Here is a 117,930-nt window from a genome sequence, read left to right as displayed (position 1 = left end):
TAATATTTATTATTACTTGTATATATATATATATATATATATATATATATATATATATTTAAAAATGACCTTCTTTAATATATATATATATATATATATATATATATATTTTTTAATATTTGAGAAGATAGTACAATTATGTGCATTTGAAGCACTATATGATTTTCTAATAGCAAGACAATTTAGATAAAATAAAAGTATAGAACTTATTTTAAGACTTTTTCAATTTCTATAAAGTCCAAAGCTGCATTGGTTATTTATTCAATGAAATTTTTTACAAATATTCTGAGCCAAATATTTATAAATTTATTTTTGTGGTATTAGATTATTTAACCAAAATTACATATTTTGTCTCTTGTATAAAATTATTCCAAATATTTTTTAAAAAATAGATTATTATTATTTTAGACTTTTAAGTGGTATTGATTATAATTAAGGATATTATTTTGTTATAAGGTTTTGGAAGACATTCTTAAACATATCAAAAATTGATATCAAATTATTTTTTTCTTGTCATCTTTAAACTAATAGACAAATTGAATGTATGAATTAAATTTTAGAATAATATTTACAATATTCCATAAAAAATCACTAAGATAATTAGATAACTCTTTTGCCATTAATATAAAACTTTATGTAATAATAAGAATTTATTATTTTATTAAAAATAATAATTATTTTTCTAATTAGAATTAGTATCTAAAATTTAATACTTTTGAATTTTTAAAAGTTAAAAATCTATCAACAAAGGATTTATTAAGTAAAATATCAAAATTTTTCACAACAATAAGGATAAAATTAAAAAAAATTATATATATATATATATATATATATATATATATATATATATATTTTTAATTAAAAAAACTTCTATTCAAATTTAATAAAAAGATGTGATTATTTTGTTTTAATGTTAAGAATAATTAACCTTAATTCAAGTTAAAATTTTAAAGACTTTGACTATTTATTTATCTAAATATAAATAAATTTAATACCATATTAATAGAAATTATTATAGTTATTAAAGATTTATTATACATTCTATATGTTTCATGTTGAGCATTGTATTTCAATTAACATATTCAAAAGAAGTAGTTATTATCATATCTGATTAAAATAGTTAAGAACAAAGAGTTTGAAGTAGAATTAATCTTGGATTTAAGGCGGGGCCAAAATAAATTGAAATATCTCATATGTTAGTCTATATATGATATTCCCTCATGTAAAAATATTACATATACTTCAAAACTTATTTTTACTTTTTATTAATAAAATATATCAAAATAAAGGACTAACTATTATAAATAAGATGTGATTATTTCATGACTTTTTTATGATTTGAATTCATTCTTAGAAGTATTTATGGCTACATTTGGAGAAAGTAATCGAGAAAAAGTAGCAGAGATGAAGTTCTTATTTTTATAATAAGGTTCACAATTAGCTACTATATAAGTTGCTAAATTTCAAAATCTTGCTTGCAACTTGGAATAGAATGACAACCATCATCAATCAATTTTAATATGGATTAAAGGATAACATCAAAGATTTGTTATTCACAATGTCAAAAGCAAAATCTTTGAAACAATTTATTGCTGAAGCCATTGCATGTAATAATCAATTATTTAAAAAGGCATTAAGAACAAAGACTTAGTTGAAGAAAAATAAGTCAAGTAATGACGACAGCTATAGAATTTTTAGAAACTTATTTATCAAAGCTAGAACCAATGCAAATTGATAGGATATTTTTTAAATCTCCCATAGAGCAAGAAAAGACTTAATGTTATCAAGAGAGTTTATGCTTATATTATAGAAAAGCTAATCATATTGTTGAATATTATTTAAAGAAGTAATGCAATCACAAAATGAGGAGCACAATTGCTAAAGATGTTAATGTATTCAAAAACAAGTTTTTCCAACTATAATAGGATCTGTGTGGTTTAAATCATGAATAACACCTAGTAATGGTCTTATTTTCTCTTCAAATCCCTCATCTTGTTTTACAATAGATGTATATTTAAGACTTAAAAATTACAAAGTCTTTGTATTATTAGATTCAAGAGCCTCAACCTGTTTTATAAATGAAGATTTTGTCAAAAAATAAGAAATATCTTTAGTCAAGAAAACTAAACTTATACATGTAGAAGTCATAGATGGTCGTTTATTATCTTTTGGAAGTATTATTCATGAGATTGTTCCTTTAGCTATAGTAATTAAAGATTATAATAGTGTAGTAATATTTAATGTAATAAGATCTTGTACCAATCCAATTATTTTAAGATTATTATAGTTAGAAAAATATAATCCTCAAATAGATTGGATTTCTTGTAATCTTAACTTATCTTATAGTTTAATCCAAAATTTTGATAGTAAAGTAGAAATAGATTAGTCTAGTATATCCAAATCTTTACTGGTAGGTGTAAAAACTTTCATACATGCAAAAAAAAAAAAAAAAAAAAAAAAAAGACCATTTTTTGCTACATATGCCACATCCATTTCTGATGTTCAAAAGATGTCAAGTAATATTCCTAGCCAGTATTAAGTTTTTTAAGATGTTGTCGTGATGTAATACGACTATATAGCGAAATTATAATCAAAATTGAATTTCTAATTAATATCTAATTATGTTAGTTCAATTATAATTTAAGGTATCTAAACATGGCTTTTATAAAAACCTCTTAGATTATTTCTTTATCTTAATAGTTAGTAAGTTGAAGGTTAGTTAGTAATTTTACCTTCTACGTTGTAGAAACTCTTCTACTACCTTAGAACGACCATAAATTAATAAATTCAGGTTAGGAGAGATAAATAATTAATATAGTTGCTAATAGGATTAAGTTGAGAGTAGGATTGGGCTAAAAAATCCTTCGGATAGGTTAGATTGATACTTGGAGGTCGATCGTTGTCGTAATACGTGAAGTCTTGCTTGAGAATGCTCCGGGCACCTGGTTATGGAAGATAGAATGGAAATTATAACAACAGAATCCTAACTATAATAGAATACTAACTAAACTTTAATTAGATAAAAATAATGCTAAGAAAGCTTTAATTAAATTCAAAGAAACCTCAAAGAAATTTCAAAGAAACAATAAAAAATCTTAAAGAAATATTAAAATGATCACAAATATATCTCAAATACATCTCAATTCAATCTTAATTTAATCCTAATTAAAATCCTATTAGACTTCATTCAAATTTTAGGCCAAAAATAATTAAATCTTAAATCCAAAAATAACCCTAATAAAATCTTAAATCCTAAATCAAACCCTACATCCTAAACCAAATCCTAAACCAAATCCTAATCAAATCCTAAATCAAATTCTATCCAAATGCTAAACCAAACCTTAACCAAATCCTAAACCAAATCCTAATCAAACCCTAAATCCTAAATAAAATCCTAATCAAAATCTAAATCCTAAACCAAACCCTAATCAAATCCTAAATCAAATTCTATCCAAACCCTAAACCAAACCTTAACCAAACCTTAAACCAAATCCTAAACAAATCCTAAATCCTAAATAAAACCCTAACCAAACTCTAAACCCTAAACCAAACCCTAAACAAATCCTAAATCAAACTCCAACCAAATCCTAAACCAAACCCTAACCAAATCCTAAACAAATCTTAATCCTAAATCAAACCTAACCAAACCCTGAATCCTAAACCAAATTTCAATCAAATCCTAATCCAAATCCTAAATCCTAAATCAAATTCTAACCAAACCCTTATCCTAAATCAAATCCTAACCAAACGCTAAATCTTAAACCAAATCCTAACCAAACTTTAAATCCTAAACCAAATCCTAACCAAATCCTAGTAATTTTGAGAATAGATTTAAACCTCAATAACTAATGAATGAACCGTTGATTTTAACTCAAATTTTGCATACTTCTTAAAAAATAAGTTTAAAATAATTTCAAAAATTTTGAAAACGATCGAAATTACTAAGTAGACGATAACCTCAAAAATGTGCTCAAGTATTGGTTGGCTTCCTTCTCCAATCTTGATGCCAATCTTTCAAAGCCAATATCTCTCCTTTTCACCATTCAATTGATCTCAAAATTCTCATATACATAGAAAAACAAGTCTAATATCCTTTCACATAAATTTCCTTCCAATCCAACTAATAGATTGCAAGAAATCTTAAAAACCCTCACTAGACCTAAAATTCTATTTTGAGACCTTAACTCACTTAAACCTCAATAACCCTCAATTCAACCAGTAGATCAACCTCAAATTTACAATACATATTAGACACAACTATAAACATTAAGCTACACAATTTTACTTATAGATCTATTACAAAACTCTTGAAATCACCCAAAATATAAATCCTATTTTATTTCTCAAAACCCAAGTCATCCAAAACAAACCTTGACTTTGCAAAGCTCTTACAAAGTTAATACAGATCCAAATCAACTAAATACAATGCTCATAGAAATCTTATCCAATCGTCTATCAAACCCCACTCTTTGATTTGCCAAAAAGTCTTGGAGTTGTCATCAAGACTTAGTTTTGTACCTCAAGGTCTGATTTCGACTCTGGTTCATAACTGGCCTTCTCTGGGTAACAAAATCTAGTTTTTCTAAGTAATTTTTACTAGAATTTACTCTTAACTTCTTCCTAAAGATGTCTATATCATTTATTTTTCCAATCTATTTTATTTTGCCTTATTTTTGGCCCTACAAAGTAAGTAGAAGCTATTTTTTCTAAAAGGGTAGCATTACTACCAAAAGTTTTACTACCTTCCTACCTTTTATCCATATTTTTCTACTTTTTCTTTTAACTTGGCTCTTCTATAATAAGATCCATATTATCATCTTTCACTATATAGTCGTGTTACAACATGACACCGTTTGTGAGACAAGGTCAAAATCAGATCTCTAGCCACTAAAACAATGGCCTAGGGCAAAATAGGAATTCATTTGAAGATCAAAGGATAGGATTTAAGTGTTAGCTTGAAGTTCTTTCCAAAAGCATAAGGATTGTTTTTGAAGGGTTTTTGAAGACTTAGCAATTGTTATTCAAAGTCAAGGTTTGTATCAATGATTTGGATTTTATATAATATAATTAGGACTAGCAATTTTGGCTAGTTCGTGCAATTGGTGTAATATCTAAAATTGAAAATTTGATATTTTTTGGATTATTAGGTGTGCTAAGTGCATACAAAATTTTGTAATAATCTAACGGCGTAGTTTAGAGATATCTAGTTTTTAGCACAAGAGGGTTTCAGAAGATGGCAGTTTGATGTTGAATAGGATTTCTATGATATCTCAAGATCTATTAATTGGATTAAGGTGAAAATTGGCATGGTATTGAAGGACTTAAAGATCAAACTACACACCAATTTTGAGACAAAGTTGATGGTTGAGAAGGAAAAAATCACTGCTTGGATTTCAACTTCACTTTTCAAGTTTGCGGCTAAGTGACATCAATGCAATTTTTGGAGGTTTTCTCATAATTTGTACATTGGATTAGGCTAAAAATTCTTCAGCATATAGAAGACTTACATTGAAAAATGCATGCAAAATTTCACATCAAGTGGATGGTCGGATTGGATGTTATAGCTTGTTAAAGCTCATTGATTAGGATTGGAGATTAGAAGAATAATCTAAATTGCTTAAATATGAAAGTAACAAGGTAATTGTGATTTATGTATAGTTAAGACTACTAAGAAGAGTATTTTTAGCACTTTTGAATTAAAATTCAGATTATATTCTTCTCATATGGATGAAACCTATTAGGATTTCTTGCCTACTTATGAAACACAATCTCACCTTCCTCAGCTAGGTACTCGGTACATTCCTGAGCAAGACAACACGTAATACGACTACGTTTTAGAAAATAAGAATATAGATATTTTTCTAAAGCATCGATGTTATGATTGTCAATTAATTTACAAGAAAGAATTCAAATATAATTTAGATCGATCTATTGCTTATTGCAAAATGAGTTGGCCGCACTAAAAGTATACATTGACGAGAATTTACCTAAGAACTTTATATGCGACTAAAAATCTCCGATACGAGCTCCTATCTTATTTGTAAAGAAAAAAGGTGAATCTTTGTGGATGTATGTAGATTATCAAGGACTTAACAAGAATAGGTATCTCCTACCCTTGATTTCAAGACTTCTTCACCAACTCAATGAAACAAAGATCTATACAAAAATAGATCTATAAAAAATATAGAACCTAGTTTGTATTTATGAAGGATATGAGTAGAAGAATGCTTTTTGAACTAGGTATGGATATTTTGAATATAATGTCAAGCCTTTTGGACTCACAAATATACCAATTACTTTTCAACATCTCATAAATGATGACTTTTATGAATTTTTTATTTTATGAATTTAAAAGAATATAAATTTTATGATTGTCATGTGTTACAAAAACTTAGAGATGCAAGATTATATACAAAGATGAAAAAGTGTATATTCTATATTACTTAAGTTGATTTTTTAGGATACATCATTTCTAATGAAGGATTCATAATGGATCCTAAGAAGATTCAAACTATCATAGATTAGAAGATCTCAAAAATAGTTATAAATGTGCAATATTTTTTAAAATTTTCCAACTATTATCAAATCTTCATCAAAAACTTTTCTTAAGTTGTACCTTTTTTTACACATTTGACATGTAAAAACTAACTTGAATGGAACAAAGAAGTGTAAACATCTTTTATAGCCTTAAAAATAATATCTATTTTTGGACTAATTTTATATTACAAAGATTTTTCTAAGGTATTATTCATAGAAATAGATGCATTGGATTTTGCTATGGATATTATTTTATCACAAATGAAAGTAAATAATAAGCTCTACCCAGTTATTTTTTATTCCAAAAAAATTTTAACAACTAAGATTAACCATGAGATCCACAGTAAAGAGCTTCTTGTAATTGTAGATTGATTTTGAGAATGGCGTCATTATCTAGAAGGTACTTATAGTCCAGTTATTGTGTTGTTGTGTAAGTCCTGATATTATTAGAGCTAATATCTAGAGATTTTTAATAGCCTCAAATGTGGAAGGTAATCAAAAACTTTGTACAATCATGTGATATTTGTTTAAAAGCCAAAACTCCTTGTCACTGAATTTATTGACTTTTTCAGCCATTATCTATTTCAAAACAAATATATTATTTTGTTTCTATGGATATTATCACAGATCTTTCAATCACAAGTTTTTATGATTCTATATTTATAATAGTAGATTTTTGTATCAATATGATATATTTTATACCATGTATAAAATCTATCACAAGTGAAAAAATAGCTAAGTCTATTCTCAACAACATCTATTGCTATCATAGATTGTTCAAAAATATTACATCTGATATAAGGACTCAATTTATATCAAGATTTTAAAAAATCCTTTTCAAGATATTGAATATGAATATAGAGCTCTCTTCGGCTTTCTGTCTTGAAATTGATAGATAAATAGAATGGGTGAATCAAGTTTTAGAGTAAAATTTGAAGTATACTATTAATTATCATTAAGATGATTGAACAACTCTTTTTCTATTGGCAGAGTTTGCATATAATAATTTGATGTATTTTTCCATTCAATAAGTACCTTTCTTTGTTAATTATAGTTATCATTCACAACTTCATACTTTTGACTTTTCAAATATTCATAATCTTGTGAGAAAAGATTTAACAAATTGTTTGTCAAAATTATATGCAAGAATGAAGGTACAGTTAAAGGAAGCTTAAGAATAATAAAAGATCAATGTAGATGTCTATTGCTAAGAACAAACACAATTCAACATGAGTAATAAGATATGGCTACTTAGTTGTAATATCAAGACTACTCATCCTCGTGTTAAGTTGGACTATTATAGGCATTAGACCTTTTTCTATTAGTGTACAAGTCAATCTTGATGCTAATTGATTATATCTAGTAGAGTCTATGAAGATCCATCCCGTATTCTATGTATCTTTTTTTGATTTATATAAGACAATAAATACCTCAAGAAAAAAATAAATGCCACCTCTTCCTATAGAAATAGATAATAATAAAAAAATTGAGGTAGAAGAAGTTTCATATTCATCATGGTATTAAAATAGGTTAGAATATCTTATTTATTGGCACAGATATGATATTAGTGAATATACATGGAAGTCAACAAAGAGTCTTATAAATGAAATAAAGAAGGTTGAGGTTTTTATTTATTGACAATAATTATTGAAATCAAGATGAAAAATAACAAATCTTTGCTATAAAAAAAACAAGATCTAAGAAAGATAGCATTTTAGCTTGTACTTTTGTTTGATACTTTTATACATATATGATGCTAAAGAGATGGAGAATTAACAAATAATAGATTCAACTTAAGAGCTATTACTTGCTGACTTATTAGACAAAATATTATGATTATTACAACCTTCAAAACAACATACTTAAGATGAAGATCCTCAAGAACGACACATCTTTTCTAGAATAGATGGCAAGATACAATGTATTTGATATCATGACCTTTGAAAAGACTCTTGATGTTTGGTAATTTCATTAGAAGTTGAAAAAATTCTTGACAGTGTTGTAAATATTTTATTTGAATAAAGTTATAAAGGTCTCAAAAATAATCAAATAATAAGGTTGTCTTTCCACCTTGATATAGAACTTTATTGATGGCCGAGAAGACCTATCAATCATCTATGAAGAGAATAAATATTAAAACATGTGACAAATACAATTCATCACACCTTGAATTTCTTTAACATATGATGACTGCTCCTTGTGGAACTCATCTCTAAAAGGAAGAATAATGTCACAAACATACATATTTACTCTAATATTTATCTAAATTATTAAATAGAAATAGATAAAAATATATCTATTTCATAATATTTTTTAGAGAAGCTTTTTAAAAGCTTCATAGATGTTGCTTTGACTTTATATATGTTTGTAGTTGATTAGTAGATTACAAAATTAGTCAAAAAATTAGCCACAAGTTGATAGCTTGTGGAATAAGCTAACTATGAAGCGCACATATAGGAAACTTATCTAATAAGTTAAGATATGTGTCTTGCAAAGTCAATATGTTTTGGAGGTCCTATAACACACCATCATATAGCTCCTAGTTAAGAATATATATAGAGGCAAGGATAAAGCCTTCTTCACTCTTTTCAATACTATTTTAGTCCTTAGTCTTGTTTCAAGACTTTTTAGTCTTCTTCTCTCTGATAATAGTTATTATAATTTAATATTATATTATCTTTGAAGGAATTTCTAATTCTTTTGAGCGACACATGAGTATATTGAGGATTTCTTTTTTTGAGCTTCATATCTTTAATATATACTTAATTATATGCCACCTAGAATTAAGTCTAAAGTAGTTTATGCTCTTATTTGCTATGTTTTGTAGTTTGGACATGTTTTATAATCTACACTAGATATTGAAATTATAGTTTTAAAAGTTTTTATATTAGAAGAGATTGATGATAAGATGTCATAAGCTTCTATTGGAATAAAGCACAATAGATAGAATTCTTCAAAGCCTCAAGTAGAATCCTTATCATTTCCAATTTTAAAGTCTAATAGAATTAATAGAGATAATTATAACTTTCAAACAAATATCCAAATCGATCTAATGATATTGCCTAGGAGATTATCATTTCTAGTACCTTCAAGTTTATAAAGAATATTAATTCTACTTAACCTCCAAAGATTTAGTGGATCTATCAATGAAAAGTCGACAACCTATGTAAAAGGGTTGATAGAGGTACTTATGATTAATTTATTAATCAATCATGGTTACTATTTAATATGGTTTTCAATGACTTTGATAAAATCTACATATGCTTGGTATAGATCACATGTAGAATGAGCATTCACTAAATGGAAATAACTTCTAGTAGTATTTTTTTGTCAATATAAGACCATAGTTGTCCAAAAACAAGCTTTTTTAGCATTTAAAAATATTATACAAGATCCTTCAGAAGGCATCATTTCTTATGTAAGGTAATTTTATATAGTATGCACTTGAAATATTGATAATTTTTCAAATGAGGATACCATAAGGTACTACTTTATCTAAGGTTTTTCTATGCCTTCTACAATTTGGAATATCATAAACAAGAAGCCTAAAAATTTAGAAGGAGTCATTCAAGCTAAATTGAAAGTGGAGATTATTAACTAAAAAAAAAATCATATGTTTAAAAAGGTAAAAGAGCCAATATCCGCCTTTATATCCTTGTAACATTGACCTAGAGAATTTTATCAATATCTAGATTTAAACTGCTCACAACCTTCTATTTTCATTTTCCAAATAATAATCTAACACCTTTAGTTATAAAAGATCCATATTATCAAGTTTAAACTAAAACCTTTAATGGTATTAGATTGGAATAATTTAAAAATAAAATAAGGCAAGTCATTAAGGTGTTCAAATAAAAGATGATAAATACTATGAAGGCTATTAATGAAGAAATGTCTTGTCTTGATAAAAATCAAATTCCAACTATAGAACCTAAATACCACAAATTAAGAATTCATACCTCTCAATTGTAGTATAAAAATTATAAAGAAGTGAACTACACATCACAATTTGTCCATAATTCATACAACAACATGTGGAAAAAAATTAGTCCCAATTATATAAGCCTCTTTATCAATTGAGATAGATAGGTCATAATTTTCTTTTAAATCAAAAGAATAATGTGACACCTTATCCTACTTGTAGAAAGTCATATTAAGTAACTCAATGTTGGATTGAAAATAGAATTATATACTTTAATTATAAAAAAATTTATCCTATGAATTATTTTAAAAGATCTAAGTTATTCCTTCAATCTCTTCTTCAGAGAACCATAATAACTAAGCCAAAAGAAATATACAAGGAATTAGATTTACATATCCTATTATTACAAAAGATCCATCAAATATATACAATCATTCTTCAAATAATGGTTAAATTTATAATACTTCAAGAATAGTTCAAATCAATCATGGGACATAGTAAAGATTTGTAGCATATATCCAAAATCAAAACCAAAACCAATAACTAACAACCACAAACTTCTCAAGATAATAGATAGAAAGTGGCTCAACTTGACATACTTACCATCTCCTCAATCCAACTTGGTACAATTAGACATCAACGAGATCTTCTTGGATAATATATATTTACCTTCTTTGGTTGTAATTAGAAGTACAAATGCTAAAAAACTAATAAATTTCGCACAACTTCAAAAAAATGAGGTATCTATAGATACTTCAAAAGAGTCACTCAAATTTGTGGAATTATCAAAAACTACTGAAGAAGTAATTAAAGGATTAGAAGACAAATAACTTTCTTCTATAGTTGAATTTGGTGAAGAAGAATACCAATTTGTAAGCAAAGAAGGACCTTGGATTTTTAGCACCTTTTTGAAACAACCAATAATGAATAGAACCTTTAATCTTATAGAACCTCATGATCTATGGTAAGAGTTTTATATACCTAGAACCAACATTTCTTTTAGACAATTGATATAAATGCCACCAAATATCAAAAAAGACCTCAAAGAAAGAATTATATTATAAAAAAAAATAAAAAAGATAGAAAGAATAGCTAGAATTGAAATTGATGATGTAAAAGAAAATATTATATTGGAGGAAGAAAAAGACATTTGAAAATATTGACTTGTTAAAATAGATATGGAGTTAGTAGATGAAATAATTTTTAAAACTATAGTGGATAATAGAAATATCATCAATATTATGCTTGAATCTATTATGAACAAATTGGATTTGAAAATCTCTCACAAGATAGTTATGAAAGTGAGATTAATTGATGAAAGACCTTCTCAACCTCTAGATCAAATTTGTGACCTTTATATGAGAGCATGAGATATAGATTATGTAGTATTATTTTATATAATAAATTTATATGAAGAAGTGGATAATTATCCTCTTTTATTAAGAATAAGATAATTGAGGCAATCTAAAGGAATAACAAATTAGGGGGCTTCCAAGCCTTACTTCACTTACGGACCTTTAGACAATTGTACAACAATTATAGTATCTAATCACTTTAGATTCTAATCTTTGGCTCCATTAAAAAAAACACTAACATCTATAGAAGCCAATTAAAGTAGTTTTACTCAATCAAATTCAACTTCAACTATTGCACTAATAAAATGTATTGTTTGTAGATCATATGAATATAAAAATGAAGGTGATTTTGCTAAATAGATAGAAAAGAATCTTTATAAAGAAGAAGAAATTTACATTTGATTTGTAGAGTTTGAAGATTCATTTGTAAGCATTATCATTGATTAAAGTGGAATATTATTAAATTTTTAAAAGAATGATTAGAGCATTTAGAAAGACCTAATGAGATTCAAAAATTTGAAATTCAATACAAAAAAACTATCCAAAGAAGAAAGAAAGAGATTTTTGATAAAAAGATAAAAAAAAATAAAATAAATAAATAAATAAATAAATAAAACGAATTTTTTCTTCAAAGATGTGGATAATAATACAAGATGCAAAAAAAATAGAATTTCTAGCTAAATTTAATGCACTTTGGACCAAACCTTATATTATTAAAGAAATATTTGATAATAATTTAATTCAACTTAAAACATTAGATGGAAAAGACTTTTCTATACAAATTAATGGAAGTCGTTGTAAGAAATATAAGGTACAAACATTGGTTCCTTTATCAATGTACACTGTCATTTTTTTTTAGTAGTTCTAAATCAAACCTATAGATTACTTATATCTATAGTATATTGTGATGTTAGGTTGAAAGCAAAAGCAGCAAGCATTGTTAAAGATTTTTTCTTGAGTAATGGTCAACTTCTATATAATCTATATAACTCAATTTTATTATTATGAATTTACAATCATATAGATTCTAGTTCAAATCTTGATAGAAAAAAAGGTGCTATCAAATATTAAGTTAGAGACTAAAGAAGAAGTTGCTACATATTTAGACATGTTGAGTCTAAACCAAATAATTATTCTTTTTTGTTCTTAGATCAATATCTTAGTAATTTTTTTCTTAAACTCTACTTCTTCTATTAGATTATTGTACCTATTTTATAATTTTATAATTTTTCATAGATTGTGTTAAATCAAGAATTGATTTCTTTCTATTTTTATAAATATTCCTAGATGGTTATCATATGTGAGTCCCAATAATGCATCTCAGTTAATGAATTGATTAAAAACATAATTTTAAGTTGTTTCATTGTATAAATATTAAGATTAGAGAGTATTTTTTATTCTTTAAGTATTTAGTAGAATTTAGAAGTATTTATAAGTTAAAAAAGTCTTATTAGAAGAAAAGTTATAAAAATAAAATCTTAGTAAGTCTTGGAGGTAATTATTTTAGTTGATTTGATATTTTTACTTATTGTTAAATATTAAGGATTAGTTATTGAAACCAATGTCTTCATTGGCCTCCTATTCAAATTTTTTATTTATAAAAATCCTAGAAATAATTAATTAATAGTTAAAATAATCATAAAAAAGAACTTTATGTCTTTTAATTAATTATATAAAAATTTGGATTTTTAATAGATTTAAATTAATTTTATTAATATTAGAATTTAAAAACATAGAAAAATAAAGTCTTAAATAGATATTAGTATTATAAAAATATTATAAGATGTTTCAGGATTTATTAATAATTTATTTAGAATTATTTAGGAATTTTTAAAGAAGATTTCAAGACTTTGATAAAATTGAGATTTACCACCGTGGGAGCTATTATGAAAAAATAGAATAAGATTTGAAGGCCATAAGAGGTTCTTAAGCTATTTGGGTATATTTAAACACCATGGTTAAGTCAAAAATGAAATATTATTAGTTATACTAGTGAAAAATATGAGAACCAACAGTTAGTTTAGTCCTTGTAGAAAGGAAGGTGCACAAGTCCTATATGGATTGTAGCACCTTAAATAGAGTTAGGAGGATAAGACCAAGACATTATGGCCTCTCTTAAGAATCCCATATACATTATATGTGAGCCTTGGTGAAGCTCGAATCCTTAATCTATAAAAAAATTACCTTTGAGGTAAAATATTTTCATTTAATTTTTTAATTATTTAGTTCTTATCTTTAAACTTTCATAAATTATTCATAATAATTTGGATTTATATGTTTCTTATGTCATTAAAAATATAATAAAATTACATATCTAAAAGTATATTTTTAATTTTAATTTTAATTTTTTATTGGATGAAAATTCAATGAATAGATTGTGGCTTACTTTGGTTATGTACAATTGTTTGATTGCACTTATTTCACTTATTTTGTATTGTTTGATTTTTTATTCTTGTTTATTATACTTCACACTTCACATCATCCATTACAAGTAACTTTTAATTGACGCCACCTTGTAATTTGAATTGAAAGAGAGATTTACCCTTTCAAGATTAAAAAACTATAAAGGTGTCGACAAGAATGAAGAAGGCTTCATTCTTGCATCTATATACTACCTAACTAAAAGCTATGTGGTGACATTCTACGTGACCTTTGACATGTGTTCAACTTGTGAGACATATATTTAACTTATAAAACAAGTTTTTTATATGTGTACCGCATAGTTAGCTTGTTCCACAAGCTACTATTACATGCAATATATGGCTAATTTGTTGACAAAGTTTTTAACCAATCTATCAAGTATAAATACAATTGAAGTCAAATATGCATCTATAAAGCTTCCTAGAATCTTTGGCACATGATAATATCAAATCTACTCATATTTATCTTCTATCTAATACTTTTTATCTAAGTAAATATACATGTCCATTATATTTTATTGAGATTAAAATGATCAAAAGTTTTAATTATAATAAATTATTTTTATTTTATTATTATTATTATTTTGTGCACTTTACAAATATATAATTAAAGTATTACTAAAATATGTACTATGCATAATCAATCAAACAATATGGTGATCTAACTAAATGTTCTTATATTTATAATAATAGTCATTTAATATGATCATCTAGCATGTAATCTAATTATTGTAATAATTACAAAAAAAAATTATATATATATATATATATATATAATACTTTTCAATTATAACATGAATTATTTTATAATTATAAACTATTTTCTATATCATCAAAAAAAAATCTTACCATTATCATCATTTATTATTCACTTTGTTTTAATAATTCTAAGGTAGTTTTTGAATTTTTTTTTATAGTCTCCAATTTTATAAAAAAATATTTTAAAATACTATGTAATAATATAAGAATGTTAAATTGATCTCAACTTTTATTGAATTAATTCACCTGTTAAGACTATCATTACACCTTTCCATCTCCATTTTCCATTTTCAATGCTCATTCTTCATCCCAATCCCCTTTCTATCTTTGTTCTTAGTTCATGTCCCTTATTCTCATTCCTAATCCCCGTCTCTCGTCTCTTATTTCATGCCTCCCATCTCGATCCTCCTCCCCTCCTCCATCTTTGTTTCCAACACTCTTCCTCTTTTTTCAGCCCTTGTCTCTTGTCCTTATTTCTAATGTCCATCCCTCTTCTTGTTTTCATTTTATATAACATGATATATAAATTTCAATGCAATTTATATTTTTCACTCAAGAAACCAACATTGAATCTCAAAGAATATAACTATGGAGTTTACACACTTTTATATTTTTAATATTAGCTGGAAAATTTTAGATTTTACATATACACAAAATACAATCAAATAATCCAATAGTATTTAAATACAAACAAGATTTATTATATTTTAATTGCAATTAAAAGATTGCAATTCAACATCAACGACATTTTTGTCACAAAACAGTTTTACCAATAAAAAAAACATCTCTATTCAAGAATGTTGTTGCCATTCACAATGATATGCAATAAGAAATGGATGCTAGGGAATGGAGACAAGGGCTAGGAATAGGAACAAGGCTAGAAATGAGGGATAAGGAATGGTGTAATAATGGTTTTGATAGGTGCGTTGATTTACTAAAAGCCGGGGTCAATTTAACATTCTCCTAATAATAATCAGACATAGTTTATACAAAAAAAATCCCTTCAAAATATTTGTTTCCAAGGTTTCCTGAAGTGAGAATCACAACACTGAAATTCACCACCTATTTCTCAACATGATTATAAAAAAAATAATAATAATAATAAAAACTCTCAGACACTGAAAAAAACAACTAAAATGGTGCATTCATCACTAAATCCAGAACAATACCGAAAAACCCGTGGTGCAGTATGCTCCTGGTGTGAATAAGAGGCGAAAGGCGGTAATGAGCCTGAATGAGTGAGCGAATAAAGGAATTGATGGGAACCACGAGGCGTTCTCCACCACAAACGAGAGAGCCAAGTCATTCGAACTCGTCCCCTCCCGTCCCCCTGAATGAATGTTCCACAGACTTCGGAGGATTTCGGAGCGCGGGAAGGCCGAAGACCGACGACGAGCCCTGAAGGGCGGGGGCGGGGAACGAGGTCGGAGGACCTCGGAGGTGAGGAGGCGTCAGGCTTCTTCTTCTTCTTCATTAGGGTCATTCATCTGTCTGAGTGAGTGCACTCAAAGATTCCTCCTGCACCCGCATTTCCGTCCCAGATCCGGCGCTGCTACTACAGGTGCCGGATTCTGACGTAATCCACCTGGACTGGACCACGATCGTAATTGTAACAAGTGAACGATGAGCAACACGGACGGAGTCGAACCGGAGTAGCTGTTGGGCTGCACCAGATCTGCGAAAGCGTTTCGCGTGAAAAAAGGTTCCTCGTGGCGGAGGAAGCTCCGGGAGTGGAGCGGCGGGAGAGTTTGTATGAAGCTCCTTGTGGGAGAGGTGAGCGCAAGGTATTTCTTACGCGATCTTTTTGTTTCTTTGCCCCTTCGCGATGTTGGGTGGACGATTGTGGTTGGAGATTTTTGTGAGGCTCTACTACCGCTGCATTTGAACCATTAATCCTCAGGGTCCATGCCCTTTTCTTCTACAGAAATAAATCTTTCGTTGTTGCGTGCGGTTAGGATTTGCTTGGTTTGGAAGTTTTGGCTAAACAGAGTAACTGAGTAGTTTATTTGCAGTCTTCGAAGGTCGCCCCAATACTGCCCAGGCGCTGAATTAGAGAGTTGACCACTGTGCTCTTGTTAATGAAAATTCGGTGATTTGAGATCAGGGCGAAGGAGTGTATGTTTTTTGCGTTGGGGGAGGAAAGTTGCAGACCACGAATATGGGCGCGTCAAATTGTGTATGAGCGGCTCGGATGAGTGACGCAAATGTATGTAGCAAGCTCAACCTGAATTCATTTCTTCTCAGTGGTACAAGCTTGGTTATATAAAGGATTTGACCTAGCCGGGGGGCTTGCGTCAAGAAGGGATGCGAGAAGAGTTTTAAGAAGAGCACATTGAGCAGCCGGAGGTTGGGAGGATGCAGGGGGAGAGTAAGCGGCTGATAAGCCGCGATGTAGAGGAGGGGCGAACGACTAAGTCAGAACCGGGTAGACCACAGAAAGAGAAATCGCGAGAATGGCCTTCGAAGCTGAGAATGCTACTCTTTTGCCTCATCTTAATTGGTTCCGCAGTTATACTTACTGTAGTAGTAGTCTCCCTTGATCAACGGACGGGTATATTGAAGACTCGAATGTCCTATTTCAGTGGCGACCCTCCGGCAACCTCAGCGGTTTTCGAGTCCGTGTTTCCTGTGAAGCATGCTCTGAGCGATGAGGAGCTTCTATGGCGAGCTTCCATGGTTCCACGTCGATTGGATATGCCGTTTTCAGGGGAAAAAAGAATTGCTTTCATGTTTCTTGCCGCGGGGCCTCTGCCTCTGGCTTCGATATGGGAGAAATTTTTCGAAGGCTACGAGAGGTTTTATTCTATCTATATCCATTCACATCCAAACCATGTATCAGAGTTTTCCAGCTCCTCTGTATTCTATGGGCGCCACGTTCCTAGCAAGGTGAGTAGTAATCTCCTGAATTACCAACACGGATCTGGTTTTTTAACGCTTTTTTACCGATTTCGTCTATTTCTAATAATTGAGCAAGCATTCTCTATCTATAAGCCCCTCTATAATGTTTCATTTCTCCCTCAGGGGCTTTTGAATAATGAGATTAAATTAGGTTGGCAGGAAATGATTTGACTTTCTCCCGGGTTTCTTTCGCAAAGAGTCTCGTTTCGACACTAAACCCTAAGATAACTGACTCGATTATTTTCCGACGGTGCAGCCAGTGATTTGGGGCGAGGTATCAATCGTGGACGCGGAGAGACGGCTTCTAGCCAACGCCTTGTTGGACTTCTCCAACGAACGATTCATTCTCTTGTCGGAGAGCTGTGTGCCGCTCTGGAATTTTACTTTTTTCTACGATTACATAATGAGGTCAAATAAGAGTTTCATTGCTGCATTTGACGACCCTTCGCCCTACGGTCGAGGCAGATACAATCCTGGCATGGCGCCAGAGATTACTATTGATCAATTCCGCAAAGGAGGTCAATGGTTCGAGATTAAGCGGGAGCTTGCAGTGGAGGTGGTCGCAGATGTGAAATACTATCCGAAGTTTCGGAATTTCTGTGTGCCACATTGCTATATCGATGAGCATTACATTCAGACGATGTTATCTATTACAAACGGTGACAAACTTGCGGGTAGAGGTCTGACCTACACCGACTGGTCACGAGGAGGCTCCCACCCTGCTACTTTTGTTTATAGAGACATTACAGATGAGTTCTTTGAACGGTTGCGGAATGATCGATCTTGTGAGTACAACGGCAAGCCAGGACACGTGTGCTGGTTAGTTGCTAGGAAATTTTCCCGTGATACGGTGAGGCCTATTTTAGACCATTCTTTCTATTCTTAAATTAACTCCACGCTTTCAAACTCCTAATTCCCGCAATTTACTCTCATTTGTGTCTTCACTTTGCTACAGTTGACTATGCGCTCTACCAATTCTCACAATGACGAACCTGTCCTTCAATGCAATGGATGTGCACACTTTAAAGCACCCTCCGTTCTGGTAAAGACATCTCTCGAGTTTTCCCCGCTTGAACTCATTGCAGCTAGCAATGCCAATGGGATTGGTTATTTTTGACTGTATTCACAAACTAACGTGATCTTTTTCCATTAAATGAAACGGCTGTTGAACGTTGAAGGACTGCTCTTGTGGCATGATGGTAGTGACATAGCGTTGCTGTATGTTACGCCGGTTAGCCACACACCAGAAAATGATGAGCAGGACCATGATTGAAGACAAGACAGCGAAACAAATCCAGATGCGGTTGATGGCTAACTTTGCAGGGCCACACCGCACTCGCACCATCGTACTGATGGGGTCCTTCACTAGGGAACAGTTGGTGAGGCTTTCCATGACTGGAAAAGCGTCCAGAGTACCTTGAGAGGCTGCAAACATCGAACGATAGTGTTTATGAGGTCTGCCGAGGTGCGCAAACAAAACTGAAGGGCTAGGAAAATAAGATCTCAAGTGCTTACCTTGGCTGATGGCAACAATTCCATCATAAGTGGATTGGTTGACGTAAAATGGTACGCCTGTTGCTAAACAAGCATCTTGCGTTTGGTTACATACGAAAGGCTTGACAATCTGCAGACGATCCAGTCAAATTGAGCGTAAGAAGTTCATCCCGCCACCTACACGGGAACTCCAAAAAATTAATAAGAGACCAACACCTGAGTAGAGATCAATTGTTTACATTGGAGAGTTCACCGATTGGTAAAGTGTCATTTTCACAGATACCAGTGTAGGTGTAATCGGGAGGCGGACCAATCGGATCACAAACCCCTATAAGCCCAGACGATCCATTGGCGTAGTAAAGGAATTGCTCAGTCGCCTGCATTGCATTTGTATTCACAGTTACGTCAAATAATTCTTGATATCTTCTCAGACTCGTACGTTCTCAGTCACTAGCATCATTCGACAGCCTCTGTTTCATGAGAATATAAAATCAAGTGATTCATTGAATGAATCCATGTAAAGCAAGGAAAAATAAACAAAACACAGCAAAAGGATGTCAAAGATTGTTGACGAGATTGTACCGAAGTGATGACACTTTTCATAGCCTCTCGCACTTGCAAGTATTGCGTGGAGCTCGAAGCCAAATCCGCGCAGGGAAGTAATTCATCGAGAGTTGTGTTCTCGGGGTTTTGGAGGTATTGTTTGAAAGCTAAGCAGGTGTCGTCAGCAATACTGACATTCAACGAATACTCTCTCAATCCATCTCGACAATTCGACTTTTCTTAGAAAGTGTGCACACTCTTTCAAGTTCTTATGAATAGCGACGAGCAAGAAACAATGCTGTAGAAGCAAGGAAAAACAACAATTCAAGGAAAGCAGCTTACAAATGAACCGTGAAGAAGAACCCAAACATGACCCAAGTCAAGGCAATGAAAATCCACGTGACCACTATAATTCTGTGCAGCCCCAAAAGACTTGTTAGCGGTCAAGCAGCGACAACTCCCTTATGGAGTCAAAAGCACGAAGAAGAAATTCATGAAGCGATACGAAAAACTCAAAAAAGCTTACTAAAAATGTAATATCACCACGACGATAAGATATTATGAGCAGCTCAAGAGAAATGACGATATTTCACTTACAAGTAGAAGATGCGCCTCCACCTTAGAAAAGTTGATGCTAAAGCACCCAAACATTAAATTGAGATTAACAGGTTAGTCGTCGCAAGTTCAACTAGAGCGTCGTTTAAGACATAGAACAACTCTTAAGAAGCACACGGTGTATTCTAACAGACTCAAATCTCAATTGCCTACGTTGGGCAAGTTAGGTCAATAAAACAAGAGTGTCTAAAGGGTGATAAGCAGCATACCGAATCCAAGGATAATGAGCAGCAGATTTAACGACGTCACCACGATCAACACCACTTCTCTGGGAAAAAGAACCAACTAACCGTCGGTTCCATGATTCACATAAAACATAACGAGAGATTTCACGCGAAACCTTAAACCGAAGGAAAACAAATATGCACTACAAACTCAAATGCTCAACATTTGAATGACAGCATTTGAGTTTGTAGTGCATATTTGTGCTCTCTTGCAGCAGGTAAAAAATTTGAGCATTTGAGCTCTCTTGCAGCAGGTAAAAAATTGATCCTGTCACTAGAAGCTGAATACATATCAATGAAAACTGCATAAACTCACACAATTTTGAAGACCTTCTGGTAGGTCTTCTTGTTGACGAAAACTTTTTCACTCACAACAAGGGCGAGGCTGTCCAGCTTCGTTTCCGTTCTGTTTAGGGTTTGGTACAAGGGTTGATTGTAAGGCAGCACGATGTCCTTCACAGCATGGAGTGAAGCTGATACATTGCGGATGTTGTCAGTTGCATTCTGAGCTGCGCCCACAATAACGTCCTGTACGTTGTAGACCTGCGAATTAAACTTCCGGCTGGCGATGAGCAAGATCACGCTGGCGCCACTGCAGAGTAAAAATTGAAACCTTGGTCAACTTTATGCAAATAATGAAAAATTCTGACCAAGGCAATAGATCCCACATTCCGTGACGTGGGGTAGAGGAATTGATGCTTACATTGCAACTGCAGAGAGGAGAAAGACGATGATGCGAGGGGTCCAGTAGAAGGCTCTGGAGCGAGGCCGCTTGAAATGCTCCCTCGGCCCGCAGATGCATTTGCAGCAAGCGAACAGGAGTAAGAGGAGCCCCAGAGCTAACCATGCTGCAGCGATGGCGTATCCATAGATTCCTGTGAATATCACAGACTGCCATATCACATCCAACCCTCAGCATTCAGCAAAACTCAACAAAGTCCACGGATTTGCTCCCAATTCAGCGAATTTTTTCCCTAGAGTGAAACTAAAGCAATGGTGGCTTGAGTGTCCTCACCGCCCAGTAATGCTTGTTCTTGATGTCGTAACCCCCGCGGTACTTGTTGAAATTGTCTAATGGATCGATACGATTGTCCCTGAGTGCCAATGGTCTGAAATTCGACTCATTCGTTACCTGCTGCAAGAGAGCTCTTCCGTGCGCTGCACATCAATTTATTGTATTTTAAAATTGTGTTTTGAGTAGGACAGTCGTTCAACTGCTACAGATCAATGAAAACCTCGCAACGCTATGCGAGACGCCATGGAACCCCTACAATTGCACAAATTTGTGACGTTCTCCATAACTTCTCGAAAGTTGGACAGTGATTGTCAGCCCATGATCAATGTCAAAAGAAACTTACTCCTGTGACGGAGGATGTTTCATATCATACAATTATTTCATGTGACTGAGAAGGGTTCTGGAGCTTACCAAACCTCCATTCGTTGACACAGTCACCATCTGCGGCAGGGAAGGACAAGTGCGGCATGTGGTGGTGTACTCCAAATTTCCGAAGGCTAGAACTACCATAGCTGCAGTGTACCGGTTGCACTTGCGATGGTAAATACAGCAGACATGCTGCTAAAATTCCCACCAGAATCCTTCCACTGTTCAGAGAGTGGTGAGCTTTAGTCTTCTTCGCCAGTAGGTCATACTCTAAAACTTGCAGCTGCGCCATTAATTATCCCTGGAGTGTCGAACACTGCTGTTTACCAATTTCTCCTCGATTTTTTTTGTAATCTGCGGACGCACGAGCACATGCGTGGTATGGCATGCAGTTTTTTTGTGTGACTTAACACTGAAGAGTACCCATGGAGAATTATTCGTCGGCAACGTCCCTGTTGTCTTGCTAAAAAGCTCTTACAGACCCATGATCCACTCACTGCGTTCCAACCATCTCGCGATTATTAAATTGCGTGAAGCGCTAGGTTATGAGGAGTCTAAGGCCATGAAATCGAGTCGAAAGAGAGAAAGTTTTCGGTTTGAGAGGAATCAGCCACAAGTAGGAACGAAAATCAATCAATATTCATGCCCTCGATCCAACAACCCCATGAGCACCCTACTCACTGCTCCAGACACAACTCCCGGAACGAGACGAGGTGATCTCCTTCACACACTTCCCTCCACGACCATAATTCCAACCCCTCTTCAAAAATCCCCGCGTGGACCCTCTACGATTCCACAGTCCACAAAAACGGGTCATTTAAAATATCCTGGTCGAGATGATCCAATTAACAGCTAGGCAGGCTCGACACTCCACGCAACCCAACAGGCCGGACTCCCTCACATCAAAGCAACAGGTCTAGACTGGGCCACCACTCGAGGCATCGCAAGAAACAGGCACGAAGATCCAACTCCCTTGTTGAGGCACCTCTGTGACTACCGTTCAACTCCTATCGATCGTAATCTCGCGCGCACCCCTAATGCGCTGCAGCGGCATCGTCGACTTGGACGTCATGGGGAGGTAGTGGTGGGGCCCCTAATCGACAAATCCAAGGAACAAGCCGTCGAGATAGACATGAAGGGGACAGTGCGACGATTGGGAAGCTGATCGATGAGCCCTTCGTGCGACACTGCTGTCAGTCCCCCTAATATGGAGTTTGACGGGAGCGGAATGTGGGCGACGACAATCGGGTCGACTGGGTGTTAAATTAGCCCAGATCTGCAGAATGCCATGACAGAAAATGGGTGGATCATCCCCCCCCCCCCGCCTCTCCGAGCGAGTATTATAGCTTGACTACGGGGGGCTTTTCTCAATCGGGGGCCCGCCACCAGGATTCAACACAGACGCGTCTCAGTTTGGCTGATATCTCGGCCCATGTTGTGGACTTAGTCCCACGTGTGCTGACACCATCGTCACTTCGACAATTTATCACCCACTAGCAGCTTCACCTCGTCGATCCGCGACCACGACGACGCTGTGAATTCCTCCTCATCCCACCTCAACTCGCCGTTTTCCTGCTTCGGCTCATGCCGCGTTTAGCAACCTAGGCGACTGTCCTCATCCATCCATTCACGTTCATTAATGGGTGAGTTTGTTCATCCACTAGCACGTGGGCACCCATTACTGGCACATCTTTCATGCACAGCAGCAGCGCGAAGTTGCAAGGAGCCTGCAGGTGGTCTTCAAGTCAGCAAAGAGTGTGGCCTCGGTTGTACGAAGGGGGTGTGAAAGTCGTGAAGGCTTGTGGATGAAAAGTAATGATGGATGTTGGAATCTGTTGGCGGTTTCGCATCCAACGTCACTACGGCTGCTTCACAGTCACTCACTCACTCACTCACTCTTGTGCGGTCAATTGGCATGAGCTTGAGAGTGAGGGCGGCTTTAGAGGACACCCCCCCCTCCACCTGTGATGTTCACCACTAGGAGGGGATGGATGTTCCCTCATATCGATGGATGTCATATGCTACTTTCATCCATGTCCATGTTAAGCAGTCGATTGCTGCCCTAAGCCCATAAGAAATACACACTTTTTCGTTATTTTGTTTATCACACTGCACTTACTGCTGAGATTCAGGATTAAGGGAGGGTTTAGATGAAAGGGTTAAAGTTTTAAGGGGGGGGGGGTAGGATTAAGAATTAGGAATCAAGTAAAGGGTAAGGGTTTATGTGAGCAGGCAATCGCCTTTACAACAGGCAAGATTGCTGGCTACTTTTTACCCTGCATGAATGAATGGATGAATACTTAGATGAATGTTTTGAAACGACATCGATATGGGATGGACATACATACATCCCTTGCTAGAGAAAAAGGATACATACCCCCCCCCTCTCACTAAAATTAGTTTGTCCTTCGCCAATGAGCTTTTTGCTTTGATGTGGATGGTGACCCAATTTTCATCCATGATGTAAAAGGGCGGGTCGGGCCGGGTCAAGCGGGGTCCGCGTTGCAGGTGACTTTCCCTAGCACCCTAATTAGGGCAGTAGTATCTGAAGAGAGGCCATTTTTCAGGGGTTGGTTGGCTTGGGTGCCTTTCAGTGTGTTTTGGGAAAGGGGAAAATCCACAGTTGCAGCCTCAAGAATGATTTTTATTTACTGTGTACATTTGTATTAAAATTATGTGTTTTGAACACAGGATTGGTCACAGTACAAGATGAGAATATCTTTCTATATTTATTTTTAATCAATCTTTTAATTATGAATAGATCATTTTTTAATTTTTTAATTTTTTAATTTTTTTTGGCACAAATGAAAAAAATTCATTGCAGGGAGTAATCAATACAAATCCAGGCTAAAATAGAGTTAATAAGCCCCAGCCTAGCAGTAACTGAATTAGTAACTCAAAGTGAGATATGTTACAGCCCATTGTAGAGATTAGGTGGATTGAAATTGATGTCTAGTGCTATAAAGATGCCAACGTATACTATTACTTGACCTAGTGCAAAGCACACTATTCTTTCTCCATAAATTGTCAAAATTTTCAAACCAAAAGTATGCAAGAACATCCTCATGTAGCATATTTTGGTTTTTTTTCCATTCAATGTGGCAATAGTCTTGGAGCCCTTGTGAGATTTTGGTAGTGATTTTATTAAGTGCTCACTTGCTGGAGTAGAATGCTATTAGATTATAGTCCAGCCATAGCGACTACATGGCAATTATGCTAAAGAAGGTCTATATGATACTGAGTTTACTAAATCGCTCAGGGAGATGTTTGGTATATAAATAGTGGTGCAATTTGAGAGTAACCTGGTTCACTAGATTAGGGATGTTGCGGCATTCTTAGAATTTTGCTAGTTGTCCTAATCAAACTACAATTCTAGCTACGACTGCATAAAGAGTTTGAGGTGCTCAAGCTTGAGTTTGGTTGTTATCAAAGCTTGAGCCAATCTTCTTTGATGATCTTTGTAATAGAAGGTGAACATCTTAGTGTAATAATTACTTGTTTGGTGAAAACAAGGTACATATTGAGGTTAATAGGAGGCAATTGGTCTCATGTTATTACATCTTGAATACTATATACCTGTGGTTCAAGTCCTATCAGGAGATCTAGTTGATAGATTATGATTAATGCTACCCTTCTTACATCTATATTTGATTTGGAAAAGGAATCAGCTTGATTATTGTTATTTCAATCTTTTGGCACGAATAGGATTTTATAACCTCTTACGTTGGAAGAATTGTGGGTGTGGAGAAATACAACCCTCAAATGGCATGACTATCAAAGCCAGGGCAAGTTGCATCAATAAACTTTAGCAATTATTAATAAAGAGACTGAGGCAATGGTGGGCTAGCACCAAGCATCTAAGGCTTCTTTGGCAAAGGTGGATCATGTGTAGACAGATAATTAGTTTTGAGAGGTAGTAGATACTATGTTATTAGATGGATTAGATTTTTTTGAGAAGAGAGGGACAATTGAGATGTTCTTTAGAGGCATGCTTTTAGATTGAGGAATTGTTTGATTTTTAGGTCCAAAAGGTGAGTGAATAGTATTGTTTTTATTGATTTCCATGGAATGAATACTTTAGTTAAGATAGGGTCAGAATTTTGTTGTATACAAGAAGGCCATGCAAGCTAAGGTCTATCATGGTGCCCTTACATTTCTTTTATATCTACATCTTTTGACAACAATAAAGTCTTCTTTGTCAAAAGTTGCTCTCTAAAATTGGATGTTACATCTTATATATATCACAGAGAAGGTTGAATTATATATAAGACCTCTTACTCTCCTATCTTGGTAGTTCTCATCATCAAGGTGTTGACTCGTTTTGAATCTATGTAGACAAAACTTGGTCTTGTGGTGAAAGTCAAGACAAAATCTACATCTAATTGGCAAGTGAGCATAGTTAATTAGGATAGTAATTAGACTATGAGTTATTCATTCTTCTATCTCAAGTTTGGTTTTTCATCCATTATTTGTATCAAGAGCTATGTAAAACCTCAATTTAGTAAAAATGCTATTATTTATATTTATTACTAAAATGCTGTTAAAATTGCTAGCAATTTTTAATACTACACATACACATTGCAAAGGCAATTTTTTTAATGTAATCTATGTAGGAACCAACATATCTTAATGGATGTTGAAGTCAAAATAGGATCTTTAAGATTGAAAGATGTAGAGAATTTTCCTTGAGCAGTATGATGTGAACATTAGGAATTGTCATGCTACTTCTTTTCTAGATACTTTTAGGCAAAAGAATCCTTGACCTACATTAGTCACCATCCATATTTGTATTTCCCAGATTACACACAAGAAGCTATGTAAACATGACATATTGCCATCACTATTCTAGCAAGAGTTTCCATTGCGCCCATGTGCCAAAACACAACTATGAAAATTCATGGAGCTCTATCATGCTTCCCAACCCCATTTCTTTAAAAAATATTGTTGATGTATTTGATTGTTGCTTGAATGGACCATTTTGAATTGAAGGATTTGTATCTTGCAAAAAAATGGTATTTTAGAGGTCATTTCAAGCCTGCATATTCCATTTGATTAAAAATATACTTATCAGATTTCAAGAATATTTAAGTTTTGTCATTTATTTATAAAATGATGATTAAAACACATTTAATATATTATTTTTATTCTTTATAATTTTTCTACGAATATTTATAATATATTATTTTAAAGTTAAAATTTCTTATTGGTATTAGAATACATAGGTATTTATATGAAGATTTTTAAATATTAATAAATATGCCCAATATATCTATTATATTGCAATCAAATTTTCATTTTTTATTAGCATAAAAACTTTAATTTTTAATTTGATTATAATTTGATTTTTTCATGGTAAAAATATTATAAAAAAAAAATCATTAGACATACCAATTACTTTGCTAAGATTGTAAAATATATGATATTACTTTAGAATTATTTTTCATGTTGTTAACAACCAGTATAATTTTGAAATTTATGATATCATGATCATATTGATTATTATTATTATTATTATTTAAATTGAGAATTTCATAACTTAAAATCTAATATACACCTTGAGTAGAAGAATATTCTTGAATCAAGCGTCAAGTCATTCTATAAGAGTTTGTAAAAACTTCATGTCTAATAATTAAATTAATTTTTTTTCATGTAATCAACGTACTGAGTATATTCATCCAAGATGGCACTTTCCTGACAAGTGTGAAGGTCACTTAATGATGATACTAAATGTTTGAAATTGAATATATATTACATACTTATATGTTTATTAAAACACCCATGATTTTAAAACAACTATTAAAATTTATATCTTATCTTAAAAAAGTATCCAAATAATTAGTATTATCACAAGGCATAAAAATTGTAATTCATTTTACAATTAACCTTCATCTAAACAAGTGAACAATAAATTTTCTCTATACATATAATTTCATCTCTTTAAAAAATTAAGAGCACACATTCCTTACATATATATTTTTTGAAAAAATCATAACTAACAACAGTGCAATCCAACATTTTCAAATCTTGTTCCAAAAAATTCTCTTCACAATTTTCAAATAAATTTCATTTTTTTTTTAAGGAGTTACAAAATAAAAAATATTTTGTTTTGAACTAATGGCAGATGATGTGTGCATATATACAAACACACACAATTATATGTATATATATATACACACATATTCATGATGTTTTCATCCACCACAGTGGTGAGCATTGGAGACTATCTTCAGAGGTACTAAAAAGTATGTAAGGACGCAAGAACCCAAAGTTAAGAAACTATATCCTACAAAGCATGGCAATCAACCAGTAATAACTAAAACGGCAACACAACAATCCAACAAAGGCAACCTGCAACTCATGTTGCGAAGAAACTCTACCGACTACCGACCACCGACAGCCAGAGTGACGCGTCAACCCTCACGCATCTGAGTGGACACCCAATTATCATTTTATGTTCAGAAAGTAAGAAAAGATTGATATAATGATTTCAGTAATGCCAAACACGAGAAATGAGTCGAACATGATCAGAAAATGGCTGATGAGAGACTGAAAACCTTATGATCACCATCGTTGCAATCATGCTAGACAAAACCCAGTTCCAACACGCAAATGGATACACTGTAATTTAGTCCTTTTTTTTTTTTTTTTTTTTTTTTTTTTTTTCTGTTTTTACACTTTGTTTTGTCTGTTTTCTGTACAGGATTTCATTTCTTCTTTTTTCATTTTTTTGATTACATGCATGACTCACTAACTGCCTACTAGAACTCGAATAACTGACACTCCAAATTACTGATAATAAAGATGAAAACTGATACTGCCTCCGCAATCACAAGCTGAGGCCACGTGCTAAGATAGGGAAGCGTAAACTACTGGCCTAGGAACGCTTGGCAAATACATACGTAAGAGAGAACTTCCAGAAAACAAGCTACTAACAAAGATATAATATATATCTATATATATATATATATATGTACACACACACACCCACATGTACCGTTTGGGATTTAGCCGTTGCTTCTTCATCACCTTCGCAGGATGTTTGAGTTTTTTGTACTTTTGTCAAACCAGATTTTCTAACTCGACGTTCCCGTTTACAAATGAAGGTCCTGTCGCAGGGTAAGGATGCTGGAGTTCGTACGCCGTCTTGTAACAGGTCGATTGAACTTGTCCGTAGCCATGATTGAGCCATGGGTGAGTAGACACGACCGTTATTGGAAGTCGGATCCGCACATCTGGGCAGCAAAGAACACAACACAAGTTGTGTCTCATTTTCGAGTTCGCACTGGAGGCTCGTGGCTTAAGCTTTAATTTAACCTCTACAACGCGTCATCTATTCAATAAATGAGAAAATCTATCGAGAGCATTGGTTGATCGATCTCATGCGCTCTACTACATTGAGCCATTTGAGGTTCTTGTATCCGAGGATTTCTTACTTGCCTTTGCACAGAAGACCTTGTAGCAAATCAGCTAGATCCGGGTTCGTGCCCTCTGGGATGAACAAGGGCTTGTTCACAATCTGCAGGCGGGAGTTTAAGTGAAACCTTAGTGTCCAGATTCAGGATTATTTGTAGACTATAGTAATGAACCATGAGAGGAACGAGAATAAAAATGTGGGTAAATACCAGGACTTGTACAAGTTGTTTTTACCTCATCATAGATAGACGGATATGTGGTATCCCCCACGAACGGGTAGCGGCCAAACACCATGCAGTATAGCGTGCAACCCAAAGCCCAGACGTCTGCTGGGCGTCCGTGGTAACACGATCCTAGTGAAACAATGGCAAGGACAAAACGATTAGAACTGTGATGTCTTGGCAGCATTCAAAAGTCAATTGAAGGAAAAAGCTAGCTTACAATCTAAAATGAAAATGCAAACAATACCAAGCTCAGGGTCAAGACTAGTAGCTCACTTTTGCAACTATGGTGGGGGGCCTACCTGAGAAACATTCAGGAGCTGTATGTATTGGAGTCCCAGGGGTTCGCCTTACAGTGTCATCCCCCTGTCGAGAAGGTGTTGAATATTAGCAGTGGTGCGTAATTAGATGACTACCAGAGGGATTATTGTGAGGTAAGAAAAACCATTGTGTGGATGCTATACTCGAAGCAGGGTTAATCAGCCCCCGGTGCCCAATTCATTCATTGCTCTGAATACGTACCTCAAACATCCGACTGACACCAAAATCGCATATTTTGATAGAACCATCTCCACTTAGGAGAAGATTTTCAGGTTTTATGTCACCGTGGATGATGTTCTGGATACATTGTACTGCTTGTCAGCTTACAGAAATTGAACAGCGGCTGATTAGTCCCGGAGGGAACTGTAAAAACCCTCACTAATTCTCAGGTTAGATTTGTGTACAGCACCGGCTACGCAAAATAAGCTGTTAAAAAGCATAAGATGAGAATCTCTTACATGGCTATGAAGATATGAAAGGCCTGCAACAACATCTCGAAAATATTTCCGGGCAAGTGCTTCGCCAATACCCCCAGGAGGTCCGCTGCCTTCAAAAATCCGGTTGCCCTCAACGTAACTCAGCACTTAGGAGGCCAAACGTCCAATAACAAAGTTATTAGTTATGTTCCCACTGATGTCATGTAATAGGACTTCATGGGCAGTAGCATAAATGTTTCCAGTATAGAATGTAAAACTAGTAAGATTGCATACCCACAGATCACATGAACATATCTTCATCATTTCTTAACAAGCTGATACAATAGGCGCTTACCCAAATATATGTTATCACTATGCGGATCATCAATAACCTCAAAAAGCTTTACAATGTTGGGGTGATCGAGCCGCTTCATTATAGACACCTGTTCAAACAGATAAGTTAGTAATTACACAAATAAATTGCGACTACATGTTTAGTATTCCTCATTTAGAAATAAAAACTTTTCTGAACAGGTTTTAGACGTCTGATGTACACCGTCTTCTGAAGAGGAATTACAAGCTTCTCGGACTGCGAAGCTGTAATGACTCAAAGAATAGAATGGATTTGCTTGCCCTCAGGGTCGACAGATAAGAGATCTTAATATACCTCTCGAAGCACATCTGTCATAGCAGTTTCCGAGGGGGAAACCCGCACTTTGCGCAGACGAGACTTGTGAAAGACCTGCCATCGCCGTGAGGCTCCCGTTAGCCAACAGGGGCTAGCCACATCAAACATGCTCTTGCATTCCACTCTTTTGAAGCAAGGGGAACAACAATGCAGTCAAATGCAGGAGGGGTTAGAAATCATTGATCCATACCTTGATAGCATACAGCTTCTCGTCTTTCTTACTCTGGTACAAAACCTGCATAGATTCGGTCAACTCTCGACTTAGATATGCGTTGCTGGCTCCATGCTATAACCCAAATGTTGACACTAAACTTCATGTGAAAATGCTGCATTAAGGCTCTTTCAGACCCAGCAGCAAAAACAAGATGCTAAAATTACTCTTCAGGTGATCACTTGTCCACTTACATTGTCGCCCCCATCAGACCAACTTTTTCACAAGGTAGCATGTCGCAAACGACAGGAACTATCAGGTCTTGCATAATGCATGAATTTCGAAGCTACCTTGCACAGCAGGGTACTCACCACTTTGCCATAGCTTCCAGCTCCAATCTTGCACTTCCACACATATTCGTTCACCATTTTGTTGCCATCCGCGTCCTGGACATTAAACCAGTAACAACCACCATATGCGTCATCTGACCCCTAAAGCAAGTCAAGGAATAAAAGTATCATATGCTACGAATTTAAACGGCAAATGTGAATTTCAAGGGCATCACATGTGCATAGAAATAGCCGTGGCGAGAGAGTGATCTTATACCCTGGATCGAAATTCATGAGAAGTCTCCTTCACGCTTTCTCGGCTCAGAAGCGGCGCTTGTGCATTACGGGCTCGTTTCATCGCTTCTTGGAGCTCTTTAAAGGTAGTTTTCCTTTCAACAACATGATCATTTCCGACGGTCACTTTAAGCGGCGGGTTATAGAGATTGAGAGGGGCAGATTTGGTAGCCTGTCGGCTTGTCTTTAGCTTCACAGCAGCCTTCTCAATCTCCTCGGCTTCATAGCGAAGCAAATGCTCTTTAGAGATTCTTTTGACGATCGGCTTCGATGAGGGCTTAACATCCCGCGCTGAACATTTCTTTTTGAACCGGATTAGTCCACAACAAGAGTAATCCTCGTCCATGAAAGTAGTGTTTCCTTTCTTTTAAGATTCAAGGGGATTTGATTCGACTGAACTGATAACGAGTGGCAAAGCTATTTCTTGGCCAATCTACCACCTTTGACTTTCCTCTCCACGACCAGTCGAAGTATGAATTTTGATCTTCCTAAAGCCCGTTAGAGCTAGAGCCATGAGCACGACCTCGGACTACCCTAAGTTCACTATGTGCTTCAAAAATCACGCCGGTGTGTATACAACCAAAATGGTGCAATTCCCGTCGGCGAACAGTTCAATCCCTTAAGAGTTCCACAAAGATTTCAACCGCAGCGCACACGTCTCCGATACCTAGCGAGATAATGACACATATATTACTAAGCGCCAGCCCTTGGAGGTTACTGTAGCGAGGTTTACAAAGCGCACAGAAGCAGTGATCTATGCCAAAGCACGTGACGGACGTCGCACTCCTGCGGTATGATCTTCGCCTTCATCACGTTATCACAACGCGGTCCACAATTCGGTCGCATGTTCCCTGGTTCTGTCGATGGATCAGCAGTTAGTTCACATGGTTCCGTTGAATTGAAATCTTCAGAGCTTGGCTATCAGTCTGCCGAATCACAACATTGAAGCTGTCAGAATACTGCTTGTACCACACAGACAGTGTCTTCTATCATTGAGAAAGTGTTCAATTTGACCCAAACCCACCAATAAACGAACCCAGACTCCTAAATCATCCGGCGTCACCCTAAGTCTAGCACGCAGTGAATAAGCCCTGGACTTAGATCAAAACATTCAAGAGTAGACTGCAAACTACTAAGATAACTCTGGAGTCCCGCACACGCTCAACACTGAATCACTATTAGGAAAAGAAAACAGACGAGGAAACAAAACAAAACATATCTAAAATCTTAAGGAGTCGACGTGCCTGTACCACGACGAAAATAGGCAGTAAAAGATTTTGGAGACCTACTACAGCTCACTGTCTCACGATGACAATCCTGACAGGCATACTACAAAGTCTCTGTGCTCTTGAATTCCACCTTACATAGTCCTATGGACCTCTCTCGCAAGTCCCATTCGTGCACGGCCTGACGATAACGATCTTCACCTCTCAAGAATTTCTGACAGGAGACAGTTGAGTGTCAGACGTTGGAGCTTTTCGCGTGGCAGAATCGAAGTTCAAGCACCGCAAAGTTAACTATGCCACGATCACGTAAGCCATTTCGATCCACTTCAATCCAGATTCCAGAGGCCGAAACGGAAGGGAACACGGTCGGTCGATCTACGGCTCAAAAGGTTGATGGGCAAAAAGCTGGGGGCTTCGGAGACGAATGCCGCTATGATTGCGAGCTTATGTAGAACCTCGGTGGACGGGGAACACGACAACATCGAAAAACTGAGCAAGCAAGAAGCGACGAATGTAGGCCGTCTGGACGCACAAATCCGATGTCGTCGAGGGGGTATGCCTGTCTGTCGGATTCTAGACATCGCCAGTCGGCCGTCGACACCGCGCCCGCGATCCCGGATCCGCCGGTGTCGGGGCCCAGGGTCCAGTACGAAACAGCCCTCCAGATCACCTCCCGCTTCTGCGCAGATCCTCGGACACCCTTCCCTCGCAGCGAGTCCACACACACCGCCAGTTCCTGATTTGCGAACCACATTTCAGAATTCTCTCGACTCCGCTCCGAAATCTTCACCGACATCTTCAACTGTCGCAGACTCACGACAGGAAGTGACCGTAAGCACCTGGTTTCGGATTCGCTTAGCTCCCTGGCGGATCAGCATCAGTTTTGCCGCACGGTCAAGATGGTGTTCGGCGTTGGACAGTGACAATGGTCGAATTCTGTTCATATATATTATATATACACACTTAAATAAATACATATTTAATGTTTGTTGGTTTGTTTGTTTGTGTGTGTGATTTGTGTGTTGTGTGGTGCGTGCTTCACCCTGATTTCAAGGCCACAGTCCTGGAAAAGTCGCCGCTGGTGATTTTGCTCGAGGAAAGTGATGGTTTGCAATGACACACACAGAGGCTTCGTTGAACGGAGATGAAGATGGAGACGGACAGAGGTGCTGGGGCCTTCGTCCTTGTGTGCCCCAGCACCGCATTCAGAGTTTACCAGTTCAGAATCATCCCCATGGCCTTTTTGAGGCTGCTGTTGCAACATGGCATTGCCAGCAACGCACGCAATGCCATAGAATCAGGAAACCCCTTGTAGATAAAAGAAATCGCCGTGGATCTGTTGATGCTTTTAGCATCCCCTTTTGATGCCCCATCTTCCTTTCCTCTTCCTCTTTTTTCTTATCTTTTTCAGAGGGGTAACCACATACATGGTTGTATTTTGCTTGTATGTTAGGGTTGCTTAGATAATGTACATAAATGCAATTATATACCAATACAGTTTAAGAAAGTAGTGATAAAAGAAATCAACCATTATTGTTAAATTTAAAATCATAAATATTTAAAAAGGAGAAATTAGGACGAGAGTATTTTAAAATTGGAATGAAACAACGACCATTGATAGGATTAATTAATTTGGAATACCGAAAACAGATGTGGTATTGGATTTTTGTGAAGCATTTGTCAATCACAAATTGATGTCCAAATTTGACCAACCCATTTGTTAGATTCATATTGTGCAATTTGAAATGTGTTGTCTGCTTCGGATGGCTATATTGGTGTGCATCTATAAATATAGAGCATCAATTTGTGATGATTCAAGAATTGAAATTTTGGTTGCTCATATGAAAAGAAAAAAATCAATAATTTTCGGTTATCTTTGATTTACTAATGTTTCTTTTAATATTATGTATGCAGCTCAAATATTAAAAGAAACATTAGTAAAATCAAAGATAACCGAAATTATAAGAATTAGTTGCATTTTTTATTACATAATATTAAAAGAAATTATTGTAAACCCATTTTTGTTGCAATCAAGGCAAATTCGTTCTGTTGAACTTTGGTTAAAATTACATTATGGACATTGGTAATATGTCCAAGACTTGGATAAGTCTTTTCCAAGTCTGGTAGCTTCTCATGAAAGTCTATTCATAATATAAATTCAACCATGACTACATATATACGTATTGGTTTTTAAAAAGGAAAAAAAAGTGCTATAATTTCTACATGCTGATAATGCATATAATGAATAAAGATTTGAAAAAATAATAAAATAATACAGAAAATAAACATAAGTATTTTCTAATAATGATATAGAATCTAAAACTATGATATTGATACTCAAATATGATGATTATAGTTAGCTAATACTTTGCAGAAAGATAATTACTTTATAATTTGATTCAAACATCTATACATATATATATATATATATATATATATATAAAAAGATTTGTACAGCATTTCAGAAAACTTCTTTCAAGGACATTTCAAGCATATTTGGATAAAAATATCGTGAGGACAGTATTTTTTTATTTTTATTTTTTTACTGCATAACTAAAAATTTAACAAAAAAATGTAAACATGAAACATTGACTTTTAACTTGAGTGACAAGATTGATGATACACATGATTTACATGCTTGATATAACTCATAAATAAATTATATAAAATCTCTTTGCATTTTCATATTCATTACAATCAATACTTGAAATAATCCACAAAAAATTAACTTCAAATAAATACTAATACATGCTAGCACAATGGTTTAAGAAGTAACCATGAGTACTTCTTGCAGTACCCTTATCTCTGCCGTCTTTGGTTTTTGAGAGTAAAGTGTCTTTTGTAACTTTGTCACTCTATCAATGCACTGGGTACATCCTGTTATATATATATATATATATATATATAGATATACACATATATGTATTAAAATTATGAATATTGGTCACAAATTAAAATTAAATAAAAAGAGGTTTTATGATTAATATTATATTATTGCTAAGTGTGTGAATGAGATTGTAGATTTCAAAGAGCTAAAATGACAAAACAAAAAAAAAAAAAAAAAAAAAAAAGAAGAAGAAGAAGAAGAAGAAGAAGAGTTTACCCAGACGAACTACCTTAATCTCAAAATAATTCCATAATTTTATTTCCATGAAAAAAATTCAGTTCAATTCTTTACATCAGATTCAACCATATAGTGGAAATGTCATACAATAGGGCTTTACAACACCAACTGTATTATTTTTCATTATATGGTTGAATCATACAGGAGTTGGTGCTGTAAAGCCCTACTGGAGAGCGAAGCATCTAGAATTATTATCATCATATTAAAATAAAATACAGGATACAAAAATGCATTCGAAACTAAACAAATGGATTGATCACATGAAAGATGCACGAGTAAAGGACAGACCGTACCCCACAAAGACAAGCCCTAACAGCCCAAGTGGGAATGCGATCCACGGCTATCGAGATAATTCCAGACCAAAGGTATGTGTACCCCGTGTGAACGGAGTCAGTCCACGTGTTGCGAAAGCATGGTCGTGGACTACGAGGCCCTTTCCCACGGGTTGGGTCACCGCGGAGGAGGAAGGGGTTCCCATGGCCGTGGGGCTCTATTGAATAGGGGTACATTCCTTTATCAACAAAACGTGCACATCTCGGCATCTAAGCTATTTCCCCCTTTTTATTATAAAAAATCAAAAGTATTCCCCCATGTTCTTTCCCTTTTAGAATTGTTTTTAAATTAAAAAAGTGAAGTAAAAAAGGTCAAGTTGCATTAGATTTGAGTATCTCACTTACGCATCTAGGCTTAACTTGGCCAAGCCCTCATCTCAAAAGGACAATACCAAAGGAACATTCTAGTGCCATGAATAAATCAAACTAAGTTTTCTCTCTTTCTCTTCATAAAAAAAATAAAAGCCTAACAAAATAAAGGTCTTGTGTTCTTATAGGATTTGTTGGAGATTTAAACTGGGTTTTCACATCCCCGCATATAATCAATTTCGCAATGTGGCAATTCCTTAAACTTCCACTACTTGCTAGTTTTGTTGCATATATTCACCATCTCCATTTTTGGAACCCACAATTGATTATTGGGTTAGTATTTGAAGTTTTATGTATTACATTGAATTAGAATATCAAAAGAAGAAGAAAGAGAATTGTAGATTGATGAAGTTGAACATCTATAGTTCTTATCATACATATAGTTTTAATGAGTACTTTTAACTATAAAAGAGAAGGTACACCAAAGGGAATATAAAAAAATAGAATATAAAAAACTTATTGTATAATGCACAAGAGGAGGTTAGATAAGAGTAGAAATAGATTCCAATATCATACTTGCAATTGTATACATGATATGCTTTTGTACATAGAAAAGTTTTTGTATTATACTCATAAATAAGAAAGTTGTTTTAAACATATATATATATATATATATATATATATATATGTTAGAAATCTTATAGGAATATTTTTTTCTAAATTTACAAATTTACAAATAGAACAGGAATATTTTTATCAATTTTAAATTTTGTAAAAACTTTGTAGAAAAATGAGAAATATGTTATACTGTGGTATTTTTTTGAAATAAGTTCACCTCCAATTGACAAATATAATATAGTTCTTAATAACCCCATATCTTTGTTTTGCTAGCCTTGCAATAAATAAGGAATAAAAGGCACGTACTATTCCTTTTAGAAATATATAAAAATTGAATAAACTTGTTCGTATACTTCAGAAATTCTAGTTGTTATTTATCTAGCCAATCAACTCATGCTGTCTTGTAGAAGTGAACTATGTATGTAAATGCATTCATTTTTTTTTTTTTTCTTTATGTCTTTTATACATTTAATCTAATTAAAAAAAAACACTACAAAGAGCATCTAAATAGCTAGATATTACAAAGTATCTAGTAGAAGTATTTAATCTAATATCTAAATAGCTTTTGCAATTCAATTTTATAAATTGTATACAATATAATAGCATAGCATGAAAAGATTAAATGAATGTCAATTAAATTAAGGATTTAAAAAAAATTAATGTACTTTTGATAGATTAAAAAATTATGCAGAGAAAAACTACAAAAGTTTTATGGTATTTTTTCATATATATGATGATCCAAACTTTGATTTGGATTAAACATCATATTTTGTTCATAAATCTCATCACATTGATTGTAACATTATTACAGTACTAAATAACATCACCTCCTATTCTTACAATAGCTAAACACAGAAGCAAAGGACCACTAAATACCCAAGAAGTGATGCAATTTTCTCCTTGTTATGAAACAAAAATTATCAACAAGTAATCTAGTTTGGGGGGTTTGCCCAGCCCATGCTACGTGAAAGTAACAAAACAAGGCATGAAATTAGGCAAAATAAATAAATTTATAAATACTACAAAAATCAACAAGCTCAACATTAGTTGAAAAGGTTGGTGAATGTAGATGAGTGGGCTCATTTTTGTTTAAAATCAAATTAAAATTTGAAATTAAATCAATAGAGCTGCCCCCATATCCATGAATGGATGGAACAAAAATTACCTGGTATCAGTATGGGGGACGTTTTGCCTCAGCCCATCACCACCACCGCAGTATAAATGTTAGTGTCGGTAGTATTACCACAGGAACTATCAATTCACACCCAGCTAGAAAACCCACATAACTCCACAACATTCTATATAGCACAAGAAGAAGAAGAAGAAGATGTGGGATTGATGGCATCTAGAGCTCAGGATTGCAGTGAAGGGCTCCAATTGTTTCATAGCCTGCCTGAGATATTGATCAACCTGCACAATTGGCTGAAACAGTTGGAGCTCAGATGTACACGGCACCACAACAAGGCTCAACAGGACTGATGGCCTTCGACGTTTTCATGGACCAGTTTACTAGACAATTGTTGGAAAGGAAGTTGCAACCATGGTGAATCAGTGCTCTCCCAGACGTGAACATGTCGGTGGGGGAGTTGCAGATGAGTTGAGCTTTTCAGCTGAAACATCGAGCATGGCATCAGATGATGAAAGTTACGCCTCGTTTCAGTGACAGTTCGATGAGGTCGGAAGAGGTGGGTCGAAGAGGAGGTGCGACTGGCTCCATGACTTCAGTTGTTTCTGCTAGTGCAGCTTTGTTTCCGGGGTTATCAGTTTGCATGACTCATTCGAGCACGCATCTGTAGGCTTCCCGTTCGTGTTAGTATACATGATTGGTTCGTCTGATTGTGTCTGCAGGATTTGAGGACATTGTATCACTTTCGATTCCCAATCCTGTTTCTTATCCTGTGTGTAGTGACCATCAGGTACTCCCGTAGTAGTCCTCGGAATTGAATGAACTGAATGAACCCTTCAGTTTGAAACTCCAATGCGACATCCTGGATGGAGTTCACAAAGACAACATGCTTAGCCGATGTGAGTAGCATAGCCCTTCCACCGCTGCTGAAACAGCTTCCGAAGTTACCCCGCATGCAACTTCTTCTCACTTTTGTTCTGCAGATTCTTCGACAGATGTCCAAAATCTCAAAGAATATCACAGTTGTATCGTGTGATTGGACATAAATCCAGTGTAAGGATGTAATTTTCCTTTCACAAATAGACATACTTGTAAGGTGCACAAGAAAAGCCAAAATGTGACTAAACCAACATTTGTACAAAAAATGGAGACTCCTTGAGTTCTCTACAAAGGACAAACACAGAATAGGGCGTAAAATAGCTGAAAATGGTCAAATGCCTCAAAGTATTGTACAATCTTATGTCGTTTCTGTAGGGGTCGCTGTGAATTTAACACCTTCCAACCCTTCAGGTACGCACACTGGGTGTCACGTTATTAACGTACCCTAACTTCACTAAACAACAGCGGGAAAACACGCTGCGAAGTTCCCTAAACACTCTATGCTTACATGATTGAACTCGACAAATTTTAAAGCTGGTAAATAATATTTAAAATTATCATTACTATGTACCCAACAATAGAAAAGAAGAAGAAAAGGAAAACTTTAACTGCAGGCAACTTCAATTTGAAGAGGTAGCTCAGAACCTAAGCACAGCTCCTTTGAGAAACAACCCTCATAAGCGAATCTCAGTACTCTATCTTCTGATACACTTGAGTTGGCCGTAACTGCCTTCAGGCAAGATTTGAGTTTATCTTCGACCCAACCCTCAAATGCTTGGCGACCACCAGGTGTTCGCCAGGTAGTTGAAACGATGTGCTCCAATATCTGAAAATCAACCTCAATCCTAGTACAAAATTTTGGTACTAGGCCTGAGCATGCTCTAGATAATTGTAACAATATCCAGTTTGCTAGCCCCATCAAGTCAAAAGGCTCAAACATCACCGTCTCGTCCACCAGAGAGCAAAACTTCGGAGACAACACCTCTTGAACAGCACGAAGTACTGGATCAGAGACGCCTATATTGGTGGCAATTTCTTCATGACTTGTCACCGTTTCTGCCAGGACAGCTTCGTTCTCCTCAGCAGAGAGGTTTAAGTCCAGGGCGACAATACGTCCGAATGGGGTCGATACTTTCTTCCGTTTGACGCCAAGCAGAGCCCTACTCAAAAACCCGCTAGCTTTTCTTTTCAAAACCATCCCTCCAGACATTGGATTCGCAGGATTCTCTAAGGCTGAAGTACGTATCGTATCCCTGACAACACTAATGTCCATATCCCCTTGCAAAACAATTTCTTTCTCTCTAGGTGGCTGAAGGAGTAGGGACATTCTTGCACCATGCATGGAAGCCAACCTTCCTTCAGAAAAGATGTTCTCTTTCCCTTTTCCTAAGTTAGAATTTGCTCCCAATCTTGAAGTCATTATTATTATAGAGTTACCCACACTAACATGCCCACCGTTTGAATCAGAAAACTTTCCAGTCACCATAGCCCTCATTAATTTTGTTCGGATCACAGAGACGGCTTGATCAATATCCTCAAGTAACAGTACAGAAAGAGGTTTCGCTCTGAGAGCATCAGCAATAGAATCCACTGCTGTACGCCCTCTGTACTGCATGCCATCGATCTCTTCAACTTTTCTACCCCATCTTGAGTATCCCAAATCTCCGAAATAGATTGGCTTTGCAGCAACCCCAACTACAAGCTCAGCAAGAGCGCCTGCAATAAGCCTCTTTCCGACTTGATCAGGTCCCAACAGAAGTAACCATGTGCCAGCTTTGGCAGCACCACCCCGCAACTCACCTCTTCCGGTTTGTGCATTCACTATGAAGGTTGAAATTGTAGAAATAGCCTTGCCCTGCCACACAACCTTCTCCATCAAACCTTTGTGTACATACTTAAGCCGGTCAGCAGTCTTGTGATCGAAGAAGACAGAATGTTGATCAATTTTTGCCGAAATATCAACCAGTTGGCTCAGTGGAGGCTTATCAGCAATCTTTTGCGCAAGACTAGGAGGCGATTTCACCATCGATGCTGGATTAGGAGAGACATTTGAGGTTTTAAGTGCTGATAAAGGACTTGGTTTGGGCAAAATATTCTCTTTAAGAGGACATGCAGCAACAGAGGGCTTCGGAAAAGAAGCTTTCAATCTTGACAAGGGGCTTGGTCTTGTGCTTGACAGAGAAGCATTCGCTTTTGATAAAGGATTTTGGATTGGCACAAGTCCTCCACTCGGCAAAGAAGTAATCGGTTTCGATACAGGGCGAGGGCTGGGCACAGGTCCCATATATTCGGGTGATATTTGTCCCCCTTGCTGCAAAACTTCCTCCTTATCATGAAAACTTTCAACTTGCTTCTCCATGGTCTCCACCCGCGACAATTCAGAACCAGACGTACCGATGATACCATTCAACGGACCATTTGGCATTGCAACTGAAGTAAAACCGCTATCCCAGAAAGGAAGAGGAGACGGCAGGCTTGGTTGAAGTGCTGAAGACAATGCCATATCCTTAGATTGGAGGGGAGTAGGATTTGCCGCCATCAACACTAAACACAAAAATGAAGTGGGTCATTGAGAAGCAACATACTTGGCAAACACACACATTAAACAAAAAACAATTATTATTTAAAACAAAGTAATGCAGAAGAAAATGTTAAGAAGTATTTCAGAGCACACTTTGAATACATCCAAAGTAGAGAACATATCATTACCAGAATTGTTAGCATTGTTAAGGATGCTAGCTTTCATCCAGTTATGAGATGGCGGACCAAGTCCCCTATCTCTAGCTGGCGAAGAGTCCATAGTGATGCATCTTTCTGAGTGTGAGTTACTGCAAACAAATTGCCATTTACGACGGAGCTCTTGTATTCTCTGTGAAAGCGAATGGTGCCTCTCCTGAACGTCAAAATCAGAACTGGTCAGTGATATCTGATAATTTAATTAAGTTATCTTATTATTGATGTAGCTGTTGTTGATGTTATTATTGTTATTATTATTACTATTGATAATAAAAATTGTAGGTTCCAAGCGAAAAATATGACTCAGACGCTGAACGCATCTAATCAGACATACCTGCTCAGTTTTCATGTCCTTTCCTTTTTGAAGCCAAGAGGGTAAAGAAGAGACCACCACTTCATCTTCTGTACTGCTTTGTTTTCGAACGGTTGACGCTTTAGCACTTTCTTGTACTCGTATTTGATTATATTCCATATTAAAATGATCCGTGCACTCTGAGCAACAAATCAATTTTGGAACTTCGGTGCTCCCTGGCGTGGTTGATACCAACGATGAAATTGGTAAAGATGCTCCTGCATTACTACAAAAAGGAAGCTTCAACTCTTGAGTAGGTGCGTTTCCTTCTGATGATCTACACGACAACAAGAAGTCAGTGCCAAACATAATATGATTTCAACCTCATGGCCATAATTTACCATTCTTTGGGAAGTGGTTCTATTTCCTATTAGTGGACAGTCCAATGTGAGAGGAGAGATAGTGAGAGAGAGCGAGGGAGAGGGAGAAAGGAAAATAACAACAAATAAAAAATAAAACGAAAGGTGAGAAAAATAAATAAAATAATTATTAAAAATGACTATATGCAGGTACGTCACTGGGCATCAAATTTAACCTTCAGCCCAGAACTTTGAAAGATAGATGTAAGAAAGTGGCAGGCAAGAAACCTTGAATTTGAATCTTCTCTGGTAGGGAACAGAGGTCGTTCCAAGATCACCAGCGGTTGATTCCCGAAAGGTCCAGCTATTACATACACAAACCATAAACCGGTGAGACACCTCAAAACAATAAGGTAATCATAGAAAATATGGAATTTACAAATTTTATGCCATCAACAGCATATAAAAATGAGCAATTGAAGTTCTCAAACCACATGCTATTTACTGGTAGATTTCATAACTGAAACACTTACCTGAAGCAGAAAGCCTCTGACTAAGGTGGTTCACATTGCTTTGCTGCGACAAAGCTGACAGACTCATAGCATTTTCGATGTTGGTTTTCACCTGTTGACTAAAGAATCCCGCCTCCTCCATAACCCTGCTGACGCTAGGATCCTCTAAGATGGAAATGATGACCATTTCTAACTCGACTTTCATTACCAACGGCGCTTGCTGTTGGTCGGGGCATCCTCGCTTTTGCTGTGCTTGGGCACGCTTCAGCGCCGCAACCAGGGCATTTGATAGCCCCAAAAGATTCACAGTGCTGCCTGAGGAGGAGCATTGCTGAAGCCGGTCAAGGGCAACATTAAAACATAGCTCTAAAGCGTGGCATTGATGCAGCCCGTGCAAGGTCTGAGAATGCGTATCAGCACATGCCTGGCGTAGCACGGGATCTCCATGAGCCAGCAGCACAAAGGCTACATGCAAAGGCTGGACTTGTGCATGCCCACGCTCACGCGCAGCACTGATAGCCTGGCGCAGAACCTGTTGCGCAGGCAGTGACAAAGTGTTCTGCACTGCTGCAGCTCCAGAGCGCATAGTTGCTCACTCTTTCGAATTGTTCCTTCTCTGCCTAAAGAAAGCATTAGCCGCAATATTTATCGAAGAAGAACTCTTCCAACTACATCCAACTCATCCCATTCGAGTTTTATTCAGTACCACTAAACCTCCCAGGAAATTATTGAAGCAATTTCAGTCAGGTTCGCAACAAGGGAAGATAAAATCCAAGGAAAAGCGTTGCGTCCAAGCATACTGAGAATTAATGAATCTCATGGAAATTGTAATCCCTCGTATAAAAATACAGGAGCCTTTCCCCCAGGACTATGATTGCAATATCCTGAATTAATCCACAATCTTCTACTGTATCCCGAAACACATCTGCCGCTGCGTTGTGGATGGTCCTAATCCCAGCCAATAATATCAACCCCAACACGCTCCTCTTCCGCATTTTCTACAATCTGGAACCGAGTGGCTCAAAAGATCGCCAGTGGCATCAACACCACAAGCTGACCACCACCTCGTACATTCACTAACCATCAATCTTTCAATCTCCTTTCCAGCTCAAAACATATTGGTCCGCTTTCTAAACTTTCCTTTGCAACAAAACTCGCCCTGCTTGCGATCACAAAAAAAGAAAAAAGGAAAAAAATCAAAAAGACAAATTAAAAACAAACCAAGCACCTAATATCTAGAATAAGAATTTCATGGAAGTGATTTCTATGCAGTGGCCAAATTACACCAAGCAGTACGCCAGCGAATAGAATTAGACCAGCGTAACAGATGTATTGACAAATTTTCCAAAGCGATCATAAAATAACGATAAAATCGCCTATTGATAGCACACACGAACCAGGTGACATTTTTGAAGTTACAAGAAGAACGAGATTCAAAGCAAATAGGTTTATTACTTTGTATGAAAAGCTTACAATCACAATTCACAGATAACTATTCCAAACAATTGTGCACCACCCTTCACTCTGCCCCTTCATTATCTTCAGCCAAAAAGTAAAATTGTGCTACGTGACATCGTTCCCTCATCAACTCTTAAATCTCGGGGGAAGGCATAATTGATTAATCTCTGAAATAAGACCCAAACATCTACTGGAAAAATCCATACCATAAACAAGGAATAAGGAGAAAGTCGATGCACCAGCACCAATATAAAGCTTCTTCAAATTTTTGAAAGCTCGGTGCGTGATTGACTTTCATTACGAATTCACTCTTGCTTCCGAAAAAAAAACAAAAAAAAAAACTGAGATCACCTCCATGATGCTGCGCAATTGAACAGGACAAACAACCTAACGCCTCGCAAGTTTTCCACCGCTACTACGACTCCGACAGAGACCATTACTCATTCTCCTCTAAGAAACTAGCTGCTTGTCACCTTGAGACAGCCGCATGATATCAAAAAATCACCATTCGAAAACGAATACAAAGCTTCCAACACCTACAATCCAGCAATATGAATCACACCAAGGATGAAACTGAACTGGTTAAAAACCACACCTCCAAGTACACACTTCGAAGCGCCTCCTACTTCAAACTCCACCAATGAACTGAATTCCCACACTTTAACTGCTCTCCGTCCAGAGGCAAAACCATACTGATCCCCCAACCTCCACTACAGCACATCCCATACAGAATTCTTCACAACACCCTCATGAACCAGCTCTTTGTCTACCTCACCACAACTCACACCAAAATACAGCATATTCCGCCTTCGAAGTTCACTCTGAGGTTCCTTCTCCTAACAAATGATTCCAAGTATCACGACAGTGCACAAGATCTTAAATGCGCATCCAGGACATGAGCACCACTAACGACAAAGTCCTAATGGAAAGTGAAGACTACCCTACGCCTCGGATCAGGGCCCAGACATGGATGAGTCGATCTTCCGCCTCCAACTGTAACGAAGTCAAACGTCAACGACCGAATAAGGTTAGAGTCGGTTCGCATGTACTGGGATCATTCTGCAAAGAAAACGACCACAGTGGCCTCCCAAAACACCACAATTCTTAAACCCTAATCGAAGATGAGGTCCAGGATACAACCGGTGTAGGATCTAACCTCCGGGTACCATTCGATTGGTGATGAATCGTTCTAAATTTGGCTATTTCCTTAAAGGCGACCCACAAGATCGGCAAAAGAGTAGTCATCAGTTGCCGAAATCTGTGGAATGATTAATAAACGTCAGCATATGATCGGGGTTCGTAGGCGGCTCCTTCAAGTGCATTGTTTTCCAAGTATCTAAGGTTCTCTAGAATCTTCTTTCCACATAACCGAGTTTGCAAGTGTTCTAGTATCCAAGGATTGCGGAGTTACTCCAAGGGTATTATTACTACCACATTTACAGCTATGAACATAAAATAGTTGCTTTAAGCTTAAAAGAAAGCTATGATACTTTTCTCCACCGCATGCATGTGCTATACTTTTGGACAAAAAATCAACGAAGACTTTGGACACATGTTCAGATAAAACATAATGGGAGACGGTGCATGTCAACCCAGACCACATTCGGCCACTAGAAAAGTCGCCATCAAGCGATCTCCGAAAGGTACTGTACAAAAGCAAGTTCTAGCGACTTGCATTCCCAAACAGCAACTTCAGAGACTCCCAATCATGTTCTGACCAATGCCAGACTAAACAAAAAAATTCCTTATCCAGAATCTTACTTAACAAAAAAAAAGTGGTCAGTTATCTACATCAAGGAACAGTGCGTATTCTGATTCAATGGAAAGGCATCGGTGACGATGCAGGTTGCTAACTTCCTGCCAGAATGCAAATACAACTGTATTACAAAATCTAACCCCACGCTTTCACAGTCTGCCATACGATCATAAAGTAGTGCACAGCGGATCGAGCAGCAGCTGCTTTTCTACAAGAATATTCTTACACTAAAAAGTGATTTTAGATGTGCTGTGTCGTATGCGCCCACATCTTTGCCACCGTCCACAGCCAAAATAGAAAACGAGGTCGAATTCAGCAGTAGGATACCACGTCATTTAACAGAGCGTCGGATTGAAGTAACTCAACCTTCGTGCATTAAACATTGCTCTGCTTGTATAGTTTGGTGTCTAAGACTTGTTTTCCACACATGGCACATACACCTGCAGTCACCGAATTCACATAAGTTTCAAAAATTACATAAGAAATCCAGAGTGCAATCCAGAAGATATTCGTACAACGAGATACTCGGCACATCACTACGAAATCTGATACTTCTAATTAGGATCGTACCTTTCTTGTAGGCACAAGACTGGCAGTACTTCCCTTCCTGGTGAACCTGCTGCTTACAGATTATGCACTTCGTTTTCCCATAAGGAGTGTACCTTCACAAAAGAAAATAACGGTTGCAGGGGCTGAGCAAACACGCTAGCTTTTAAGTGGTCAGTTTTCAAATATCATGAAAAGAAACAACGTACAAAGTATGACACTTGAATATTGAATTTAGATAGAAATCTCAGAAAAAGTGATGAGCTGGTAGCGTCAGAAATACACCTGTTCTTCTTAGAGAGCAGTTTGTTTTCGTTGATCTTTCGCCCACCTCCTTCTGTAGTATTACTGGCACCTTCCTTCCACTTGTCAGGCACTATCACTTTCGTGAGCTTCTTCTCACCTAATCAAGACATTCATCTCCATGTAAATTTTTAGAAAGAACCACCAGCAGAAACCACCACAAGGACCAGAAAAGGCTTCAAAATCTTCTGATGAGATAATTCAAACACCAAGTACTATGATGAACCTATTTCAGTCTGGACACACATCAAGTAGATGCCACAAAAACAGTCATAAGGTTCTCATGAAGACACACCATGCACATATACACACAGCTAGTCTGAAACATGCGCTGCTATCACTACCTTTGGTTAGAATATTGAACAGAAACTATCCAACCCAAGTGTCACAAATGTCGAAAACACATCTTCGACCGCGAAATCTAGATGCATTGAAAACAAGAAAAATAAGATCAGAATAAAGTTGTAAAAATCCACACCAAGGGCAGACCACTCCTACGTCTGCGATGCAAATCAACTCAAAAGTTATCACAATGAATATAAGTGGACCCGTCCCATCATAACAAAGCGAGATAGAAACATGACCTAAGCCTCCTGGAAAATCCTCTCTGCAGCACAGACCAGTAGCCCTAATATCTGCATACTACAAACATCGGATCGAGAAATCGACCACACCACAAAACTTCCACAAATCTATCACGAAAAAGTTTCGCAATAAAACAAGCCGTCTACACTAGCCTAACCTTGTAGTAAAATCCATAGCTGTACTCTTCCTACCAAACTGGCTCAGCGTGCGAAACTAACAACAGCTAAGTTCGTCCAACAGCCCGAAATTCATAGACGTGACAACCAGTGTCATCAAAATAAAATAAAATAATAAGAAACCAACATTACAAGAAAGCCAATCCCGATTCTACGAGACTAAAAAGAGACGACCACCAAAACTCATATCCCCTGCCAAAGACCTAATATAAGAATGACTTACACTTATCACACACCATTGTAGCCTACTCCACGATACTCGCTCTCGCACGCAATTCTTCCTCAAATGCTCCGAGGTTTTCAGACATGAATCGGCCGTTGAAGGTAAATTGCGAGTCAGTTTCGAAATCGAGAAACCCAATCACGAGCTCTGGGATTGAAGGCCATGTAGCGGGAACCCACGGCACAGGATTCTGTCGCCGAGCTGTGGAGAAGGCTTTGGGCTCGGCCTCCGTATTGACACCCTGAACTTGCCGATAGACGAAACCAGGGTACCAGAAAAAGTGGTTCGATGGGCTCAGGGGGTCTTCCACCCGTGCCCGTGGCTCTCCGTTGTTTTCCACGGCTTCAGATCCACGTGCTCCAGTTAATACCTCCTACAATTTGTTAAGCTTTGAAATTAATTTGAGCTACGGAAAAAATTTAAATCTGTTGTGATTATTTCAAAACTTAATAATTAATTGGATAAGAGAATATGATTATGTGAAATATTATTTAATACGAATTTTTATTTGAAACCATTTTTAGATTATTGTGAAATTATAAATAAGCAATATTTGAGACTTATAATAAAGTTGACATAAATATCCAGAGCATATGCTATCAAAAAAATTATAGATTTTCAGTAAATATATGGAGAAATTTTCAAAATATCAAAAAAGACATTGTGAAGAAGTAATTTAAAATATGATGTGGCAAATTAATGATTAACTTCATGTGTTAATTTTTGGATTGCAATAATTATATTAATAAAATTATACATATAAATAAGTTTTTAATCAATATTTTCAATTTTGAATAATTTTGAATATTTTTTAATATTTTTTAATATTTTTTATGATTTATGTTTAAAAATATTACAAATTATTTTTAAAACATTCAGTAATATAGTAAAAAATATTTTAGTTTTTGACATTTTCAATAAATATAAAATAAATCTAATCTTTCTAAGTATTGAAAGTATTAAACAAGTATTATCTAATTTAAATTAAGTTAAAAAAATTAAATATCTAAAATATTCTTGTATAATTAAATTTTAGATATTTGTAGTTTGTAAAGAAATAATAATATTAAAAATTATATATATATATTATGTGATATTATTATCAAATATTAAGTTTTATATTTTAATACAAAAATAAATATAAAAAATCTAAATCACCAAGTAGCTAATTTTGTTTTACAATAAAATTTAACAATATCAAATCATCTACATGTCACGGATATATATCTATTATAATTGTTACTTAGATAACATGGATAGGTAGAAGTATGTAAAAGTAAATTAATTTTATAATAACTTCTAGAAAAGCTTCCTAAAAGCTTCTTAGACGTTGTTTTGACTCTACATGTGTTTGTGGTTGATTAATAGGTTAGAAACTTGATCAACAAGTTAACCACATGCTACATGTACTGATAGCTTATGGAACAAGTTAACTATGTGGCATCAATATAAAAAACTTGCCTTACATGTTAAGATATGAGTCATGCAAAGCCAATATATTTTTGGAGGTCTTATAGAATGTCACTACATAGATCCTAAATAGATAGTATATATGAAGGCAAGAGTGGAGCCTTCTTCACTCTTGTCAACTCCTTTCTTACTTCTAGTCTAGTTTCAAAAGTCTATATTTTTTTTTGTATTTTACCAATAGCCATTCTAGTTTTTTTTTTATTATTATTATACATACTTCTCTATTTCTATTTTGTCATATTTCTTTGAAGGACTCTCATTTGATTATTTACTTTCATCAAGTTCTTGTCCTCGACACTACATTACTAAAAACTACAATGGTTTTTAGCCTTAAAAAAGATGATAAGAGGCCATGACTTTCTATAATTGTAATTGGTAAAAATCAAAAAGTATTTTTTAATTAGCTTTATATTTAAGAAAATTAGCAAAAAATATGTAAAAAATAAAAAATAAAAAATAAAAATAAAATGGATTTTTTCCATCATTGTATAAATAATATTGTTGTGATGGATATTCAACAAGAAGATTCTAAAAATATTATTGAAATATTTTATTTGATTCTAAAAGATTTTATAAGATTCTAAAAGATTTTATAAGATTCTAAAAAGATTTATAAAATATTTTAGAAGGTTTTAGATGGTTCTTAAAATATTTCAATAGATTCTAGAAAGTTCTAAGAGGATTAAGAAAGTTGTTTGAGAAGCTTTTTAGAGTTGATTCATCTTTAAGTAACATGGAAACTTCTTAAGAAGCTTCCTAAGGTTGTTTTATCTTCAAACAATATGAAAACTTTTTAAGAAGCTTTCTAAGATTGCTTCATCTTTAAGGAACATAAAAACTTCTTGAGAAGCTTCTTAATACCTAATATATATTAGAGTTGATGTTGAGGGGGTTCTGGCTCTTAACAACACATCTTTTGGAGTTTTGATTCACCTCTCTTTGTGTTATTCTTCTACTCATTTGATTTAATCATTTTCTTGTTAGCTTTCTTATTCAAACTCTTCTATTCAACTCTTTGTTTAGTCTCATATATAGTATATCTATGATAGTTTGTCAAGAGTGTCATTCTATCAATACTAGAGTTTAATCTTTCTTAATAGAAAGTAAATTATTCTTCTTTTTGAACACATCTAAGTGCTTTAGAGGTTGGAGAGTATCCTCTTTTAAACTAATATTTTTTAGATTTTATTTTTTTTCTTTTTTCTTTTAGGATGGCTAGATGTGAAGATATTAGTATGGTTTAGTCTCCTAAGTCTAAGTTAGATATAATTACGAATACATTGAATGCTTTAACTTATAAAATTGCTGAAATTAAAAGATTTTTTATAAGATTTCATGGTGATGCAAGACCTAGAACAAGCTACCCTATGATACAACCACTTTCTTAAGCTTCTATATCCAAACAAGCAGTGGCATCTATATTTCAATAAAGAAATTTATCTATTTAACAACATAAAGAGCTTTAGATTAGTATTCTAGAAAAATTTGATGATATACACTTGAAGTTCTAAAGGTTTGTTAACCAAATTTGATTGGTAACTTTTCTACAACCTAAGTGCTATCCAATAAAAGAGTTGCAAGTTGGTTTAAATAGAACTTTGATCATAAGTCAAGCCTAATCTTACTTTATTCTTTTATTTGAAAAAAAAATCTCCAATCTTGTACAACTTTGAAGCTTTCTAAGAAGCATTTGTGGAGACATTTGGAAAACATGACAAGGTCCAATGAAAAATAATAAAAATTCACTAATTACATCAAAAATTATGCTTTGTATCAATTTATGCATCTAATTTTAAGCAATAGGCTTGTGATATCAATTAGGGTGAATAAATTCTTATGAGCCAATTTTTTTTGAGACTAAAGAATGAAATGAAAGACTTTTTATTATCATTATTTGATCTTCAAATACTCAATGAAGCTATTAGCTAAGTTATAAAGTGTAATAATCAATTATTTCAATGCCATCAAGATCAATGCTTATGGACTTTGACAAAGCAATGCACTAAAAATTCATATTCTATTCCTTCAACAAATATATTACTTCTATACGTTAGAATTGAGGATTTTCAAATTGATGCAATACAATACAAACCTCTTACAACAAATGAGAAGAAGCATAAATTTGAAGAAGACTTATGCTTATATTATATTAAAGAAGGCTGCAAATCTGAGAATTGTTCAAAGAAACAACATACAATAAGGATTAATAGTGCAATCATTTAGAAAAACAAGGAGGCCTAGCCACAATATGGACCATGCAATTAGACATTCCAACACCTAAAATTCATCAACGTCCTCTCTCTAACCCAACTTCTTTGTTGTTTAACTATACCTTTATTTTTTGGCAAGTAAAGATTTCAAATAAATTTCTTATTAGATTAAAGAGCATTTATTTCCTTTTAATTGAATAATTTTTTAAATTTCATAAAATTCCTCTAGTATGGAAGTCAAAACCTATACACGTAGAAATAATAGATGGTCGACCTTTACCTTCAAGTAATATTACTCATAAAACCATATTCCTAGAAATATCATTTAAAAGCTATAGTAGCAAAATAATATTTAATATTATTAAAATCCTATCCAATCCTATTATTTTAATACTTTTGTGGTTAAAAAGAAATAAACTATCTACATACAAAACTTATCAAAAAGTCATCAACAACAAAGCCCTTATTTTTAGGAACAAGTGCTTTTATGAAGACGGCTAAGGAAGAAATGTCATTTGTTATTTATGTAACTCCAACTCATAAAGAAGCAAGCTTGCTAATAGCTATCTCAAAGTAGTATAAGAAATTTTAAGATATCTTCAAAAAAAAAAAATGCTAACATATTGTCAAAGCATCAACTGTATGATTGTACCATCAATCTTCATGAAGGGGCTCAACCACCATTTGGCCCAAGCTACAACCTATTATAAAAGAAGTTTTTTGCATTGAAGTATTATATTAACAAAAATCTTACAAAGAGTTTTATTTGACATTCCAAATTTCCAATAAGTGCACCAATATTTTTTGTGAAGAAAAAAGATGGATTTTTGCAAATGTGTATTAATTATTGCTGCCTCAATAAAATAATAGTGAAAAATTATTATCCACTATTGTTGATATCAAGGCTTTGAGAGCAACTCGATCAACCTAAGATCTATACCAAAAAAAGATCTTCTTGGAGCATACAACTTGGGAAGGATTAAAAAAGAAGATGAATGAAAGATAGTATTTTGGACAAGATATAGATATTATGAATATAATGTCATGTCTTTTGGATTGACAAATGCTCTAGCTATATTCCAATATTTTATGAATGATATTTTTTGAAAATTCTTAGATAAGTTTATTATTTGTTATCTTGATGATATCTAAATCTATTCTAAGTCTTTTGAAGAATATGAAGAATATATGAGATTAGTCTTGCAAAATTTATGAAATAAAGGATTATATATAAAATTAAAAATATATATATTCTTTTAATCAAAAGTAAAAATTCTTGAATATATTATATCCAATGAAGGCTTATTGATGGACTTGAAGAAAGTTCAAGTTGTAATAGAGTAGACAACTCTAAAGATAGTACAAGATGTATAATATTTTCTTGGATTTGTTAATTTAAATTAAATATTTATCAAGAATTACTCTCAAATTTTTGTTCCTCTCACTTGATTGACATCCAAAGATAAATCAAAATGGGAACCTCAAGCACAAAGGAATTTTCAAGATTTGAAGGCAAATTATACTACAACTCGAATCTTACTACATACAAATTTCACAAAGGATTTTTATTTGGAGACTGATACTTCTAACTTTGCATTAGAAGTTGTACTATTATAAATAGAAAGTTCTATCTATCTACATTCTATTCTAAAAAAATTCAACTATAAAGATCAATTATGAGATTTATAATAAAGAATTTTTTATAATTATAGACTCTTTCTAAGAATAGTATCACTTATTGGAAAGTGCTACACATCTTATGACTATATATATAAATCACAAAAATTTAGAGTATTTTATGTCAGTTCAGGTTTTGAATCGTTGATAAGCTTGTTGGAATATGTCATTATCTTGTTTTAATTTTATAATTATATATTGATTAAAAAAGTTACAAAGACTATCAGATATTTTATTAAAGAGGTCATATCTTGCTCCAAAGGCTACAGAAGTAACATTTGATTAGCAATATACCACTCTTTTGAAGCCAAAATAATTATATCTATATACTACTTCTATGATTATACTTATTGATTGAATTTTTCTTAAAAAAATATATACAACATTAATTAAAGATTCATTAATTCATAATATTAAGCAATGCCTTCACAACAACAAGTTTAATTTTGTGAAAGATCTTTTGTATTTTGAAGATCATTTATATATTCTAGAAAGAATGATGTAACTTTATGTTCTGCAACTTTGTATTAAATATAAAGCATTGTTGTTGTATTATGTGTTGTCTTGTCTGAAAATGCTCCAAGCACCTAGTTGTAGAAGATAAAGTTATATTTTACAAGTATCTAAGAAACCTTAATAGATTTTATCCATGTAAGAAAAATGCAATTCAAATTTCAATTCAAAAGTGCTTAAAGCCAATGCAAAGTACTCAAAAATACTCTTCTTACTAACTTCAATTATACATAAATTCCAATTGTCTTATTACTTTAATTATTAAATAATTTTGATTTCTCTTTACAAGCCTTAATCCAAGTCAGTGAGCTTTAGCAAGCTATAAATCTTAATTTGATCCTCTACTTAGTACAAAATTTTATATACAAATATCACTTTAAATCTTCTACATGCTTTAAAAAAATTCAATCCAATCCAATTTACAAATTGTCAAAAAACGTCTAATAAACCAATTGATGTTACTCCTCTACCAACTCAAAAGTTGATGAAGATGTTCTCGCAACAATTTCTCCTTCTTCAACCATTAACCTCAGCTCAATTTTTTTGTATAGTTTGATCTTTAAGTCTTCTAATATCATGCTAAATTTCACCTTATTCCAACTAATAGATCTTCAAATATCATAGAAATCCTACTCAACTCCAAACTGCCAACTTTTGATATTTTCTTGTACTAAAAAACTAAATACCTTTCAATCACATCATTAAACTAACACAAAATTTTATGTACACTTATCACAACTAATCAATCAAGCATTGTTAAATTTTGAACCATAGACATAATACCAATTGCACGAACTAGCTAAGAATATTAGTCCTAATTATTTTGCATAAATCCAAAGTTATCAATACAAATTCTGATTTTGAATAACAATTGCAAAGTCGTTCCAAATCCTATGATAATAAGCCTTATGATTTTAGAATAAGCTTGAAGCTAGTTCTCCAATCCTAATTTTTGATCTCCAAATGCCTCTATACTTTACCTTAGGCGGTCATTTTACTAGTTAGAGGTCTGATTTTGATCCTGTTCTACAAATGGTCAATCCCTAAGTATCAATCCAACCTATCCTAGAGATTTTTTAATCCGACCCTACCTTCAAATTAATCTTAGTATCAACCATATTAATTATTTATCTTTTTTATCCTATTTTTATTAATTTATGGCCTTTTTAAGGCATTAAAAGAATTTTTATAGCCTAGAAGATAAAATTACTAACCAATCTTTAATCTACTTGCTATTAAGACAAGAAAATAATCTAAGAGGCTTTTATAAAAACCATGTTTAAATATCTTAAATTACTATTGAATCAAAATGATTAGATATTAATTAGAAATTCATTTTTGATTATATTTTCACCATCTAATTATATTACTACACAACATTATAAACGACTTTGTCTTCTTGTATGACATTTGTTCAAGATCCAAGAATTCTTGACATTATTTTCATAGACTTTTACAACCACTACCAATCTCAAAGTGACCATAATCTATAGTATCAATAGATTTTATTATTGTATTATCGACATTAATTATATTTCATACTATCTATAGTGTTGTGGATTGACTTACAAAGATGGCATATTTTTTTCCATCCTAAAAGATTATTTTTAGAGAAAAAATGGCAAAGATATTTCTTCATAATGTATATTAATATCATGACCTATCTAATGACATCATTTCTAATCAAGGACATTAATTTATATCAAAATTTTGAAATTTATTTTTCAAGACATTGAAGGTGGATATCAAACTTTTCTTTGTCTTCTACCTTCAAACAGATGGACAAACAAAATAAATTAGTCAAATTTTTTAATAGTATTTACAATGTACCACCAATTACTAGCAAGATGATTAGATCTTATATTTATTTTTAGCAAATTTGGCTTATAATAATAGTCTTCATGTTTCAACTCAAAAAATGCCAATTTACTCCAATTATAGTTATCATCTAAAGCTTGATTTGTTAGGTACATCAAAGAATGAAAATCCAATAGCTAAAGATCTTGCAAAATAATTTTCATGGTTTTGAACCACTTTGAAGCTCCATTTATAAGTAGCTCAAAATTCTTACAAAGCAACTTCAGACAAATTCTGAAAAAAAATCCTCTACTTTTTAAGTTGAAAATAAAATATGGTTTCTTTGGCAAAATATCAAGACCAATCATCCTTACAATAAATTAGACTACCAAAGATTGAAGCCATTTTATATTCAAAAGAAAATTAATCTGGTAGTTTAGTGGTTACAACTACCAATAACTATAAAGGTAGATCTTATCTTTCATGTTTCTCTCTTAAAGGCTTATTCAAAATTAATTATTTCAAAAAGAATATAATCATCACTGCCTTACATTGAAATAGATAATCATGTGGAATATGACACAAAAAAAATCTTTAATTCTTGGTAAAGAAGAGGCAAGTTGGATTATTTTATTCATTTGTGTGGCTTTAATATGAATAAATGTATATTGGAACAAGCAAAAAAATCTAGTTAATATGCTACAAAAGGTACAAGAGTTTCAATGATGCTATTCTAAAAAACCTAAACCTATTTCAAGATGACTTCTTTATGAAGCTATGACTAAGATATTGTATATAATGAAGAAGGAAAATATAAAATTAATGTTCTTTGAGGACCTTGGAATTCTAACTTATTTTTTTTGGTATTGATCTTATACTTATTTTGTTAATGGAGTTCTTGTTAGCTTTCTTATTAAAATTCTTCCATTCAACTTCTTGTTTGATCTCCTATATAATGTATCTATGACAATTGTCACTTAGAATTTGTATTAAGTCAACTCTCAATTGATGGTTTTACAATAATAAATATATATATATATATATATATATATATATATTAACTATATCAACAAATTATGTGTCATAAAATTTTAAATCAAACTATAAGTTATTGCATTTAGCTTTATAATATTAAATAATAGAAAATAAAATTTGATCCATTTTGTGGCCTTGTCTCATTTTGTTCTATCTCCAAAAGCAAAGATTCCAAAAAAAAACTTTTTACCAAAGAAAAGATCTTGATAAAACTTTTAAGCAACAACCTTTCAAAATATTCTTCTAGGTCTATAAACCTCCTAAGAATATGATTATATTACACAAAAACCTATTGTGTGACTTTTATCCTTAAAATAACATCAATTTTGTTTTTATTATATTAAAATATGCTACCAAAAGATTCTTTTATATGTGTTGTAGTGAAGTTTGGATAGGCTCCTGGAGAGAAACAGTAGAATGCAAGTTGCTTTTTGATACACATACAATATATATATATCTATATATATATATATATATATATATATTATTTATTTATAGATTTGTGGCCACTTTTGGCTTCATAAGTGGTGCACAAAACAAGCAGGAATCTAAGCAGTAGTGTCAGTTTTCATTCAGATCTCAAGACCAAGTCTGCAAAAAACTGCACATCAAAACCAAGCAAGGTTGAGATTGAATCTTTTCAGGCAAAGGCCATATTCCCAAAACCATTCTCACCAACTTGGGAGTTTCGCCATCTTGTCTAATCCCTTTTTCTTTTTCTTTTTTCTGGCGAGAAACGCAATAATATTGCATCTGAGTAACTATCAAATTTCATTCATCATGCTCGTTTCCTAGAATGTCAAATCCACTCCCTAGCGCCTGCGATTTATGAATCTGTTGCATTGTGATGCTGTTCTATGAAGAAACCGTTGAGTACATGTGTGTATGTGTGTGGATATGTTTATTCAGATTTACACCGAAGTGATTTTTGACTCGGTGGAGTCAACCAGTCTACACTTCATCACGTCACAACGAGACTTTTTACGAGTCGATCCTTGTTCGACAATTGTTAGCCAAATGCCCGAGGTATACAAGTTATTCTATCCCACCACCGACTTTCCATCGAAGCTTCACGTCACGAGAGGGAGCGTCCACCTCTTCTGAATGCCGTAGACCATGAAGGAGACTGTAGATCGTCGCCGAATTCGACGAGACTCATTGTGCAGCCAGACTTCAGGTCTTGAACTCGTCTAGGCAAGCTGAAACGGTAGCTACGACGGTGGTGATGCATCTGGATGGTGTAGCGGTACTGTGGTGGGGTCGTCCGCAGAAACCTTGCAGCTTCTGTGTCGCATCGTGCAGGACAGTTCCGGTGTTCTTTTTTCTTATTCCCCTCTTGCTGATCTAGGTTTAGACAGTCCTGCATGATCTGGACCTGAAGGGTTGAGGACCTGCCGCCGATCGATACGAAGGAAGCATGTATGAATGAATGGGTTCAGGGTTTAGGGTTCTCGAAGCAAGTCTGCTGCAGAACTGCAGCGTGGTGGACTGCAGCGTGGTCGACTCGGCACATGCCCACAAAACACGAAATCTACAGATGACGGAATGCTGACCCCCGGTTTCTTTCTGACCAGTGGGTGTGTTTGGTTTTGTTTTGTTGTTGTGTTTTTTTTATTGTTTTGTTGTTTGTTTTGTTTTGTTTTGTTTTTTTTTTCCGAATAGTGAAAGAGTGGAGGGAAACTACCCAGTCCACCTTCACTGCTGCAGACCACATGTTCCTGTTGAACTGATGTATCGGGGTCTCAAACACTTCTGAGCATGAGAAAGGAGACAGAAGAGGAAGATATGATGTACTAACCCCCCCCCCCATAAAAAACAAAAAACAAAAAACTTGTGCCAATCAAAGAGTAGTGATGATGAGTAAGCAATTGATGTCTCTAACAAAAAAGAATCTAATTTCATCAAAAGAAAAGAAAAGAGAGGGAAAACAAAACAAAACAAAACAAAAAAAAGGAAAAAAAAGTGTCTTAAGTTGAAGTTCGAAGAAGATTTTAAGTAAATTTGTAGGAATTTGTGAGCCTGGATTGATATTCTCCAAAAAGTATACTTTATTTTTACTTATTTTTCGGAATGGAATGAAAGAGAAATTAACAAGAAAACAATAAATAAATAAACTAATATTCAAGGATGATAAATAATTGTAGTAGATGTTTATCAAAATCAAGAACTTGGACATGTCCAAAACTTTTTGACATGCATGCTTATCTTAATGTAGTCTAAAGGTGATGAGAGTGGTGAGTACAAGTTAAAATACTTGGGTTTAAAACAACATATTCACTATTGATCTCAATTATTGGTTATTATTTAGGTTCAAACTTAACATCTTGTTTAAGTAAGAGATAGATCTTATCATGCATACTATTTTGTCTATTTTATTTTATTTATTTATTTATTTTCTATCTACCAAGATTTTTTAAATTAAGTACTCAAAAAAATGAATTTTTTCTTGATTATTGCAAGTAAAACTTAGGTGACATTACAGACGAGGAGTTCTGTTATTTAAATGTAAATGAGGATTTAAAAATAATGTTTACCTTTCGAACACATATCTAGAGGTTGTTCTACCAAAGTGCTAAGTACATTATATCCTCAAGTAAATATATGGGGAGTGTGTCATTTATTAATCATTTCTCTAAAAAACTCCTTTCTATCTATTAATTCAATTTATTTGATTCTTATTATATATATTTTGTAGATGTTCTCATATGTCTTGGTTATTGTATAATCAGTTTTGACTTGGTATATTTATTTATTTTGATTCCTCTTATTTTGCAAAAAATCTTTAATTATATTTTAGAAATAAGTTTTAGTTAAAAATTTACTATTATAAACTCTACCAGCTAAATAAATAATTTTAATATTACTAAAGCAAATTTGAAGTACAAATTCAGACCACACATACAATGTAAGAACTATTTGACTTAGTAAGATTTTAGTATTATACCATAAATCCTATGAAGAATTAAACAAAGGCCATTTCTTCAATCAATATTACACTTAATAACATCCTTTGCAATAAATATATTTGATACATTTTCAAGTTCTAGATGCTATAACAATTATTTATTGATACACATCTGTTATCACTACAAATGCTATTGATCTAGAGGATCTTGTTGAATAAAAGATTAGAAACCAATACAATAACAAAGCAAAAAAGTAATCTTCTAACATGTACAAAGAATAAAATCTACACCTCTTCAGATGGGTAATAGGTTTTAATTCAAATCTATTGGCATTTGTTTATATTTATAAAACATCCTTAAATTACAAAGTAATACATTTTAATACAAGTAAAAATATAGCTAAATAATATCTTTACTAAATATTCTGATTAAGTAAAAATGTTTTTTTTGTAATTAGATCCATTTATAAACTTGAAACATTTTAACAAAATAAAATGATCTACATAATTGTGATGAACTTTAAATTCCTGTATTACATTTTGAACATGTATTTCATTAAATTGTTACAAGTGTGTGTGTGTGAATATATACATATATATTCATATACATACATATATATTCCAGTAAACAAAAAAAAGAAAAGTAAGGGTGATTCTCAGTAAGAAAATGTTATTGCAGTTACAATAGATTCATCAATACTCATTTATATTTTTGAAAAATTAAAGAATTTATATATTTATTATACATTTTAGTTATTTTTTTAGATTTTTCCAAAAATAAAATTATATACAAATATATTCCTTTCTATTGGATCCAGACTTACAGAAGAAAGAAAAAATGGTTAAATAATTCAGAAATTCAATATTCACAGATTTAATGCTTACCTGTTTAATCCATGTTTCAAATTAAAATACTCTACATCAAGACTAATGAATCTTTACAATTAGATAAATAAAGATACTGAATTAAAATCAAACAACAATTAATGTAAAACAGCTTTACACACATTTCATTCTTATAAAAAAGTGAAGCATATCAATTCAAAACTATTGTTGGAAGTAATAAACATTGATCTATTATAACATCCAATAAACACAAATTTATTTGTTGAATTTATTTTCACATACAAAACACAAAAACTTCACAACTAAACTACATACAGTTGAAAGAAAGTAAAGATGTATGAAAAAACTCACAACAACAAGAGAATTTGGAAAAAAATAGAAACATGTATCTCTCCATATATATACTAAACAAATAACACAAAAAGCAAAAAGCAAAAAGATGTAAAATCATTTACAACAAACTTTGGAGAGTTGACTTTGATAACCAAGTCAACGTCACAAACCATCATGATTGTCCTCACCCAACATTGACTTCAGAATTCGGGTCAAGGGATGTATGGTAGGTGAGGTTGGTTTGGTATTATTCTCCACCACTAAACTCAGTTTTCTAAGCTCAGTCTTCTTATATGGAAAATTATTATTGTGTGATTTTATATATATATATATATATATATATATGCATATGCTTGATTTTCAAATATTTTGGCAGTGGAAAAGAATTTATAATGCCCAAAATGAAAAATCATTTATATATATATATATAGGAAAATGATAAAGCAATCCAAATTTTTACTAAATTGATCCACATGCCATGTTCTTCTATTCATAACAGTTCCCCCATTTATAGCCATTCTCATGTTCCCAACTGTTGTCCCTGTTCCCAGCTCCCTCTCTCCCCATTCCTAACAACAGTTGGGAATATGGAACAACTGGGAACATGGATGGGGGCTCCAAGGATATAATGATGCATAAGATAGAGTGGGTCTATTTAGTAAAAATTTGGATTGCTTTATCATTCCTCCATGTATATATATATATATATATATATATAATCATTTTCAAGTTTCATTTAGTTTATTATTTAGATTCCTCTTTTTGAGTTATTGATGTTTTTTTAATTGTATCCAAAAAAATAAAGAGTATGTGTATATTGTAAAAAAAATATTATATTTGTATGCATTTTTTTAAAGTTTTTATATTTGACATGTTTGAAAACAATAGTTGACATTTGAATTTTATTAGTTGATTGTTAGCCAGGAAAAGGTTGAATAGAGGCTGAAGTATTCCTCTCCTACTTGTTTACATTCCTTGAACTCAACATGTAAGCAAGAGGCATAGAAGCATATAAATAAATAGTTTCAATAAATGCTCATACATTTTATGAATTCTATTTGACATGGTAGAAAAAGGCGATTTGTTTTGTAGCAAACCCAACTTTGAATGAAGGTGGCAATGACTTCTGGGGTACTTCTATGACTTATTTAACAACACAATATGATTTCAACACTCTTTAACTACATTAGCCTTGGTTATGAGTCTACCTTCTCCTTTAGTTGCTTTGCCTATTGAAGAAAGTACATTAAAATTTTTTGGACCTATTAACAATTTTTAATAGAAGAAATACCAACACCAAACATTCATCTTCCTCGATGCTTAATTCTGGGTTTGATTCTTGTAGGCCCAATCACATCTACATGTCTCATTTTTTTCCCAACTTGTTGAGTTTTAGTGTAAAGAGACATTGCTACCAAGACGACGAAGAGGGAGAGCGGTGGCGATGTCGGTGAGAGAAACGGGAGGAATGCAGCGAAGAGATTCTATTGCGTGCGTGGGTCTGTCTGTGTTCGATCGAGCTTCTTCATTCGATCCCACTTGGAATGGGGCGTTGCCTCCAGCCCTTCCACAGCCTCAACTCCCAACTCTCTCTTTCGATTTTGATAGTGATAACACGATTTCAACCTCTTTCTATCTCACCCACCTTCGCCACTTGCACAAATGCGAGAATTTTGCAGTGGACAGATGGATGGCAAGCCCCATTCCATCATGACCCTTGTGTTGCGGCATTCTCTGCACCACACTTTTGGAAAAGTGTGCAGGATAGAACAGAGAGGGGCATTGTTTATACCGTTCAAGTGGAGGATTCTTTTGAAGATCTCATCTCGTTGCGCCGATTTCCAGGGAGAAGAACAATAAACAATTGTGAAGGAAAATGTGAACCTCCGATGAGAACCTTTTTGGGTTGTTTTTTCAACACGAGGTAAAAAGACCCTGTTCAAACCACATGTTGAGGCCGACTAATGGAGAGGTGTCGTGCTTTTTTGCTGCTGAAGGTAGTTGCCGCCTGACGGGATTTTTGTGGTGCGAAGAGGTGTGCATTCGGTTCACGTGAATCTTTTTTCATTAGTGCATTGCGAAAAGTTTAATCTGGGGACACCCCATTTCGATAATGACGAGATTTCCTGATTCTTCTCCAAGATCACCTCTCGTCCTGTTCATAACAAAAACATGGTAATTCGAGAATTACATTCTACGGCGTCGCTTGAAGCGTGGGAGAAGATACGCAGTGCGTAGCCAGCACAATAAATCCTGCTAGACGAAGTCAAAGTAGACGTTTATGGGCTTTTTAGGGTTAGCTTAGAATTGGGCTAATCTTGCTACAGGAACTCTTTGTCCGTTGGCATAAGAACACTGCAATGAAAAGCATCGGTTGAGAGTGTCGGCGGTGACGAGGATAAGATGGAGGTGTTGAAGAATTTTATACAATCCATGGTGCAATGACGAGCTTGTGACGATCACTGAAGACTTTTTTCACCACAAATTATGGGTTTCTGTCGCACCAGGACTTGTGGGGCCACCACATTTAATTTTTCCACACCGTACTGACTACATCTAACCTTCACCACACCCATAGAGCGAGAGAGTGTTAGAGAGAGAGAGACAATTACACACACACATACTAGATAGTGGATCGCGGTGAAATCCAGAATGTCTTTCAACTCAATAGCTGTGTAATCTGTGTATGCAGTGGGGTTTTAGTGGTGGTCATGTGCAGTGAAGAGAGGTGGCTTGCGGAGCTGGGTTAAGAACTTTCTTTTTGGGATGAGGCTGCCCTTTTGTGGGGGTTGAGGTTTTCCGAGGTATCCTGAAGTCGAGGAACACGTAGCTGCAAGGTAAGGGTAAGTGTTGCTGCTTTTGTAAGGATCGTCCTCTGCGAAACCCTGACCATCGTTGGCTGTTGTCACCATCTTGTATCTGCCCGGAGCTGAGGTGTTCATGTTTTAGCTCTAGAGAATCAAGATCTTGTAGTAAGCAGACAGAACTACTTTTGTTTATTTGGAAACTGCTCTCAGCTGACAAAACATTGTGGTCTTTGCCACTCTAGATATCTCCTCGTCTTCGTCAACACTGTATAAACCTCGCCGATCTCTGCGCGATCTACGTCCTTCAAGATGGATTCCTTCACGGATGATCTCAGCAGTCCTCTTCCGAAGCAGATGCATGCGAGTGCGCCCGAGATGATGGAGGGTGTGATCATGCGAAGGTCCTCGTTACCGACGAACGAGGCTTTTGATGCTGCAAAGAGGTCTGAGGTGGAAGGACGAAGCGTTATGCTTAGACCAATATCCGAGCGCTCGGGACGCATTACTTTGAAGCGGATCCCAGTGGTACCAGCCATGGCCAAGCAGGAACAAAATCCCTCAGCCGAGGATTTATGGGGCCATCTAAGTGATGACATACTGGAGTATACCCTCGCTAGACTACCTTTATTCTCTATCAAAACCTGCCGAAAGGTCTGCAAGCGCTGGGATGTGGTCATCAACACGCCACGGTTTGGCATTCTTCACAAGCAGCTTGGAGAACAACAGCCATGGCTTGTCTACTATGTAATCAACAACTTAGTTAGCAGCAAGTCGCACGCCATCACATATGACGAAGGATTGAACACATGGATCACGCTTCCACTGTTGCGAATCCCTTCCCACAATCATGGCTCTTTAGCAGGCGCGAGTGGATTGGTGTATGCCATAGCTGGCCTTGGTGAAGACAGGTTGAAGTACAAGCTCACGATCTCCACATCGTCGCCCTCGGCTTTCGTAGATGAGTGGTACGAGACTCCGCAGATGGAATTTCCAAGGGGTTCTCCTGTTGTGGGGGTTGCTCTTGGCACTGGAAAGACGGGCAGTGGTCATAAAGTGGTGGTGGCTGGAGGGACACCAGAGTTTGAGGACGAGCACATGGCTGTGGAGGTCTTTGATTCCGAGACTGGTAAGTGTATCACATTATCTTTCACAGCACCGTTTTGAAACAAGGACTGATTTTCACCGACTGCTGGTTTTCCTATAGTGAATAATCTCTGCAAAAACGGATATGAGCATTCACTTTTGCGTTCTATCCTTGAAGCTCCGCATGTCTCTTACGCTTCAACTCCTGGCTCCTCGGATTTTGCAACTTATGGCTACAACGGCAGGATATCAGTAGCTTTTTACTCATGGCAACTCTTCTGTTTGCAGATGCTTGGGAGACATACGACGACTTGCCTGAGGACTTCAATGGAAGCAGCTCAAGAAGTTGGATGTCTGGAGTTGTGTGCAGGAACAAGTTTTACGTGTCTTTGATCCACTCATGGACGATTCACGCCCTTGATTTGTGTACCAGAGAATGGGCTCCAATGCATTGGGAGTGTCCTCAAGGTTTGCAATACCACCACATTATGGCTATCGGCAAGACGGTCGTGGTGGTCGGGTTGTATCAAGATGCCGAGCACCCGGAAGAACACACGGTGGCGATTTGGAAAGTAAACTCCAAGACACAGCGTTTGATCCAAGTGGGGTCGATGCCATTAGAATTGTTCGCGCTTCTGGGAGACGGTTGCACAGACCCGACCCTAAATTTCCTCATGAGCGACAATTTGCTGTACATCTCCAACACATACAGCCCTGACAGAGCGGTGGTGGTGGGAGACATTTCTCTAGAGGATCACAAAACCTTCTGGCGTACACTACCTAGCATCTCAAACTTAGGGTGTAGATTCGACAAGGTGGTCACTTTCTGCTCCTCTATCAACACCGATCCCTCCTCTCCCGCACCGCACTGACTCCACCCACACAAATGTATAGCATCATCATATCGCAGGCTTGGCATTTTGGATATCAAGAGCTGCTATCCCCATGCCGATTTATACTAATGCATCGCAGACGAGCAATACCAGGACTTTTCCATCCGACTGATCATGAAGCTGGCGAGCGTGTGCGTGTCTGTTTTTCTCCCCCAAAAAAACGTTAGTAGACTCCCGAGATTCTGCCACATTTACCGAAACACTAAGTCTTCTCGCTACTTGCACACAATCAGTGCTGCTGCTGGTGCTCGCCGAGTTATTGATGATGCAACATTGGTGATACCTTGTATCCTAGACACAAACAGAGCTGTAAACTTCTAGCTGGCAACAAACTACCCATCTAAGCAAGGAGAGATTTTTACCAGCTTGTGGGGTGTTTTTTTCTTTTTTTGTCTTTTTTGCCACTGAGCGCTCTAGCTGTGTTTGTGGGCTTGCACGGAGAATTGCCATCCGAAAGCAGGTGCTGAGGTGGTTTTTTTGCAATATGAGATGATGAAGCTCTTGTTTCCACTATTCCACCACAATGCTGTATTGTGTGTGTTTTCTGCAACAGTTGGTGGTGGTGAATTGACTAGACGTTTGGATTGTGAGTGTTGACCATGTCTGAGATTTCACATCACATCCTTTGCAAATTAAGCAAGTAGTTGTTCAAGTAGCACTATCTTGTGTTTGATGTCGTTGGAAGTAAGGATTGTATGGAACAAGATATGTACAACTGAGGAGTAAAAACATTTACACTTGGTTATCTTCACAAAGGCAATTACTTTCTGAACAACCATGAAGGTATATGTTAATGTTGAAGTTATTTGGGGTTTCATTAGATCAATACAAATTAAAAAAATACTTACAACCGATAACAATAATATTTTTTTGACTGACTATCAAAAATGCTCTTGGAGGCACTTGGAGGATGTATCTAATTAACTAAAAGTTTTTGAACTTATAGTTTGATTTTAAAATAACATTATATTGTGTATAAAAAACAAATTAAAAGTATTTTTTATTTTATTGAAAAAAAAATCTTATAATTGTGATTTTAGTGAATTACCACCTACTTTAAAATACCAATCTTTTTAAATTTATACCAACTATTTTGTTTAGGGTTAAAATATATATATTGTATATATATATATTAAAAATTATAATAAAAACATTTAATGTAAGCCAAAGTGTTTAGTGTCAATAATATTGTATTGTTGTTTACTAATTTTGGTTACCTTATGGCATTGTTAATGTTTTTGTGGTCATTTCCAAACAAGTTTGCAAAATAGATACCTAATTTGCATTCATATCTTTTTACATTATTCACTCTTCATCTATGTGTGTCAATAGAAATAAATGATTGATAGTTGCCTTGGATTTTGTGGACATTTTAATGATAGACAATCAATTATTCCATTGTCTTAAAATATTAGCACGAGGAATTTTGAATCTAGAATGTAGAGTTTCAAAAAAATTCAGGATTTATTGAAAATGCTTTGGTACAGAAAATTAATTCAATTTTTATTCATCTAACACTATGCACTAGGTAGGTACCTATTCTTCCACAGCCATTTCTAAAATGGTCTTTGAATTTAAAATACTTGTTAACTAATTTTAATATCCATTAGTAAAAACCTCCAAAAGTACTACTTCACCAAGATATTCTACTATGTCACTAGTATATCAAATTTCAAGTCAATGTCTTTATTGTGATCCTAAAAAAATAAAAACGAAGTATATACATCCATATATGTACGTCTAACATAATGGTCAGCATAATGCTTAATTAAAATTTAATTGTCAAAAGAGATGAATTCATTGTCTATATAGTTAAATTTTTATTTGTTAAAAATAAAAATTATCATATTAAACTAAATAAAAGATGGTATTTATAATTTACATTAACCACAAAAGAATTATTTAGAATCTATGCTATTTAGGATCACAATTATTATTTTTCATTTTGACAATTTGCAAATTAACAACAATCTTTTTAATATACATTGTAAAGAATATTAATTTAATAAAAAGACCTATTATCTGTAATAATTATAAAAAGTGGATAGTTTTGTTGCACATTTGATGGACCATCTAAGTTATATAATTGTATAAATTTTAATAAATAATGAGATCAAAATATCCTTGTATAGTTAAACTATTGATATCTACAATCCAAGTTGTTGGTAAAAAAAAAAAAAAAAAAAAAAAAAAAACTTTATGTTTTACAAATCTCTTTTCAACCAAAAAGTAAGACATAAATGATATCAATGTAAAATTACTAATAATTAGTACTTAATTATTAATATTAACTTAAACTACTATTGCAATATATATATATATATATATATATATATATATATTTTGTATAAAAGTAATAATGCCAAAGATCCAAACTAATTTTAAGTTAAAACAGCTACAATTGTATAATCTCATGCAAAAACCCCAAATAACTAAAAAAAAACTAAATAATACATATTTTAAGTTTTTTTTAATATATAAATAATTTGTATAAAATTTTAAACATAAATTTTCTTGTTTTATATAAAGTAAATAGATATCCACTATAAAAATCATTAATGTTTAGAAAGAATTTAATATTATTTTTAATACCATATTATTATATCTTCTAATATATTTATATTCATATTACTACACCTTGAAGTTTAAAGAAACTAAATAAAAAAAGTTTAAGAAATAAAATAACTCAAATTCTAAGAAGAATATTTTGGAGTGTAATAGTAATATTAGACTTCAATAGAAATTACTCATCTTAAGAATGAAAATGTAGATTTTGTAAAATTTAGGAATATACTCACTAATACATATTTTAAAATATATAGGATAATTATCTTAATTATTAAATCTAATCCCTTATTAATAAATAAAGTGAATAAGGTAATATTCAAGACCAATTGAGATATATAAAATTACACTTACATGTGATACATGCAATAATATAAGAGACTGTATATTTTATGTGAAGTTACAAAAATAATTCTTTTTATTACCATACTATAAATACTATTTTTTAATAAAAAAAATCACAAACTGAACTGATAATTAAAAATTACGAATTATACTCTTGATATTCTCTGTAAAATTGTTTAATTAAATAAATTTATACATATTAATATACATATATATATATATATATATATATATATATATATACCAAGCATTCTACATGAAAATCTATCAATTTAGGGCAGTTTCAGCTTTTACAACCTCAATGAATAAATAAAATTTTCATGGCATAACTAAAAGGGAATGTTAAATAGACCCATGATTTTACTAAATAGACCCACCCTTGATGAAGAATATGGTAATCATGATGAATGTGGTTGGGTTTCATTGGTTATAAATCCAATAGTGGAGAAATGAATCTAGATGTCATTTTTTTATTTTTGTTTTTTTGTTTTCATGATGATTAGGATGTGTGGGTTGCTATAGTAAAAAAATAGGGTCCATTTAACATTTCCCTAACTTAATGACTAAATAAATAAATCCGCCACACCCATATACACTTCCTCATACGATACGACCCGACCCGGGATCTGAAGGCCTATTACGGAAAGGGGGACCCGTCCCGCACCCGTGGAGAGAATCGCCTCGGGGGGGTTTTTGTTTGCGAGCCCAGTTTTGTCGCACCCTCTGTCGTGTCTGGACAACGGATTGCACGAGGCGAGGATTCGTGGTGCGGACTGGATCTGGGGCTCAGTTCGGGTCGGGCCACGTCAATCATGCAGGCTGATTTTTTCCAGTATTTGGAGATTTCCTCTTTCGAGTGCTGACCAGTGCGTGGTGTGACTATCCATAGCTATCGGGGGAAATCAATGTTCGAATGAGAGAAAGGAGATGAATTTTTTGATGAATCTCCCATCCACCGCTCACTGGGAGGCAGGTTTTGATGAAAATCCAGTAAAGTGAATGTGATCGAAGTGGAGCACCAATGGAGATTTGTGCAGAGATTTTTAACAATTTGCTTTTGAAGAATAAGTTTAATTGTGTTCGGCGGTTTTCTTCAACAGCTACCATAGCCATGAAAAAGGCAATTGGGAGTCACTGCCTATATTGTTACGCACAAAAAGTTTTGCGTGACCCATCACTCAATCGATACGGTAAGTGCAAATTGAAGTGCTGTGAACAGGAGTGGAATCACTATGACGCAGCACACAACGCTCATAGAATTTTGATAACATGTTTTGATTGATTTTTGTTTGAGTTCATCACACCCAAGACATCTGACCCCCTCCCAGGCCGAGACCGAGATTGCTGAGCACTGTACAACTAATTAACCCCTCTGGTGGACAAAATGGTGAGGCGAGGAAAGACGATAAGACTATCCCTTATTCTACTTTGTTCTTGTACCAAAGGACCCCATCCTGATTCTCTGATTCGACATACACACATTCTCGAAACTCTCGCCACAACGCCAGGGGCACAGGAGTTCTGTCCATCTGGTAGTATTTGCCCAAAATTGGCTTGATTGCCTCTGTTGCCTCGGAAGCATGATAATGCGGCATGGTGGAAAACAGATGATGTGCAACATGGGTGTCAGTAATGTGATGCATCACATGGTTCAGGATTCCGTAGTCCCTATCCATGGTGGCCAGCGCTCCTCGAAGCCAGTCCCACTCTCGGGAATCGTAATGCGGAAGAGCAGCATGTGTGTGTTGGAGGTAAGTGATGAGGACTAGGAAGCCGTTTACGATGAGGAGGGGTATGGCGTACATATTGATGAGGTAGGCCAGCCCGAAGGCGGAGTAGAGTTTGTAGAGAAGTCCTGCGACTGCGAGGAGGGAGATGTCACTGATGAAAACGAAGAAGCGCTCCCTGTCGACGAAGATGGGGCTGTGCGTGTTGAAGTGGGAGGCTGGGCGATCATATTTCCTCCCGGAGACATTCCAGATCAAGTACATCGGCCACCCCATAGTGAGCGTGACGATAATCTGGATCAATCTACCGGGAGGATGCTGCAGATACCTACCAATGCCCCCGAACTCCTCCTTCACCTTCGGCACGAAGACCTCGTCTTTCTCCACGCTCCCGGTGTTCGAATGGTGCCTGCGGTGGGAGTATTTCCACGAAAAGTATGGCACGAGGAGGAGCGAGTGGAAAATGAGCCCTACAGTGTCGTCCAGCCACTGGTAGTCGCTGAATGCGTGGTGACCACACTCGTGGGCGATGACCCAGACTCCAGTTGCAACGCACCCGGTGACAACCCAATAGGCGATCCAAACAGCCCAGTTCAGAAGTCCATCATAGACGAAGAACTTGGTGCAGTAGACGGCGATGCTGATAATGACGAGGTCAAAGATCAAATATGAGAATGATCTTGGGATCGACCTCTTAAAGCAGTGAGGAGGGATAGCCCTTTTCAAGTCACCGACCGTGAAGGGTGGTCTGCTGGATGGCGCTCTCTCCACTGGGCTGATCGCCTCCTCCACTCCAACTGCTCTGCCTCCTTTCCCCATTTTCCTGGTCTACAAGACTTTTGCACCTGGTTGACAACCACATTCGATCGTCGTCAGATAGAAAACGACGTACGTGCCTCCAGACATGGTTTAAAGGACAAACCAGGAGGAAGCTACCTCCAGACATGGAAGGTTCCCCGAAAAAATAGGAGTAATGGACACATTATACGTGCTCCCATTCAGCATGCAAAACTGATTATCTAAAGATCAGTTCTGACATGCAAACTTTGCCATTGCTGGCGTATTTCTTACACCTAACAAGCACGATTAGATTCTATGGTAGAACACGACAACTCTACGATAGACATCCTCATAAAACACTGATCAATGAGATCTAGTCTTTGAAACAGACAATTCAACTTGAGCGTGTTAATCATAGAAGGAAGGACAGGAAGACAAGCTGGTATACAATCGCATACAGGAGCTGCTCTCCATTTCAGTTTTGTAAACTACGACCACAACCGATGAGGATAACGAGCGCCGAGCGGGGACTGCTGGATGGGTGAGTGGGTGAGAAGGTGAAAGGGAGAGTCATGCGCCCTGTGCAGATGTTTTCGCAGATTGCACTGAATGGCCGCATCCAACAGTGCGCAATGTGGAAATGACTAGTACTCTTACAGTACGAAACAATAGGCACAAAAATAAGCGGGTGCAAACAGTACATAGACCAAATTGGCAATCTATTTGTTACATATGTGAATGTGACACTACCTAGAATGCGGGTTTGAATCAGTAAAAGCGTCAGGCTCAAGGCGACCGAACACTACTGGGTTCACAGGTCGTGCTGAACAGGAATGCACAACCATAAGGGCGCCGCAGGGCGTGGGTTATGTGGCGAGGATACGTCCTTTAAGTATTTCAACAATTGCATAAGCAACATAAGCATTTCAGCAAATCTTTTAGTAACTAGAACATGCCCCATGTAAGAGCACATGTACCATCATTCTCCCTGCCTCTCATACCTATCCTCAATCAATCACTTAGTTCAAGGCGAGCCAGTACAAACCTCGCCTGCTTCACAGTAGCAAGGATTTGGTCTCCACCAATGAGAGCGTGCGCTCTGCACCCGTCCTGGCGAGGACCAAACCTAAACTCCGCTGCTCGAGGTAGCCGTCAATGAGTTCCCTGCAATGATAAACACCCACTGAATCACCCAGATCCTTCTTCATCCTCTCTGCCTCGAGACCCAACCGACGCAACTTCAGCAACATCCTCAAAGCCAAACACAACATGCCACGAAATGGCATTCAGCTTCGCTATAATGAAGCGAAGACAGATACTTCCGAGGTTCAGGCAATACAAATGGTCCTCGACAATGACTCCACACCGCATTTTGTAAATTCGGTTCTCAGCCCCCGCTCTGACCTTCACACCGATCAATGATGCTTTTCCCTACATTACCACGCAAATGCATCTCGAACACCCGAAAAGGCCATTAACACTCCTCCGACCTACCTCTCTCCGTGTCTTGGGGACTGCTGGTGCTGCACAAACGCAGACTTGCCCAGACAAGAAGCACGGCGAAGAGCAAGAGAGCTGCGAAGAACCGGAGAATGGCAAATGATAGACGACGTCGATTGGTCTTGAATGGCCTTGATGGCATAGAACCACCCCCATGTAGGGCCAGATGAAAAAATGTTTCCTATGTTAAGAATCCTGTTCATTTAGAGGCATTCCCAATACTATCATTGAGTCAAATATGCACCAATGTAGGGGCCACACTTATACTCAAGTATAAATGACGCGACAACTACAGTCTGACAATATCTTTGAGCTACTTTCATCCGGGGTGTGCGATCTCACAGGATGGTTGATCCTTGCCTTCAATCGCAGGCGGAAATTCCAACGCTGTGAGTTCAGTTGTTGGTATATACCTCAGCTTCGCTTTTACACCTTTAGTATTTTTTATTTTGTTTCTTTCCATTATCGCACTTCCAGCTTCCAGTCACCTAATTCTCTTCGCCGTGTAACGGTTTTTCCCGTAGTAAGACCCCATCTTGAGCCTCCAAGTGGGACCCTCGGCTCGACGGCGAGCGAACACGGTCCGCATGATTTTTTCGTTCCACTGCAGAGCTGAACAGCAGCATACCAACCTCGTAATATTCACCAGGGAAAGTACAAGTGGGAGAACCCGGTATCGACTCACGGTTTTTTGGAATCATGGCTGCAGTGGCTCTGGCAGTGACATGCGCGAGTCACTTGCAAATGCTCCAAGCCAACGAGGTGAAAACCCATTGTCTCTCCCCCGACGACAACGTGAAACCCTACATCACGAAGACATCCAGCAACCACCACTCATTTGAGCCCACGACTATAAATAACCCACAGCCACATTCGATGGAGCGATGTGGACACTGTTGTCTTCGACCGATGCCGTGGAGGTCGGATTGTCGATCTGGCGAAAGCTCACTCGAGAAGACAACCCAGCAAAGCTCTACGCCGTCGAAATGTGATGGTCAGCAAGTTCCCCAACTCCGACTTCGAAACACCCCAGCAACAACAAAATAAATAAATAAATAAATAAGTACATGCAAAGCATCTCCTTGTAACAACAAAATGTTATTACCAATTACAAACAACCAATCGTTTTTAAGATGCTTTTATTATTTCTATTTTATATTATAACAAGAGGACAATTTACAACAATTTTAAGATGCTTCTATACGATATGTAAATTATACTTTACTTATGAATATGTATCAGAATTCCAAAGTCCAATATCAATATTTATGCAATAGACATTGTAAAGAAGTGTACAAATTGTTTTTATATTGCTTCTTTAGAATTTATATACAACTTCTACAAAATTGTGGCAGATGTCTAAATATAAAATATAAACTTGATTTACATTTCTTTGCTACTTAAAAAAAATTATCAATATATAAATATATATATATTTTTTAAAGCTTTATTTTCATCCATAAATCAAAATTACATTTGGAGGCAATTATAAGATAAGGTATGTTGATTTATACTTGTAAAAACAAATATTGATCAATATAGCAATAATTTCATATTTTAATTTAGATTTTAGTTTGTAATTAAAATTCTATTCAAATCTATTAGTTAGTATCTAGAAAAAAGTAATGAGTATATTGTCCTTACCTCTTTCCAAAAAGTTATATAGAAGTTATATATATCTTCTATAATAATAATATTTTAATATATGCCCAAGTTGATTTTTTAATTAGATTTAACTTGACAAAGCATGAGATCTTTGTACTTTACAATCTAAAAATAAAAAAACATTGCCCTACACACAATAAATTTTACTTGTAATTTGTTAAGTTTTCTTATTCAAATTTTCTTTTAATTTAAAGTTTTAACAATCTTTGCAAAACTTTTGAAATGAAAATTAGAAACTAATATTAAAATAAAAAAAGGAAAAAATATTATAATTAATTTAAATTCTAAATATATTACTTTAGTATCTATATATATGTATATATATTAGAATTTTAAGTTGATTGGTTATTTTTTATAATAAATCTCTTCTATATATATATATATATATATAATTTATTGTAAGTGATTAAGGCAATACTCAAATGCTTTTTTTAAAATTTTTTTTAAAATCCACTTTCTAAATATAAAAGAATAAAAATTAATTACTTTAAGATTGTCTATAAGAATAGAGCAAGCATTTACAAAAACAAATCAATATAATATTGGTCATAAATAATTAAATACTGGACATCTATAAAATTAAAATCAAAGTACTCATTCTTTAAATATAATTCAAACATTTTAATAAAAAAAAATTAAACTATACACATCCTATGTAATTTTTATTTTTATTTTTAAAAGACTACTACAATGGAATACTTAAAAATACATAGTGTGTATATGTATATTTTATATATATATATATATATATATATATATAATTTTAAGACTAAAGCTCTCATATTTAATCCAACAATATTAAAAAACTATAAGTATATATATATATATATATATACTTGAAATAGGCTAGACCACTAAATTTTAACTAAACAAGTTTATATAAGTTTATGTATGTAATAAAATGGTTGTAACATTGACCATAGTTTTATGTATTGAAGTCACAATTGATTATATTGAATTTTTCATATATTGATATATGAAGGTTGTAACTGCTTCAAATCAGACTATATTCTTAGAAAACAAAATAGATGCATATAATATGGATAGTAGTGGTAGTAAATCACTTGCAAATGTCATATAAAGTCACATACAAAAGTAATATTTGAAACTATAGAATAGAAATAGATTTATAGTTTAAGGCAAGAAGGTTGTGAATTATTATACAAAAAATATACATAATAAGCAAGTTAGAAATAGATCAGCAATTATATTAATATTATTTGAAAACCATATAATATATATATGTATATATATATTGAAAAACATATAATATATATATATATATATATATATATTGAAAAACATATAATATATATATATATATATATATATATGATAGTGATAAAAGATTTAAATAAGTGAGGTTAAGATTGATGATTTCAATAAATAAGATTAAAGAAAAATATAGAATTTTAGAGAGCACAAGACTAAATATTAGATTTTTGGAATAAAAATGCATATGTCATATATATTCTAGATTTGGTAGTTAATGATTATAATTTTTATAAAAAAAACAAATAGAACTTAATATGATTTTAACAAGATTATAGGAATAATAAATAAAAATAAGACTTTAATAGGTTGTATAGCGTATAAGGACTCTTGTTGCAAAATAATGTTAATCATAACTAAAAATAACAATAATAATAGCATTTTTAATCTGTCCTTTATAATTTTAGATTGAGATGTTTTATATATAAGTAAGTTAAATTCTAAATAAATAAATAAAATTTTATATAAATATATAAAAATATTAATGAGACATATTTATTTTTTATACAATAATAATAAGTGTAATTTTAGATAACTAATAAAAACTTATAATAATAAAAACAGATAGAATGCTTTTTTAAATGTAAGTATATTTTTATTAAATTATATATTATATTATCATAAACAATGTTTTTAGATCATGTTGTAAAAATCAGCATGTGTCAAAGACAAAAACTCGAAGAATGTAATTAGAACAACTATTGCAAAAAGACAAGAAAATTAAAGACTCTTAAAACTAAATTAGAAGTAAGAAAAGACTTGATAAGAATGAAGAAGGCTTCACTCTTACTTCTATATATACTGTCTAATTAAGAGCTATGAGGCAATGTTTTGTAGGATCTCTAATATGTGTCAAACTTGCAATACATGTGTCTAATTTGCAAAACAAGCTTTCTATATGTATGCCACATGTCCAACTTATTGGCCACGTTTTTAACTTGTCAATTAACTATACATATGTTTTAAGGCAAAACGGCATCTACATAGCTTCTAAGATGCTCTTTTTTAAGAGTTACCTTTATACATATCTTCAAATTTATTTGCTTTTACTTACTTTCACCTACTCATATTATTTAGATAATTTATAAAAAAAGAACATGGATGTCCATGATATCATGTTACATTTTTTAAAACTATACATATATGATTTAATATAAATTTATATAAAAAAGTATGTTAATTTTTTTATATTACAGTTTTGTAAATAATTTGGTTTTTAAAATATTAAAAAATATTTTTATTAAATGATTAATTTTTATTGATTTTTAATTTTAAAAAACTGATGTTAATTATAGAATAGCAATAAAATTATATGTAATTTTATAATAATTTTTTATAATGATTTTATAAATATAAGAATAAAAATTTGTGTTTTAATTTTATTTATATATATATATATATATATGTATATTTTAAATCAATTAGTTTAATCATGTTAAAATAATATAAATTTACACACATATCAATCGAAAATATTCTCAAGTCACATAAAAGCAATTTGATTACTCTCATTCCAAAAGCTTCAACCAAAACACGACTAAATTAAAAATTCTATCACACATTAGAAAAAAAAAAAAAAAAAAAAAAAAAAACTTGAAAAATATAAAAAAATGAATTCAGTATTCCGAATATCATATGTGTACATGCAAGTGAAAGTAAGTCAAGCTTTATGGCATCTCGTTGTCATCAATTCAAGTTGGTGATGTAGGGTTATTGAATCTGCATTGGCATTGCACGAAAAACAAACAAACATTCTTACAATACAATACAATACAAGGCATCTTCCAATTGTGACTAGAACAACTGAACGAAAGGATCTCTCAAAGCATTGAAACCATAAACTACTATAGAAATCCCTGGGAGAATGACAAGCAATTCGCAGAGGTTTCGATTACAATAGACGTAGGGGAGCGACCTCGAGCCTTTGCTTCAGCTGTCCACGGCTTTACTCTTCAAAAAACACAAGGAAATCGGCATAATGTTAACAATAGCACAATGCACCGCATCTCAAAAAACTCAGAGGAAGAAGCAGAAGAAGGAGGCATAGAACGGCATTAATCACGGCAAGATTAAGCAAGAACAGGAATCCAATGGAGACAAAGGACGATGAGCTCGAACATGCAAATGAAGTGAAGCTCTGCTTCGTAGCCCTGCTCTACGAAGAAAATTCCTTCACATCAAACGAACGAATGTAATCCAAACACCATACATAATTTTCACAATTCATCTTTACATCATCTAAACCGAAGTGGTGGTTTTTTTAGTTTGAGCTTGAGCGTGCTGAATTCGATACGCCGTTTCGGAATTGAATGTTGCATCCTTGTTCGCGTAGGAATTTTTGCGGGCACTGCAAGCTCGACTTGGCGCCAAGTTTGTGCTTTAGTTTTCTAGTTAACTTTTTTAACCTATCGTTTTTTTTTTTTTTTTTTTTTTTTTTTTTTTTTGTTTAATAAAGATTATGGGTGTGTTTCTTAGCAATAAACCAAGTTTTTTTGGGGGGGGGGGATTGGAGCTCGGGTTAGGTGAAGGTGTTTCGACTTCAGCTGTTGGGCCGTGCGCTTAGAATGTGGATATGGGGTGGAGGGGTTTTGAAATCTGCGTAGCTCCTGCAAAATGCCCTGCTGGATAAGAGCCTGTTGACGTTACAGATGGATCAGCGATGGCGGACATTCAAGTGCCGTTCTGCTCCATTGTTGCTCTGGACCCTAATTCGTTCTGGTATGGACGCTCTCTCTATCTCTTTTTCTGCTCCTCGCTTCGTATTTTTTGGGACTTCGGATTATGAATCGGCATCTGAAATGTGCGGACCTTACTTTTAGGCAATCAGTGCTGTGGTTATGAAGTGGGTTTCAATGCGTGAATTGGTTAATTCCTCATTTATCTACGTACAGCTCATTCTTTTGAACCTTGCAAAGAAATCCTGGGGTTGCTGTTATTCTCATGTTTGAAAGAACTTCCGTATGTGGCTATATTCCCTTGTTCAATATGCAATTAGCTAGATGAAGAAGTTATAGACATTTCTTTGTTCTGTGCGATCCTTACAGCGCGCTTTTTCGTTTCGTTTGTGACTGCGTCGAGCATTAATGAGATCAATGAAAAATTTGCCACAGAATTTAGTGGTGGTTGTTGTTGTTGGCAGTTACAGAGTATGCGGGTTCTGTGAACAAGTGTTGCCAGCTGAAAGCAGCAGCTACATTCAGAATGCTCACCCTTGCGAGAGATGCAGATATCGGCCACGAAGTCGGGATGCACCAACTACCAAGCACTTGTACAAAATACTGGTAAATCGAAGCGCTCAACTTCATGAAACATTTAAGGTTGACATGCTAATGGTCGGACTGGTTTGACAGTGTTTGGGTTTTCATTAACAGGCTATCTCACGAAGGGATTTTTTGGATCTTTCCCTGCTTTGGCGACAGACTTCTGATGATTATCTAGTATTAATGTAGAAATTTTGCATGCAGATGTCGATTTGTACCGACAAATCCGCCATGGTGGTAGTGGTATTCGATCGAGCAGCTAGGAACCTGTTCGGCTGCTCTGCTGATGAATTTCTCCGATTCTTCTCGCAGAACCCAACTGCAAGTAAGCCATGACTGTCTGCTTTCAGAACCAAATACCTTTATTACTGCTTATGAATAGTATATCCATTCAGTTGCATCGCAAACGTAGCATGTATGCACACCTAAGGAGTGACCATGTTGTTTAATCCTTTGATGCAGTGGAGATGGCAAGCGAGGTGTTAGAAGGCGAGATGCTGTCACTGGTGTTGCGACCTCCAAAAGGTGGGTATGGGCAGCAGTTGCGTGCTGTTTCGATTGTCCCACTGTCTAGCTCCTTCCAACCTGTCATGGCAATTTTGCCTCAACTCTATGCCTCTGGCCAGTTTCCTCTGTCATGACACCCTCTATGACTCCCACACATTACTCCTCCACAGCTTCTAAATTGCAGAAGTGTCCAGAGTAGAATCATGTGAACGTGATGCAGAAGTGAGGTAAACACAATCTCTGCATTGTCTACTATTCTTATGAGAACCACTGCTAGTTGCCCCAGCTCTAGTTGAATACATTGCCTACAGAAGGATGTCTTATTTTCTGCTTCAAGGTCCACCTATGCAAGGCATCATCCTGTAGTTTTAAATCTAAAAAAGGATGTCCTTGTGGCAGATTTTTTCTGATTCAATATTCACTTATGCAATGGTATGCCATGCAAGCACATAAATCAATAAGTTTTCTGATTGTGGGGACAGGTTGGATTGTGGGATAAGCTTAGTAAAGTTTGAAAAATGTAGGGTATCAATGGCAGTTTGTTTTGTGCACAGATTTGGTTGCAGACACACTTGGAAGCTTGAATCTTAAGAATGCCCATTATTGTGATTTTCCATTTTGAGATGACAAGCGTAGGATTGTGAGTGGGAAAATGGTTTGCAAAGTAGGATACTATTTTGACAGGTGAGAGGATTTTAATGACTTTATTGCTTGTATGGATTGTGATTTGTCAACGTTTTTGTGTTTTTATATTTGTGATTCGTCTTTTCTTTGGTTTGATATTTGCATGTGAATTTTTGTAAAGAAACTATTTGCAGTATTTATGTATATATTTTAAAAATTTAATCTTAATGCACAAAACATCTTATTATACAAAAATTATTAAGGTATATTTAAATTTTCTATTTTTATATACATATTTAACACTTAGAATTTTAGAATAATAATAATTCAGCGGGAGCGGGTGAAGAAAAAGGATGAAAAGTGTGCGAATGTTTTTGCTCTGCACCCTGTTTTAGGATTCTCTCTGAAATGAAGAGAGGTTCACACCACGACCTACCAATGAATGTAGAGACTGATAGAATTTCTTTGGCCTCATGACCTAAAGATATCAAAACCGGGTTGGCTTCTGAATCAAGCTTCAGTAGTTAAAAACAACAGTAACAACAGCAATACAAAAAAAATTACGGCACTCACCCACCCGGTGACGATTCATGTGTCCTCCTAGAGCCTGGGATTTGGGGAACTTCATGTCACAGAAGCTGCATTCAAATTTATTCTGAGAGTCCTCTTCCCTCTTCCTCCTCTTGTTTGGATTATCCTCGTCGCCATCTCCTTATGGTGGCAATATCAATGAGTCAATACTTTCCTCGTAAATCACAGTTACACTGAGAAGAAATCACCACCTTCAACAATCCACTGGACACGATCCACTGAAACACACAGCAGCACCAGCACAACACCTCCTTTTGATCGACGAAGATTAAACAGGAAATGCTGGCGAAGCTAGCAACTCCTCCCGCAGTAAGGGCTGGTGGTCCACAGCGTGAATCGATCACCTCCATGAAGAGCTGTATAATATATATTATATTCGATTAAGTTTACACTTATTTTTATGTATATATATATATATATATATATATATTTATACAATACCTAGTGATTGAATACATTGTATTGATTTTGTGATCAAAGTAAAGGATTTCAATACTTTGTAAACATAGGTTGAAGAATTATTTGTAAGATGTACATTAATGGTTTTGGAATATTTGATTAATTGTGGATGTAATTTCTTTCTTGTAGAAGCATTTGTGTTTGTGCTTGGTGGTTGAACTATGTGAAGAAATGAACATAGGTATAAGTGTGGGAAGGGTTTTGAATTGGTGTAGAAAGTCATACTTTTATTATCTTTAGATTTTATGGTTTTTTATATGTTTTTATGGCAAATTAGAATTTGCAAGAGTGGGGTGATGAATCAATGTGATAAATACTACTAGGTCAAGAAAATGAAGATATCATTTCTTTAATTAATAAATGTAGTACATGTAATTTTTAAGTTTAAATTTGAGATAAAAGAATATGTAGGAGTGTATGTGAAATTAAGTGAAATAGACAAATGAATCCCATTTATAATATAATTGATAGAATAGTAAAGTTGGAAAGAACATAAAGAGGTTATAAGTTATTTATATTAAAATTTGCAACAAGAACTTTTATTTTAGTTGGTTAGTTATACAAAAGATATAATTTGGTTGGATGTTTTTTGGATTTTGAGTTTGCTTTTTATTCAATCAAAAGAAGGTGAGTTTAGGATTTAAGATTTAGGTTTTAAAAAACTTTATATTATAATGTTACATTATTATTGTAAATTTTTGAAGTATTTTTGAATCTAATTGAATTATTATTTTAATTATATATTAAATTTTATAAGGTAGATTTTCTTAGATAGAAGTCATTTAAGGTTTAGAATTATGATTTAAGATTTTTAATTTTTATATTAAAATTTTAGATTAAAATTGTGTTATTAAAATACATAAAGAAATTAAGTGCTAATTTTAATATTAAATATAATTTTAAATATTAAACATATCTAATATATAATTTTTTAGAAATAATGAGAAGGTAAAATTAGAAATTATATTTATTAATATATCATGGAATATCTTTTGGAATTATTTAAGTAATATATGTTAATGATTTGAAGCTATTTACATTATTTTTTTGTATTATATTAGATCTTTAACCATGATAGAATAATTTGACAAAATATCAAATATGCAAGGTATTTGTAGAGATACTTAAGAAGGATTTAAAGTCTATATTAGAACATTTAAGATTTTATTGAAATAAATAACTTTTTGAATAAAAACCAAAATGCTAATTTGTATAAGAAAATTAAACATATTACAAAGGTTTTTGACTATTTAATGACTTGCACCAATGGTGGATAGAATTCTAGGCTTTTATTGTGTGAGTTTTTTTTTTTATATTCAATAAATATTATTTTATAGGAGAAAATTTTGAAAAATCAAATTGGTGTGAAGAAGCAATCTTCCAATTGAATAATAAAAAAATTTCAAAGCACTACTTTTAGATTTTAAATGTTACTATGATATAATAAGTAATATGCTTTTAAAATATTATTCCAATAAAGTTAAAGATAACTTGCAAGATATCACTAAATTTCTTCTTTATTAATATTTTAGTAGGGTGGCTAAGACATGTTATTAGTTGTCAAATTAAAGTCCTCTCTCTCTTTTTTTTATACCTTCCTATCCATATTTTATAGATTTATTATTATTCCTATAATAATGTCATGTGTAGCAATTAGTTTAACCTTAGTTGAGGGATGTGAAACCATTGAAGTACTTCTACAATTAACCAAGATGATAAAGTTGCTTTTACTTAGTCCTTATTTTCATCAAAATCCTTGTATTTGTCAAGGATTCTTACTTCTAAAATAAAGTTTCTAATTCAATATTCGAGTCTATTAGTAAAGTAAATCACTCTTCTTTTTTTGTATTAACACTCTATTTTCTTGTGCTTACAACCATTCATATTTCTATCCTAAATATAATAGCAACTCATAATTGACATTGTATACTTTATGTACAAGGCTTATCTAAAAAAATCTTTTTGGAATAAACATGTTTTAAATTTTTTAATATATAATAAAACATGTCAATTCAAATATCATCAATAGACATAATTTTTATTAGATATCACAAATAAATATATTCAAGAGTTACATGCTTAGATGCATTTTTTTTCTCATGCCTCATCTTTTCTTTGTAGTCAACATAATTTAATAAAGTTTTTAAAAACCTCATTCACTACCTCCCTTCACTCTTTCTTATTCTTTAGTCATGTACTATAATTTGTAGAATTTCATGGATATAGTGTTTCACGTGGTATAAGGACCTGTAAGAATATTGAAGAAAATCCTACTTCAAAAATTATAAATAATGTTCTTTTTTACTTACTCCACCTAATAAGCAAAAAAAAAAAAATTTATTCTCCTATTCTTATCTTACAACATCGACATTCTTACATAGATACTCTTGTTTTCAATTAAACACTCTTATAGCTCTTTGTTATTATAAGTCATTACAAAATACCTTGCTTGAAAAAAATCCTTATTGTTGGCAACTTCTGCAAAGAGTAAAAGAAGAAAATTTGTGCAAAATTTGATAGTACACCACTAATGGTACAAAAAAAATTGGCAGCTTAGATTAAAGATGAAGTAAGTCTAACAAAAGTATCCGCTCAAAGCAATGTTTTTGAGATTCTTAAGAGAAAAAATGAGTATGCTAATATGATTCCAACAAACTTAAAGATAAAGTGACAACATACAATGAGCCACTTGGAGGTGGACAATGCTTTGGCCAACTAAGTACTGCAATGTGAACATAAAGAAATCTACTTATTTGGTTCTTTTTTTTAAGCCAAGGCTATAAAATTTGCCGACTATCTTAACATTCATAAGGACAAATAACCAAAGTTTTTTAGATAATGATTTGAATCCTTTTAAGTTTTTTAAGTCTTTAAATCATTTTGTACACATAAAGAAACCACTTTAGCAAATATACATGCAATAGTAGACAACTTGTCAAACATCAACTATCAAATCAACAAATATAATTTTCATAATATTTACAATATGGGTAAAATAAGATAGTTTTATTCTATATTTCTAAATTGTACCATTGTCTCTCAACAAATTGAAGGAAGAGAAAAAGTCAATACTTAGTAGATTATGGCCTTGATAAGCAATACTGATGGTAGTGATGAGCAAGATTTTTTTATTTATTGGCAATGAAATCAAACCAAGATGTTTCAAAAAGAAAAGTAGTACTTAGCTTAGGTTCTACTATCACAATGACGAAGAAGTATGGATGTTTAGATTTTTTTTAATATAAAAATGATTTAAATATATGAACTCGAAATTAAAAGCTTTCAACTACATTATTCTTTTTATTTTAGATAATACACCTTTATTGTAATATAAAATTTTACAACATATAAAAACTATCTTAGGATAATAAAATACATTATTTTCTTGATATATATTTTATCTATTAAATAAAAAGTTAAGAAAAAAATTAGATTCTAAAAATAATTAATAAATTAAATAATAGATTAGAATAAAATTAATATAAAGTATTTTTAGTAAATTTTTAAATACATATGTAAATTTTAGTAATAAGAAGTATCATAGTTTTATTAAAAATAAAGGTTTAAAGAAGAAAAATATAATTTAGAGATAATTAATGAATAAAGTATCTATATAAGATAAAAATTTATATACATGTTTTTAATAGGTTTATAAGTGAATGTATAAATTTTGATTAAAAAATTCATAGATTATGAAAAATAGGAATTTAAAAAAAAAACCTAAAAGGAAAAAGATTATAGGAAAAAGATTTCAGGCTTTGGACACCATGTCATGGCAAAGAACTTATGATAGTGCAAAGGTGATAAGGTATTAGAGTAGCACTTAAGAGGTCCCATGTTCAAAATTCTATTATAGAAGAAAAAAAATGAAGAAACGGATATTCTTTAATAATCTTCAATTAATTTATTGAAAATATTTGGAAGATTGGTCTTGTAATCTTTGCATAAGGAAATTATGTTAGATAACTTGTCACTTAAGAGATGGAGCAAGGAATCTATTTTTTTTCTAGAATGATGTGTGATGCCTACACCTTCTATATATTTGTCTTTCTAATATATTGATATATATATATATATATATATATATATTTTAAAAAAGAAAGAGCCTTAAGTTAGTAGTAGCTAAAGTATAATAGCATCAATTTTTTGAAATCCTCCATCCACATTTTAAAAAATAAATAAAAACTTGTAAATAAACTAAAGATTTAAGGTTTTAGAGTTTGGAGATAGGACTTAAAGTTTAGGATTTAGAATTAGAGTAGGATTTAGGATTTAGGACTAAGAAAGAATTTAGGATTTAAAAAAAAATCAATCTCTTTTAGAGAAGGATATGAGGGGTTTCAAAGGAGGTTTTGTTTTCTTATATTTGCTTTATGTACTTATAGTACATGATTCATTAACTAATTCAAAGTCAAGGGAGTTTAGAAAGAACTTAGATTCAGAAGATATTATTTTTGAAAGTATATGAGAGAAGATAGAACAATGATTTGCAGCTAAAGGCCTAGTACTTTTTTAAAGCAAGATTCTCTCTCTACAATACCATCACACATATTCAAGAATGTTGCCTTACAAATATTAAAATTCTCTTCTTAGTTTCAAAGACCAGCTCAAAAATACAATTTATAGATGTTGAAATTATTGCTTGCTTCAAAAGTTGCATTAGAAGCTTTTATCTTCAACGTGCTATTAATTGTGAAGAAGATGATAAATCACACATTGATATCTACTAGGTGGACCAATTTTGAGGAATGACATAGGTTATGATAGCATAGAATTATATTTCTTCTATTATAATCTCTAATTGCTAAAAACACACAAATATCCTCTCACCTTGCAACCATAAAGACAACCAACCTCTTGTAGAAGATGTCCCATAAGATATGTCTTGCAATGGAAAAGAAACATTTGCTTTGAATGTTCCAAAGGAAGAATTTGTATTAGAAGTGCTTAGCCACCAAATATTTGCTCTTAAAGTGAAGAATTCTATGTCTACTAAGGCTTTATTAAATCAAGAAGGTGAGAAAGAGATCCATCATGAGTTCGTATATAATGAGCTTCTTGAATTAGATATTGTTATTTAGGAGAAAATGCTCAAAGAGAGAATAGAAATGAAAGCACATGGGCCTCAACTTAGCTTAGATGTCTAGTCTTTGATATTGAGAGGTGCTATCAAAATTGTGAAAGAGCATTTGAAAAATGGTCTAGGATTGGTTTCAAAAGCATTGAGAAAGATACAAAGTTAGGTCTATAAGGAAACAAATGTTGAGAAATAAGATTGTTTGGTTCAACAGTCTCTAGACAAATTCTTTTCTCCTTGTTGGCCTTAAGTTTTGTGACAAATCAATATAAAAAGTTTTTTTTTTTTTTTTTTTTTTTTTTTTGCAGAAATTAAAAAAATTAATAAATTTTGCACATGAGAAATTTAATTTTTCTTAATGTGTTTATCAAATATCAAGTATTGACTATTATTGGTTATTAATTACAGAATCAAGTTGGTAGACTGAGATTAAAGCGGCTATTGCAGCATATCAAATATAAGAGCATCAGATTTGACAAATTTGATTGTATATATTCATTCACAATTTCTTTTTGTCCCAATATAATATGAAATCATATTTTCCTATAGCAAAAAAATAAACTTAAGTTATTTATTGACTTTAGTTTCGTTCTTAAAGGCTTTAATATTCTTATATATTAAAAAATACAATTTTTTGGTATGTACACTTAATTATCTCATTAACTTATAAAAATATTATTATTATATAATGTGAAAATAAATTTTTTAATTCTTTTCAATTTCAATCTTAAAAGCAAGTTTCATTCATGTCAAATGAATATGTAAGAAGTATATATGTGTTTATAAAACTGCCCAAAGTAAATATATCAAAAACTACAAATGTTCGATCTTTTAAAATTGCAAGATGAAACATAAATTTTGAGATATCAACTCCTTGTATCAAATCCGAAAGAAAAACATGACTTATTTTATATTAATAATTTAACTTTGGAGACATGATGTTTCAGTGATTAAGAATTTAAACAATAATGTTACTTCTTTTCAACTAAACCATCAATACAAGTTAATATGAAACTACTCAATCAATGCATGATACATCTTAATGGTTTGGATTGGGACACATTCACAGTTCACAACTTTGAACCGACTGTGGCTAGACACAACACTCATGGCAAGCATACACAAAGGCAACAACTAGATAAGTCTGTAGCCATTCTGTAAGTGGCATCCTCCAAACAGCTCAACAATCCTGTATTCAATATCCTCGTTGGTAGCTATATGAGCATACAAGGGCTCATGTCTACATTCATCAGCACTTTGAAACTACACGAAATTATATTTGAAAAATTGGTCCCACCAAAGACTTGCCTTGGAGGCACAACACAACAGAAGATCAAAGTAAGGTGGACACTGGAACGATAAGTCCTTCTTACTTTGGTACGAGTAGTGTAACCAATTTGATTACCAGTTCTGCTTAAAATATAAAAGAAAAAAAACAAAAAAGCAGAGTGTCGCCCTAATACAGCCCACAACTTGCATATTGGACTCCTAGAAGACAGCAATACTAAATGTCAGGTAAAGGGTTCTGACGAGGTGCTGTAGGGACCAGATCCTTGGTAGCCTCTGCAAGAAACGCAGCTGCTGCTTCCGAAACCGATAGCTTTTTCTTGGTTTGTGAGTCTTCATTGGGATTTCTAACCCATGTCATACTCCTTTTACCCCCTCTGCTAATTTCGCGAACTTTCTGCTTTTGCTCTGCAACATTACCAGTAAACTCATTAACATGCATGTAAAGCATTAAGTAAAATATTGACCTCAAGATAAGTAAAAATTTCAATTCTCGTTCCAAGTAAATCAATGTAACTTTGACCCTTGAAGGTTCCTCCAATAAGACTAATCGGTTGAACATTTCTCTGACATTCAAACTCTCAAAAACCAACTGTTCATTTCTCTACATTAATGTCATTGTGGAGTTCATATTGGTGCAAAAAGACGTAAATAAGTTGACAGATTTAGGAACTTGATGACCAAATTGTGGCAATCTGCAGGATCGTTGCAAGCAAGAAGTAAAAACAGCATAAATTTATAAGAACTAACTCTATAAAGAGTTCCCCCAAATGGAATGATTACCTTCAGTCAAATCTGGAATTGCATGTTCGATGAATCTATTTGCCGCTGGAACATTAATGGCAGATGTGGGTCTAGATGGAGCTGTAAGACATACAAAGAAATTGTAAGACAAGAGGAGTGCATACCTGGGGAATGGGATACTGGAGAAGAAAAAATCAAATCAAATTAACTCAAATTAGTAGAAAAATACACATGAAAAAGTAGCCCCACAGAAACCAAATATGTCTAGGGTGCGTGAAAAGCATCGGAAATGTGTCAATCGACATTGAGCCTCAAGAAACAGAAAGAGGAGCATAAATCTACTGCAAGGGTTATACGCGACTCACCCATACTTCTGTCTATAGCAGCAGCAACTTTGTCATTATAGACGCTAACTCTTTCCTGCCACCATGACACAACATTGCTGGTGAGATGAATACTACAAACATTACACCACAAGATACAGCGCCGCCAAGAAGTCCAGATTGGAGTGATAAAACAGAAGAGGTATCGCACCAATTCAGATTTGACGCCGTGCTTCTCTGGATCCTGGCCGGTAGTTCTCAGATGCACTACATCATCGACACAGGCCTTTTTAATGTTATGTCTTACTCACAAGAATGCAGGATTGTAAACCTCGAACAGACATTTGTTTGAATCAAATTCAAACAAAAAAAACATCACCGATCAATTACGAAACATTCTAGAAACCATTGTGGCACACGTATTCAAAGGTAGTGCAAATTTAAAATTCAGCTTAACAATACGGCGAAACAAAGACTACTGCTCTCCAGAAATTCACACTGGAGAGAAGACTGATAATGTAATCAACTGAAAACCCTATGAACGAACACCAATCATAGCTCATTGTTTCTAAATGGGCAGTCTAAATAAAAGTCACGCCACTACATTAACACAACACCAGAGACACAAACTCTTCACACCCAAAAATCAATGTAAGATAAACTCAGTCTCATGAGCGTCGAACTGTGTCCAATTCAACACAAATGCACTTACAGCAAAAGAGTGCGTTGGCCGCTTTGGCGATGGCCAAGAAGTAAGAGGCGCGGTCAGCGGGAGAGAGTAACTGAATAGATTCTCGCGATTCCGGAGAAGTGAGCAGGCGGATATGCCTCTGCAGGTCCGATACAGCAATTTCAAGCTGCGAAACGTTCCGCTGCACGACGGCAGGGATTGCAAGGTCGGCCATAACCAGCTAAACCTCTGCAAAATCCTCTAAAACCTTTAAAACCTCGCAAACAAACCCAACTCACAAAAATTCCCCCATACCCTAAACCTCAAACCCTAATTCCTTGTGTGAAGAAATTCAGGAAGAATGTTCATCCGCTGCTTGAAGGTGGACTTGGCACCAATTTGAGATCAATTCAAAATTCACGTCACATAAAATGACCTTTACGGGTCCCAAGCTAGAAGATGCCGAAACACTAAGAGTTTGCTTAGAGATTTATGAAGGATCCACTATGGAGTCTGGATTCCCAACTCTGTTCCTGCAACCACAACTTCACCATGCCAGGGACAGAGCTTATCTTTCATGTCTCAAGTTAAGAATAAAACGTCAGGGAAACCGTGCTGCCAACCGCGCGCCACAACTTCTCTTTTCAGGAATGCCGTGTGCTCCTCTGACGATACTGCGAGGCAAACCGTGACCGCGGGGTTGCGCATGTTGAGTGCTGCAGGATTCATGAGGGGCGCGCCGAAGCATCATCTGGTGCGAAAGACGATTTTGGGATGCTTTCAAATCTCTCGCGCGCTCTCGAGGTTGGCTCATTGGGCCGATGGTTGTTTCTGATGTATGTGTGTTTCAATGACGTCTGGTGAATGGGATTGGTTAGGAATTTTCGGTGCTTGATGCGAAAGTGTTGTTGTTACGAAAACGTCTTGGGTGAGATTTCCTTCTGAGTGAACTCAAGATACAACTTCGCAATCGACATCCTCAATGCAGTAGTGCTTTGATTGTTGTGGGATATTTGGAGCGGCCTTAATAGAGTGGCTTCGAGTATAATCCCTCGAAGCAAATCCCTGATTATCTGTGTGCTGATTGTTGCTTTTTGTAGTGTTTTTTTTTAAAAAAAATAGTTGAAGGGTTCGAGGCACAATGCTGGTTCTGTACCTTGGCTGTTTTCAAATTTTCCTAAAACATTGGTGTTTAATGAGAGTGCTTGAAAGTTCAATGTTTGGCACAATTCAATGCATTCAACAATGCAAGCATTAGCTTCATTCCACATATCTGTTTTGGATGTGTTTTGGATGTGTTTAAGTTTAGTTCTAATGTGGTATTAGAGCAGGTTGCAATTTTTGGCACCATGGTATTGCAGCACTTATCACAACATCAACCTTAAGAAGTTAGAAACATCCACAAACACAAAGAGAATCAAATGACTATCATTGAAAGGTCATTTCTAGATCCTCAAATCAACAAGAGGAATACATAAAAGAAAACAATATGCCATGGCAATCCAGGAAGTTGTGTCACCAAACAAACTTGAATGTGCCAAATATTGAACTTTCAAGCACTTTCACAGGCTAAGAGTTGGCAATTCCAAAGTAAAGGAGAGAATTGTTCAAGCACCATGAACACTGGATCAACTTCATCAATGGCTAAATTACATAAGTTGGAAGGATCCATCAATTCTCTAATATAAAAGATAAAAATGCAAATATTTTTTATGAGAGACAAAACTTGATATGTTATTTTTTTCCTAAGTTACAACATTGAATGCCACAATAAAAATAGTCAAATTTATTGATATAATAAATACCACAATATTCCAACAACAACAATACAATAAATACAAAGCAATGTCCATATTAATAGTTTCCATAAAAGACAATATTATTTATTACATTACCAACATCAATAATCTGTCAAGAGCATAGCAAGTCTTGCATGATCTTTTTGATAACAAAAATGTAGTACAAAAAATGTTATTGTTCAACTAATTGCACTCATTACAATGGATAAAGAAAGTTTGGTTATAGACTACATCTAAAAAATCAATGAGCTAATGACACAATTAAGATCAATATGAAAAGAAGTAATAAAAATATGACTTATTTATATTGCCTTAAAAATCTATCCTAAGCCTATAAGAACTTTGTCCAAAGTCTCTTAGTTTTAGACAAACTTCATAGTTTTAAGTAGCATATTAAAAAGCTTCTAATTGAGGAATCATGATATTCAAGCAAAAGAATACAACATGACAAGGCACTCTTCATTTGTAAGAGATTAAAGTGCCCCATTGCAAGAAGGTACAACAAAAGAGATGTACAATAAAATTAATTAATATATAATTTATTAAATTAGAGGTATTTTTTAATAAGTCCAATTAAAAAATCAATTAAAAAAAATATTCCATGCAATAATTATAGATACTAGAATCACTAGGTACGTGAATGTATTGGCTTTTGTTGATAAAGAAGAAGAATAAACAATCTATAAGCAAATATGGCAATAATAGAAAAAAAATAAAATTAGAAGTACCACAAGAGAAAACAAACCAAAGTTCTTTGATGTGATAATACTTACTATAAATTTAGAAGGAGACAAGTCATGGTACCTTGATAATGGAGCTTCAATAGATATCACTATTAATAGCATGTATTTTCAAAGATTCAACTTTATATCTAAAATAACCAATATCAAGTCAATAGATAGCCACTTATATATTATAGCTAAAATGGGATCTATCATATTAAATTACAAAGGTGTAAATTGACAAATCACCTTCTTCATATATTACAAGTTAAGAAAAATTTATTGTCCATAATAATGATAGCAAATCAATGATGTGTCATAATTTTTTCTTCTAAAAAATAATAGATGATGAATGAAGAATCACCTTCAATTTTTGTGGCCAAGGATATTAGAGACCATAAATCAAAGCTCTACAAACTTGTAGCATTACAAGAGAGAGATCCAAAAAAATACATACTTAGAATTTTTAATATGCAACTCTAGTATTAAAGGCTTGAGCACATTGACTACAAATCTTTACATATATTATTATAATATACCATGACAAGAAGCATTCCATAGATTTCCATTAAAAGAGATTTTTTCCATAAGTATGCATTGAAAAAAACTTACAAAACAAAGCGTTCAAAAGCGAGCATCTCTAAGTTGACTAAAAAATATAAATTATTACATTCTAATTAATAGAGACCTTTTAAAACTACCTTGTTTAATAATTCTAAAAATTTCTTTATCATAATTAATGCATATAGCCGTTATCAAGGACACAAACTGAAAGAAGATACATAAACTTATGGAATCTATGTCAAAAAGAAAGTGACAAAATAGAAGAAAGCATGTATAGTCAAGGAAGAATTGGAATGGCTATTGCCAAAGACTAAAAAACATATGACTCTTGAAACTAGACTAAAAGCAAGAAAGGAGTTGACAAGAATGAAGAAGGCCTCACTTTTGCCTCTATATATACTATTTAACTAAGAACTATGTGGCGACATACTATAGGACCTCTAATATGCATCCAACTTACAAGACACATGTCTAATTTGTAAGGCAAGTTTCTTAGGTGTGTACTATATGTCCAACTTGTACTACAAGTGCTCAATATGTCGACACGTGGCCTCATTGTTGGCCAAGTTTTCAATCTATAAATCACGTATAGACATGTATAAAGGTAAAGTAGCGTCAATAATGCTTCTAAGAAGCTTTCTATAAGATATTATCATATTTATCTACTTTGACTTACTTCTACCTATTTTTATTATCTAGATAATTATTAAGATAAATATGTATATCTGTGACATTATCTCCCCTTCTAGAGACGAGTTCTACAAGGAGCAGTGATTACATGTTGATGAAGTTGAAGATGCACCAAACTATATTTGTTACGTACTTTGACCTTTGTTTGCTTTGAAGGTAGTTGATAGGTCTTTTTAACCATTGATAATGTCTCATACTAGGACAAGAAGACCACCTTGATATTTGATCATTGTTGAGGCCTTCATAACTTCCTTCAAATAAAACATTAGTAATACCATCAAGAGTGGTTCTTACTTCCAAAAGTATCACTAAATATCAAGAGTTCCTTTCAAGGTTGTGGTACCAAATGCATTGTATCTTGCCATCTATTTGAGGAAGAACATATTGTTTTTAAGAATCTTCATCTTGATTTTACCATCTAGAAGGTTGTAATAGTCGTAATGTCTTATTTGGTAGTTCAAAAAATAATAGCTCTTGAGTTGAATTTATTGATTGTTGATTCTCCATCTCCTAAGCACTAAAAAATCCAAAGAAACAATGATATAAGATAGAATGAAATCTCCATTGGACTTGCTTTGTTTTATAGGAAATTTTTTTTGACTCTTCACCTTAGTTTTGATGGATGTCGTTGATGAAAAGCTTTAACTTTCGCTGATGCATTTACTAGATTCCTATATGGCTCCCATGTACATTCATTAAAGTCATATATATGCCTATGTACTAGATCTTCTAACCTATTTTGGCATCGCCTTGAATCTAAGACTTCTTCTACATCAAATTTTTCATTATTGTCCACTTCTATAAGAGGTAGTGGCATTTGTCTCCTTTCTTGTATATTGATTGTTTTGTATGGCTCAAGTAAAGATACATGGAACACAAGATGGATTTTTATAGACTTCGGTAGGTGTAATCAATAAGCAACTAGATTAATCTATTCACAAATAGAAAATAGTCTAAGCCTACAATAATACAGCTTCTCACAAGGACAAATAGTTTTAATATTATGACGAAGTAACCATACCTTATCTCCTACATGGAATTGAAGTTGTTCCTTGCGATAGACATCTACATTGACTTTTTGTCATTCTTCAGCTTCTTTTAATTGTGCCTTCATTATTGTATGTAGCTTTGAAAATCAATTTGTCACATCTTTTGCAACAAGATTATCAACTTTTGAAAAGTCAAAAGTATCAAATCATAGATAATAACCATAATTAGCAAAGAAAGGTATTTGTTGAGTAGAAGAATGTATCAAATTATTGTAAGCAAACTCTGCCAATGGCAAAAGAGTTGTCCAATCATCTTGTTGATAGTTGATGGTACACCTCAAATACTACTGTAAAACTTGATTTATCCATTCTATTTGTCCATCAGTTTGAAGGTAGAAAGCCAAAGATAGTTTTATATCCACCTTCAATATCTTAAAAAGAGTTTTCAAAAATCTTCATAAAAATTATCTTTCTATGTTTGATATAATATCCCTTGATAATCCATGATAGCGATAGATGTTGTCAAAGAAGAGTTTAATTGTTCCTTCACCTCTGATAGATTTTATACATAGATAATATGTGCCATCTCAATAAAATAATCTATAATCACGAATATAGAATCATATGAACTTGAAATTAGAAGATTCATGATAAAATCCATACAAACAAAAGACCATGCTTCTTTTGATATAGGTAATGGTTGGAGGAGTCCATAAGATTGATGATGAGGAATTTTTGATCTTGAACAAATATCACATGTCTGCACAAATTCTTTAACAGCCTTCCACATTTGAGGCCACCAAAAATCTTTGAATATAAGCTCTAAAGTCTTATTATATCCAAAATTTCCTACTATAGGAAAATTGTGATGAGCTTCAAGAGCATGTAATTGTGCTTCTCTTTTTGGAATATATAAGTGTCATTTAAAATAGAATATATTCTCCTTAAATTCAAACTTGGAAGTATCTTGAGACTTAAAAGAATTATTTTTAATATTATGAACAAGAAGATTTGAGGACATACTTGCTTGGATTTACTTGAAAAAAGTCAAATCAACAGTCAATGTTGATTTCATTGCTCAGAGATGAAATTATTTTAGCTTCAATAAAATTATCTTTTTTTAATAAAAAGTTATTTTTCTTTCTTTTGGTATAAAATAAGAACGTTTAGAAAGGGCATCAAATAAACCTTCTTGATTTTGTCACTAATAAGTGATATTGAACTTGAATCTTAATAAAGAAATGCTCCAAAAAGCCTAATGATGATTCAAAATTCGTGCTAATATGAAATATTTGAGGTTCTTATAATTTGTATAGATGGTGATTAGATTTGAAGTGCCTTCTAAATAATGATGCCATTCTTCAAAAGAATCCATGATTGCAAGAAGTTCTTTGTCATGGATCTCATAATTAATCTCGGTTGATGAAAATTTTCTTAAATGAAAAGCTACTAGATGAAGTTTTTCAACTATTCCTATTTATAATAAGACTACATCTAAGGCAAAGTCAGATGCATCTGCTTCTATAAAAAAAATGCTTTGAAAAAATCAACGCGATGTAGGATTGGTACATAAATAAAAGCTTTCTTTAAAGCTTCAAATCATGCTTCTGCTTCTTTGTTCTACTTGAACTTGTCTTTATAAGTTAAGTGTGTAAGTAGCACTACAACTTGAAAAAAATTCTTGATTAGGATCCAATAGTAATTGACAAATCTCAAAAGCATTGTTTAGTACATCTCTTATTATTTTTGAAATCTTCCAATCTATGATTATTTGAATTTTTTTAGGATCCATCATTAGACTATTGTTTGAAATGATGTATCCTAAGAAGTCAACTTGAGTAGTGTAGAATATACACTTTTCCATCTTAGCGTATAATCCCGCATCTCTAAGTTTTTGTAAGACATGACAAATATGAACTTCATATTCTTTTGCATTCTTAGAGTAGATTAAAATATCATGTAAGTAATAGATAAGAAAATCATCTAAAAACTCATGAAAAAAATCATTGATAATATGTTGAAAAGTAGTTGGTGTACTCATGAATCTAAAAGAGATGATATTATATTCAAAGTGTCCATACTTTGTTTGAAATGACGTCTTCCATTAATCTCCTTCTTTAATGTAGACTAGATTATATGCTCCTCATAGATCTATTTTTGTATAGATCTTAGCTTGATTTAATTGATCAAGAAGTCTAAATATCAAAAGCAAAGAATATCTATTCTTGATGGTATTCATATTAAGTCCTCGATAATCCACTTACATTCACAATGATTCATCTTTTTTCTTCACAATTAAGATAGGAGCTCGTGCAAGAGATTTTGAATGGAATATGAAATACTTGGCCAGGTTCTCATTGATGTACTTCAGCCAACTTATTTTGTGATAAACTATAGATTTAATCAAATGGTGTGTGAGTTTCTTCTTTAAGATAGATTGAACAATCATATGGATGATACTCCAAGAGAATATCTACATTCTTTTTTTCAAAAATATCTTGAAAATCTTGATATTGACTTGGAATTTGACTTGAAATCTTTCCATCATTAAAAATGGATGTGGCGTAAATAACAAAAGATGATCCTTCTTTTGTAGCATGCAAAAAAACTTTTGTACCTACAATTACAAGTTTAGTTATATTAAATTCATGGCTTTTTATTAAATTATAAAAACTCTTAATGATGTTTGAAGAAAATTCAAGTTTATAAGAAATCCAATCTATCACAGGATTATATTTTTTTAATCAAGATAAATCTAAAATGATTGAATTAGAGAGAAATCTAATTATATTAAAAATTATATGACTATTATAATCATTTATTACTTCATCTATAGGAAGTGTTTTATGAATAATATGTCTAAAAGAAAACAAAAAATCATCTATAACTTCTATGTGTAGGAATTTAGTTTTTTGTACTAACTATATATTATGATTTTTAATAAATTTTTCATCTAAAAAAGAAGCAAAGGCTTTGTGATTATTAGATCCTAAATGTATATCTATTTTAAAACAAGAAGAAGGTTTTGAGGAGAAAATATGACCTTTATTAAGAATTGTACAAGATTCTAGCTGCATGGTCCCTATTGTAGTTGAATAAATTTGTTTTCCAATATGTATTCATCATTGACAACAATACTCTTCATTTTGTAGTTACATCATTTCTTTGGATAATATTGAGCAGTGTGCTTAGCTTTTCTTCAATAAAAACATAGTCCTTCTTGACAATGATGAGTCTTTTCTTGTTTGATAAGAAGTTTAAAATGTACCACATCAATTTGCATATCTTCTACTTTTAAATATTTAGATTGAAAAGTTGTTGGTGTCGTCACTAAATTATAATAATATTTAGGTTCTCTTATGCAATTCTCAGATTGAAACTCAAAAAGTCAATTATCACATTTCAAAGCAAATTTAATTGTTTGACTCAATGTCTAAGGATCAAAAAAATTGAGCATTAATTTCTATACTTCATATTGTAATCCATAGAAAAATTGGCTGATGAATGTTACATCATCCCACTTGATATCTGTTACTAATTGTCAAAATTATAAAGCGTATAATGTCACTAATCGACTGCCTTATTGCATGATACAAATCTTGTTGGTTGCAATACAGATTGCATCATATTCTCCATATATAGATTAAAACTTTGCTAAGAATGCTTCCAAATTATCTAATATTAAATCATATTATTCGAGAAATGATAAAAACCATGATAAAGCAGAACATCAAAGTAATATTTCAATAAACTTGACTTGTGATCCTTGAATTGGATAACCTTGAGGTTGTAGTTCAATCACCACTTGTACCTCATTGATGAATCCTCAAAACTTAGATCTTATGCTATCAAACTTTTCAAACAATCTAATTTTTGGTTCCTTAAAACTAGAATGATGTTTCATTGTAGAAGCAGTAGTATAGCTTGGTCTAGATGTTGAAGCAATTCCAACCATCTCTATATCTTCATTGCTTGATAATCTTGTTGCTCCTTGATAGGACTTGTAATACACGTCCAACTTTTAGGACACATGTCTAATTTACAAGGTAAGTTTCCTAGGTGTGCACCATATGTCCAACTTATACTATAAAAGTTCAACATGTCAACACGCAGCCTCCTTCTTGACTAAGTTTTCAACCTACCAATCACTTATAGACATATATAAAGGCAAAGTAGTATCTATGAAGCTTCTACAAAGCTGTCTACAAGATATTATCATATTTATCTACTTTGATTTACTTCTATCTATTCTTATTATCTACATAATTATCACTATAAATATATATGTCCTTGACAGCCATAGAACATGGATCTTCTTTTTGAAGAACAAAAGAAACGACTTTGTAACTACATCTTTGACTCCATAAAGATTTTTTTTTTTTTTTTTTTTATGGTAGTTGATATCAAATTCAACAAATGTACTATGATATTTCTACTTTTTAACATGACTACCAATCTTTTAATGTCAAACTTTGACATATTCAATTATCTCACAAGAATTTTCAAAGAAAAAAAACTAACTAATTAAAAAATAATAGAAGTTATCTTTATCAAACTTAGAAAAACAACAACTTACAAGACAATACAAATCTATTGTAGCAACGAGATGTATCTCATCCAAACTTAGAAGAGCATTCTATTACTTAAAAGATTATATTTTTTTTCCTAGTTACTACCTCAAAATTGAAAGTTTTTTATAAAGCTTATAAGAACATGGGTTGATGTCAAAGACAAGAACTCAATGAAAAAAAATAAACAAGTGAGATTTTTTCAAAGAATTATGATAAAATAGAAATAATAAAATATGTATATTAAAAAGAAATTAAAATGACTATTTCCAAAAGAAAAAAAAAAAAAAAAAAAAAAAAAACTAGAGACTTCTTGAAAACTTGACTAGAAGCAAAAAAAGAATTGATAAGAGTGAAAAAGGCTTCACTCTTGCCCCTATATATACTACCTATATAGAAGTTATGTGGTGATATTTTATAAGATTTTCAAAATATGTTGATTTTACACAATACATATCTTAACTTACAAAGCAAGTTTTTTATATGGATGCCACATAGATAGCTTGTTTCACAAGCTACCAATACATATAGTATATGATTAATTTATTGACTAAGTTTCTAAACTATCAATTGACTACAAATACATGTAAAGTCAAAGCAACATCCACGAAGCTTCTAAAAAGCTTTTTAAAAAGATATTATGAAATTAATCTATTTTTATTTATTTCTATTTATTTATATTATTTAAGTAATAATCATAATAAATATATGTTTATGGCATTATCTTTCTTTTTAGAAACAAGTTCTACAATGAGTGGCGATCATGTGTTAAGAAAGTTTAAGATGCTATAAATTGTATTTGCTACTTACTCTCATCTTTATTTCCTTCAAAGGTAGTTGATACGTCTTTTCAGCTATCAATAATGTTTCATTCCAAAGCAAGAAGACTATCCTATTATTTGATGAATATTGAAACCTTTATAACTTCCTTCAAACAAAATACTTGTAATTCCATCAAGAGTCATTTTTACCTAAAATAATATTACCAAACATTGAGATTTTCTTCTTAAGTAATGATATCAAAAATTTTGTATCTTGCCATCAATTTGAAGAAGAACTTGTTATTCTTGAAGATCTTCATGTCCATTACATTATCTTGAAGGTTGTGATAATTGAAATATCTCATCTAATAAGTCAACAAATGGTGATTCTTAAGTTAAATCAATTGGTTGTTAGTTTTCTATCTCCATAATACTACAATTATATAGAAATTATAAATAAAGATTAAAAAAAAAAATGAAATCTTTCTTAGATTGTATTTCTTTTATAACAAAGATTTGTTATCTTTTATTTAGATTTTGATGGATGTTGTTAATAAAAAGCTTTAAGCTTCTTTGTTGCATTTGTGAGATTTTTTGTTAGTTCTCATGTGCATTTATTAATATTGTATCTTTGTCAATGAATAAGATATTCCATCCTAAGTCAATGATGCCTTGAATCTAAGAGTTCTTCTAACTCAAATTCTTGATTATTACCCACTTCTATAAGAGGCAATAATATTTGTCTTTTTTTTAGAATACTCACTATCTTATATAGTTCCAAAAAAATACATTGTCATGTAGTAATATAATTATATGGTAAAAAATAAAAATATGGATGTTTTAAAAATGATCCTAATAGATATATGTAGTAGAAAAAGAAGGATAAATGATAAGAAGGTAATAAAAAGTTTAGTCTTAATGCTGCCTTTTAGAGATGGGACTTCTATTTGCTTTGTAGGAACATAAATTCCTCAAATCAAAATAAATGAGATAAGTAATTGATGTAGACATATTTAAAAGAAAATTATGAATAGGTTCAAGTAAAAATTATCTCAAATTATCAAATATTGATATCTAAAGAGGATTAGTTGTCAACCTAGGTTGAAAACAGATTCAAAGGCTTAAAATCACATACCTACAATAACTCTAAGGTTCTTTAATAGATAAAAGAGTGAGATTTGAGAATAAAATAGAAAAGAAACTTTTTAGCATTATTTTTGTGTCAATTGAGTTAATATTCAATTATTGAAAGATTTTCAAAGTTAGTGATGTTTTTGGTTGGATTACATTTTAAAAAATAAAATTATGTTTATAAAATTGAAAGTTTTTTGAGTTCTATGATATATGTACGATTGATTTTTGAGTTATGTGTTGTTGATATAGTTATTACTATGTGTATAAATGTTTTTGTCAATCAAATGATTAGATCAAAGTATATGAAGGTTTTTGTGGGTTGAGGTCTCAAAAATTAGAACTTGAAGATTAGTGAGTGCTTTTAAGATCTTTAACAATCTATTGATTAGAATAAAGTGATTTTTTTTTTTTTTTTTTATAAAGTGTAGATTTGAATTCCAAAGTTTAAGTATATTTTGGAGGCAATTCAATGAATCAAGAAGGAGATATTGGCATTGGAAGTTCAACATTTAGATTGAAGTAGGATGCTAGCCAATACCCAAATGGAATTTAGGATTGATCTTCTATTTGGTAAGTTTGATCTTCTTCAAATTTTGTGTGCTTATTGCTATCTTAGTTTTTGAAAGGTGTATAAAATCTTAATTAAGATCAATGGTATAATTGATACATATTGAGGTTCTAAAGTGCCTCAATATTACATTAATTTTATTAGAGTTTGATTTAGGATTTAGGAATTGGTTAGGAATTAGGATTTATTTAGAATTTAATTAAGATTTAAATAAGGACTATTAGAATTTTAATTAGGAATAAATAAGATTTGGTTGGAATTTATTTAAGATATATTTTATGTTTTATTTAAAAACTTCATTTGAATTCTTTGAGATTTTTTTGGATTGATTAAAGCTTGATTAGTATTATTAAGATTTAATTGGAATTATTTAAGATTCTATTAAATTAGAATCTTGTTGTTGCAATACTCCTTCTACCTTCCATAGCTTGGGGCTTGGTGCATTCTTAAAAAAGGTTTTACGTAATACAACATGAAATACAAGATGGATTTTCATAGACCCTGATAGATGTAATCAATAAGCAATTTAATTGACTTGTTTATAAATAAGAAATGGTCCAAGTATATAATAATTCAACTTATTATAAGATCAAATAGTTTTAATATTACAACAAAGTAATCATATTTTATCACCAATATAAAAATGAAGTTGTTCCTTATGATACACATCCGCTTTGCTCTTTTTTTGTTCTTAAGTCTCTTTTAGATGCGCCTTCATTATTATATATAGCTTAAATAAATAATTTATCAAATATTATATTATATAATTATTAACTTTTGAAAAGTTAAAAGTATCAAATTATAGATAATAACCATAATTAATAAAAAAATATATTTGTTGTTTAGAAGAATGTATTATAAACAAACTTTTCTAATGGAAAAAGAGTCGTCCAATCATCTTGTTGGTAGTTGATAGTTTGTATCAAATATTATTCCAAAATTTGATTTTCATGCTATATTTGTCTATCAGTTTGAAGATAAAAAGTTAAAGATATTTTAATGTCTACTTTTAGAAGCTTAAAAAGTATTATTCAAAATCTTCATACAAACTCAATTCTCTTATTTGATTTAATATCCTTAGACATTCTATAATAGTAAAAGATATTATCAAAGAAAAGCTTAGCTATTTCTTCATCTAAGATAGATTTTATATATAATATAAAATATACCATCTTGATAAAATAATCTACTATCACAAATATAGAATCATAAGAACTTGAGATTGAAAGATCCATGATAAAATCCATGATAAAATCCATAGAAATAGAAGACCATGATTGTTCTCAAATGGATAATGGCTAAAAAAGTTTATAAGATTGATGACAAGGAGTTTTTGATCTTAAACAAACATCACAAGATTGTACAAAATCTTTGCTCGCGTTCAATATTTGGAGCCACTAAAGATCCTTCAATATTAGTTCCAAAGTCTTATTATATCTAAAATATCTTATTGCTAGAAAATTGTAATGACCTTAAAGAATGTATAATTGAGCTTCACCTTTCGGAATATATAAGCGCCACTTAAAATATAGTAAATTGTTCTTAAATTCAAACTTAAAAGTATTATAAGAATTTGAAAGATTTTCTTTAATATCAAAAATAAGAAAATAAAAAGACATACTTGATTGACCTTGATTAATAAAAATTTAATTAATAATTATTTTTTATTATATTATTTAAAAATAAATATGCTTTTATTTTAAGAAAATTATCCATTATTAATCAAAAGTGGCATCTTTTTTCTTTTGTACAAAGTAAGATTATTTAGAGAGTACGTTTGAAAAATCTTGTTATTTTTTAAGTTGATAAGTAATCTTGAATTTGAATCTTCATAAAGACATGCTTTAAGAAGCTTAGTTATGTTCAAACTGCATGTTGACATAATATATTTAAGGTTCTTATGATCCATATACATAGTGACTAAACTAAGAGCACCTTCTAGATAATGGCATCATTCTTAAAACAAATCCATGATTACAAGAAGTTCTTTGTTGTGGATTTCATAGTTGATTTTAACTACTAAAAAAATTTTGAAATAAAAAACTATTAAGCAAAGTTTATCATCTATTCTCATTTGTAATAATATAGTACTCAAAGCAAAGTCTAATGTATTTTTTTTGATAAAAAAATGGCTTAAAAAATTCAATGCAATATAATATTAGTACAAAAATAAATACTATATTCAAAGCTTCAAATGCTACTTCTACTTCTTCATTCTATTAAAGATTGTCTTTATAAGTCAAACATATAAGTAGAGTTGTAATTTGAGAGAAGTCTTTAATGTAGATCTGATATTAGTTGGAAATTCTAAAAAATATTAGATATCTCTTATTTTTTTTGAGATTTTTCAATCCATAATAGTTTTAACTTTCTTAAGATCCATCATAAGTCCATCATTTAAAATGATGTATCCTAAAAAATTGACTTGAGTAGTGTAAAATATACACTTTTTTTTTTATCTTAGCATAAAGTTTTATATCTCTTAATTTTTATAATACACAATGAACATGGAGTTTATATTTTTCTATATTTTTTGAATAAATTAAGATGTCATTAGATAATAAATAATAAAATTGTCTAAAGATTCTCAAAAGATATCATTCATTAAATGTTAAAAATTTGTTAGTGCATTTGTAAGTCCAAAAGGCATGACATTATATTCAAAATATCCATACTTGATTTGAAATGCAGCCTTTTATTCATCTCTTTTTTTGATATGTACTAAATTATATACCCCTTGTAGATTTATTTCTTTTGTAGATCTTAATTTGATTCAATTGATCAAGAAGTCCAAATATCAAAGGTAGCAGGTATGTATTCTTGATGATAATCTTATTGAGTCTTCAATAATCAACACACATTTGTAATGATTTAATTTTTTTCTTTACAAATAAAATTAGAGCTCTTGCTAGAGATTTGGAATGAAGTATGAAGTTCTTGGCTATATTTTCTTCAATATATTCTTTGAATTCACCTAACTTATTTTATCATAAATTATAGATTAATTCAAATGGTAATTAAATTTCTTCTTTAAGGTCAATTAAACAATCATAAGAATAAAATTTTGAAAGGATATATGCATTGTTGTTCTCAAATATATATTTAAAATCTTAATATTGTCTAAGAATGCCATTTGAAGTATTTTTACTATTATTGATAGGTGTGGCATAAATGACATAAGATGATCATTCTTTTACAACATGCAAGAAAGCTCTTACACCTACAAATACAAGTTTGGTTATATTAGACTTATGACTTTCTATTTGATTCATTATACTCTTAGTTATACTTTTAAAAAAGTCAAGATTACAAGAAATTTAATCTATTTAAAGATTATATTTTTTTAACCACAATAAATCTAAAATGATTGAATTAAAAAGAGATCTAATGATATTAAATACGACAAAGCTACTATAACTATTAGTTACTACTTTTAGAGAAAATATTTTATGAATAATGTCTCTAAAAGATAACGGATGTCTATCTATGACTTCTATATAAATAAATTTTGTTTTCTTTATTAAAAATATTTTATGACTTTTAACAAACTCTTCATTTAAAAAATAAATTGAGGCTCTTGAATCTAGCAAAGCAGAGGCTTTGTGATGTTTAGATCCTAAACTAACATCTATTATAAAACAAAGAGATGATTTTGAGGAGATAATAGGACCTTTACTAAGTATTGTGCAAGGTTTTAGCCGTATTGTCCTTATTATAATTGAAAAAATTCATTTTCTAACATATTATTTTCTTTGAAAGTCATATTTTTATTTTATAATTATGTTGCTTCTTTCAACAATATTGAGCAATGTGCTTAGATTCTCCTTAATATAAATACAATCCTTCTTGATAATGAGGAGTCTTTTTTTGCTCAATAAGAAATTTAAAATATATTATATCAATTTGCATATCATCTGCTTTAAAAGATATGTGTTGAAAAGACAATAGTATTACCGTAGAATTATAATAATATTGAGGCCTACTTATGTGATTTTCAAATTAAAATTTAAAAAGTTAATTATCACACTTTACAACAAAATCAATTGCTTGAAACAATGTTTAAAGATTAGATAAATTAAGCATCAATTTCTTTACCTTATATTATAATCTATAAAAAAATTGGTTAATAAGTATAATATCATCTTATTTGATATTAATTGTAATTTATCTAAATTATGAAGCATATAATGTTACAAATTTATTTTTTTATTATAAATTATAGATCTTGTTTCTTGCAATATAAACTACATCATGTTCTTCATACATAGATTGAAATTCTTCCAAAAAAGCTTTCAAATTGTGCAATATTGATTCACATCATTTAAGAAAAGATAAAAACCATGATAATAAAAAATTAAAAAGTAGTGTTTCAATAAACCTGACTTGTGATCTTAGAGTTGGATAGTTTTTGGATTGAAGTTCAATTTTTAGTTTTACTTGATTGATAAATCCTCAAAACTTTGATCTTTTAAAATCAAACTTCTTAAGTAAGATAATCCTTATTTTTCTAGTGCTTGAATGGTATTCCACCATAAAAAAAAGAATATGATTTGGTGCAAATATTGAAGCAACTTCAATCATCTCTATATCTCTACTTTTTGTTATTATTGTTCTTTCTTATGGTGGTAAATTGAATTGATATATTGCAAACATTAATTCCTTCAATTATTCTTGCATTTGTGCCATTGCATTCTTTATTTTTACAAGCTACACCATAATAATATATATAGGAAAAAAAATATCTAATATTACTTAAGATAAGTAATAAAAAGAATTTGAGAACAAAGAAAATACTTAAAGCAATATCAATTTAAAAGAAGATAATCCATAACTTCTAATATGCTTATGAATTATCAAAAAAAATAAATAATCTATTATTAATTAAAAAAAAGTCAAAAAATTGATATTATAAGTATATATTTGTCAATCCATCAATGATAAAAAAATTTGATAAAAGAAAATAAACAAGTGAAACTTTCTAAAAGAAGTATAAAAGAATAAAAATAATAAATTATGTATATTAAAAAGAAATTGAAATGGCTATTGCTATTACTAAAAGATAAAAGAAAAATTAGAGACTTCTTGAAAACTAGAGTAGAAGTAAAAAAAAAATTGATAAGATAAAATTGTCAATAGATAGAACATCAAATTAATTCAAAAGAAGAATTATAGCATAAATATTTTAATAAAGACAAGATTATAACTTCTAAAAAATATTTTTATCTACAATCAAATGAACCACAATAAAAAATAGTCATTGCTTTAGTTACTTAGAAATATTGGAAATTAATGCACTTTAATATCAAGGAAGTATAATGAATGGAATATTAACAAAAGAGATTTATATTAGATAATTTTAAGGTTTTATACATAAAATCATAAGCATTTAGTTTACAAATTGAAACAAAAATTATATAAACTTTAAGAATATAGATAAGTCTAGTACATAGATATAGATTTGTACAATTTTACCTTTGGATTTCTTTGCAATAATACAAATTATAACTTATATATGAAAATCATCAATTCTAAATTTTACACGATTCTATTTTTCTATGTCAATGACATTATGTTGATAGGAGACAACACTAGAGGACTGCAATTGATAAAAGAAGCATTAAATAAGAAGTAAAAAATATCGAACTTAGGATGCATGAAACTCTACATAAGACAATAATTTATTTACTTGCAAGAAGGATTGCTCTTTATCTAAAACTAATATATTATCAGATTTCTTAAAAAAATTGGTATGTAAGAGTACAACTATTATTCTATGTTTATAGAAAAATTAACTTATCTATACTTTGAAATGGATTAGAACCAATAGATAAAAATGAGTATTAAAGCCTCATGAAAGGCTTGATATTTGTAATAAATACCAAGTCAAATTTATCAGATGTAGTAAATATCATTAATTAATTTATGACCAAATTACTCCAAGCTTACACAAGTACTGCAAAGAAAGTCTTATAATACCTTTAAAAGACAAGTGACATAGGCATCTTCTTTCTATAATAAAATAACATGCAACTTAGTACATTTTTTAACTCAAATTAAGTATATGATTCAAACAAACAAAAATCAACTAGCAATATTTTCATCTAACTTAAGAATATATCAATCATATAGAAAAAAGAACTTAAATCTTTATTGGTGATGTCAAAAATAAAAATAAAAGAAATTACATGGATAAGGTTGCTACTACACAACCTTAATATAGAAGCAACAAAGTCAATACCTTAATTTTGTAATAACCTCAATACCACAAATCTTATCAAGAACCTTATATTATATACATAACAAAATATTTTAAAATCTAACAATACTTCATTAAGAAAAATGAAATATTTTAAAAAATAAATATTATATATATTTCTAGTAAAAAATAAAAAATAAATATTCTTATAAAATTATTAGAAAGAATTAATTTCTTACAAATAATTAAAAAGATTTGCTTCAAGATAACAAAAAGTATGTAATCGAAATCTAGACATATCAACCTTAATTAGCCTTCTCAAGTGAAGCATCTAAATTGCCATGGTCACTATAACGATGACTTTAATTACTTCTCTTATATTGACAATTTCAAATGTTAAAACATACAAAAGTTCTTTATTAAGCATATATTTAAAATTCAATAGGTTTTCATGATAATAATTGTGAATGGGTCTCATGTTCAACCCTCTTTAATTTATATATTAAAGATATCCAACTCTATGAATTTTTATGAATTTTTCCACCATCTAATTAAGCACTGATCCAATATTATGGTATCACTGCCTATTTATTTTGCAAAGACAAAGTAATACAAATATATTTTTTTGCTCTTTACCTTGAGTAATATATCATTTCTCACTATCTCATTTAGCAAATCAAGCAACAAGGTTTTCTTTGCTTCCAAGTTGCCAAAACAAGCTCTCTGAAATATATCAATTATATTAATAAGAAATTTGAACATAGTCCACACTAATTGCCACAATAATAGCCAAAACATCTACCACATGACTCCTACAACTTTGATAGATAATAGCCCCTTGATATTGAAAAACAATAACATAACAACTTCAGGGAGAGAGAATTAATTATGGCAGTAATAAGAAATGTAATGTGAGGGAGACTGTTGAAGCATATTACGATACCAACATTATACTAATAGAACCATCAATTTAGAGTCATTAGCTAAAATGATTTCAACTACATAGGCAAGATTCTCTATAAAGGTTAAACTGATAGTCACTCCTTTAATTTGTAGAAGCACCAAATATAGTACACCAATAATTTTAAAAGGAATAATGGCAGAATAGTGGCAAGTCTTATGTAAATAAACACAATTCAGTGTATTTAACAATGCTAGCATTAGCTTCATTGCACATCTCCAATCCGGATGAAACACTTCTTTAATCCCAACACTTCTTTCTACGAAGATGTTTAGGTCTTGCACCCTTGCATTCTGTTATGTGGATTACAATTTAAGAACGAGAATAATACTAGCTCAATTTGGCATCGTAAAGCAAGGGAGTGAGGGCTATGGCCCCTTAGAAGAATTAAAAGGATGGCAACAGCTTGAGAATGAGATACACAGTAGGTGACCATGAGCAGGAGCAACCTCCACAAACTACTCTGTCTATCCTCCAAGTCGATCTAGATTACGAAGTTGTTCTTTGTGTCAACTGCAACGTCGTCGAAATGTCATAGACGTCATGTCTTTGCACTTTGTCACCAAGTATTCTAGACATGAAGCTGATACAATGAACAACTTTCAACATAGCCTTGTAAAATGACTGGATGCTTTTATGGCGCATAAATCATTTGGAATAGGACCTGGGCCTGTAAAACAAAATAACTACATACTTGAGTTCAGAATTATGAATCATTCTTAAAACTTGTTGCTGATACTTTTTTCATGTTAAGTTGAGAATTTCATCTTCATAAGACCCTGACATCCATCACATTTGGTGAGGTTGAACAGGACAAATAATTAATCAGAGTCGTTTCGACGTAATGTTGTCAATTGTGTGTAACTTCATTCAATGCGACGGCAGGTATCCTCTCTGAGCCCACCCTAGCAACGTCCATGATGAAAGTGTACCTGGAGATTAACGAGTTTGTTTGCATGAATCAAAAAGTGGCTTTATCTGGTGTTTCTACATCCTAGACTTTTCCCCTAATTTACTGCAGTTATGCGCATTTTGTCTAAATAGTTCAGACTTTTCACTTCTATATCTAATTGAAAACTCATTTATTGACAAAATTGAGTTACGATATGCTTACAATATTCGAACACTTACTAGCAAGATTGTCCACAATTGTTTTTGCATCACTAATTCACTTCAACGAAGTGCACTTCATTCGAGGGTGGGTCTCATAGTAGGCAAACTGTTGACACTGATATTCTTCGTTTTTGTGGAGAGTTTTCCTTGCTTTTGCTGCACGAGAATCTTCTCATGGATTATGAAAAGCAACATTGACTAAAGCTCACTCACACTTTTCACTATTGAGCCGATTGAGTTGAAAATTTGTCCCCTGCCTTGACCAAAAACCCACTTCGTCTTTTTGCAGGACAAGGTATCCAATGCCAGGACTGCAAAAGAAACAAAAAAAAATAAGCCCATTTGCAGTAAACGTCGCTGAAGCTAAGTACAAAAACCGAAATTGAGCCCCTGACTGGAAATGATAAGCTTCAAATCAGGTGAACAGGAAGTAATTCAATCCTCCAAGTCACAGTTATCAGTTGTTATTGCGTCAAAAACACCAATACGTTGATATTTTGGCAAGTTGATGTTTACATAACTTCTTCATAACTTTGGACAAAGAATTTGCAAACGATGTTGTGGAATGAGAGAAAATGAAAATGAGAGGGAAATTCCAAATCCATTTGCTGTCAATGCAACGTGAAAGGAACAACTGCATGGAGAAATAAGTCGACCTCGTTGTATTGTGTGGTGATTTTCTTTGAGATGCATTTGCAAATGCATCTCAACTTTAATACACAATACAAGTTGTTATCAAGGGAAATGATGTTGCATTGAATAACCAATTTTTTATGATTAAGATAATTCAATATAAAGCCAATCTATTAAAGTTTTTCAGTTTTAGTCAATCAAACAAATTAAAGTAGAAGTTACATCTATTTTTTAAATATAAAGTTCTATTTTAGTCATTTGATTAATATTAGTCTAAAAATAGACTATTTGATAACAAAAATTTCGTTTAAAAATATATATTCTTATAATAGTGAGCATTAATATATTATTGTATATAAAGATGCTTATTAAATACAATGTGAAAAAAAAACTTGCTAATAAATTTCATATATATTTTTATTTTTTGTTAATTTTTCTATTAGTTATTTAGCTATTAGTTGTAATATAAAAAAATCAATTAATTTAAATTTAATTTAAGTAAAATATATTATAAATATTAATTTAAATAAAAAAAACCTGATATTTTATATTTATTTGGATTCAAATTACTATACTTGATTAGATTAGTAATTATGAGTTTTACATGAAAAATATTTTCTTAATTTTTTATTTTAAAATTATTATCTATTTTTATCAAAAATATTTACAATCTAATTTTGATTTATAATCCAATAACTTATAAAAAATATTTTGTAAAACATAGCATATTCTTGTCACTACAACTTTTACTATTAATAATATTATTTTAATATTATTTTAATATTTATAATTATAAATTTTAATTTTTTAAAATTAATAATATATATGTGTATATATATATATATATATATATATATATATTTTAAGAAAAATAAATATTTTTTAATAGTTAATGAGCTATATGCAATTTGAATTAGGTTTTTATGTAATTAAATTTAAGATCTTATGATCATTATTTAGAATTTGCATATATAAAAAGATAGTTTTGGAAATATGTTTTTGAAGCAAAGAAGTGCAAGTGAACTTAGAGAAGTCTATAATGCTTAAGATAACGCTAATGTCAAAGTAGAAATAGCTATCAAAATATAATACAAAGTATCTTTAATATCATGCAATCTAATCAATTACATCAGTATTATGCAATTACTTCAAATAAATTGTTCTTGCAAGCATTGTATGCATGCTTTGTGAATCTAATTGCAAGAATTATTAGTTGGTGTCTTTGCAATTAGATCTTTGGAGAAAGAAAACATTTAAACTTGGTTTAATAAAAAAATTACAACCTTGATCTTTTCAAAACTTGTACTTGTTAATGCAACTCTAAATTAATAAGTGAAATTTAAGGGTTTCTAGCAGATCAATATCATTGCTTGTTTTAGAATTAAATGTACAAGTGGTAAATAAGTTAAAGATAGATTTATAATTGGTTATACTTAAAAATATTTAGAGGCTTTATAATATAGTGTATATTTTAGATGCAAATTTTAAAATAAATTTAGATTAAATTCTTAATTTTTGTGGTCTCAAATATAAATTTTTTTTGAATATTAAAGACTTTGAGGTTTCTAAAATCATATTGCATTAAATACTGTAATACTTATACATTGATGTGGTTTCATTTTGACAATGCTAAGATATTGGTACTTATGTATTTATTGTTAGACTTAAACAAAGTATATACATTACATTGATTTAAAATTGGAAGGATATATTTAAAGAATAATATGTTAAAATCTTTTATGGTTATAACTGTGTTTGTTAATATTATATTTATTAATGTTAAAACACATTATTATTATTATGAATCTTATAGATAATTATCACACAAACTATTTAATATTTGAGAGTTTATGTTTTAAAATGAAATATTAGAAAATAAAAATAAAAGTGTTTTTTTTTTGCAGCAAATGAGCATTGCAAATTAAGAATTCATAAAACATCAAAATAATAATAATAATAATAATAATAATAACATCTACTATAGTTTTTCCTAAACATACACCAAGAAATCCTACAAAGCTATGAAATAGAATCAAAGCAAGTATTTGTGATGATTTAGGTTACCAATTGATATGTAGACATAATGTTTAAAGTTCCATGACTAATACAAAATTGTATCATGGTTTCTTTTTTCTTAACAAAATATTTAAGAATCTAAACGTTTATTAAAGTAATTGCCATCTTTTCTGTGGGAAAGAAATTGAAATAAAATAGAAATTAAATGTTGATTAATTAGTATATGGCATAAAAATAATTACAATCCATGTAAGAAGTTGGAGGTTGTTTTTTTAAATCAATAAAAAAAAAATATACTTCATGTAAGTACATAATTGATTTTGCAATTAACAACTATAGAAAGGCACTTTTATACATAAGTTTCCATATAAAGCAGTAAAACATTTACGTATTAGATAATTACGGTACAAATTCAATGAAATAGAAAGATACCCTGTAAAGGTTAGTTCATTAAGAATTTTATGTATGCATTTATAGGGAATTTACAATACATTCAATAGAAAACATTCTAGTCAGCACATATAGCGTTGTGTGATATCAATAAATCATTTATATAAAGTTTGAAAAAGAAATAATCCTGTGATATTAAACAAAGATCTAATACAATATTTATGGGTTTTTTTGATCTTAAGTAGACAAAAAATAGAAAAAGATATATATAGAGAGAATTCATATATATATATATATATATAGAGAGAGAGAGAGAGAGAGAGAGAGAGAGAGATATTACTTAATTAGATAAATAATTAAAAATAAATTATAAGGTTCTTTCTAGAATAATTTTTACCAATTTTTTTGAGGTTACAAAAAGAAGACAAAAAGTTGTTAGTAGTGATTGTATTTAATTTTTAATTTTTTTAGAATGACAATGAGAAATGTATATTTATATTTGAATGAATATTTCATCTACTTGCTTTTAAAATAAATTATATATATATATATATATATATATAACACTTGATAAAGCCAAGAATGTATTTAAAATGAATTTTTAAGTATCTTGATAGGTGAATATAGCTAGAGTACATGTCTTAAAGCTAAAGATAAAAATTTTAATTACCATTTGCGGTATATGAACCACATCAACATTTACAGAAAAACCTTGAATTGTATTAAATAATAAAATATTTTTTTTTATTTTAATTTACTTTTAAAATGACATTTGAAGATATATATAAATATATCAAAATAAAGTATTCAAATGTATGTGCTAATCCAAATTACGTTGTAATACTTTAAGGAGCTTAAAAGCTAGTTCTACACTACTTCTCTTTATAATTCTTTCATTTCAAGGACAAATCTGATCTATTGGATTTGTTGTAATTGGCATATGCATTTTTAATTGGTATAAATTTTAATTATTAAAAAATAATGCACAAAGTGATTTATTTTTTATAATAATTTAATAATAAATATATATATATATATATATTTATATCAGATGATGATGAAATTTTAATATATTTCTAGAACGTTCTAATATTGGATTTTTAATTAGTTGTATTTTAAAAATAAAATCACGTGTTTCAAATTATCAAAAAATTATTTTTTGAATAAAAGGTATATATATGTATATATAATAATTAAAAAATTTGTAAATACATACACAATAATTGCAACAACAGCCACGTCAGTAACCACAAAAATAAACCAAAACATATCCAACCAATCAAATGTCATCTTTAAACATGTTATATGGCACAGAGGAAATTTTATCTGGTCTTATGATACTTATTAAATTATAAGCATTCATTTAAACATATATATATATATATATATATAAGCATAGTTTTTCAATTGTTTTCCTCAAACTTGTTTGAATTGTATGATTTTATTGTTATTATTATTATTATTATTATTATTATTATTTCAGTTATTGAAATTATTAACAAGTGTCCACAATCGAGATCATAAAATCACAAGAGTACTTTGAAACACAAGTTTCATGTCACTCTGTATTAGCAATCAAAATTTTCTATTAACATTTTAACAATTGAGTTGCAAATTTGGAACCTATAGTTTACCTTTTTGCAAGTAATTGCAAAATTTGAGAATCGGATAAATACCATGAGAAGTAGTTTTTATTTATTTTTACTTTGGTATAAATTGCAATGATGTAATAGCTCTCTTGAAATAAATAAACAAATAAATAAGCCAGACTAGATCTCCCTTCTCCTTCTTTCCCCCACTTTCTGCATACTTTTCCACTTTCTACAACTTTATCCTTTTACTTTTTCCGGCATTTTCTTTTTGTGGATAAGACGAAAGCATTGATATCACATTCTGGGAAGCTTCCTCGAGGTATTCCTCCCTCCAGGTGGGCACTGCTCATTCGACGAATGATCACTCCACGTCGCCATTCAGTGGATGACGTTCATGTTTGCATCCAACGGCTCTGGGGTACCGCGGTCGATGGGTCGTTCGTCCACTCTGCACGGTAATAGGAGACGGGGAGGGGAACTCAATGAGAACGCGGTTCCCACTTGGGGTGTTCCCAATAGGATCTGTGTTGGCAGAGACAGTTTGAGAGGACCTGCTGATGTTCCCATCTCGGTTCTGATCTCAGTTCCCTGTTCCCCTGTTGGGGTTCAGAGGGCGGTCACCGATCCAAGCCCATCCCGTCGCCGTGGGGTGGGGGGGGGTAACCATTGGATGACAAATTTAGACTGTTCTCGTCCAATGTTATCATTTATCCATATGAAGGGCTTCCCGTTCCAAAAACTTGAATGTGTATTAAGTATGACCTTTAATTAAATTTACTTGTATTGATTAAAAAAAATCTTATTTCTGTTTTAGGATGTTATTCTCAAAGGTTTTACTTTTGAAATTCATAACATTTGAATTTGAAATGTGTGTGTGTGTGAGAATTCAGCATTAATCAATCCTTCTTAATAGAACCTTTAAGTTTCAATCAATATAATTACATAAATACCCATCTCTTTAAGCATGACTTCAATTACATTTGAAAACTACAATACATGTGTGTTCATGCTAGCATTCCAAAATGTTAGATTTAATCTCGGTTCTGATTGGTTCTAATTAGATTTGATTTGGTACATTAAATTGCAAATAGAACAAACACACATGATTAAAGTAATTGGTTAAACCAAAACCTCTGCAAATCAGTGGTCTACAATTAGGTCTCTCCATTATACAGTACACATAAGAATTTACAGCTTTTTTAAACAAATCAATTTTTAATATAATTTTAAAGAACAAGAATTGAAGCACTGAATAAATACATGGATCAAGTTCTATTGTGATTAGATATTAGACAACAACAAATTAATATTTTTCCACTCTTTTAAAAGTTTTAAAACAATATATGTCACCCTTATAGACTTGATATAAAATTGTATGAGCTAAAAATTTGCTTGCATTCATCATCAGTAAAAACATGGAAAATACCAAAATATATAATTCCTTAGTACTCATAACAATTCATTAACTCATTGTTAATTAATATTGAATGCTGTTTATGTTCTCTCTCTCTCTCTCTCTCTCTCTCTCTCTACACACACACACACACATATATATATATATATATATATACATTATTAACGTTTTTTCACATACAGTAGCAATTGAGGATATTTTATCTATGTTAATGTTCCTTTATATATAGAGAGTAAGTGCATATAGCAAGTGTACATGTGTGAGAATTTAGCTATTGACCAATGTTACAATCCTAATTTTATGTAGTAAAAAATATCATTATCATTTCCATAAACTACCAAGCTTGATAATTTCAAAATAGAATCAACCACATGCAATTTCATATATGAATATGTACATGTATATATGCGTGTGTTTAAAAATACACACATACACACATATATATATATATATATATAAATCACACTCATACATCAACAAAATTGACCTACTCCCAATAACTTGTTTCCAAAAGCCATGAATCCATGTCCAATCCATTGGCTTTGTCTTGGAACACGCTCCTAGTTTCAAGTGAAGAACACAAAATGAAAGCCACTAGAAAAATGACAGAAAATGTCTTTGAAAGTGGGAGCACCATATTCAAATGTGGAGATCATTCTCAATTCTCCACAAACACATAAACAATTGATTCTTTTATTAGTACTTCTTTGTCTCACAAACAGAATAAAACAACAATGTCTGCTTATCTTGGATAAGTGATGTGCTCATGTCAAAGAGTCAAATTTGTTTTTAAAAACTTTGATTGACTTTGAAAGATTAGCTTTTTCTAATAAACCAAAGTCAATGAAGCTTGTTAGAGGAATTTGTACAAATAGTTTTTAAATTTGAAAAAAATATGTATGTATCTATATATATACATACTAAAGTTTGTAGAGAGAAAGTGAGTCTTTATTGCAAAAACAAAGTATGTAGCACACTTGGACGAATTGAACATAATATCAGTGCCACATGTAAGACAAGTGGATGTTTCTGAGTAGCTGATATATATAAATACTTTTTAATTTTTTTTAATTATTTTTTCTTCTAACTTTAATATTCCAATATCTGTTCATGCATTTGTTAATATATGGATGACATTTAGGCCTTGGAGACCAAATCCAATGTTGGGGACCATGTAGGTCCTTTAATTAATTAATGATATAATTGTTGCAATGGATCTAAGAATGCAAACTCATTAACATGATTTCAATTCCACAGAGACCACTACATAGTTTCAATGTGGAGTCATCATAGTTTATAGGACTTAGAGGTCCTGACACATTTTATTTTAATTAATTCAAAGCACTAGGTGTACCCCATTTTGTGGAAAGGGTAAAATAAATTAATAAAAGAATGGAGACCACCACATAAAAAGGGTGTATGACCTTTGAGGGTTTTTAAACATAAAATTTGTTAAGTAAACAAAAGAGAAAAGAAAAAAGAAAGTCCCAAAATATAGTTAAATTAGTAAAAAATTTCAATATTATTACAAATATCAATTCTGTATCAAAGTAGAATTTAAATGTATCAATTGTCGTTACTCAAATAAAACAGAGTATATAATTTGATGTTGATTTACAATTAAAAAAATATTTACTGCATAATAATAAAAAAAAATGTACCAGTTTGACATTGTTTATATTAAATGCCAACCAAGCCTCTAAATTATGTATTTTATTTTTGTTTTCAAAAAGCATATCACATTCTTTCTTATTACTGTTGGTTTTATTGAAATTATGGCAGACCCTTTGCATTGATACTGTTAATAAGTTTGCAAAGGCTAAAATTTATAGATAGCTTGGCTAATATTTTATTTTATTTAAAAATAGTATGCTTTTTAAAGAAATCAAAACAAGCGCTTATTTTTAAAAAATAAGAAAAATAATTTATATGTGAGGAGTAACATAATGGTTTACCGTGAGCTTTTTAATTGTATAATTTGGTAAAATCAATTGATTCTTAATAATTTTTTTATATGAATTCTTGCTTTTCTGTTGAATGAAAAATTAAATTAAAAAAAAAAAAAAAGGTTTTAACGGGTGAATTGGATTTCAAATCAACACTAAAATTGTATTGTGTGATTAGAACGCCAAATTCAACACTAATTTGTGGAATCTGCAGAGTTTGTCCAGCTTCTTGTATGAATTAAGTGCTCATGCAAATATGATCAACCTCACTCTCTAACAAAGCATTTGAGAATTTAGTCAAGCAAATATTTTTGAGACAACACTTTTTATATTGTACAAAATAAAAGTACACCACAACTTTATAATCG

The 117,930-nt window shown here is 32.5% G+C and overlaps 9 protein-coding genes and 1 long non-coding RNA gene across 25 annotated transcripts; 4 read left to right on the top strand and 6 right to left on the bottom strand.

The window, feature by feature from the left end:
- The first annotated feature begins 16,460 nt into the window (after positions 1 to 16,460).
- LOC112292990 (glycosyltransferase BC10) lies at positions 16,461 to 18,804 on the top strand. Of its 3 annotated transcripts, none has more exons than XM_024542011.3 (3): positions 16,461 to 16,766; positions 17,098 to 17,879; positions 18,148 to 18,804. In XM_024542011.3, exons 2-3 carry the CDS (start codon positions 17,349 to 17,351, stop codon positions 18,775 to 18,777), a joined length of 1,161 nt encoding a protein of 386 aa, XP_024397779.1. In that variant the 5' UTR covers positions 16,461 to 16,766; positions 17,098 to 17,348; the 3' UTR covers positions 18,778 to 18,804. The 3 variants fall into 3 exon arrangements, with proteins under 3 accessions (XP_024397779.1, XP_090101966.1, XP_090101968.1); XM_090245840.1 differs by having other exon boundaries at positions 16,478 to 16,777; XM_090245842.1 differs by having other exon boundaries at positions 16,480 to 16,766; positions 17,006 to 17,879.
- Positions 18,461 to 23,450, bottom strand: LOC112292982 (uncharacterized). The gene is made up of 11 exons (XM_024541984.3): positions 22,194 to 23,450; positions 21,783 to 21,925; positions 21,471 to 21,658; positions 21,084 to 21,359; positions 20,753 to 20,811; positions 20,526 to 20,562; positions 20,271 to 20,342; positions 19,968 to 20,118; positions 19,625 to 19,762; positions 19,407 to 19,515; positions 18,461 to 19,316 (listed from the first exon to the last, which is right to left on the bottom strand). Exons 1-11 carry the CDS (start codon positions 22,438 to 22,440, stop codon positions 19,015 to 19,017), a joined length of 1,722 nt encoding a protein of 573 aa, XP_024397752.1. The 5' UTR covers positions 22,441 to 23,450; the 3' UTR covers positions 18,461 to 19,014.
- A 5,312-nt stretch (positions 23,451 to 28,762) lies between these two features.
- LOC112292796 (serine/threonine-protein kinase GRIK1) lies at positions 28,763 to 34,113 on the bottom strand. Of its 8 annotated transcripts, none has more exons than XM_024541673.3 (12): positions 33,341 to 34,113; positions 31,965 to 32,907; positions 31,730 to 31,804; positions 31,398 to 31,442; positions 31,187 to 31,261; positions 30,875 to 30,962; positions 30,562 to 30,686; positions 30,305 to 30,400; positions 30,085 to 30,148; positions 29,796 to 29,914; positions 29,586 to 29,664; positions 28,763 to 29,380 (listed from the first exon to the last, which is right to left on the bottom strand). In XM_024541673.3, the coding sequence occupies exons 2-12, from the start codon at positions 32,325 to 32,327 to the stop codon at positions 29,208 to 29,210; spliced, it is 1,302 nt and encodes a 433-aa protein (XP_024397441.1). In that variant the 5' UTR covers positions 32,328 to 32,907; positions 33,341 to 34,113; the 3' UTR covers positions 28,763 to 29,207. The 8 variants fall into 8 exon arrangements, with proteins under 8 accessions (XP_024397441.1, XP_090101950.1, XP_090101953.1 ...); XM_090245824.1 differs by having other exon boundaries at positions 29,582 to 29,664; positions 33,346 to 34,025; XM_090245827.1 differs by having other exon boundaries at positions 33,346 to 34,025.
- Positions 34,114 to 39,892: 5,779 nt separating this feature from the next.
- On the bottom strand, positions 39,893 to 46,491 carry LOC112278801 (protein SUPPRESSOR OF MAX2 1). 4 transcript variants are annotated; one of them, XM_024512589.3, is made up of 7 exons: positions 46,109 to 46,491; positions 45,548 to 45,945; positions 43,516 to 44,653; positions 43,271 to 43,346; positions 42,666 to 42,960; positions 42,305 to 42,488; positions 39,893 to 42,139 (listed from the first exon to the last, which is right to left on the bottom strand). In XM_024512589.3, exons 3-7 carry the CDS (start codon positions 44,078 to 44,080, stop codon positions 40,200 to 40,202), a joined length of 3,060 nt encoding a protein of 1,019 aa, XP_024368357.1. In that variant the 5' UTR covers positions 44,081 to 44,653; positions 45,548 to 45,945; positions 46,109 to 46,491; the 3' UTR covers positions 39,893 to 40,199. The 4 variants fall into 4 exon arrangements, with proteins under 4 accessions (XP_024368357.1, XP_073395381.1, XP_024368358.1 ...); XM_073539280.2 differs by lacking the exon at positions 46,109 to 46,491 and having other exon boundaries at positions 45,548 to 46,057; XM_024512590.3 differs by lacking the exon at positions 46,109 to 46,491 and having other exon boundaries at positions 43,516 to 44,162; positions 45,548 to 46,057.
- A 190-nt stretch (positions 46,492 to 46,681) lies between these two features.
- Positions 46,682 to 48,718, bottom strand: LOC112278803 (uncharacterized). The gene is made up of 4 exons (XM_024512594.3): positions 48,542 to 48,718; positions 47,540 to 47,657; positions 47,279 to 47,370; positions 46,682 to 47,148 (listed from the first exon to the last, which is right to left on the bottom strand). The coding sequence occupies exons 1-4, from the start codon at positions 48,555 to 48,557 to the stop codon at positions 47,084 to 47,086; spliced, it is 291 nt and encodes a 96-aa protein (XP_024368362.1). The 5' UTR covers positions 48,558 to 48,718; the 3' UTR covers positions 46,682 to 47,083.
- A 15,153-nt stretch (positions 48,719 to 63,871) lies between these two features.
- LOC112278842 (F-box/kelch-repeat protein At3g24760) lies at positions 63,872 to 66,623 on the top strand. 2 transcript variants are annotated; one of them, XM_024512688.3, is made up of 3 exons: positions 63,872 to 64,170; positions 64,377 to 65,260; positions 65,506 to 66,623. In XM_024512688.3, exons 2-3 carry the CDS (start codon positions 64,444 to 64,446, stop codon positions 66,087 to 66,089), a joined length of 1,401 nt encoding a protein of 466 aa, XP_024368456.1. In that variant the 5' UTR covers positions 63,872 to 64,170; positions 64,377 to 64,443; the 3' UTR covers positions 66,090 to 66,623. The 2 variants fall into 2 exon arrangements, with proteins under 2 accessions (XP_024368456.1, XP_024368457.1); XM_024512689.3 differs by having other exon boundaries at positions 63,923 to 64,164.
- A 3,656-nt stretch (positions 66,624 to 70,279) lies between these two features.
- On the bottom strand, positions 70,280 to 73,109 carry LOC112278989 (delta(12)-acyl-lipid-desaturase). Of its 2 annotated transcripts, none has more exons than XM_024512983.3 (3): positions 72,932 to 73,109; positions 72,573 to 72,691; positions 70,280 to 71,592 (listed from the first exon to the last, which is right to left on the bottom strand). In XM_024512983.3, exon 3 carries the CDS (start codon positions 71,564 to 71,566, stop codon positions 70,439 to 70,441), a length of 1,128 nt encoding a protein of 375 aa, XP_024368751.1. In that variant the 5' UTR covers positions 71,567 to 71,592; positions 72,573 to 72,691; positions 72,932 to 73,109; the 3' UTR covers positions 70,280 to 70,438. The 2 variants fall into 2 exon arrangements, with proteins under 2 accessions (XP_024368751.1, XP_024368750.1); XM_024512982.3 differs by having other exon boundaries at positions 73,022 to 73,109.
- Positions 73,110 to 77,566: 4,457 nt separating this feature from the next.
- On the top strand, positions 77,567 to 78,614 carry LOC149989730 (uncharacterized). The gene is made up of 3 exons (XR_016499782.1): positions 77,567 to 78,155; positions 78,297 to 78,354; positions 78,477 to 78,614. It is a non-coding gene; the product is annotated as an uncharacterized LOC149989730 (long non-coding RNA).
- Positions 78,425 to 80,208, top strand: LOC112273135 (uncharacterized). Of its 2 annotated transcripts, none has more exons than XM_024501606.3 (4): positions 78,425 to 78,682; positions 79,104 to 79,245; positions 79,429 to 79,549; positions 79,687 to 80,208. In XM_024501606.3, exons 1-4 carry the CDS (start codon positions 78,624 to 78,626, stop codon positions 79,863 to 79,865), a joined length of 501 nt encoding a protein of 166 aa, XP_024357374.1. In that variant the 5' UTR covers positions 78,425 to 78,623; the 3' UTR covers positions 79,866 to 80,208. The 2 variants fall into 2 exon arrangements, with proteins under 2 accessions (XP_024357374.1, XP_024357365.1); XM_024501597.3 differs by having other exon boundaries at positions 78,613 to 78,764.
- Positions 80,209 to 87,738: 7,530 nt separating this feature from the next.
- On the bottom strand, positions 87,739 to 90,076 carry LOC112294702 (uncharacterized). Its single transcript, XM_024545461.3, has 5 exons — positions 89,549 to 90,076; positions 89,048 to 89,103; positions 88,879 to 88,933; positions 88,553 to 88,633; positions 87,739 to 88,177 (listed from the first exon to the last, which is right to left on the bottom strand). Exons 1-5 carry the CDS (start codon positions 89,739 to 89,741, stop codon positions 87,987 to 87,989), a joined length of 576 nt encoding a protein of 191 aa, XP_024401229.1. The 5' UTR covers positions 89,742 to 90,076; the 3' UTR covers positions 87,739 to 87,986.
- Between the last annotated feature and the right edge of the window lie 27,854 nt (positions 90,077 to 117,930).

The sequence above is a fragment of the Physcomitrium patens genome, chromosome 2, assembly GCF_059467195.1.
Source record: "Physcomitrium patens ecotype Gransden chromosome 2, ASM5946719v1, whole genome shotgun sequence".
In the NCBI taxonomy this organism is placed as follows: Eukaryota; Viridiplantae; Streptophyta; class Bryopsida; order Funariales; family Funariaceae; genus Physcomitrium; species Physcomitrium patens.
The sequence above is the reverse complement of the archived record's forward strand: the minus strand, read 5'-3'. Positions and strand labels throughout refer to the sequence as shown.

Excerpts from the sequence above, each read along its gene's own strand:
- LOC112273135 (XM_024501597.3), top strand. The coding sequence starts at position 78,613 with ATGGATCAGCGATGGCGGACATTCAAGTGCCGTTCTGCTCCATTGTTG. Across the intron at positions 78,765-79,103 it reads TATGAATCGGCATCTGAAAT|TTACAGAGTATGCGGGTTCT; the intron begins GTGCGGACCTTA and ends TGTTGTTGGCAG. Across the intron at positions 79,246-79,428 it reads AGCACTTGTACAAAATACTG|ATGTCGATTTGTACCGACAA; the intron begins GTAAATCGAAGC and ends TTTTGCATGCAG.
- LOC112292796 (XM_090245824.1), bottom strand. The coding sequence starts at position 32,327 with ATGGACGAGGATTACTCTTGTTGTGGACTAATCCGGTTCAAAAAGAAA. Across the intron at positions 30,963-31,186 it reads TGACAGATGTGCTTCGAGAG|GTGTCTATAATGAAGCGGCT; the intron begins GTATATTAAGAT and ends CTGTTTGAACAG. Across the intron at positions 30,149-30,304 it reads GTGTCAGTCGGATGTTTGAG|GGGGATGACACTGTAAGGCG; the intron begins GTACGTATTCAG and ends CCTTCTCGACAG.
- LOC112292990 (XM_024542011.3), top strand. The coding sequence starts at position 17,349 with ATGCAGGGGGAGAGTAAGCGGCTGATAAGCCGCGATGTAGAGGAGGGG. Across the intron at positions 17,880-18,147 it reads GGCGCCACGTTCCTAGCAAG|CCAGTGATTTGGGGCGAGGT; the intron begins GTGAGTAGTAAT and ends CCGACGGTGCAG.
- LOC112278803 (XM_024512594.3), bottom strand. Across the intron at positions 47,371-47,539 it reads CTGCTCTCTAAGAAGAACAG|GTACACTCCTTATGGGAAAA; the intron begins GTGTATTTCTGA and ends TCTTTTGTGAAG. Across the intron at positions 47,149-47,278 it reads GTCTTGTGCCTACAAGAAAG|GTGTATGTGCCATGTGTGGA; the intron begins GTACGATCCTAA and ends CGGTGACTGCAG.
- LOC112278842 (XM_024512688.3), top strand. The coding sequence starts at position 64,444 with ATGGATTCCTTCACGGATGATCTCAGCAGTCCTCTTCCGAAGCAGATG. Across the intron at positions 65,261-65,505 it reads GGTCTTTGATTCCGAGACTG|ATGCTTGGGAGACATACGAC; the intron begins GTAAGTGTATCA and ends TTCTGTTTGCAG.
- LOC112278801 (XM_024512589.3), bottom strand. The coding sequence starts at position 44,080 with ATGCGCTCTGGAGCTGCAGCAGTGCAGAACACTTTGTCACTGCCTGCG. Across the intron at positions 43,347-43,515 it reads TCAGAGGCTTTCTGCTTCAG|CTGGACCTTTCGGGAATCAA; the intron begins GTAAGTGTTTCA and ends TGTATGTAATAG. Across the intron at positions 42,489-42,665 it reads AGGACATGAAAACTGAGCAG|GAGAGGCACCATTCGCTTTC; the intron begins GTATGTCTGATT and ends TTTGACGTTCAG.
- LOC112292982 (XM_024541984.3), bottom strand. The coding sequence starts at position 22,440 with ATGGCGCAGCTGCAAGTTTTAGAGTATGACCTACTGGCGAAGAAGACT. Across the intron at positions 20,119-20,270 it reads TTCTTCTTCACGGTTCATTT|TATTGCTGACGACACCTGCT; the intron begins GTAAGCTGCTTT and ends GTTGAATGTCAG. Across the intron at positions 19,317-19,406 it reads AATTGTTGCCATCAGCCAAG|CCTCTCAAGGTACTCTGGAC; the intron begins GTAAGCACTTGA and ends CGATGTTTGCAG.
- LOC112278989 (XM_024512983.3), bottom strand. The coding sequence starts at position 71,566 with ATGGGGAAAGGAGGCAGAGCAGTTGGAGTGGAGGAGGCGATCAGCCCA.
- LOC112294702 (XM_024545461.3), bottom strand. The coding sequence starts at position 89,741 with ATGGCCGACCTTGCAATCCCTGCCGTCGTGCAGCGGAACGTTTCGCAG. Across the intron at positions 89,104-89,548 it reads GGCCAACGCACTCTTTTGCT|TGCATCTGAGAACTACCGGC; the intron begins GTAAGTGCATTT and ends TCGATGATGTAG. Across the intron at positions 88,934-89,047 it reads ACGGCGTCAAATCTGAATTG|GAAAGAGTTAGCGTCTATAA; the intron begins GTGCGATACCTC and ends TCATGGTGGCAG.